The sequence below is a fragment of the Pteropus medius genome, unplaced genomic scaffold (assembly GCF_902729225.1).
Source record: "Pteropus medius unplaced genomic scaffold, Ma_sr-lr_union100, whole genome shotgun sequence".
Lineage (NCBI taxonomy): Eukaryota > Metazoa > Chordata > Mammalia > Chiroptera > Pteropodidae > Pteropus > Pteropus medius.
Window position 1 is genome coordinate 966798 of NW_024349804.1, and position 144179 is coordinate 1110976.

Genomic DNA, 144179 nt, shown 5'->3' on the forward strand with positions numbered 1-144179 from the left:
GAAACCACAGCTAACCCAGGTCTGCCTGAGAGGGATCATGGCCAGCATAGAGAGGGCTTAGAACAGAGAGACAGAGTCAAAGGCCCAAGAAATTAAACCAAAAACTTACAAAAACAATAGGGAGAAGCCAAACCTCCCTGATGATAATACAAAAAAAAAAAAAAGTTTTTGAACATTACAGATACAAATTTCTATCTGCAATAATACTTAGGCAGGAGGGGGCTAGCCTAAGATCCATTTTCACCCTCCCTCTGCTCTGTTCTGCATCCTGCAAGGTGTGTGTATTCAGAGGGGGAGAGATGGGCTGACCCTACAGGTTGCATTTCCCAGGCTGCCTGGGTTCAGCCACTGGGAGGAGATTGGAGCAAGAGGAAAGGAGAAGCAGGAACTGCTCTCTGCCTCTGGAGAGCTTTCAGGAGCGCTGTGTCGCAGCGGCCAGCTCCTGCAACAGGCTTGCGGTGATGCCTGTGTCTGCCAGGTGACCCCAGTTCCCGGGGTTCCAGAAAAATCACCTTTACCCTTTGCCCCTCCAGCCTTGGGGTGAAAGTGGCTTTCTGCCGTTGCGAATCTCTGGGCCTCTTCACTGTCCCGCTTGTCTTCAAGTCCTGCATTAAACTCCTTCTATTTTAAATATTTGGAAGGTTTCTGCTGTTCTGGTTGAGCCTAACTGTCATAGCCCTGAAATGGGAACAATCACCGTGCAGAACAATGGGGAGATGAGACGTCGTGCACATACCCAGGGAGAAATGGGGTGTAGACAGAGAACCTCCGCCACACTGGTTAAAGACCCCCATCCCATCCTAGAGAGAGGGTGCTGGAAGGTGATGCCGGAACAGTGATTATGCTTAAGCACATGTTCGGTGAAGTGCTCAAACACAGCTCTCGTCCCAGTGTGTGGGTTCAGTTATTCTCCCCCAATATTTTTGTAATCTTGATGAATGTAAGCTCTACGAAGTCAGGGATTTTTGTGTGTGTGAATAATTTCAAACACAGGAAATTGGTAAGCATAAAACTAGTACAAAGAACACCCATGAACTGTTTCCCCAGATTCATCTATTGTTAGCATTTTACCCACATGTGTTATAATTTACTCCCTCTCATAGGAAACATATGTGATTATTTTAATTATATAATTGTATAATTTTTTTTCTGAATATTTGGGAGTAGGTTATATATATATCAGGCCCTTTACCTCTAATTATTTCAGTGTGTATTTCCTAAGGATTGAGATATTCTTCTAAATAACCACAGTACCATTATCAACTTCAGAGACTTTAATTCTCATATAATACTATTACCTAATCTACTTACTGAATTCCAATGGACAATTGACCTAATGTCAATCAACCTAATACTATTCTTATAGCATTTTCCCCCAGTTTAGCCTTTTTTGTATTTTATAATATTGACATTATTTTGAAGACTATAGTGTCTCTCTCTCTCTCCCTCTCTCTCTCTTAATAGATGTTTCCTCATTCGAGATTGGCCTGATTTCTTCATGGTTATATTAAGGTTACGCATTCTCAAACGGGATACATCATTGGTAATGTGTGTCCTTCTCCATGAATGACATCTGGAAGCAGACAACATCCACATGCCCTTCGCGAGTGATGACAGTTTTAATCATCTGGTCAAGATGTTGTCTGATTTCAGCACTGAAAGACCAGTTGCTATTCTTTATCTTAAAACAGATGACCAACCAATCTCTAGAGAGACACTGAAGACCAGGTGATCTCTTGTTCCTTTTGAAAATTACCTCCTAGATTTAGAATCCATTGACGATTTTTGCCTAAGCCAGTCTTTATTATGATAGTTGTAAAATGGTAATTTCCAGCCTCAACACTCCGTGCCATTACCAGTGGGAACTTGGTATTTCACTATAAGCAATAGCTTTCTCTTCTCTCGTTTGTTTGTTTACTTATCTATTATTACAATAGATTCATCAATTTCTGTTTTTTAGTGGTTTGTAATTCACTGTTGTCCTTAACTATTTGGTACTCAAACTGTCCCAGATTTTGCTGGTGGGAACCCTTTCAAGAGGGCTCTGTGTCCTCGTAACATGCATTCATTATTTCTGTCGAGCACTTCCTTACTAATATTCACTAGAAGATGTTCAAGGCTCGCCTTGTATCTACCCAGGGCAGGGATTTTCATGTGTTTTGTTCATTGTCATATCTCTAATACCAGGAACCATGCCAGAACACAGTAGGTGCTCAATAAGAATGTGTCGATTGTATGAGTAAGATTTTTAATTAAAAATCTCCTTAGGTACTAAAATTGATACCTGTGCTGGGCAAAAACCAAATGTTAAAGTTAAGGTTTTGGTGGCCAAAAGCCAGTGAAAATATTTAAACCCTATAACCTACTAATGCTATTTCTAGGAATCACTGTTAAAAGGAATAATCTGAAATTAATATAAAACTTGAATACAGAAAGATGTAAATATAGTGTTATTTACACAAATTAAATTTAGACATAATGTCCAAAAGTGGGAGAATGATCAAGTAAAACTATGGCATATTCACATGATATAATATAAGGCAGACATTAGAAGTTAGAGTTCTAAAAATGTGTTAATAATATTAAATGCTTTTGCTCTAATATTAAGGGGGAAAGGGGAATCCAAAATTGAATATATAGTATGCATAAAATATATTAAAATATATACACAAGAAAAACCAAAGGAAATACAGAAAAATTTTTCAGCAGAAGTTGCTACTACTACTTGCTTTCTGTACAATATGCTTGCATTTCTTTTGTAACTAGAAAAGTTAATGTTAAGTAAAAGAGAAGAAGATATTACCATGCATGATGACTAGGTAGGAGGTATCCCTCATGTTTCCTCTGCCTGTTGCATGTTACAAAATCAGTCCCAGGTTCTGAAAAGTACTTCTCAACAAATGAAAAGAAGAGCTTAGAACAGCTCAAAGACTTTATTCAAGAAAGATCCTATACCTAGAACACTGCACCAGCCTCCTTGTCTCTGTCAATATCTTATCCATTCTTCAAGGTATCTTAGTTTGATTTCCTGCAAAAGCAGAGCCTGGGACAAGGGCTTGGGTGCAGGTGACTTCTTTGAAAGGGGAAGGTGATAAGGTGTATGTTAATGAGCGGGTTGCTACCAAGAGTAACCTGGGGGACAATCCCCAGGGGATCACCTGAGCATCTTTGTAAAATGTGCCACAGAACTGGTCCACCATAAAGGAGAAGCTGGGGTATTGATTCACCAGTTCCTACCCTCACCTTGGTTGAGAATTGCCCTTGGGGGCAATTTTGACACTTGAAGGCTGCCCTGGAAGTAGGCTAGCTAACTTTGAGCAGAACTTTTTTTTTTCAGGTGAGGCAACCCGTGGTTGGCATCAAAGATTGCAAGGACCTTGTCAGCTTACAATCCCTTATTTTTTACACCTACAGCACCTGGTCTTCCTAGGTGGTCACCCATCCAAGTACTAACCAGGCCTGACCCTGCTCAGCTTCCAAGATCAGACAGGATTGGGCTTGTTCAGGGTGGCATGGCTGTAGACTGAGCAGAACTTCTCGAGGTGAGAAACTAGTAGGCTGTCTACCACAGCTGCTGTGCCCCAGCTCCAATTCATCCCCACACCAAAGAAGCTTTTGAGTTTTTTATAAAAGCATGAATATCCCCCTTCACCAATACTTCCATAGCCTTTTGTTTATGATGCCCCAACTTTCTGTGGGAGCTTAGGTACCTCTCTATGCCTCAGTTTATTCATTTGTAAAATGAAGATAATAGTCTCTGCGGCAGATTACAAAAAGGACTACGATTCTTCACTTCTCTGGTATCCATGCCCTTTATAACATAACTTTGCAGCTCCTCTCAAGAGATGGAGCCTAGTCCCCATTCCTCGAATCTAGATTACCCTTGTAAATTTGCTTTGACCAAGTGCAAATGCAGCAGAATTGACCATGTATCAGTTTTGAGTTTTGGCTTCTAGAGGTTTGTGTGCTTCTACGTGTTTCTTGTAATCCCGCCTCTGCCATGAGAATAAACAAGAGCTAGCCTGCTGAGGGAGAAGAGACCAAATAAAATGAAGGCAAATTGTCTCATCTCAGACCTTCTTAGACCAGCCAGCCCCTGGCCATCCAGATGCAGGAGACATTCCAGCCCAGGTGCCTCAGCCAATAGCCAGCTGCCCCAGAAGCAGAAGCTCCCAGACGATGTACAGACTTGTGATCAAAAATAAATGTTATTGCATGCCACTGAGATTTTATGGTCATTACACAGCATTATTATGGTAATAGATAGCTGATACGGCATCAGTTTCACTAAGGATTAAAGAAGTATGTCAACACGTGCAGGATTTAGCACTGTGTCGGGACTATGATAGACTTTCCTTAAATGTTAGCTATTATTGTTATAATCTTATTGCCCTGTAATAGCGTGCCATATTGTCAGATTATTTATACATAAGCCAGCTTCTCCCATTAAACTAGGGGCTCCTGCATGATAGAAAATCGGATCCAATTCATCCTTGATGACATATTTTCCTATACTCAGGAGCCCATAATTCAGGAGAGAGACAGATGTGTGCTTGAAGTCTGTTGTGGGAACTAGAGATAGCAAATGTCCAAAAGTGCTGAACACAGAGCTGAGCACAAAGAAGATGTCCAATCATGATAAAAATAAATGATGAAAACCAAGAATCCCCCACGTCAGGGTATTTTTGTGGAAGCTAAGCTCGATAAGGACCAGGCTGGCCGTCACCTCTACTTCATGGAAGCACAGCCAAGGGAATGACGGGCTAATTTGGCGGTTTTACAGCCATAGCTGCTGCTCACGCTTTAATGCTTTCTCTTTCTCCAGAGACAAACCATCACATGAAAAAACTAATTAGAGCAAGCATGGTGCCCAGAATAAGCAGCCTATTAAGGAAATTTGAGTCAAATGAAAGCAAGAGGACATCTATTATAAATATATCCTTAAGTATTTATTTTTGGGGTTTTCTCCCCAAACTTTCCTTAGGGAGTTGATTGTTTGAGAAAAGGCCTGGTGAAAAATCAGAATATTTTTACAATGTCTCCTGGTTCCCATAGAGATCCTTTCTGGGGCCAACAGGCTGCACGGAGTGAGCTCTCAGCAGGAACGCAGAAGCAGCACGTGCTGAGCCTGGACAGCACGTTAACAGAGACCCAGACAAATTCATCTTCATTTCATGTCTTCGACAGCCTCTCAACTTAGGTCAAGTCCAAGGCAAACCAAGTGATCTTATTAGAAGCTAAGAGAGGTGGCAGAGAGCATGTGGACTAACTTGGATTCCATTCCCAACTCCACGACCCACTAGCTGGGGGACCTTGACCTAGTTACTTAATTTCTCTGAGTCTCACTTCGCTCATCTGCAAAATAGGGATAAAAAGAAGTCACCTTGTTGGGCTGGTGTGAAAACCGAAGAAGAGATGCCAAATGTCTGGCAGGTATGTAGGGGCAGGATAGACCAGTGGCTAAACAATTGGGCTTACAAACCAGATGGCCTGTGTTTCTATTCCTGCTTCACCACTTGACAATGGCTTTTAACCTGTCCATGCCTCAGATTCTGTAAAATCTTTAAAGGAGAGGAGGGGCAAATTATCACTAGCTCTTAAGGTTGTCATGAGGATTAAATGAGGTCCCATATCCGAAGTCCTTAGAATAGTATCTGTACATGGCAAGCACTCAGTAAGTGTTAGCTATTATTGTTCTTCAAATAGAATTATTAATAGAAGTCTCTGATGACCAGAGACCTCCTAATCATCTCACTTTAGTCCAGATATCAGCTGCAATACATTAGCTACAGGCACAAATGGCGAGAGTGGATTTAAGCAAATCATAATTCAGTGAGTCACGATTCCAGTTTATAGGCAGAGAAGCACAATTCGATTTTATAGGCAGCTGGGCTGCTAATTAAGAAGCCTATAATTACAGCACCTGACATAGGAGACCTGCCTCATGCTTGCTCGCCTTATTTTTCCTCACTTTTCCTCCCTCAACCTATCGCCCATCTATTTCTCTGTGTATTATTTATTTCCCTGTCTCTGCAGAGGGTTTGTCAGTTGTCTAGAGACTTAAATACTGAAACTTCTCCCTGGCTCTAGCACTCGCATATCTTGGCTTGAAGTGAGAACAGTGTTCAACTCTGCAGGTTGGGGGTTGGGGTCTGAGGTTAAGGCAGACAGATGTGTGGGAGCCATAGGAGTTTGGGGGATCCAAGAAAATGATCCATAGGATCTACGCAAGAAAAATGAAAACCTATGCTCATATAGAAGTCTATATGCAGCTATTTACAGTGACTTGATTCATGATCACTCCAAATTGGAAACAACCCAAATGTCTTTCAGCTGATGAATGGATAAACAAACTGTTACAGGCTCACAATGCAACACTATCCAGCAATAACAAAGAACAAGCCACCAGTACAAAGGCATCATGGGTACATCTCAAACACAGTAGCTGAGGAAAAGACACCAGACTCAACAGTATTATTTCATTACTACGACTTTCTGGAAAAGGCAAAACTGTAAGGATTAAAAACAGATCACTGATTGTCAGGGCCCGGGTGTTGGGGAGGGGGTCTACTACAAAGGGCCCTAGAGAATTTTGGGAAGGAATGGAAATGTTCTATACCTTGATTGTGCTGGTTGCACAACACACATGCTGGCCACAACTCATAGAACTTTACACTAAAATAGGTAAATTTTAATGCTTCTAAATTAGAACTCAGCAAACTTACCTTTAAAATAAAATGGTCCATAGGGACTATGTAGCAGCAAAAAGAGGACCTTGACACTTTCCAAAGAAATAACTTCTATTTTTTCCTTTTATTTTTTACTGTATGCATTTCTTGACATCCTTGTTAAACATTAAAATGTATGTTTTTAAAAGTAGGGGACAATTAATCTCATCAAATATAGTAACAATAGCATAAGAAAATATTTCTTTTTTCAAGTAAAATCAGTCTTTTAGATTTTGGGTATGAATTCCACTAGGTAAAAGTCATTACCCATAGAAGACAATGCACAGGATGGGATGTGTATATTTCATCTAGAGTAGAGGGGAATAAGGGTTGTTAACATGTTTTGTCCAACTGATTCATATCTGACCTCAATGCACAATGACCTCAACACATAGGGAAGCTGGTCCTACAAAATTAAGGCAAAGTCAAATACAGACAAATGCCAGATGAATATTCCCAGAAGAATAGCTTTGTCCAAGCGAAAGAATGCCAGCATAAATAACAATCCAAGAATTCTCATTCAGAATACACCCAAACTGCCCAGGGCCTAGCATTGCAGAAAGAGACCTGGTTTTCTCAGTTCATCACAGAACTATAAAAGAGTGTGGATTGATTGTCATGAGCCTTTTCCACCATTAAAATAATTTTTCAACGGAAAATACACTTCACTGATGAATCATCAGTGTCAGCTTTTCCAAGAATACAACAACTCCAAAAATCATCTGGATAAATAAGTAACCTAAGGCTGATTGGGATGAGAAATGGCGGAGTGATATGAACCACCAAATACTGAGTATTTGCCAAGCGCCGTCATGCTTGACCTGGTCTTATCCCACCATAACCTATAAGGAAGATGTGGTTATCAACATTTTACAGACAGGAGATGAAGGCAGGCTTAAAGAGGTGAAGCGGCTTGCTCTTAACCATTTTATATTTTCAAATGCAAATGATCTGTGACTCCACAGCAAGTGGAAATAATGGCTCTGAATCAAATTCAGACAGAGGTAGAGTGAGGCAAGAGGAGAGAAAATAAAATCATAAAGAGGCGGAGCAGGATGTGCTGGTAAGTGTTTAACAACTGGCCTTGGGGTAGAAAGGGCTGGGTTACTGGCACTCCTCCATGGTCAAGTGGAAGCTACCCATGTGACGTCAACCAGCTTGCAAACTTCATGACGGTTTAACAATCAGCAATCCTGAGAATTGCTGGTAGGAAATTTTATGGTGAAAAATACTAGTTTAGAGAAAGTTTCAGGAGAACCCTGTGTGAACTAAAATGCAGGCATGAGAAGAGCAGGGTAATGGAAGAGGAAAGAAACTGAAGGATATGGGGGAAAAAGCGGAGGAATACAGAATTTAGGGGACAAATCTGAGACTCACTGATGAAGATTTGAGACCAGTGAGAGGTCTCGCTTGGGTTTTTATGAAGCCAGGGAAGCCCCAAATCACCATTCTCTGTCCCACGGCCCCAAAGTTTAAGCTGTGAGTAGATTGGGGGACTGAACAGAAGGCTCAGCTCAAGAAAGGCCAGGAACAGAGTGATCCCTGGTCAGGATTTAGATAAGTTATCTGTGGAACAGAAAAGGGTTTGAGTCGCTAAGAAGAGGAAATAGTGATTTCAGGTGACCATATTGCTTAGATGTCCAAGCAACTACCCAGCCATCTGCATTCCTTTGATAATCAATATCACCCCATATCACACACTAGAAAGTTCTTTGGATAGCACCATGAAATGTTGGTTTATTTAATTTCATCACATGAGCCGAGAACAATTTTACGGCCGATCTATTACATGGTAAATGTATGCGATAAAGAACCATGGAATTTAGGACGCTGCACACGAGACTCTGCATCACTTCTAAAGGGAATATCCAGTGTTTCTTGCTGCTTGTAGATCTTATTGCTGAATACATGATGCTGACAGTTCCCTCTGTCATGAAGTTTCTGAATCTTGTTGCTTCAATTCTGGCCTTACTTCTCATCCTTCCCCTTGCAGCCTGCAGACTCATCATGCCCTTCAGGCTTGAGGGGCATGTAGTCTTTCTCCACATAGATTTGGCTTTTTGTTGGATTCTCCCCACCTCTACACTCATGGCAGTTTCAAAACAAGGCTGAAAATTCTTTGACACTCCTGCCTTCGAGAGGTGGGATGGATGTCCCCACATTTTGAAACTGGGCAAGCTTGGACCAATCAAACATGGTGGAACTGCCAGTATATGATTTTGAGATTGTGTCATAAATAGCCATGCAGGCCTGGGCTGCCAAGTAATAAGACAAATTACCTGAGGCCACCATGATAGAAAAGCCATGTGTAGGTACTCCAGCGGACAGTCCCAACTCAGCCGAGCCTTTCATCTACTTTGCCAAACCACTAGACATGTCAGTAAAGCCATCCTGTGCCCTCCTGGTCATCCCAGAACTCCATCTAAATACTGCCAAGTAACCTTAGGCGATGCCACATGGAGTACTTCTGCTGATCCCTGCCTACATTCCTTACACACAAAATTATGAGCAATAATGAAATGGTTGTTGGTTTAAGCCAATATGTTTTGAGATAGTTTGTTATACAGCAATGGATAACTATAACACCCCACGTCTAAGCTCTTCATGTCTCCCTCTTTGAAGAGACTCTGGGCAGACAGTGCCTCGAGTCCTAACCCCTGAACAGTTGTGAAGGTTTTTGAATAGCACCATGAAATTTTGGGTTATTTAATTCCATCATATGAACCAAGAACAATTTTTTATAGCCTGTATATTACACGGTATATGTGTGCAATAAAAAACCACAGCACTTAGGACACATTTCCTTGAAAAATTGGTCTCTGGACCTAAGGACTATCAGATATTTCTAAAGTGTCCTGTTAATATTTGTTGACTACTTGTTTATTCACTTGTTTATGAACTATTCCTATCAGAGAAATACAAGCAGTTCCAAGATTCAAGGACAATTTAAGTGAGAAGATTCTATCCATTTATGTGTATCTTTTCCTCTTGGATTTGAGAAAAACATTTTTCAAATTGTTTGCAAAATATCTTTGTCACATTCACGGAACAAGGAAGAACAAATTGAATCATGCCTTCAACCTATGTCAGTCCAACCAAATAACTGACACATGAACTTGTATCATTCATAACCTGACAAGCTTACAGTTTGCATTAACCCCTTCATTCCGCAGTATTTATTGAACACAAAATCCATACCAAGCACCATACTGGATCTAGGAACACAGAGACGAAGTAGAAAAATAGCAGAACTAAAGAGCTTATAAATCTTGCCAAGGAGGAGGGAAAAATAAATGATGTAGATAGAGGCTCTGTTCATCCCTCTGGTGACCAAATCAAAGTTGTGATGGAAACGAGGAGCAAACAGCAAGGAAAAATCACCCAGGATCTAAATAAACAAGCAATACAACTAGGGAGAAATCCAAGAAATCACCCTGCAATGGCAGAAGGTAGGACGGGGCAAGGACGCAGGGCTGTCTGGTCTCGAGCAGCTGAGGGAGACGGAGGCTGCAGCAGTGGCAGACGCCTCTTAAAGGGACCACACCCTCAAGTGGACTTTCACAGTGACAGACCTGCTCACTCTGAGCACCAGTGCCGAGTCAGCTGCACGCAGGGGGCACCAGGGACTTACAGGGAGACACTGTCGGAGGGAGGGCCAAAGCAAGACTCGCTCTATATGGAAGTGCCAGTGATATCCATTGTTCCCTGTTGAGCCCTTCCCCGTCCCAGTGCACAGCGCCGCCATAGCCTAGACTTCATCAAACTAGATAACAGAGGTTGCTCGGCCCAGAGGATTCCCTGAAACCCCGCCTCCCCCAGCTCGCGGCTCCACCCAAGCCACATCCAGACATATCCTCAGTGAGTCAGGTGCTCCTTGCTGAGCAGAGCCTAGACTCACACTGGAGCCAGCTGGCCTCAGTTTCTGGTGTGGCCTTTTGAGGCAACTATAAACACAGCACCTGTGGATTTCTTGCTGAATCGTAACAGGTGGCCCCCAGGGAGTAGAGGCTTGGGCTAAATTTGCCCTGCAGCTGAACCCCTCTCAGGACTGTGTCACTGGACACCTACTTCACAAATCCTAATAAGACTAGGAGACTTAGGATCTTTGCTTAGTACATAGAAACAGACATGGAAAGGCAGCCAAAATGAGAAGACAAAGAAGCAGAAACCACATGAGAGAATAGAATGATCCAGATAGAGTGGAGTCAAGTAATCAATCTAACAGATGCAGAGTTCAAAACACTTATAAAGATGCTCAATGAACTTATGGGAAGCGTAGATAAATTCAGTGAGAACTTCAACACAGAGATAAAAACACATAAAAATGGAAATGAAAATTATAAAAGGGAACTAGTCTGAAATGAAGAACACATTATTCGAGAAGAGAAGTATGTTAAATGGAGTAAACAAAGGAATAAACAAAGTGAATAAAGAAAAGGATCAAATGACCTATCTATGGGATGGGAAAGCCAAGGACACTCAATCAGAATGGCAAGAAAAAAGGTGCCAAGACTATAAAAATAAGTTAAGGAGCATATGGGACATTATTAAGGGTCAAAATATCCACCTGATTGACACACCTGAATAAAATTAATAAAACAGCTGTTTGAAGAAATAATGATAGAAAACTTCCCTAACATGGTGAAAGAAATGGTCATAAAACCCCCAGGAAGCTCAGAGAATCCCAAAAACCAGGGATCCAAAGAGGCCCACACCAAGACATATCATAATTAAAATGCCAAAGGTTAAATACAAAGAAAGAAAATTAAAAGCAACAAGAAAAAAAAACAGATAATTATCTACAAGGGAACACCCATAAGACTGCAGCTGATTTTGCAGAACAGAAGGGCTCGGCACAAAATATTCAACGTGATGAAGACCCAGGATCTACAACCAAGAATACTTTATCCAGGAAAGCTATCATTTAGAGTTGAAGCACAGATGAAGAGCTTCCCAGACAAAGATAAGCTAAAGGAATTTATCACTGCCAAGCAAATATTACAGGAAATGTTGGAAGGACTTCTGTAAGAAGAAAAAACATGTATCAAAAACAGGAATAAAGAATGGTAACAACGACATTCCTATCAATAAGTACCTCGAATGGAAAAGAATTAAGTGCTCCAACCGAAAGATGGAATGGCTGAATAGATAGGAAAACAAGACCCCTACATATGCTGACTACAAGAGACTCACTTCAGATTAAAAGACACACAGACTAAAAAGAAGGAGATGGAAAAAGGTATTGCTTTGATGGACCTAGAAGGTATTTAAATCAGACAGAAAAAGATAAACACTATACGATTTCACTTATATGTGAAATCTAAAGAATAAAAAGAACAAACTAATGAAAAACAGACTCATAAAAAGAACAAACTAATGAAAAACAGACAATTTAGTGATGGACAGAGCGGGGAGGGGTTGGGAGGCTGGGAGAATGTGGTGAAGGGTCAAAAAAGTACAAATTAGTAGCTGATGGAGGGTGACAGGAATGGGGAGCACGGCAGAGGGAATGCAGTTAGCATTAATACGTTGGCTAGGTGAAGGGTCAGGGGAGGGAGGAAGCAAGTGGGAGGATCGTTTTATGAACAATATAGATGTCTAACCAATGTACTGTATACCTGAAACTAATTAAAATAAATAAATTTAAAAAATTTTTGCCAAGGAAACAAACATGTAAACAACTTTGTTATTTGGTGATTATGAATGCAAATATTTGTTAAGCTTTGATATTTTGGGAATTAAAATGTGTTTTTACAATCAATGCCAATTTTTACTTTTCTACCAGCTGCTATGCGGAAGAGTAAGTTGCCACTGCCCAGGATAACACGAGCCCAAACATGAGAATACTTAGCGATGCGCAGTGAGTATATTTACCCTTTTTTCACCTCTGTGAGTTATTTGCATTAGTGACAAAAATTTAACTAAACTTTGGATTCCTAATTGTTGCTTAAAATGTTTTCCAAAAGATTCTATTATGATGAAGCATTAAAAGAACAACAAAAAAATGAGCACACAGAAAGTTTTCACAGCTTTAGCAATTATTTTACTATTGCAAAATATAACAGAAGGATGACTGGACCTTTGCAACTTAACACGATTGTGTAATTAAAAGGACATTTCCGCATCATACCATCCCTGAGAAAAAGGCTTCTGTAGCTAAGTTCTTATCAACATCCAGTAACTTTCTTCTGCCTCTAGAAGAAATCAAAATGAATTAAAAAGGAGAAATTAATAGTACAATGAGATATCACTACAAACCTGTCTGAACAGCTAAAATTAAAAATAGTGACAATACTGTATTAGTGCACTAGGGCTGCCATAAACAAATACCACTGATGGGATGGCTTAAGACAACAGCAGTTTATTTCTCACAGTTCTGGAGGGTAGAAGTCTGAGAGCAAGGTGTTGGCAGGGTTGATTTCATTCTGAGGCCTCTCTCTTTGGCTTGTAGATGGCCATATTCTCTTCTATCCTCACATGTTCTTTTCTCTGTGTGTCTGTCCTAACCACCTCTTTTTCTAAGGACACCAGTCATACTGGATCAGGGCCCAACCAATGACCTCATTTAACCTTAATCGCCTCTTTAAAGACCTTATGTCCATATACAGTCACATTCTCATGTACCGGTAGTTAGGACTTCAACACATGAATCTAGGGAAGGCATAATTCAGTCAATAACAAATACCAAATATTGGGGAGATTGCAGAGAAACTGGATCTCTCATGCATTGTTGGTGGGGATGTAAAATGGTACAGCCACTCTGGAAAAATAGTTTGTCAATTTCTTAAAAACTAAACATACACTTACAATATAACACAGCAATTGCACTCTGGAGCTTTGATTCTAGAGAAATGAAATCTTACATTTGCACAAAAGCCTGCACATGATTTTTCATAGCAGCACTACTTGTAATAGACAAAAACTGGAAACAACCAAAATTTTCCTCATCAAGTGAAAGGTCGAACAAGCGCTGGTTCATCCATACCATGGAATACTACTTTGCAATAAAAATGTAAAAACTATTGACGCATGCACCAATTTGGATGGATTTTTAAAGGTCATTTTGTTGAGTGGAAACAAACAATCTCAAAAGGTCACATACTATACGGTTCCATTGATATACCATTCTTAAAGTGACAAAATTATAGATGTAGAAATTACACTGGTTTTTGCCAGGGATTAAGGATGGGGAAGGGGAGAGATGACTGTAACTGTAAGGGGTCACATGAGGGAGATCCTCGAGGGGATGGAATCATTTTGCCTCTTGACATAGAACTATACACATGCATTACACAAATGTCGAATTCCTGGTTTTGACACTGTCCTATGGTTACGTAAGATGTAACCATTGTGGGAAGCTAGGTAAAGAATACACAGGACCTCTCTGTACTGTCTCTGCAATTTCTTGTGAATGCATAATCATTTCAAAATAAAGTTTTTTTTAATCAATGACTAATAAAAGAATAAAATTTTAAATAAAGACAGTATCTAAGGGGACGAGTATGAAGGTGAGATGGTGAGTGAGGCAATTGTACAATTGCAGGGCTTATTTAATTTTTGATACTTTATTCATCATACATTTGTTTGCATTAACATTATTAAAAAAATATATTCCATTAAAATATCACTGATCTTGACTATTGAGTTTTTTAATGTACCCTTAAATTTTTCCCCCAAGGCAAGTGCCTCACTCACCCCGCTCTAGTCCCAGCCCTGTGGTTCATCATGTGTTGCTAAACTGTTTGCTCGAGGGATATGCTTCTAATGACTGCTATGTAAAATACAAGCATATTTTACAATGTTTTAAAATCTAATTACAAAAATACTTTATACTTACAAAATAAAAAGAGTATAAAGTAAAAAGCAAAGTTCCTCATATCTTTCTTCTCTTAATTCCATTTCCAGAACTAGCCATTGTTAATAAATTGTGTATCCTTCCAGATAATTTTTATATAAATACAGTCATGCACTGCATAATGATGTTTTGGTCAATGATATCTCACATATATGACCATAGTCCCATAAGATTACAGTATCTGCCTACAAGCAAATCTATGATGAAAAAAAAAATAACAAACCAAGCAAACCACCATGGACATATTTCTGAAAAGAGAGACACCTCCTCAAGACAAGCCTCAGGCAGGTGGTTCAGGAGGTGTTCCAGAAGAAGGCGTTGTTATCATAGAAGGTGACAGCTCCATGCGTTATTGCCTCTGAAGGCCTTCCAGTGGGAAAGGATGTGCAGATGAAAGACAGTGATGTTGATGATCCTGATCCCGTGTAGGCTGAGGCTAATGTGTGTGTTTGTGTCAAAAAGTAGAGTTCAAAAAGTAAACAAATAAATTTTAAAAACCTTTTAAATAGAAAAAAAAGTTTATAGAATAAGAATGTAGAGAAAAATATTTTTGTACAGTTGTACAATATGATTATGTTTTCAGCTCTTTTGTTTTTACAAAAGAGTAAAAAAGTTTTAAAAACTTTATCAAGCAAATGAGCTACAATAAGTTGAGGTTAATTTGTTGTTGAAGAAAGAAAAATATTTTTTATAAATTTAGTGTTCGTTGAGTCTATAGTAGTGTACAGGAACGTCCTAGGCCTTCACATCCACTCGCCACTCACTCACTGACCCACCCAGAGCAACTCCCAGTCCTGCAGGCTCCATTCGTGGTAAGTGCCCTTTACAAGTGTACCATTTTTTATTTTTTATACTGAATTTTTACTGTACCTTTTCTATCTTTAGATATGTTTAGATATACACATATTTACCATTGTGTTACGATTGCCTGCAGTGTCAGTACAGTAACATGCTGTAAAGGCCTGTAGCCTAGGAGAACTAGGTTATACCATGTAGCATAGTAGGCTCCTGGGTGCATAGTAGGCTCCATCTAGGTTTGTGTAAATGCTCTCTAGGAGGTTTGCATAATGGCAAAATCACTGAATAACGAATTTCTTAGAACATATTCCCCATCATTAAATAGAATCTGACTGAACATGTAAAGCATACATGCCATAGATACACTTTAAAAATCAAATGGGATCATATTGTACCACTGTTCTGAATTTGCTTCTTTTTTTCAACTAATGATATAACAAATACCTTTTCTTATCTTTCTAATCTAGCACATTCTATTTGAGCTGTATAGAAGTCCATTATATAGCTGTATCATAATTTAGTTAATCAATTCTCTATTGATAGATATTTAAGTCGTATCTAGCATTCATTGTTTTAAACAACGATACAACAAAATCTCTAAACATATTTTTTCATGTTTATTCTAATTTAAATTTTTTTTTATATTGCCAAATTGCCTTCCCAAATATTTTATGTATTGTCTCATCCTTTACCAATTGTTTTGGTAGTATCTTATTCTCCTGTCTGGGGCCAACACTGTATGTCACTGATTTAAAATATATACACATTAGCTAATCATATAAGTGAAAAATGGAATTATATTACTTTCCTTTGATATTCCTCTATTATCTTGTTATATATTAATTAGCTCTCCTATGAATTTTGTGTTTACATCCTTTGTCAATCTCTCTATTGGATCATTAATTTTTTTCAGGTGGATTAGTATGAACTCTGATATTAAAGAGATTAGTCCTTCATGTATCATGTATTGCAAACGTTTTTCTTTCTGATTCTTGTTTGTCTTTTGATTTTGTCTATGGATCATTTTTTGTTTATCTATTTGTTTTGGGAGGCTTTATTTGCTACATGGAAATTTCAAGTTTTAAAAAAATTTTTAAATAATCAATTTTATTATCTGCGGTTTCTTAATCTCACGTCACCGTATGATCTTCGCTATTCGAACCTATTTTTCCAAACTGACTCATGTTTTCTTCTCGGGTTTTTGTTGTTGTTGTTATGACATTTCTTTAGGAATTAAAGCCATTGAATTTCCTTTGGTGAAAGAAATAATCTAGAGATCCAGATGACCTTTGTCAAGTTGCTTTCATTTTTTACAGCATACTTTATTGGACAGGCTATCTTTTTTACCACTGCTTTTGAGAGGCTAACTTTATCATATGATAATGTTCAGACATACTTCCGACCATTTCTGAATTTACCATTCTATGTATTTAATAGAATCTTTCTGTCACCAATTTAGTCCATAGAATGTTAATCACTGTTAAGTTAATAAAACATTTAAATACTTGATAAGGCTATTTCCCTTTATTATTTATTTTTCTGTGGATATTTTTCTAGATAAACTTCAGAATAATTTTGTTGATTTTTTTTAAACCTTGCAGTCTGACTGGCATTACACTGAATTTATCAATTAATTTCTGGAGAATCCCTATTTTGTACTATACTTTAATAATATTCGTATTTTTAAATGCCTGGACAAAAAGAACACATGTCCATCAATGTATTAAAGTCTTCTTGAACAAAATATTATTGTATCGTATTGCATATTTTTAATAAAAGCTTTAAAAGAAAGATTTTTTCTGTAATTCTATAATTACTATTTACATTTGTTTTAACATGAACTAATTCATTCTATAAGCAATTATGAAGTACCTGCTGCATGTACCACACACCATGTTAGATAATGAAAAGATAATGAAGCAAAGACATGGTCCCTGCTCTGACACCTTATCAGGCAGTCATTTCTAGTAAGGAAGACAGTGATATAAATAACTGCAGAATAATGTAGTGACTGCTATAACAAGGGCAGTACAATATGTTGTGAATATAGAATCATAGAGTTTGAAGAAGAGCTCACTTTCCCTAAGAGTTTGTTGGGGGCTACTAAGACATGTCAACTAACTTTTGAGGAAAAGTGAACATTGGTCAATAAGAATATTTTCCATTCATTTATCTACCAGAGTGTGATGTTACTCAAACAGATCGTCTTAATTTAAAATAAAAAATTAAATAAAATAAAGGAAAATAAAAAAATGAATACAAAAGTAATCATTAAAAATTGGATCTTATATATAAGCAAATATTCATACATGTGAGTGAATTCTTTAGATAGCACAGATATGAATTTTTGATGGTAATATGTGATGCAAATACTTTCTAAGCCAGCTTTATTAATTTTCATGGTGCAGAAATTTAAAAATTTTTGACAGTTAAATCTGTTATTTTCTATTTAATTTCTCCTATTGTTTCGATCTTTCAAAAACTACCATCTCTACAAAGATCTGGTAAATGGGGTCCCAGTTTGGCCACCACATTTCAATAATCACATGAAATTGCTGAACAACATCCAAAAATGATGAGAAATGAAAAGTAGGTTTTCTTCTTTTCATGGGTATAAATTAAAATAGAACAGACCAAAGAGAGAACTTGTGCATTGTCTCCAAGAATAATACAGAGGATAATGAGCAATCATTTTCCATGTCCAATAATTTCGATGAAGAGAAAATGAGTTTACATCAAAGTAAAAAAGTTTTGAATGAACGCAAGAAAGTACTTATTTACTATCAAACCGCTAGAATGATGGAATAAACTTCAAAATAAGATGAGGGTCTTCGTTCCCAGGAGTTTTCCTAAGATAATAGAGTCATTTATACCAATAGTTTACACGCCGGAATTCTAATTTGGAGTATCTTGGGGAAGGAAAGGGAGAAGGATAAAATTGTTAGCAGGAAGCTAAGAACAGGGGTCTATTGGTTGAACAGAAAGATCTAGAAAAACTAGTTTATCCAGTTGACAAATGAGGTGTTGACAGGTAGGATGCTGACGGAGCTATAAGTTCAAGGTCTCTTCTCAGTATGAGCTATAAGCTCAAGGTCTCTTCTCACTATCGGATAATATTAGTAGTCAAAGGACAAGTCACATTCTTAAAAATAATAATTTTGGTCACGGTTTTGTGATTTTGTTATCTGACTTAATGCATGTTTGGCCTTGAACTAAAGGTTCACAGTAGACACTTTTTCCCCCAAATCCAACACAGTTGCGAATTTTCATAAAAGCATAAAACCAAAAGCATTGATAATATAATATTTTTAAAGGAGCAAATAAAAGGCGTGTTTTTCTGTGGTTTCAAAATACTTGCTTTGCTGGTGGGAAAGTTAGATAAAAATAGTTTAGTACAATCCCAAACTCCCAAATTAACCCAATTTCTTTACATAGGGCGGGCATATTCAGCATGCAAATCAATGGTCAAAATCTGGTCTTTAATGACTTTAAAAACAGACATAAAAATGCATATTTTACATTTTGAAAAGTCATTAATTGAGTAGTAGAGCCATGGTAAAAAGAGATTAGAAATCTTTTCAGCTGTGTAAGATTTTCAATGAGTTCCCTAAGGATGTGGGTGGATTTGATTTTAAGATTGAGTCGATTAGTAGAAAGGAAATGTGTCAGGCATTAGAACTTCATTTTTATTATTTAGCATTTATGCAATTCATTTCCTTCCTAAATTAAAAAAATACTTTATAATATCTTGGTTAATGCAAGTAGTGTTATATTTAATAGGCTGGAGCTGGAGAGATTAGAGAAAGGCCAGCTGGTGGCCAAGCCAAGCCTCATAAAGCTACATTGTATTGACAAGGTCACCAGGGCCTAAAGTCCGGTAAGTCAAGTTCATCGAATTCACTCAGAATCAGAGAGACTGACACTAACAAACTCCCAATTCTCCGAGGTCAAGGATGGGGGGAACGAGCACACACATCTGCCTGTCCTTCTCCATCAAATCCATGATGTCAACCAAAGAGGTATTTTTTAAAAGACTAAATCTACAACAATGTGGGGAAACCGTAAAAAAAAAAACAAACTTTGTTAATAAACCAGAAATTTGGAATTACTCTTACAAGAGAAAAGGCAAAAGGAGTCATATTTAAGAGGAAAAAAAAATCTTATAGAACATCACAGCTCAAAACGCAGGCAAACAAGGAATCTTAGCATTGGGAAAAGTATTTTGGGAGGAGCTCTGTGCTCAGAGCTAATGCAATAAAAGATACTTAATAAGCATTTTAGTATATCAGGAAAGGGTGAGTGCTATAGAAAATGAAAAAGTAAGTGGGGGCAAAGGAGATTTGTGGATGTAGGGACAAGGGGCTGTTTATCGAATGAGGCGGTCAGGGCAGGTCTCATAGAGAAGGAGAGGAGAGAGTTAGCCAAGCAGCCATCTGGCAGAAGGGCATTCAAAGCAGAGGGAACAATAAGTGTGAAGGCCCCAGGGCGGAAGTGGTATATCTGTCACGTGCCAGGGACTTTAAGGAAGACAAAATGGCTGCGGAGGAGTAAGCTAGAAGGAGAGTAGGTGAGGAGGTCAAGAGGTCAGAGGGAGCTGGATTGTGTAGCCCTTGCATGAACACTGGATTTTAATCTAAATGAAATGGGGATAGTATTGGGGGTAAGCATGTAGGAGAGAGAGGGAGGTCAAGGTTTCGAGCAAAGGAGTGATTTGATCTACTATGTATTTTAAAGGGCTTCACTCTGGGTGTCATGTTGAGAAGAGACTATTGAAGGGCAGTACAAACTCAGGACTCAGTGATCCAGGTGAGAGAGGATGGAAGTAGTAGAGATGATGAAAGTGATCAATTCTGAATACATTTTGAAGGTAGAACAAACAGGATTTCCTGATGCATTGGGTGTACAGTGTAAAAGAGGAAAGTCACAGATGACTCACATTTACTGGCCTGAGCAACTGATTAGATGGGTTAGGTGATTGTCCTCACCTGAGATAGAAACAGCCTTGGGTAGAGTAGATTTGGTGGAATTTAGGAGAGAGAGAAGGTGGTCATTAGTTCCATTTTGGATGTGTTGAGTTTGAGATATCAGTTAGACATTCAAGCAGAGGTTTCAGTAAGAAGTTACCCAGGATCTGGATTTGGAAGAAAAATCTGGGCTGGACATGTACATATAGCTGATGATCGTTGGCATGTATATGATGTTTAAAGCCACAGACTGGATCGTTGGCATGTATATGATGTTTAAAGCCACAGACTGGATATGGAAGAATAAAATGACATTAATTGGTTAAAGAAGAAAAACCAGATGATCATCTCAATAGATGCCAAAAAAGATTTAATAAACTTTAGCACTCATTCCTTTAAAACAAAGAACAATAATAGCAAAATTCTTTGCAGCCTAGAAATATTAAAACAACTTATTTAAGAGCTCAACATATAATGAAAGATATCATGTTCTCTAGATGGAAGACCCAAAATATTTTTTTCTTTATTTTCTCTGCTTGATATTTCTCAAATCACAAAGCAATACAGCCTTATTGTAACAAGTAAGACAGTACAATGGTATGTAAATAAAAAGCCAATCTCCATTTTATCCCCGTCTCAATCCCCTTTGAGGTAACAAATGTTAACGACTTGGCATTTATTCCTTCACATCTTTTTCATGGCTCATTCAGTATTACAAGGATTACGCAGCCCACAGAAATGGAGGGTTTTTTTTTTTTTTGGTATGTGCTTTGTTTTGACAAAATAGAATCATACCACACACATTACTACTTTTAAAAATTTAGCAACATATCATGGACATCTCTGCAAATATGTAGATGTAGATTCAACTCTAGCTTTCCTCCCTAATATGTATTATATATATATATACACACCTATATAAGCATTACACATATATATTACAAATATGTGTACATATGTAATGCATGTTCATATTAAAGTGTGTATGTATAATACATATACACACGTTAATAGGATGTCATCATTTAGCTATCTGTATGCTACAATTAAAAAAATTTGACCAGATTTTTTTTCTATCTTTTTTCCAGCATCTACCCAAATCTCATCCCCCTACCTTCAACCTGACATGGCCTCTGTTAACAACTCCATGCAGAGTATTCCATGGTTTCCCTCCAAGTTCATGTAATCCTAAATAGACAAAATGTTGCATACAAATGTATGCATTTACTCATGCACACACACTCATACACATGTACTAGGTTATTACTGGGAATTATAACACACACAATTTTTGGCATCTTGCCTTTCTCACTCAACATCTTATAGAAATCCTGAGCAGTGATTCTAATCCTTTTTTAATAGCTGTATAATATTTTATGATGCAGATACACAATTTATTCAGCCATTTCCTCATAGATGCTTATTCACTTTGTTTTAGGTTTTATTACTATAATTCTACATTAAACAAGTTTCCACTTAGCCTTCTGTACTGGTTCTTTTCTTTCCACTAGCTACATTCCCAGGAGTGCAATCTTTGGGTTGAAGGGTATATGGATTCTTTATTTAAATAGATGCTGCTAGATTTTTTTTTTTTCTCAAAAGGCAATAACAACTCACATTTTCACAAGCAGTGCATGAGATTGCAATATATAATATCATTTTTTAAAAATTTTACCAGTCTGATTGATGTAATGACTCATTATTACTTTAATTTGCAGTTCCCTGACTACTGATGAGTTTGGGTACTTTTTAATGTTTCTTAGCCATTGGATTTGCTGTTCTATGAATTGCCTATTTATACCTTTTGCCCTTTTTAAAAATTGGAAGGATTTATCTTTTTCTTATCACTTTGTAAGAATTTGTTGTATATAAAAATATTAACTCTATCTGTTATCTGCCTTGCATATATTTTTCTAAATGCATATTTTGACTCTGAGTTTGTTTATGGTACTTTTTGCCATATAAAAGTTTTAAATTTTCTTATGATCAAATATGTCTATCTTTTTATACTTTTCAGTTTTCTGGTTTTAGTAAAAAAAAAAAAAGTGTCCTCTGTCCCCTAGATTTGCATGTAGTCACCTAAATGTTCTTCTAAGATTTATCGTTTACATTTAACTTTTTAATCTACTTGGAATTTATTTTTGGATTTGTTGTGAAATTGAGATGTAAGTTCATTTTGTTCTAGATGAATAGCCAGTTATGCCAACACTATTTATTAAATAAACCATTCTTTCCCACAGAATTGAAATACTACCTTTGTCACGTATTAAATTATGATAGATACTGAGATCTATTTTTGGATCCACTCTTCTGTTCCACTGATTTGTCTGCTCTTATGCCAATATTATGTTGGTTGTATTACAGTGATTTTTATTATAGTGGCTTTCAGTTGAAGGCAGATCTCTCATTATTTATCTTCTTCATAGTTTTCTTTGCTATTCAGGCATTTATATTTCCATATGGATTTTAAAATAATTTTTTCCTACTCCCTCTAACCCCCAAAAAGAAAACTGTTGGGGTAATAAGTGGAATCGTGTTGTTTTTATTTAGGAGGGATTTTCTTTTTTTAATCTATAAGAATTTCAGTGTTTCTTTAAAAAAGAAGTACCATTATCATATCCTAAAAATAAACAATTTCTTGATATAATTAAATGTCTATTTCAGATGAGCTGCTTTTCTTGAATCCTCTAGTGGTGACCACTAAGTTTTGTTTGTTTGTTTTGTTAAGAACTAGTGGGCATAAACAGATTTGATATGCTTCGATCTATTATAATGATTGTGTTTCAATGGCCTGGGGGAGCCTCTTCAGATTGGCTCCTGAGGCCTCCGGATACAGCCCTGGGGATCTTTGCAGTCACACCAGAGAGCAGGACACTCAGAAGCTCAGGTCAGAAGGGAGTTTTCCTGTCCTTTGACCTGTCACAGCTCTAATCCCAGGGGCCCACTGCCTTCTAGGAGAAATTGAATTGGGGACAACCATTTGGGTACTTGATGTTACTGGCCTAGTCACTGTTTCTGGACTTTTTTTAGTGGACAAAATTGGAAATGGTGTTTGTTGGTAAGATTATATATGTCATGAGTTTATACTAAGAATTCCAATTCAAATTAAAGCGTTTTTACTTAACTCATTGATCTCCATTCTGCCATACTGAAAAATTTTAGTTGTTGACAGTTTCAGCAGAACTACTTGCTTACCTCATGCCACTCTGCATGTAGCAGTCTCAAAAACAACGGTCTCCACGCTGTCTTTAAAACATGAGATTTCTGAGAGCATCTTGAGGTATTTTTGCAATTCTTTTTATGTCCTGTGGGCATATCCCACTAGGAATGAGCTATCAAATTACTGTGCTTTAAACGTCATTTTAAATTGGTCCTCTCTGTGTAGCCGTGACACCAACCTGATTCCAGTTGGGTTAAGTTCATTTGTTTTATTTTACTTTCAGTGTTTAGGGATTGCTCTTTAAAATTATAAGTTTGATGTACCATTGTGTAAAATATACATGATTTTAAAGTCAAATCGAAAAGCAAGGTATATTCAGGAAAGTCCAGCTTCTCTCTCGGATTGTTCACTACTTCCCCCACAGGAAGTCATTGAAAACTGCTTTTGTAGTTAATTAACTTCGCATTTTTTAAATTCAAGTAGTTACAGATTTATGCACATGTGTATATGTATGTGTATGTATATATATATGTGAGTATGCATATATAGTATGTTTACACGTACTTGTGCATCTCTTCTTTTTTATGACAAAAAACAGTGTATACTTCTTTCCATGTTGTTTTCTCATATAACAAACTAACTCAGAGATCACTATCTCCTTAATCTTTAGAATTATTGTGTTTTCATCCAGTGGAGTTCCCATCCTCTTCCACTTCCATCAGCCTTGAATTGGCCAGCCTATCCTCCATTGGGCCTTTAATGCACTGTCCAGTAGTATCATGCATGCTCCCTCCCAGGCCATCGACAGCATCCATCTGCTAAGAAGTGTTATTTTACAGTATTAACTTTTCCTGTGAAAGGGCAAGGTATGTACAAATGTAAGGATATCTGTTATATCTCGTTTTAGTAATCCAAATCCGAACAGGACTTTTTAAATGAATTCAGTAAATTGGTTATACAATTCATATGAAAGAGGAAGAGGCCCAAATAGCCAAGAAAATTTTGAAATAAAAAGAAAAATGAGCGAAGACTTTCTCCACCAGATATTGGAGCATATTTTAAGAGTATATAGTATAGATTTACTTTACTGTACAGATTTACTTTACTTAACATACTGTAAGACTTCTGCTCCTAGGCGTGATGAAGTGATGAGTCTAGATTTAGCCCTCTCCTTATATAAACTAAATTGCTCTACAAATATATAAAATAACAGTTTTCAGGCTGAGGTCCATACATACATTCATTTATACCTTTGCTCCAGATTCCTCAAATGGTAACAGTGGACCCATACGGCAATCCAGAGGCAGTCCGACTGTGTTGTATATTAATATACATCTCTTCCTGTTGGAGGAACCCAATGTTATTTTTTAACAGCTTGTACCCTTTCTCTGGGGCCTTGGACAGTGTATCAGAACTCATGGCTTTGCCTGTCACTCTGTGTCATGTCTCTGGCCCTCTTGAAAGAATTGTCTATATGTCTTTTTATCTCCTATTCATTCAACCCACTTCATTTGGCTTTTCATCTCCACTGCTCTTCTAAAACAGCTCATAAAAGGTCACCAATGGCCTCCATCACCCTAAAACAGTGGGCAGATACCTGTCTCATCTTACTTCTGTTGTAGTGGTTTATTGCTGCTTGAAACAAATTACTACATACTTAGGAGATTAAAGTGACAATAATTTATTATCTTATAGTTCTGTGGGACAGAAATTTGACAGGAGATTTACCAGGCTAAAATAAAGGTGTCAGCAGAACTATATTCCTTTCTAGAGGCTCTAGGGCAGGGATCCCAACCCCCGGGCCACGGACCAGTTCTGTTAGGAACTGGGCTGCACAGCAGGAGGTGAGCAGTGAGCAAGTGAGCGAAGCTTCATCCGTATTTGCAGCCGCTCCCCAGTGCCAGCATCACCGCCTCAGCTCCACCTCAGATCATCAGGCATAAGATTCTCATAGGAGCACCAGTCCCTAGTGCCAAAAAGGTTGGGAATCGCTGCTCTAGGGAAGAATCTGTTCCTTCAATCAATCAAGTTATTTGCAGAATTCAGTTTCTTGTGGTTGCAGAACCGTTTCTTTGCTGGCTATCAGCTAAGGGTTGTTCTAGAGGGCACGCTCATTCCTTCCCTTGGGGCCCCCTTGCTCCACTTTCAAAGCCAGCAATGGTGGGTTGAGTCCTCATGCTGTGAATCTCTCTTGCCTCTTCTCCCATTGCATCAATCTGACTATCCATTCTGCCTCCTCTTTCATTTTTAAAGGCTTATGTGATTACTTTGGGCCTGCCAACATAATCCAGGATAATCTCTGTATTTTGAAGTCTGTAAACTTGACTCCATCTGCAAAGTATCTTTTGCAACATACTGTAAAATATACAGGTAAAACATCAGGGAATGAAGATCATGAAGCAAAAGTCCTGCATACTACACTGGGCTTCTTAGAAACATTTATTATTTCCTTCTTAATATGTTAACTATTTTTGTTTTAAGAGACCTGGTTTCGATGGCTGGGTCTTCTGTCATCTTTGCTGGTTTTGGTAATTGATTCTTCTCAGTTACCCTTACTGGCAAATGAAAAGACACCTGAAGGACACCAGAGCCTGGTTCTCGCTCTACTTTTTAAAATGGATAAAGCAATCTCACTAGTTCCATGGTTTTAAATAACATCTCTATGCTGATAACTCCCAAATTTACCTCCCAACCCTAAGCTCTAGACATATATTCAGCTGCTTCTTTGATATTTTCATGTGGATGTCTAATAAGCATCTCAAACTTAGCATGACCAAAATAGAACTCTTGATTCATTGTCTCCAACCCCCACCGCAGTCCTCCCCATCTTAATAAACAACCACCCAGGTAATTAGACATCTTATATTCTTCTCCTTCCTTTCTACTATCCTGAACTTCTGCCAAGACAATCCGTTAGCATGACCTATTGGCTCTGCCTCTAAAGTATATCCCGAAGCCACTACATCTTAACTGCTTTATTGCCACCAGTCTAGGTTTAGTCACCATCAAATCTCACCTGAGCTACTTCCATAGCAGAGTCTCTGCTCCCACTTTTTGCTTTTTCCCTCCATAGTTGATTTTCCATCAGTAAGTAAAGTGACTTATGAAAAAATAATACGAACAATATTGCTCCCTTGTTTAAAATCCTCCAATGGATTTTTATTGAAATTAGAAAAAAATCTAAATGCTTTCTAATGACCCAGGGGCCCTACACAATCTGGTCCCAGTCTACCTCAATGACCTCATCTTAGCCCACTCCCTCTTGTCCACCACCTCCATCCACTCTTATTTTTCTTACTTTTTTGTTCACATTCATACTCATTTCCTTCCTTATACATGCTCTTTCCTCTGCCTAAAATATTCTTCCTCAGTTATTAAAAGGTTGGGTTCCTCTTACGTGGGCTCAAATGCCATCTGCAAAGAGAAATCTTTTCTAACCACTTTCTCAATGTAGCACCTCACATTTTCAGAACTTCCAGTCACTATCATACTATCCTGCATTATTCTCTTCCTGGCATTCATCAATATCTGAAATTATTTTGTTTAATGCTTATTGTTTGTTGCCTTCCACTAGAATATAAGTACCACAAGGTCAGGAACCTTTTCTATTTTGTTCACCACTGTAGCCTTAGCATCCAGAACAGTTCTGCATATCTAGTTGATGCTAAAAAAATATTTGTTGAATGAATGAATGTATATATTAAATGTTTGAACTTTCTGACAATTCATCTAAAATTTGTTTGGAGGTTGTTCGTATTTCCCCAAAAGGCCTAAGTCAACCTGAAGAGGAACTCCAAAGCTAGGATAGTCCTTCCAATCTGGTCCAGATTATGATGAGTAGGACCAGGAGTCATACTCTCATGATGATTGGTCATCAGACACAGGGCATCCTGTGGAGGAGGTGTGCCATTGGGATCATCCGCAGACACCACCACTGCAGAAGGCCTCAGTACTTCAATTAACACTCATCATCTTCCTCCTCTGCTGGCCATCTATTTTACCCTCATCCTCAGCCAACACCTCTGGTGCTCCAGGCCACTTACCTTGTAATATGACATAGACTCAGACTCTTAACTTTTAAGGATCTGAGTCCCTGCTCACTATGCTGTCCTCAGGCTGTAGCTGCAACACTTGTCTCTTTACTATCAAAATTGTACAAGTGAGTACCAAGTGGTGCTCGAACGAATCACCTATGTGGAAAACAGATTTTATTTTCTCTATTGTGTAACCAGAGCCTTACCTCCTCCCGGTGACCAGGGCCAATTACTTCTGCCAGGATAGTGATTCCTCTTCTTGCCCTTGACCATTGGCATGTGGAGCTTAAAGAGCCCAGTTGACAGCCGTGGTGGAAGTATTCCCTTTCAGGAAACAGGAGGACTCTTAACTGTTCAGAACCCAGAGTTTCTGGAATGGGAAGCACAAATTTACAAAGTGGGTCATTACTAGTGAAGGAAAGTGAAAGTACTCCTGCTTCCACCTCTTGATTCTCAGACCTACGTGTTCTGCCTATTGGGGAAACAGCACTATAGAAAGGTCGTTTATTTAGAATGTACATTGCGTTATGGAGGATGATATGTCACCTTCATAAGGTATTGTTTCTGAGCTAGTTCTTCTATCAGACTAATGCTTCTGGGTATTGCAGTATGTGATATGAACAATGGATCTCTTGGTCATGTGCCTATTCCAGCACTTCCTGTAATGTTAAGTGGGTCTTTTTGTCCGATGCAATAGCATGTGAAATGTCATGCTGGACATGCTATATGCTATAAACATTCTATATGCTCTTGGATAATGGTACTGTTTGTGTCCCTTTTGTGGGAAAAAAAAGGCAAATCCATTCTCAGGATATGTGTCCATTCTTGTGATAACAAATGCTACCTCTTCTAGGGTAGATGGTATCCAACGCAGTTAACTCATCACCAAGTGGTTTTCTATTACTGCTTGGAACAAATTTCTATGTACTTAGGAGATTGTATCTCTGAGAGATTGTGTCCCATTGGGCACTCAGCATTGTTTTCTGTCACTAACAGGTTGGACATACAGTGGTGGAAGTAGCTAGATTGGCCTTGTTAAATTGGATTCATGCCGTTACATCCACATACAGCTTTCATCCCAGCTACCACATGAACTCCTTTCATGTGTCATGCAAGCACTTGGAGTGGCTGATGACAGAGGCTGGCTTGTATCAAATGAATGATATTTGGTTTTTTAGTGCCTCTTCTATCGTGGATGCTCCCTGATGCTCATTAATATGAGAAATAAAAATCTTCACACTCTATGCCCACTTCCATATGTTCATCCACATGGCTCACCCTAGTATACATTGCCCCCAATCTTCCTAACTTTCTGCTCTCAGATCCCTGACCAGATGGTCAAACTATTCAGCACTACCCATGAGTCCCTGTGTATTCTAATTTCAGGCTGCCTCTCTTTCTACGCAAAGTGGCTGACCAGGCAGGAAGAGTTCCCCTTACTCCTGTCTTTCAAGCCTATGTAGAGCGGGGCACCAGTGTGGCCATTGTCCATTTCTAGCTCACACCATCAAATCATCTTGAGCCATTTGTGAATCAAGCTCAGACTTTTTCCTCTTACATTAACTGATTATCAAAGATTCCCCCCACCACCCCCATGCAGATGTGATCTGAGCAGTAGTGTACTGGTAAATATTAAACAACCAGTTTTATAAGGAGAAAAAAAATATCCGATTTGTAACATTAGCTACTTTTCATGATGTAAATACTTCTGCTATGGTCAATTTCAAACTACCAATGTGATATCGCCGTCATATTGAAGATTTAGCAATGAGCTCTCATGAGCTTGTACAGACTGGCTCCAGCACTCCACTAGAGCAGAGGGAAAGATGCTGTGTAACAGTAGTGGTGATACAAGCCAAGCTACCTGCATGCTACTTGCTCTTGCAGCTTGCTTGTGCCTCTGGTCTTACTGACCTTCAATCTTAGATATTCCTCTTCCATCTGGGCCCACTCCACTTAATGGAGTGGAGAGCATGATGGAACATAGCTCATTAGAGATAGTTCTGCTGTCGTGGTCATTTGATGTTCCACAGTGAGGCACTTGTCTCTATCAGGGCCTGATAGTACTCCAAGAGCTGTTTTTTGAAAGGTGGTTTATTCTCTGTTGTAGTTGGTATGGCTTTGAACCCTACGGATCTACACTGTGATTTTCCTATTGGGGCTTGCATAAAATCCACATGTCATCTTTTTCTACTCCCAATACCCTTAATACTATAGGGTCTGCTGGGCTGTGTGGTCCAAGAAGCCAGGTGCTTGCCCTGCAATCAGGACCTGTCCTTTCCTGCTGTGGATCCCACTGAAAAATGACATCCTTGTGTCATTCTTTTGTTGAAAGCCCACACAATATATTGGGTGATAGGAACTGAAGTCAACAGTAGGCCTTCAGCATGTGAGCTGGAACAGTACTTTTGAGAATGTATTACTTTCAGAACCTGATGAGGCCTCTCTGGTAGGAATTATGCTGCCTTGCTCATGATGGAAGCTACAAGATGCAGTAATTTCTCCTTTACTTTGGAGAGGCTGTTTCAGCATACCCAAGATCATTGGACTCTAAGAAATTACTTCTGAATCTTCTAAGTTTTCTCTCTCTCTAGAGTGCATGTGAATTACCAATATACCTCCTAGCTCATAGCCACTTCTTGTTCATTTGGTTCAACTAGTATGTTGTCATCAGTTTACTGGACCAGTTATGTTCTGTGGGATGTCCAGCTGGTCTACATCTCTTCAGACTATGTGGTGAGAGAGGACACCAGAGTTCACATAGCTCTGGGACAAAGCTCTAAATGGATACTGTTGTTCATTCCAAAGGAATGTGAATTGTTTCTGATTTTCTTTTTGATAGGCCTAGGAAAAGTGTCAATTTGTCAGATCATTGGTCATGTATCATGTACCTGAATCCATGCTAATCTACTCTAGCAAAGATAACACATCTGACATAGCTGCAATTGGGAACACTATTTGGTTAGGTTTGTGATAGTCCTTTGCCATTCTCCAGGATATGTCTGGATTTTGTAGAGGTTGTTTCCACCTTTTGGCTATTGTGAATGATGCTGTTATAACAATGGGTATACAAATGTCTGTTCAAGTCCCTGTTTCAATTCTTTTGGGTGCCCCAAAGCGGATTTACTGAATCGTATGACAATTCTATATTTAATATTTTGAGGACTCATCATACTGCTTTTCACTGTGTCTAAACCATTTTATGTTTCCAGCAGCAATGCACACCGGTTCCAATTTCTCCCCATCCTTGCCAACACTTATACTCTATTTGTTTGTTTTTTATAATAACCATCCTATAAGTGTAAAAGTGGTCTTCACTGTGGTTTTCATTTGCACTTCCCTAATGATTAGTGATATCGAGTGTCTTTTCATGTGCTTATTGCCCATCTGTATATCTTCTTTGGAGAAATGTCTAGTCAAATCCTTTACCCATTTTTTAACTGAGTTGTTTGTTCATTGTTGTTCTTTCCCTAGGTTGATTCTGTAACTATTTTTTATTCATTGCATTTGCTCTTTTTTTTCCACATCTTTTTCTGCCTTCTCTGGTTTCAACTGAACATTTATATGACTTCATCTTACATCTTCTCTTAGCATATCAGTTATACTTTAAAAAATTTTAGCAGTTGTCTTAGAGTTTTCAATATACATTTTAACTTATCTAAGTCAAGCTTCAAATAACACTATATTACCTCATGTGTGTAGCACCGGTAATTTATAACAGAATATCCCCAATTCCTCTTTCCCACCCATCCCTTAAGACATTGTTGTCATTCATTTCACTTATCTATTGTTATAATCGCCCAATACATTGTTACTATTATTACTTTAAATAAATTGTTATCTGTTGGATCAATTGAGAATAAGAAAAATATTTTATTTTACCTTCTTTATTCTTTCTCCAATGCTCTTCCTTTCTTTATGTAGATCTGAGTTTCTGACTATAACATTTTCTTTTCCCTGAACTTCATTTAATATGTTTTGCCAGGCATTCTTCATTTCTGTTACAGTATTTTAATTTCTAACATTTGCTTTTGATTCTTTTTTAGAGTTTCCATCTCTCTACTTATATTATCCATCTTCTTTTGTACCTTATCTATTTTTTCCATTAGAGCCCTTAGCATATTAATCATAGTTATTTCAAATTCTCTGTCTGATTCGAATTCCAAATCGTTCGGAATTTGGAATTAGGAATCTGATTCTTAATTCCAAAATCTGTGTCATACCTAGTCTAATTCTATTACTTGTTTTGTCTTTTCAGACTATGTTTGCTCTTGCTTTTTAGCATGCCTTGCAATTTTTTGTTGAAAGTCTGCACAATATATTGGGTAATAGGAACTGAAGTCAACCACAGTCCTTTAGTATGAGATTTTTTGTTAATCTGGCTAGAAGTTAGGCTGTGTTTAGTGTTTGCTTTAGCTGTAGGTGCTAGAGGATTTACATTCTTCTAGTGTCCTTGCTTAGTCTCCCCTGTGGAGGCTGGGCTTCCCTGGGAATTCTTCCTCAGTTAGAGTCTGTATCTTGCAGCTTTTTCCAACCATAACCCACTCTTATTATACTGGAACCCTGCTGGTATATTGGTAAGAAGTGGGAAGGGAAACTATTCTACAATCTTATGGTTGAAGCTCAATCTTTTAATGCGCCTGCGATCCTGAGCTAGGACCTTCACAAGCTCAGCTTTTTTTACTGCCTTAGGTGACACAGAAAGGCTAGGTGGGGCTAGAGTGGGAGAAATCCTAAGCTTTTCTCATGGAAAGTCGGTCCCTGGTATGGAGAATGTACTGGGCATATTTCACAACGCTTACTCTTCCCCTATCTCTCCCAGAGCCACAAACATATCTTTCATTGCTTTTTATTCTGAAAACTTGATGGGATTCCTGGAGGTAAAACCCATGAGAGTGTGAAAGCCCCACTAAGACTGAGGCCCGCAGGACTTTCTCACTTTCTAGGTAGTCCCACTCAGCTTTAGATTGGTCAGGATGACCGTTTAAGTGTTCCAACCATTTTATGGCTCCAGCAGCTTCTGCTCCAGGTAAGCAAATCTTTGTCATAACTCTTTGAACTTGCCTGTCTCTCTAGACTTCAAGGTGACAGCTTACCCTGCAAACTCGGTTTTCCGAGGGCTCTAAGAAAAGCCATCATTCTTCGGTTTGTTCTGCTTTCTCTTCTAAGAATGGAAGTGATAACTTCCAACTCTACATGCTCAGAGGTATAAGCAGAAATTCCTCCTTGGGATTTTTATTTAGTTTCTTGGCTGATGTGTGTGTGGTGGGGACAGTTTCACAAGCTTCTACTTGGCATTTCCTTCTATGATGGTTCTTACCTCTTGCAAGCCAAGAATTCAATATGGGGGTTGTGCAAACTAAGGATGTCTATTCTAAGTGTACATTTGTAGACTGGGGACATGACAGTGGGTGGGTTTGAGAAACCAGGAAAACTACTATGAGCTGGACATGGGCCAGACCTCCATTAGAAACTCCCCCCATTAGAAGCTGCTTCCACTCTAATAGGGAGCCAATAATGACACTTTGAGTCTCTCGGTATCAATGTCAGTTCAGATCTTGTATCCAGTTGTTCTTGAAATGTGGTATTTCTCTTTTCCCCTTGCATGGCTACCTAAGTAAATGGCTATGGATTACTTGGAGAAAGGACTCAGGGAATTATTACTGTGTACACTTGTTATGGTATTGTAGTCCTTGCTCTTAGGGACATGGCTTCTCCCTTAATCAATGTATACCTGGTTCCAAAAATGGTTGTGGAACCAAAATGGAGTCACTTATGTTGGGAACAAAGTGGAGTTGGCCAATACAGGTGTATTAAAGAAAAACAAAACTTAACCTTACCTACTATCGGTTGCAGAAATTTATAGCTCTTCTCAGACAGACATCAGCAGAGGACTCCAGCCAATTATCAAATGTCAAGCCCATTCATGTCATCTCTGGACTCTCTTGTTCTTCTGACTCAGCTACCCTGATCCAAATATGAAGAAGACCACTAGGCAACCAACCAACTAAAAAACCAAGCGACTTCTGTAATTGCCTCCATAAAAACCTTTTACTAGTCTGTGAGCAACTCAGAACTCAATGCTCCAGTAGCCTTGAGTTTCCCAGCTTACAGGTCATAATGCTTGCAATAAACTCATCTTTCTGCTTTGTTTTACTCAGTGTGCAGAGTTTGGTTTTTGACACAGTTCAAGTCCAGACACTGAGCAAGTTTTTATTGGGGCAACAGCCCTCAACCTTTTGATCATCCATTCTTCACTTATTTTGATTGTTCAGATTGAGGTCTTCCTTTCATGGTTGCCCATCTATTTTGCACTGGGTACCTAGTTTTATTTCCAATCTCTATTACTGTCGGGAGCCTTAAGCCTGTACCCGAAGATAATAACCACATCCTGTTGTCAAGAACAAACTCTGCTAGCTGTAACCTTTGGATAGCCACGGCACTGTGAAGCACCCGTCATTTCCCGTGTCCTTGTTCCCCATTCTGCCACCTGTAGAGCGGGAGCCTGCAACTGCTGGCACAGCCCACCTGTTTCTGACTAGCCAAGTAGAAGTCACCTCATCTGGTGGACGCCAATGAGCTTGTAACAAATGCTCTCTTCCCTGATCAGTCCCGCCCCTGCCCTCTCCACTTGAGTGTATAAATATAACCGCTCGAAAATAAAATTTGGAGGCTTGATCAGAACACTGTCTTGCCTCCATTCTTTTCTCCCGCCCATGTTTTCTTCAAGGTACGGTCCTCCTCGGGTTCTACGCAATAACTAGGTCCTGCAGATCGGGACATATTACCTTGTAACATCCATCTGGCTTCTGATGTTTAAAAGCTACCAAGTGACCTCTATATTACAGGCTCCTATCTTTTCTACTGTTCTCAGGGAGCTCAGTTATGAAACGGCATTTTATACCTTCAGTCTCGGACTATAGGGAGAGCCACTATTGAATTTCTGAGTGATGTCGATGCCTTCTTCCCCAGAAGATTCCTTATTGATTTGGTAAGTGGTATATCCTCTAAACTTTCCTGTGCAATATATTCATCTGCTGGGTTTTATACCTTTCGCTAAGTATTTTCACTCTAGCATATTCGCTTCTTTCAACTATTTAATTCCCTCTTACACTGTCAATCACTGTAGTTCTGGCATTTCTACCTAACTTGCTATACTGTGGGCCATTGTTTTTTCCATGCTTCTAGATGACATCAGACAATTGCCTGGGGTGCTTGCATGTGTTAAATCTTGTATCCTGGAAATGTCCTCTCAGACTTTTTCTTTATGTAACTTTTTGTTCCACCTCCCTCCTTTCTTCATGCAGGACCTTCAGAATTCAGTCCCATGCATACTTTCCTGGCTCCTGCTGGTACCTGTTGGCTAGGTCCGTCAGCTTCTCTGGGGTCATTTTCCAATAGTATCAGCCCTAGAATGTCCCTGGAACATCCTAAGCTGTGACGACCCTAGTCATTGCCTGGTGTTCAACAGGGATAATAGGGGTATATCCTGTGGGAGAGGTACATTATCTTACAGAGTAGGCCTCTGATTATCTCACAAGGAAGGACTAGCTTTTAACAGGGAGGAGTGGAACTTTTTGGCAAGCTCACCAGGTTAAAGGGAGTTTAAAAATTCAAGATTTTTCAGGTCTATCAACTTAATGTCCCCATCCCAGGTGTCAGAGGCCCACTCTTTCACAATGAGGGCCCTAACCTTGATGTATCACTCTTGCTTGAAGACTTTAATCTTCTTTGGAAGTTTCCACTTGGCCTTCTGCTACTGTTATATTTATGTCCTGGGATTGGTTGTCATTTTTCTCTTCCTTACCACTGGAGATGAGAACTTGTTTATTTGCTCACAGAAGGTCTTCCGGCTTTTTGGATTTTAATTCTGACTGATACTGTCTGTGTGAACTTGGGCATGACCTAGGGGCTTTGGTTTCCTTATTTGTAAAATGAAGTAAAAGGAGAAATTCAGCTGGAAACTCTTTTCCAGGTTTACAATTCAATGATTATGCACCATGACCTCTGACAAAAGTCAATATACTGTTAATGTACATTTAGAGAAAGTTGTACTGACCATTCTTTAAGTGAAGATATGCACCTTTCTTTATGCCAACTTTGGAATGTGGATTTGCTACAAAATAAACACCTTCTTGATCAGCTACAGTTCTGAGGATTTGATAAGAACCCTAATATAGTCTTCCAGAGCATCCAAACATCTATTTCATGAACTACATAGATCACCCAACTTGGGTTGGTCCACAAATCTTTCTCTTGTGCATTTCTTCTGGAAATGAATGCAACTGAGCAAGCATAAAGGGCATTGGGGAAAGATTCACAAAATTCATGAGTCATCTTACCTCGACAATTTGCAATGGCTTTAGGGACAGCCCTAATGGCTGTGCGATTTCTTAATCTTTCTCTGCCTTATTGTCCACATCTATAAAATAACACCGACCTTGCAGGGTTACTGTAAGAATGGCAGAAGTAGGGTTAATGCTGTGAAAGTGCATTGTAGACACACAGGAAAAAAAAGAGCTCATTATGTTCTTACTGCCAATTTTCTCTATTCCATATTAAAAACCACCAATAGGTTGGTTGAGTGCATGTTATCGGTACTGGGTAAAAAACGGGCAAAATGGATCATAGCAAGTTTTGACATTTTTCTCACCACGGTTTCCTCACTGCAACTGAGTATCTGGTCGGTGGCTTCAAGTTCTAGAACTGGAGTTATAAAATAGTTGGGTTCCAACCTGGCTGTGCCCTTACCAGTTACGTGATCTCGGTTTCTCAAACTCTCTGGGTCTCAGACTCCCCTGATGCCAGGTTAATACAGATGGATAGTATTTTCTAACTAGGATTTATCTTTCAATTTCCTAAATCAGAGAAGGGTGTGAAGGCCTTAGGTCACTCCGCTCGCATCTGCTTAGGTGGCATAAGGCTCCTGGGGCTGGGAGGAGATCGGCGGGAAAGAAATAGGACGGGCCTGGAGTTCCCGCCTCCGATGCGTGCGCGCTCACTACGCACGCACGCACAGCACGCTGCGGAAGCGCGCACGGCGGCCCAGCCCTCGTCGCCGCCGCCATTTTAGCTCCTGGTTCCGGCCGCACGGTGTAGGCTGTTGTAGCGGGAGGAGTAGGGGGGTCCTTCAGAGTTAAGTAGCTGCCGTCGACTGCGCCTATAAGGCCGCCAGCTCCTTTATTTTCCTTCCTCTTAACCGCCCGTTCGAAGAGTCCGAAGATGTCCAAGCGGCACCGGTTGGACCTGGGGGAGGATTACCCCTCCGGCAAGAAGCGTGCGGGGACCGATGGGTAAGCCAGGCCGGGGGCGCGAGGCAGCGGCTCGGGCTTTGTTGGGGTCGCGGCGGGAAGCGGGCCAGGGCCGGCTTGGCCGAGCGGGGCCCGGAGCCCGACCTTTTGTTTTCCTTCAGGCTCGGTTCATTAGCAGCGGGTCGGGGAGAGCGGCGCCACTCCCGGCGTTCGGCCGGGCAAGGGCGCGGGGAGATGGATTGCGCGGCCGCCGCCCGGCCCAGTCGGGAGGGTGAAGAGGCCTGTTGTAGCCACGAGGGCACCTCCTCCCCAGATCCTGCCAAGCAGGAGTCACTTCGAGGGGAGCGGGCGGGAGGAAACTGCGGACCTCGTGGCCTAGGTTCCCGGGTAAGGCCTGGAGTCGGGGGAGGCGATGGGGGAGGGCGCGGCGGGAGTATTCGCTTCCAAGGGCACCAGGTACTCCTCAGGCAGAGAGGCCGGGAGAGGGCCCTGGGAGCGGGTGGATGCCCAGCCAGGGGAAAGTAGGAGGGCGGAAAGTGAGGGAAGCGCGTGGATTCTTCTTGTTGGCTGGGGTGGGGGTGGCGGGAGTTGAATGAGGCTTGCAGACGAGGAGTTCTCGGGGGAAGGGAGAGTAGAGGGAGGGCCTGCCGGGAGAAAGGAAAACGTGGAGTATACCTGATGGGCAGGAAGGCTGGAAGTTTGGAGCCACTGAGTTTGTACTTTGGCGGGAGAGCGCGTACCTCGGTCCATTCAAACACTTCAAAGTAGATACTCGGCAAACTTCCGCTCTCTGCCTACGCTCCCGCCATCTCCTTTATTTCCTGCTTTGGCTAAAACAGTGGTTATTGGGCATTCCTGGAATAGGAATTAGAGGGCATTTTTTTCCTAGCAAGCTCTTGATTTCTACCCCACGCCCCCTCCCTCCATTAATAAGCTTTTGAAACGAGAAGCCCCTTTCAAAAAGTTTTTAGTATTTATGGCAGAATATCGCTTGTGGGAAGGTTGAGAGTTGAAATAAATTCGTGGTGTTTCAGAGTACTTTTTACCTTAGCGTTTCTTCGAAGGTACAGGTGAATCTAACAATAGACTAGCAGTTGCGTTAAAATAATTTCTTGTCCAGTGGGTGTTTTCATTACTTAAGTACAGAGTTATTTGGATAATTCAGGCAAATACACGTCTGACTATCCAAATACGTTGTATAATTTTATCATTTTATTGTGTACGTGTTCAGAATCACTGTCAAGTCTTCTGTATAACTTTTGTGAATTTGTTCACCCCAAGTCCTTCATTTGTATTGCTTTCCAGGTATCTGTGTCTGGAATATAAGCCTGCATTGTAAGGGTGTGCTTTTTGATACCTTCCTATATATTAAATATGGAAAGCAGAAGTATGTTAACATTTTAATAGTGTAAAATTTTTAGTTTACAATGTTAGACTTTGGTTTTCTCTCTTTTTAAGCTGTTCTTTTTACCTTCCTGCTCCTCTAGCAAAACTTATAACTCATTAGAGCTACTTGTCACAGACTGTTTACAGCAGGAAGTAACTTTAAACGAGTATAATGAGCTCCACTCAAGGGATGAAAAAGGGAGACCCTGAATTGTAAAGGTGACTTGTACAACCTGACACAGTTCACAGCTGGATTTAGAACCTTGATCTTTCTATTTTCACCCTTAGCCTCTTTTTCTATTACAACACACGGATTATGACTGTAGTTAAGAGTCATTACAACCTATTTTAATACCATTTATGATGGGTCGGTAAAGTAGGGAACACTTGGTTCTTGGTTCCTGTGAGGCAAAAATAAATTGCTTGTCATCTGGTTAAGATGCAAGTGATGTCTCTCACAAGAGTTCAAATTGGAACAAAATACACTAGGAAAGATTGAATTCACTTATTTGTGTGGATGTGCACCATTTAAATGCTTTTCTTGGGATTGATGGTCCCATGATAGGTACATGGAGTTGCTCCCTTTCTCTGGAAGATCAGATATCATTAGTAAAACTATGGACTTTATAGGTCTATGATGGTGACCTTATGATTCTCATTTATTATATGACATCTGTCTGTAATGAAGCCCAAGTTCTGAGATATCTTGTGGGACAATTGTATGCTCATATCTATGTTACCTGAATGTCATTTCTCAGAAGTAATTTTCTTTAGTAGTGGTCTTACAAAGTATATTAGTGCTCAGTTTTTTTTGCTCATATTTCATGACTTAAAAAGTCACTTTTGACTGCTGTGGAAGCATGCAGATTTTTTCAGCTTTGATAGTTAGCAGGTGGTTTTGAGAGGATAGGCTGTTTAAGTCTTGTGAACACTGCCAAACATGGCTATACCATTTCCTCAGTACTGGGAAGGAAAGGTAATGCATTGGGAGATTTCACTCAGATTCAAACTCCCAAACTATATATAGCTTTATTTACTCTTGGTAAATTTTAACTTGGGGGTCAGGTAGAAAAGTTAAAAAGTTTATGTTACAAACTGACCTTACTCATTTCTCTGTCACGAAATTTTCCCTATAAAATTATTACCCAGAAGACATCCTGCTGTTGAAGTATAGAAAAAACTTTTTGAAAATAGGTATATTTTTCACTTTGACATTAGTTTCTGATACTACTTTCTGATCAGAGCTTTTGCTGTTAGTTGTGGAAATGTAAAAGAAATATACTAATAATATGATAACATATGTAGAGTACATACTGTGCTCATACTGTGCTCCCGAAACTGTTCTAGGTGCTTTGTATGTATAAGTACATTTTTCACTACAGTCCTCTGGTGTAGGTGAGGTTAAGTAACTTGCCCCCTGGAGAACACAAGAAAGGGTCATACATGAAGATACAAACAAAAAGGCAAAAAATTCCATGAAATTTTCACCCCATCTTTAATCTCTAAATGAACTTTTAAAAAGATCTATATTTATTCACAGATATAAATTATAGTATTTAATATCAATGGGTTTTTTTTAAAAATACGTTTTGTGCTTTGGTTTTTATTTACTAAGAAATGTCATAAACTGTGAAATAGATCTCCTTTTCATTGGCTGCATAGTATTCCATTTGTAAAATGGTAACCATAACTTATTTAACCAATTTCTTGTTCAGTGATGCTTTGGTAGTTTCCCAGTCTTCATTATTCTGTAAGTGAAAAGTATGATAAACATGCTGTATGTACATATTTGCACACGTATATTCTCAAAAGATGTGCCTGGAAGTGAGATTGCCAGATAAAAAGCTATGCTTAGTTTAAATATTCTGATTTTGATGACCAGTTTACATCTTCCTTAGCAGTACTTTAGTTCCTGTTATTCTGTGTGCATTCAAAATTTTATGAAAAAACCTTTAAAGATAAGCAGTATTTATTGGGCATTTACTATGTTTCATGCACTGTATATGTTAACTTATTTAATTCTTGAAATAACCCACAGAGCATATGAGTAGCCACATTTTATAGGTGAAAAAAAAAATCTGTGGTCATATAGTTAAGAGCTGAATTAGGATTGAGCTGAGACAGTGTACAGAACCACATGTTCAACAACTGTCTTGTGTCTCTCCCTGCCAGTCTTATGACTCAGTGAAGGTAAGGCACTACTTTGATAGTTTTTAGGCATTATACCTCAAATAGTAAATCTTTATAACAATAAAACTTCTTTATAATAAGTGCCAGTTTAAAAAAAACATGCATATGTACAACAGTCTACACATGTTTATGAAGCATTGGCTTCAAACTCCTTTAACTGACCTTTAATTTTTATTTTCCCTCTCCCATTGAAGGTAGACAGTTCGAATCACAGGGAGCATTTGAAGGTGATTGAATTTGTCTTATGCATCTTTCCTGTTGGATTTCTTTAAGGCTTTTATTGATAATTTTTTACTTTGCAGATTAGTGAATTGAGTACCTTGCCAGTGGTTATACATCTCAATGCTCTATTTACTCTTATATCACAATTTACCCGCCCCCCAACATGGTCAGCAGTTGATCTTTGTGTTTTTAGAATGCATTTTATGCTTCCTGTGCTGTAGTGATTTTTGTTAATGATGTTTCTGATGAAGTAAGCCCCTGAAAAACATCTTTGTTAGTATAGATATTACTATAACAAAACATGGTGGTATTTGATTTACTTTGTCTATCACTTTGTATCCCCCATACTTTATAACCTTGAAAGGTTAGTTCCATATGTTAAGTGCCTGGTATTGTGCGAGAAGTATAGAAGTTTATTAAACTTTGTAGTCACATCTCATGTCCATCCGCCTCCCTGCCTCTTCCCGCCACCTGCCACGATAGAATACTAGAAACGTGAATTCTTTTTTTATTTAGATCAGATGTTCTTTATGTTCTCAGATCTTTAAGACATCCAGCCTTTGAACCATTTGTGGCTTTAGTGCTTCTCATTTTGCTGGGCATATTTCTCTCTACCCTATTATAAGCTGTTCCTCATTTACAACATAAATTTTTAATTAATGAACACCTTAGGTCAGAGGCAGAATGAGAGAAACAAAGAAAGGATAATTGGTGGCATATTTCAAAGATAGACCAAGAAGCCCAAGTTTTGAATTGTGAGACTTCACATTGTTTGGTTGGTTATTCTTTGGATTCTTTTCCCCTTTCTCTTTATGCCAGATTGTCTGAGAGACTTCTATCCTAGCTGGTATGTCCTTTGGTTCTGTAGAAGAGCACTGGGATATCTGAAGAGTGTATGTGATTATATATGTTATCTATGTAAAAACCACATATAATAAGGCTTTTCTGTCTAAGTATATGCCTATGGAATAGACTAGAATGATATATTTTAGGATAGGCAAGAACAAATGTAATTGGGTAGCTTATTGTTTCTATAATTGGAGAACCTCTTGCTAGGTTTAGCATTTTAGCTATATTGTACCAAGAGGACTTACTGTTGTTGCCCAGCCGATGTGCTATTATAGAGATTGAATAATCTTTTCCACTCTACTGATAATTAAGGTGTAGGAAATTTGTGTGTCTTGTGTGTTTTGAATAAGGAGCAGTGACGTGTTTTGTGGCTTGTGTCATAACTCCATGTTGCCTGACTGTTCAAGTCTGGATTCAAACACCTTGTGGCAAGTTGGTCTGCTATAGGACTTGGTCCAAAGTAAACTGGATTAGTAGAATGAATAGGCATAGATTTTATTTAAATTATGATTGTATTGGGGATCATCTCTAATAACTGGAAGTAGATAATAGAATTGAGTACTTGAAATTGACCTAAGTTTATTAGTGGCCATCTGCATAATTTTAAACAACTTAATAGTGTTTATCAGTGAAGTGTGTTTTTCATGGGCTGTGTTTCACTCTGGGTGACCAAATTGTACATAGGTTTGCAAAGTATTTCCAATGATTTATTGTTACTATTAATGTCATGCAAGAATAAATAAAAACAAAAGAATAAGGAAGTTTTAATTTTAGTTTTTCTTATAGAGTAATATATGCTTGTTGAACAAAATTGGGAAAGTACTGGAAAGTACTTTCAAGAAAACACAGCTATAATCCTTTAATTTATATTTATATTACTCTGTAAGATGGAATTGTTTTTGCGTCCAGAAGCAATCTTCTTGCTAAATTTTGAACATACCTTCAGCGTAAAAAATACCTTTTTGCATAACTTGAAGGAGAATCTGGGAAAGATTGTAATGCCATCTTTATGTATTTATTTTTTGCCTGATTTGGCCCTACCTTTTCCCTACCCTGTCTTCAGTCTAATTTCTAAGTAGGAAGGAGTTTTATTTGCTAAGTGTTGGAGAAAGGATGTTTATGGGAGAGGCCTGGAAAATCCTTGATTATAAGTTCTTTTTCATTATTTCTGCTACTTAATGTAATTCATTGAGTTTTATATCAGTTTATTCATTTGGTTGATTTCTTTCTGATTATAACACTGCTGTGAACATTTTACATAAAATTCAGAATCTGAATTCTAAATTTATTTTGTTTTATTATTTTTTTAGGAAGGATCGAGATCGTGACCGTGATCGTGAAGATCGGTCTAAAGATCGAGACCGAGAACGTGATAGAGGAGATAGAGAGCGGGAAAGGGAGAAAGAAAAGGAGAAGGAATTGCGAGCTTCCACTAATGCTATGCTTATCAGTGCTGGATTACCACCTTTAAAAGCCTCCCATTCAGCTCACTCAACCCACTCTGCACATTCAACACATTCGACACATTCTGCTCATTCAACACACACCGGACATGCAGGACACACATCACTTCCACAGTGTATTAATCCATTTACCAACTTACCCCATACTCCTCGATACTATGATATTCTAAAGAAACGGCTTCAACTCCCTGTTTGGGAATACAAGGATAGGTTTACAGATATTCTGGTTAGACATCAGTCCTTTGTACTGGTTGGTGAGACTGGGTCTGGTAAAACAACACAGGTGAGTTATTGTATACCATGGTACATATTTTATTAATGTTTAAGTTTACTAAATGTTTATTTCTCTCATTGTCTACTGTCTGATAGGCCTTCTTGAAGAATAGCTGCTTTGGTATTTAGCATTTTTTAAGTGACTTAGAGAGTGGGAATCCAGTAGAGAGTACCTATTTTCTTGAGTCTGTGGGGGAAAATAGCAGTGCTATTTTTTTCCGGTTTTGTTATATTAAAGATAGCAGGGTGATGCTCTCCCATCCACTTTGACTCTGGGATAGTACAAATTTGGGGATACAGGGTTTGTTTTCTAGTGCTTGGGTAGAGAGATCTGAACCATTGGAGTGGTTTTCATTTTAGTTCTTTTTTGTTGGTTTATTTTGAACCATGTGAATGTTGTCATTTAAAAAAAAAATAGAGCTAAATAAAATCTCTTTACTTGTGTCTGTCATCCATCTAGTATTCTCTACACACATCCACACACAAACTAAACATTTACTGGTATCTTGTTAGTAATATATCCAGGAAATTTTCAAACATGGATAAGCCATTATTTGCGGGGCCTAGGTAATAGACACCTAGGCTGCTTCCGATGGTTGTTTTGCATGGACAAGTTTATCTATTAGATAAATTCCCAGAAATAGAAATTTCTGGATCAGAGGATTGTTCATAATGATGGTACATATAGCCAAATAGCATTCTACAGGGAACATAGCAGTTTACCTTTCCATGAGCATGCATGGCGACATGTGTGGGAAACCATTAGTGTGTACAGATCTCGTAGGTGAAAAATGGTATTTTATTGTAATATTTAATTTCCATTCTTGCTGTGAGTGAGGTTATGCGTATTTTCATATGCTTGAGCCTAACCCATCAGTTAAAAATTTCTTAGATATTACACAGTAACAGTCCCTTGACATTGTAGGAAATTTGAGGAATTCAGGAAAGTGTCAAAATGAATATAATGGTTACTCACCTTGCAGAAATAATAATTTATTGTGTTTCCTGCTGGCCCGTTTTTTTATGTTTATGTACCTATGATACGTGTTTATATTTGCGCATACTGCATATATGTTATCCTTAAGTTACATATGGCACAAATCTATCAATTTGAGTACATAAAGATGTTTTGAAGGCTGTACTAGCAATTAAAATAAGTTTTATTAAAGTCTGAGCCTTAAAGAGTATGATTTTCTTTTTAAGTGAAGGGAAAGTTAGTGTTGATATTATGAACTGAAACTTTATCACCTTATGGAAATTTAAGGAATTGAATACATGAAAAGATATTACTCTAAACTTCTTAATATAGTATTTTTAATAATGAATTCAGCTAGTTTAACTCATTTCATAGTATTAACAACACCCATTTAATCAGCAATTAGGTAAAACCAAGGCACTGTGTACTTGGTATGTATTATCTCATTTAAGTTTTTCAACATTCCTGCAAGGAAGTTGTTAATTACTGTTTTACAGATGAACAGAATAAGGCTTAGATTTATGAGAATCTTAGGTTTAGTGAGTTTCTCTGGGTTACATGGTAGATTTAGGTGGGCTCAGTATTTAAAACTTTGTCCCTTTGTCTCATAGTCAAAGTTATATTATTTCGTACTGCTGTTCTCTGATCTTAGATGGTTAACCTTATTTCAGAGATGAGTTCATTTAGTAGCAGTTAGTGTAGAAGAAGGTCAAGTCAACTCAGAACAAGATTATTTGAATTAATATTTGAGTTTTTTTTGGTTCTTATTTAAGATACTTGAATACTCAGGATTGCAAGGCTTGGGAGATTTGAAGGGAAACTGAACAGTTAAATAGTAAATTTCACCCAAATGCTTTTTGGCATACTCTTATGTTAAATTTTGACTCAAAACCATTAAGAGTAATTAGTCATTTTTTGGTTATCTTTTTGGGTCTATTAGAAAAATGAAATCCTCCAAATGGAATCAAAAGTAGTAACTTTAACTTTTGACTGAGTAAAGACATTTCACATTGCAACTTGGTATGCACTTATGATATCTACATATAAGAAACTACAGCTAGTTCAGCCAAGGGACAACATGAGCAAGGACACATTTAAAGAAGAGAAAGCATTACATGTCTTGGATAGAATATAGGATGTGTGTAAAGAGTGAGGTAGGGCAGGTGAGACTGGACAGGAGGTTGGGCCTTAATGTATCTTGCTATAGATCAGAGAGCCATCAGAACTTTTTAATGGGAAGGAGATGACAAGGATTTTTACAAAGTGTCCTGTTTGGTGAGAATGTCGATGACAGATTATGTAGGAGGTCTTAATGAAATTTTGACTCTGTAAAGGGTGGTAGAATGAAGAGGAAAAGATAGATTGGAGTAAGGATGTTACTATTTTTGAGTAGGAGGCATGGGAGGAATTAATATTTGGAGGAAGGTGAGAAATAGTTTTGGTTTTGAACTTGTTGAATTTGGGATACCAATAAAATATTCAAGTGGAAATGACCACTAAGTCAGGGATGGGAACTAGAGTTAGGATTGACATTTGATTGTAGGTAGTTACCAGATGTCAAGAGTAAATAAGACTGCTCAGGGTAATGTATAAAACAAGAAGACTAGTGGGTTGAGGATCAGTTTTTAGGAAGGTGGCTACAAATGGAAGAAGGGAAAAAGGTGAAAGGAAGGAATAGCTTTGTAAGATTTGATCCCTGGCTTGAACAGCTAGTACTGTATTTTCAGGACCTACTTCCCTTAATGCTATTCTTAGAAATATGAATAGATGAGATTGACTAAGCAGTTCTCCATATACTGCCTGGGAACCCTTGAAAGTCCTTGAAACCTTTTCAAAGGTCCTGGGATTTTCTTCGTACACTTCAAACAAAACAAATATTACAACACATTCAAAATAGAAGCAGATAAAAGAATCCAGCTGTCTCCTATTAAGCCAGACATTAGAAATAAGCAAAAATGTAAAACTACTCTTGCTAAATTTTTTTGGTTTAGAAAATGTAGTTATTCATAGAAATTGTTTATGTTAACATAAGATGAGTTTTTGTTAGGAATTAATAAATATTTTAATAATTTTTCAGTTTTAATTTCCTATTATAGTAAATCTATTAGTTGTTTGGCATCCTAGATTATTTTAAGAGTATTAGAGTTCCTGAGATCAAAAGTTCAAAATTGCTGAATTAGCCAGAACATTATATATTTTGTTTTTTAAAGTGGGAGTAAGCTCTCCATTTCACTGGAGTGAACTTGTGAACATTCTTGCCTTGAGAATTCTGAATTAATTTTAGATAGCTTTACTTGACCAGTAATTGTTTTTTTGAATTTTATTTTATTTGGTCTTATAAAGTACATTTTGCCTTTGTGAGAGACTTGCTGAGATGAAGATATATGTAAAGCCTTGCTGGAAAACTTAAGCATTGGTCTTTGGATTTGCAGACCCAGAGGGCCACTTCTCTTTTAGTTGAGTATTTTTGTTCATTTAAATGCATTGGTATGTTCCTAGAGAAGCAGCATAATAACCCTCCCCCTTTCAGATACTTGTCAGTGACAATACATCCCCAAATTGCAGAAGTAAGCTAACAAAAATCTAGTAATAGTATGCAACCAATATTATTCAGTTATTATAAAAATTCTGTACCCCCAAAATCCCCTCAAATGCATTTTTTCTAGCGTTAGAGCCTGATAGGCTCTTAGAGGCTTTGCTGGAGACCCATCACGTTCGTATGTTAATGGATTCCCATTTAATGTAAGCACTTAGGATATTTTTCCTCCCTCCCCCCCCCCAAGTAAGTGAATGGAGAACCATGAAATTGGAGGATCTGTTGGCTTCTATTGATAATGGAACAGAGAGGAAATGCCTTGTCATCATGGCAATCAACCAACTTATACTAGGTGTTTTTTTCCTTCTTTTTCCCTTGGCTGCCCTTCTTTAGGGAAGTGCTGCTTCTCTCGGTCATCTTGAATCTGAGATGACAGTTAACTAGAATTGACTTTTAATGTGGTACCTAAGGTGCTGCCATTGTGCGTACCTCACCTGAGGGGAGAAGGATAGCGGTTAGGTTCTGCCTGCTTTTAATTCAAACATTATTTGAATTGAATTTGAAGATAACAGCTTTATAATTGTAAGTAGATATGATTTCTACTTTCACCTGCATTTTGTAACCCAAATTATATAGGAATTTATAGTTTCTTAGAATATTTTTGGACACTAACCTTTGTTATAAAGTAGAATTTTTTATAAGTTGAATTTTTTGCAGCGCATAGAATAGTAGTTAATAGTAGAAGTTGATACTAGAGCACGTATCCAGCAAAGCCTCTGGACCTAGCCCACTCGAGTAGTTACGTCATGTTAGTATTATACATGACCTTTCCTTGGCTGAGTGCTCATGCTGTTAGAAGTTTGAGTCATAAATAATAATTTGTGTTGAGCCTAATTGAATTTTTTCAATTACTAGAATGAGGTAAAACACTTTATGTTAACTATATCTGATATGCAGGCAGAGTAGAATTAATTTAAATGTGAAATTATTTGATAGATTCCACAGTGGTGTGTGGAGTACATGCGATCATTACCAGGACCCAAGAGAGGAGTTGCCTGTACCCAACCCAGGAGAGTGGCTGCAATGAGTGTGGCTCAGAGAGTTGCTGATGAAATGGATGTGATGTTGGGCCAGGAAGTTGGTTACTCCATTCGATTTGAAGACTGCAGTAGTGCAAAAACCATTCTTAAGTAAGTACTATCTTTAAAAATGGACACTTTCTCTTAGTTTTCTGCTACTAGACAGGAAACTTTGCTAGTGGAGTCTCGAGTCATCCACATTTAGAATAGTCCAAAACGATAAGACTTTTTAGACTTATTAGATAATACTTTAATGTGGATTCTTTTTCTTGATAGTAATATATATAGCTATTAGTAGACGTTGAAGTTCAAAGCTCAGATTTTAGTTACCTGGTGCTTTATCTTAGGTGAAATGTTATATGATTTAAATGTGATAGAAAAGTAAAGTGACATCTTAGTAAAAGACATTAAGTTTAGAATGATGTATGGGATGGATTAGGATTTATTTGGGGGAGAGGGCTTTTAATGTTAATTATACGCTAATACCATGCATATGTTATGAGCTAAAAGGAGGATTGTCTTTTGTTCTGTGATATACTCTTAGAATTCTCAGTTCTCACTCTTCATAATATTGTTGTGCACGTGATTGACTACCATATTGAGCTTCCTAACATTTCCTTTGACTTGTATATTTTTTTATCCTTATCTTACACTTTTCATTCTGCATGACTAGAAATGTATGTAATTCTCTTGAAAATCTTCTTTTGTTCTGTTTATTTTGTATGTATGAGAAATATAAATCACATATGAATCATTTAAAAAAATTATTTTTGTCATGATGCAGTCTTCCCAGAGGTTGTTTCTAGAAGACAGTTTTGGAGGAAAATGTTACATGGGCAATGACATGAGCCTTTGATAGCAGGATTATGAATAGTGTTATGGAGTAAAATGACATATTAAATTTTTCATGTATTAGATCTTTAAATTCATGAATTCAGTATCAGTTTTAATAACAGTTGGAGTTAAGTGTTTACTTAGTCAGCTCGTCTATGACTTTATGAGGCATGTTTTTGGCTTAAACCTTAATCTTCATTGAAGAAATCTTCAGTGATACATTACTGATTAGTAGTAATTACAGTATAATTGACAAAAGAATTACATAAGCAAAATCAGCTCATGGTTTTCTATTTAAAATACAAATAATGTAAATGACTTGATAATAAAAGGCAGATTTAACTTATTTTTAGGAGGAATAATATTCTGATATATGATTCACTGCATTGAACTTTTCTTGGTAAGCCACAGTTGAGCAGGGAGAAAAGAATTTGGATATTGGGAGGTGAGAAAGTTATATGCAGTATTGGGGCAAAATGTGTGTGGGGTGGGGTAGGAAGTGGCAGGCTTTCAAAAGATGTTCGCTTGTGAAAAATTTCGGTTCATTTGCTAGGGAGTAACAAGTAACAAATAGATTGGTTAGCTCAAAATGAAAGTACTTTTGGCATTGTGATTTTTTTATGAAATAGTTTCCAGAGGCTACAACCAAATTAAAAAATTATTCCAGAGTAAGGTTATTGGCATTTCTTGGAGAATCTTTTGAAGGAGCTAGAAGCTAACCTAGTGGTGTTTTTAAGTGATGTTAAGTCCTATTTAATAGTATGGGGCTAGTTGTAGTTTTGACTGATGGGAATGGTTCATTCATTAAAAAGTGTTTTATGAATCCCTAGATATATTTTGTATAGTCATCTATCAACCCATATCATGAGAACACAGATGTTAGAAACAGCTAAAGCCTTAACTTAATGAGGATCAGCTATATAGTTAATTGGGTAGGAAGAGTGATTGACTACATCAGACAACTATCAATACCTTCTATTAATTATTATCATATGCTTATGTATTCATTTCAAATGCTTATAGATATCCATTGTGTAGCCAGAAGCCTTTAAGTTTTCACCATAAAAGGTTGATAAAGAGGACTAACTTCAGAAGCTTTTGCCTTAGGGACTCAGAATGTAACCATGTCCTTTTTGATTTATTGTTGATGATAAACAAATATTTAAATTAGTTTGAGAGTTCTAGATAAATAAGTTTAAGTCATCTCTACAGATTAAGGGTCCAGAGATAGTTTCTTCAATGTATGGGGACACGCACATATATATATAAATTTTAGGTTCTAGGTCTAATATTGTACAATTTTCAGAGAATTTGTACAAATGAGTACACACTCTTGTTAGAACAGCTTTAATTACCTATCCAGTCACAGTAGACAAGTTAGTGCAGAACCACCACTGCTATATAAATGGTTTTTCCTTTTCATTTGTTGTGTTTGCCTGCTTTAATTTTTTTCCCCCTGAAGTGTTCCTTTTGCCATCTTAGAATGGAAATTATGAAAAAAGGGGTTGGGGCTAAAGAAGAACAGACCAGTTAGTGAAAGATATGTTGCCAAATTTGTGACCAGTTGGTGAAAAACAATTCATTTTAATGGAAGGAAGAAGAGGTTGATAGACTTTAGCTGTGGACTTTAAGAAACACATTATAGTTAGGGTTGTAACTAATGAAATACGTCTTTTTTTTTTTTTTTTTTTTTTTGATGGAGCCGACAATTCTTTAGGGAATAAAACGGTTATATAGTCTTGAACCTTCAGAAAAACATAATATTTAAGATTGTTTGATAGCCAATTTCACTGTTATTTTAGATGATGTTTCTTTTTTGTTTTTTTCCTCTTGGTGCAAAATTAGTGATCTGTTTTGATATTGAGGGAACCTAGTAATTTATACAAGTACTGTTTGATTCACAACTGAATACCTTCTGTATATCAGACAGTGCTGGGTACAGTAATAAAAAGTATATCTGGTTTCTGTCCCCACACGGTAAATAAAAAGTAAAGGTAAAATTTCAAATTGTGATTAGGCTTCTGAAATAGAATATTGGGGTTTATATGAAAGCATGATTTGAGAACTCAGTTTAGATCGGAGAAGGCAGAATTTAATTTAAGTTGGCCTGAATTGAAAGTAATGATTTGCTAGAGTAGGGAGGGTTTGAGATACAGGGTGCAGAATGTTCTAGGCAGATGGAACAGCATTTTTTTTTTTTTTTTACTTTATTTCTGAAGGGAAAAATAATTGTTACTTGAGAAGGCATTAGAGTCTCTACATTTAAAGTATCCAGCTGATTTGTGTAAATTAACATTTCCATGCCAGATCACTTTTGAGATGTAGGACTGGTTTATGGACAGTATGGATGGTCACAGATTGGTTTCTTTATCTCTCTTGCCTTAACAGAGAGAGTATAAACTCTTTGGGAATGGAGATTATGTCTCTATATGCTTGCTTTGTGCACGGAACCTTTTTTTAAATAAAAAAATGAGGAAATGGAAGGGAGAAGTGTAAAATTTGTCACTACAATAATAGACTCTAGGAGAATTTTCAGTATAACCATGAAAAAGGGGTAAGTTTTTCATGGAAAGACATTTTTCCTGATTTGTTCAAACTTCTTTTGGTGGAGAGGAAGGTATATATAGTGACAGGGCAATTTGGTATACATACTTTGCTTTTATTCTAAGTCGTTTGCCTTTGAGTATCAGATTCATTTCAATTTTGGAATCTGTCACAAGACTAAGGACCCAATCTGGGAAATCTGGGGTAATGTTTATGAAGCAGAATATATTGTAGGTCTCTCAAAGACACCTGTTTATTAGTTGTCTGTACCATGGTGAGATGTTTATCTTATATATAACTTCAGGACACGCTGCTAGATAATCAGGAAAAGTTAAAGACAGAATGTGGCGTTCAAATCTATAATTGAGTGACAGTGAGAAATGAACAGTCTTGGGTTTCAAAGTGGGATAATCCGTAAAATTTAAGAGAAGTTCGAACAAACCAGTTAAAGAAGTGCTGCTTTACACAGTGTGGATTTGAAACTTATGGATTTTTTTTTTTTTTATCTCCAAAAGGCAATGTAGGCAAGAAGATGAAAGGAACCCAAAAATATTTAGCAAATGTAGAAGCCTAGGGCAAACTGCTGCAGCGAGCTGGCTGGTACAGAATCTTTAAGGTTGACATTGGGAAGGATTTACCAAGCATTGCCATAGCAGATTTCCACACTTTGGGGGCCCTGGAAACAACAGTTTGAAGCACAAACTGCATAAGACCTACATAGAGATTCCAGAGTGGTTTCCAACAAGGCAGACTCATTTTAAAATAGATGACTTGAGAAGAGAATCAAATGGAAATAGATCCTAGAACACTGAGTTCAGGATCACAGTGCCTTAGTTGTGTGCTACTCCTGCCACTTACTAGCTGTGATCTTGGTTACATTGATTAAATTCCTTCTGCTTAGTGCTTTTTTGAAGATGGAGCTGGTAACTATTTCATAAGATTGTTTTAAGATCAAATATGTTAATTTGTGTAGAGCCCTTAGTAATTCCTGTCACCCAGCAAGTGCTAAGACAACATTGCTACTGTTGCTGCTGCGGATAGTGATGGTAGATTCCCAGTTTGAGAAATTATTGGATCTTGTTAACCAGTTAACTCAGTTATCTCAGTTAATTAGAAAGGGGCTTATAAAACCAATTTAATGAAGTTCCTTTTAACACAACAATTGAATTATAATTTGAAGGTTTTTAACTTGAACTTTGACATTACTTGTCACTATGAAATGAATGAATGAATCCAAATATTGTTTTAAGGCTGACAGTGAGATGTGGAAACAGGCCTGGTACTTTAAAGATCATTAATTATACAGACATTAATTATAAACTAATTTATTGAACATCTGCTACATGGTAGGCTTTGTTCTAATTCAAGTGTAGCACTGAAGTTAAAGACAGTTTTACTGGATATTTAGAAAGAGGTGGCAATAAAGAATAAATGTGGCTTGTTCACCACTTATGTGGTTCCTATCAGAAAGACTAAAAAAAATCACTGTTGCTCTAGAATTAGATTTTATTGGCTTTGTTAATTCATAGAAAGCTAACTTGATTTCCTAAAGGTCTTCATATATTATTACAGTTGACCTTTGTGTTTATCCTTAAACACAAGGAATTAGTTATAGAAAGCTCTCTGTTTACAGTGCCAACATCTTTAAACATATAAAATAGAACCTACATATTCTAGCTTTCTGTAAATTCTGTTGTGAGGATGGTAGAGCATTTCTTTCAAAATTTGAGGAATGGATAGTGTTTTGAAAAGTGATTTAGTTGCCTTTTTTATCTGTTGTTAGTTTCTTAAGCAATTCTTTTGCTTGATTAGACATCTAACTCTGAAACATATGCCAAATGTGTTTTGGCCATTTGCAGAAATAAAGCTGTATGCCTTGGTTGCTGATTTTAAGCATTTCTGCTAAGAACCATGAGGCTATACATAGTACAAGTGGGGCTTCATATTTTCTGTCTGCTTTCTTTTTGTCCTTTTTTTGGTATTGGAAATGCATTAAAACATTAAAGATTGCAATTTAACTCAAGATACTATATGGTGCCTTTTCATGTGACTGTTTTTTTGGTATTGGAAATGCATTAAAACATAGATTCCAATTTACTCAAGATACTATATGGTGCCTTTTCATGTGACTCCTCATAATCAATATGATGCTATATGTAGTGCTATTGTGACTGTAGTAAGATTAGTGTTGCATCATACTGTGTAATGCTTTTGCTAATAATACATCAAATTGAACTTGAGCCTAAATAAATCTTTGTTTATCCCATTACCAATGAAAGGAACGTTAAGTACATAAAGGAACTGTGCTAGTGTCACTGGCTCTTTTACTTGGTTGAAGGAGGTAAGCTGTGAAGCAATTAAGAAAGTAGTTTGAGTGTCACATGAATTGGAGAGGTATTTCATTTGAGATGAGAAAGATTGAGAGACTTTGTTGACAGGAAGATTAGGTTTCAAATAGAGTAGAAGTTCCCATGCCTTGGTTTACAGCATACCTAATGTCTGAGTAATTTTTTTCATGGTACCCCAGGCCTAAAGAAATAACTCAGAATTCCATTTGTTTAGTAGTTCCTAACAAGTTAAGTATTTATCTTCTAACAGCTTAGTAGCCTTTTAAACAAATACATGTAAGTTGAAAGAAAAATCCAGTGTTTTAATTTCATTCTTAATCACCATTATTTCCTAATACGATGTCTGTGCCAATTAAATATGGGCAGTTTCTTAAACCTTGGAATCAGATTGGATACTGCCACCTTTATTGTTCACTGATTTTTGCCTTATACACTTGACTCTTGAACGCGGGGGTTAGGGGTGCTGGTCGGTCATGTTCATCATCAGTCATGTCCAGCTTGAGTTGTCTCTCAGTATCCACAGGGTATTGGTTCCAAGAACTGCCCCCCACTCCCCCCACTACCAAAATTTATAGGTGCTCAAGTCTCCATATAAAATGGAGTAGATCAGTGCTTGTAGTTTGTCCTCTGTATCCATGGACTCCGAGCCTTAGATGGAAAATAGTTCAGGTATTTATTGGAAAAAAGATCCATATAATAAGTGGACCTATGCAGTGCAAAACCATATTGTTCAAGGGTCAACTGTACTTGCCTTTTATCACAAATATGAAAAATTCAGCTTTTCAAAGATAACATCAAAAGGAGTATAGCATGATGTGCAGTTGAAACTCTGAACTACCTCATGCTAACAGTATGGAAAACAGTAATATAAGTTGTTTTGAAGCATTAAGGCAGAACATATTTATTCTCTGGAAATAGGCTAACAATTATATACCCAAAAGTAGTTTATTCTTTTGACTGGATATATAGTTATACTCCGTTGAACGATGGGGTGCATTCCGAGTAATAGGTCATTAGATGATTTCATTGTTGTGCAAACATCATAGAGTGTACTTACACGAACCTAGATGGTATAGCTTACTGCACACCGAGCTACATAGTATGCCACTTTCATGTGTGCAGTATGTTGTTGACCGAAATATCGTTATGTAGGTGCATCACAGTACATCGATACTAAGATTACATAGTAATCTGAACTCGGATTATGTTAGGGGATTATACATAAACTGTCCATTAGGAGATCTTAATACTGAACCACAAAATGTCTTGTTTTTTTTTAAGCTGCTGTGTTCACAGGGATCAGGTTTGCGAAATTGTCTTAATTTCATAGAACTATGTAAATTGAAAAATATAGTGCTAGCCATTTGGATACACAGAAGATATTCTTAAATTAGTGATGAATTTAAAAATAGCTAGATCACTTAAAAGAGGTAAATAACTTCAAATTTTAAACTGACCTCTATATTTAGAGTAGATGATCAATTCTTTTTTTTGTACCTGTGGCGTACAGAAGTAACTGATACTGGAAGAAATTGTTTTGATGTTGGAAGGTAATTTGATGACTTTTATCTGTAGCTATTGAATAAGTATAATGGCATTCACTGAGCATATTTGAAAATTGTTTGCTTTTTTTGGTAATCAGCCATTTCATAGTGTTGTCATTATGAAGGATGGTTAGGGTGTTCAGTCTCACCATATTTAGTAGTGAAAAGAGCTGTTTTATAAAATCACTATGCTATATATAGTCTTGTCTTCTAAAATAGTTCCTGATAAGTGAAAGCTGTTTAGCTTTGTTCTTCTGTTTTTTACTGTTGTCATTCAAAAAGTATTTTACTCATAAGGGCTATAAACAAAAATATGTTACATGGCAGGGAAAATAAAAGTGAATAAATCTTTCGGTCATAGTCTCTTTTAGAAGTCTTGATCTATTATAACTGAAGAAATTAACTATGCAGAAACGTGTTCGTGCAGGCATTTTAATGTGGATAGCTTTTCTTTAATAGAGGCATTCATGTGACTTGACTGGATTGTAGTGGATTTACCACTAAAAACTTAGTGGTAAATAGAAAATTTATACAAACCTTAAATATTTCATTTATATTTAAAACCTCTACATCATTTATCAATCTATTTATATAGGACTAACACCATTTCCTTGAATATGGGCCCTCTGTTTGGAATTCCAGTATGCAGTAAAATGTCTAGTTCTTAAGGTGGGATTTAAACTTCAAACATTTGTAAAATACATTTGTAAATTCCAGACCCCTTTCACTTTTTTATATAGTTATTACCCATTTGATTGTGTGTGTCTGTGTGTGTGTTGATAGTTTTTCAGGCTTTTCTGAAGTATACAACTTAGGATAGATGCTGTTCTCTTTTCTGTGCTAAGAGTAATTGCATTTATCCAACTGGTAAGGATAAATGTGGCTTTACTACAAAATGTTTTAGAGAGGGTAATGTTATTCTAATTTATCAGGTGAAACAGTATAGTGTAGAATTCTACTCTATTGAATACTTAAGTGCCAGGCAGTTGGTGTACTAGGTGCATTATATACATTGTTTATTTTAATTTAATTAATAGCCACCATATTATTTTACTAGTGGCACATTAGAGAAGTTGACTCGTTCAAGGTCAGATACCAGTAAGAAAGCAAGGACTTGAACCTAAGGATATGCTCTTAACGACTGTGTATGTTGCTTCTTTCCATCTTCATCCTCATCTCCATGTGTATTTGTAATGCTTTCCTAGGTAATAGGGAAAGCAGTAAATCTAATTACTCAGATTAAACAATGCCAGTCATTTATAATACCCTTGGAAACAGATACCACGAATTTCTTTGGGTCGTACTGAGTCAAGTGTTTGATTATTTAGACACATAGTTTTTATTTATCTGCATATTTAGTTAAGCCTTGATAAAGCTTATGCTTTGAAAGGTAACCAGACCCTAACAGTAATGGAACAGCACTTCCTAACTAGGATTTTCAGAACAAAATAACTTTTTCACCGTTTATAGAAGCATTGTTTCAAGACACATGACTGCCGATTTCACTTACATTGTATTTTGGAGATGATTCTAGAACAGTAAATATAAAGTTGCCTTATTCTTTTTAATAGCTGTGTAGTTTGTTATTTAACTGATTCTATTGATTGGCACAAAAATTTGCAGTTTTTGTTATCAAAAATTGCTGCTGCCCTCGTTAGTACCCTCCTACTGCCTTGTACACACATTTTTCCACACATGCACCGGTGTATGTCTGTGAAATGAGTTCCCTAAAAATAAAATTGGTTGGGTCAAAGGGCATATTTGAATTTTATTAGTTGTTTCTAGTTTGCCCTCCACAGAGATTTTATCTACTCTGACCAGTAAGGAATGAGCAAATGAGCGTCTGTTTTTGTTCCCTTGCCAGTACTACGTTGTGGAATTTCTTTTTGTCAATATTGTAACTGAAAAATGGAATCTCTTTATGATTTTAATTTGCATTTCTTTTGTATGAAGTTGAGCATCTTTATGAACCATTTGTATTTCTTTTTGGAATCCGAGAATAGCGCTTTTTTCATCTTTCCCAGAAGTATTGCTACCTGGTTGATAGTTATTTGTGAGTTGCTATTTTGAATGCATCCCAATAACAGAAAAAGTAAATTTGAAAAAAAAGTATTATAGGATTGATGAAATTTGATATCTGTTCATATTCTTTGCCTATCTTTTTATGATTGGTTAACTTTTTTCTTATTGATTTTTAGGAGCTTTTAACAAAATTAGCATTCTGGGTATAAGATGCAATTTTTGTCCAGTTTGTCATTTGTTTCTTTGCTTTGTTTATACTTCATGCCATGCAGAAACCTTGAATTGCGTACAAGTATTTAATTAACCACTTATTTTAACACTGGATTGTGCATTATACCTTGCCTAAGATTGTTTTAAATAATTTAATCCCTGTATTTTAGAATGTTTTCGTTTCAAACATCTTTGATCAATCAGGCATTTGGGAGGGGGGAGGTAAGGTTCAAGAAAGGGATTCAGGAAGACTCTTCCTTTTTCCCTCCCTCCCTCAACCCTTCCCCCATACACCTGCACCAAATAACATAGCACTATGTTATTTGCTTCCCCACGAAGACAGTTTTTTCATCACCCATAACTTGAGCATTAGTCACTGACATTCATTAAAATTATGAATAATACATAGTTTATTTAAAAATTTTCTGGCATTTTGGAAAACATTTTTCACCTTTCTGTGGATATTTTTTCCTTTATGATTTTTGTTTTAACTGGACAATGAGATGTTTCGAAAATTTATAAATATATAAAAACACAAAACTATAAACAAGTAACGCATGTGCAGTACATAATATTTTGCCATGCTTTATTTACATCACAGTTGGTCATGTTGACTGGGATCGGGGTTGGTGATTGGCTTGTAGTTGTACTATGTTGTCTGTGTGAGCCATTTGCAAAAGTATTTAAGCTAAATTGATAGTACTCAGTACACTAGGTTTTTTTGCTTTACTTTGTTTTATTCATTAAACGTCGTGGTTGGAAATATGAACTATTTCTGACTTAATCCAAGGATGTTTTGCTGCTTTTGGAGTCTGCTTTGCTCAATCTACCTCTTCTGCCTCTTGTTTAACTTGATTTGGACTAGTGCTTCTCATTTTTGCAAGCATCAGAATCACATGAAAGCTTGGTAGAACAGATTGTTATGCACCACCTTCAAAATTTCTGATTAAGCAGGTCAGGGATGAGACCCAAGTTTTGTATTTCTAACCAGTTCCTAGGTGATGCAGATGACTTTTTTAAGTGAGTCTGTCCCAAAACAGAAAAAACTGTAGATAATAGGATACCCGGTAAAAGGCAGACTTTGGCTGTCCTATGCAATTTTTTTTTTACTAGACCATTATTGAAACTTCAAAATTATATAATCACAGTTTTATTTTTGTGACACTATTCTTGTGACTTACCTTTTATCCTGGGTATTTCATTACTACTATAAAACTTAGTAAAACTTGACTTGGGTAAAGGAAAATGGCTGTAGTTTTTACAGGACCACCTGGTTATGCCTTTTCTATTCCCTGTTTCAGGCACTGTTTTTTTTTTTAAAGAGCAAAGGGCTTCATCTAAGAGTACAGCAAATCATCAGGTAGCTTTTTGTTATACATAAACACACACACCCTCCCCCCCTCTCTCCCCTGGGACTTTGAGGGAGAGTTTTAGTGTCAGAGAGACTCAGAATCGGATTTGGTACACTGATACCTAGTCTTAGTAAGTAAGCTGTTCTTTGGTTTCGAGACCCTGAAAAAGTTAACTGCCAATATTCTGTTTTCTTCACTGTAAAAGCATCCAATTTGATTGTATCTTTGAGTCCTTCCAACTATAAAAATACCGTTTTTCCTGAAGCTTTTTCTGTTGTGCAAACGACCATCTTTTTATTAACTGGTGATACAGGAGATAACTATAGCATCTCATGGAATTGGATCACTGGGTGAGGATCAGATTAAATTGAAGAATATCCAGGACTCTGTCCCTGGAACTTGGAAGTCAGGGTTTGAGCTCAGTTGACCTTTTAACTCAGTACATGTAATACACATAATTGTTAATAAAACAAGGCAAAATATTCCATTAATCTAATTTAGAATATTTAATATCTGCCATTTCTAATATTTCCCTTCTTAGAAGAATATAAAAGAATGAATATTAAGGTCAGCTCTCTCTGCCTTTGACTATCGCTATACGTTTTGTTGTCGAAGCTGGATGGGTGTGAGGAGGAAAAAGATGAAAATAAAGAGGATGCTTTTTAAAATGAGTTTTAGGACATGGTTTCATAGTGTAGCGGTTAGCACGTCTGCTTTACATGCAGAGGGTCCTGGGTTCGCGCCCCAGTGGAGTCACGGTCTGTGGTCTACAGACATGCCACCCTGAACAAGCCCGATGTCTGATCTCGGAAGCTAAGTAAGGTCGGGCCTGGTTAGTACTTGGATGGGAGACCACCTAGGAAGACCAGGTGCTGTAGGCATAAGTAATAATAATAAATAAAAAATAATTTTAAAAAAGATAAAATGAGTTTTAAGGAGTTGTCAAGTCAGTGTCAGATACTTTATCAGTTGTGACGTTTTTCTCAATTTTAGTATGAAATTCTTGCGCATTTTAAAATCTATGAGTCTCCTAAATTGGTGGCAGTTTGGTTGTCATTGTGAATTCTCGAACTTGATTTAGTTGTACATATTGTTATTTCAAGTAAGTAATGAACCGTATATTGCGTTTATTTGCTAATTAAAATGCTTTCAAAAATATACTAGGATTCCAAATTGAAATGAGTAGGCTTGGAAACTGAGCAGCAGGGTGTAAGTTTGCTAATAAATATTTAGCAAATATTTGTTGGAAGTGACTTTTGCAAAACATAAGTTTTGTTGAATGTAAGAAAGTTACTTACAAGTAGTTGAAAACTGTATTATGTTTTGCTACTGAGATAATGTGCAAAAGGATTGCCTATCTCATGTCAGTACTAATACTGGAAGGCAGGAGAAATTACCAAATGTCCCCAAATAGATCAAAGACATTTCAAAGCAACTGGAGGCTATAACATAGCTGATTCATGCACTGTGCTAACCTGTCGTTAAGGCATTGAGTCATAGTTTAATTGGCACTTTTTTCTTTCATGGTCTTAATATAAAATAATCTTGCAGATAATGCTGTGTAGATTCCAGAAATGTGTTTAGGTGACATAAAGAGAATTCATTTCTCTTGTACACTGTCAATTTGCTGAATTTATTGCTCCAACGGATGGCATCAGCTAAAAATATCAAGTTGGTCCATGAAAGATCAGGTTAGACTAATTTATGAAAAATAGAGCCAAAATAGTGAAGTCATAAATGATGACTTCAGATTTTATACGACTTTTAAATTTTTAAATAAAATCACGGATTTGTATTTAACAAAATGAGCTGTGACTTCAGCATTTGCAGACAGACTTTGTTTTGTCCTGTCACCAAACAGGATAGTTGTTTCGTATTCGTGACAGTAGTAGCTGGAATGGAATGGATGGCTGACCCATTCAACCATTCTACAAACCATCTTTCAGCTGACTTCTCTTGAGCTATTCCTAAGTCTGGTTTCCTCCTCTGGTTCATTGATCTAGCTGGTAATCATGTGGCTTTTCTCTTCCATATATGTTTGTCAGCATTTCTTTAGTACTAATGCTACTCCTCATTCCATGAATGTATTCCTTTTTGTGCTGCTTTACAATCATTTCATTAAATTAGGTGGGGCAGGGGAGTGTGCATTTGCATGTAGTAACATTTTAGTCATGGCGATGTTATAAAGCAACTTAAAATGATTTCTTAGTTTTGTTTTGCAGGTTGAATATTTGTATGCTTCAGATTTTGCTTTGGCATTTGCGTGAAACCATGTGATCATTATATTTTGTAATTAGATTTGTTTTCTCAATGCATTTCAGTATTACAGTCACTTGTTAAGATCTAATAATATATAGCTTGTTTGATATATACTCTTAAATTTTTTCTTGAAGCCTAATTTTGCAAATGATTTCAAAACAATAGCACGTTTGTTTTTAGGCAGTTTTAATTTTGACTTAACCCGATGTTTTTGCATTTCATTTTTACGTAATGAAGTTTAGTTTTAAAGTTCCCTAAATGAAACTTGACCAACACATTCTTTGTGAATGTAGGTACATGACTGATGGGATGTTACTTCGTGAAGCTATGAATGATCCCCTCCTGGAGCGTTATGGTGTAATAATTCTTGACGAGGCTCATGAAAGGACATTGGCTACAGATATTCTCATGGGTGTTCTGAAGGAAGTTGTAAGACAGAGATCAGATTTAAAGGTGAGGTAATTTCTTTTACTCATTTCATAAAATGTGTATATATAAAAAAGAACACATGCTGATCACTCATCAACAATAAAGAATAACTGCAAAAGAAGCAACCAGCAAGCATCCACACTGATTTTTTCCTAGTCTGCTTTGTCTTTCTTTTAGACTTTTAAGTGTACTTCTACTTTTTAGTAATATATTTTTAAGCCAAATCTCTTCAATTTCTAACCCACCCAGTTTTTAAAAATAAGCATGGTATTTTTGTAACCTTCCTGCTCACCCTACACTTTTAAGTACGGGGGCCTCCTTTAAGGATCAAATCTTTGTCCTTGTCCCAATACAAATACACCCATTATAATTGTAATGTCGGAGAGTGGGAATAACTGTGTCCGGAACAGCCCACTCCTCAGAAATGCATTTGCTTAACCTACAGGCTTGTTTTTTTCCTGTTAATACCATTTGTACCCTGGCCAGTGTTACTATGTTGATAAGGGCTTAAAAATGACTAAAATTCTCCTTTTTACATTTTGTGTGTGTGCGAATGCATACACACACACACACACACACACCATTCATTAGAACTTAGACTCATTATATTAGTTTTTATGTTACAAGGGAATTATATACTTGGTAGAAAGTCTGGGTCTTAAAAAAAGTTGGTATCTGGGTATGTTTTTCTTTAAAAAATTAAATTATTCTTTTAAAGAATATATTTGAAGAACTATATGAGTATTACCATTATTAAACTTCATGAGCTATTGAAGTTTTAGGGGAGAAACTCAAAAGTAGAAATTAACTCTATAGCAGACTGTTTTTTGGAGGGAGCTTTTTAATGGGTTATAGAATGTATGATTAACATAAAGGCGATTGCAGTCACGCAGCCCTGTACCTGAGCAACCCTTTGTAGCTGTGGCTTTTTAAAAAGGAAACCTGTGTTTATTTTAGGAATTTTTTTCAAAGAAGTCATGCTTATTAAAGGTGAATTAGAAGAAGGGAAAAAGTTTACATCTATGTCACGGGTATTTTTGTTTTTATTTTTAGTTTTTTTTGGGGGGGAAAGGGATTTTCTTTCTGTTTTTCCCCATATGAAGGTGGTCTTTTGACAGTCCCTTTATTACTTTGTAACTTTATAAACTTTGGTTTTTATGGTATTATTTCATGAAGATAATATTGTAGTTTATTGAATATCAGGTTTATTTCTAACTTTTTTTAAAAAGTATAAATAACTTATTGCAGCTCAGTCTCTTCTATATTTGATTTTTTAATCACAATTTATTAGTATTTAATCACAATTTATCAGTTTTAAGCTTCTTATAGCTGATACGCATATAGAACAATAAACATTATTGTACTTGTTTTTTTAAGACAGCATAAGAATCCTTAAAGACAGCTTCAAATAATTTACTGTTTTTTCTTCAGGTTATAGTTATGAGTGCTACCCTAGATGCAGGAAAATTCCAGATTTACTTTGATAACTGTCCTCTGTTGACTATTCCTGGGCGTACACATCCTGTTGAGATCTTTTATACTCCTGAACCAGAGAGAGATTATCTTGAAGCAGCAATTCGAACAGTGATCCAAATCCATATGTGTGAAGAAGAGGAGGGAGATCTTCTGCTTTTCTTAACTGGTCAAGAGGTATTGTCATTATTTGCTTCATTATTTAGCCTTCGGCATATTAATTCTGTTATGCATCAACTTTAAATTTAAGAACTTGGCATATATTTTTATCCCAACATTTAAAGTTTTTTTCAAGCCAATTATATATGAAATACATAAACTTTTTTAACCATGTACTCTAATACCTTTTTATACCATTAGTGTTTATGTTTAAGTTAATTATCTTAAGTGACTATAGAAGTTCAGGAAAAGCTATCTGGATAAAAGTTTTTATAAAGCCTTTTACGAGAGGTTTTCTTAGACCCTGGCATTTGTTCTAATAGGCTTTGTGAATTTTCTAGAATGTGCTTCACAAAATAATATACATATATATCACTTTACAAAACTTGCAGATTGCAATTCAAAGGTAAGATATAGGGCCTGAGATTCTGTATTCCTTACAAGCTTCCAAGTAAGGCTGAAGTTTTCAAGGGTTGAGTAGCGAGGTTTAAGAACAGTGCTCCTCCATTAGAACTTTCTTCAATGCTGAAAGTGTTCTTGTTGGTGCTGTTCAATATGGTAGCCACCAACATAAGGCTTTTGAGTATTTGAAACATTGTTGGTGAGGAGGGACTACATTTTAATTTTACAGAATTCTAGTTAATTTAAACATAAGTAGCTACATGTGCTGACCTCCTGTTTTAGTTTTTTTATGGCCCACTAGTTAAGAATTAGTTTTATATTTTTAAAGAGTTATAAATAAAAACAAAGAATATGCAACAAATGGTATGTGGATGCAAAGCCTAAATATTTTGGCCCTTTTCAGTAAAAGATCTGATCCCTGCTCCTGAACATTTTTTTCCTTAAATGTGGTCAGTGGGTTATCTGCCGAGGGGAGGAGAGTTTGTTAAAATAAAGCAGGGTCTTGGTCCTGTTCCAGACTTACTGAAACAGGTGAAATATAGGAATCTACAACTTCCACAAGTTCTTTGGTCCATTTTTGTATTCCCTTAGGTTTAAAGTTCATTGCTCCCAAGGGATATGGTAGCCAGTCTAAAACCTGGGGGACATTAATGACACCACTCTAAACAGTGTTGTGGGAAATAGCCCTAGTTAGTCCAGAGCCCTAGTTAGTCCAGAGGTCTGTTGTTTGACCACCTGCCTCCACTGGAATGTGAACTTTTATTTGTGTTCAGTTTCTACAGAGATGCTTGGTGTATTATATTTGAGTAAATGTTAACTGCATTTACAGCTATAAATGTTGACTAATTTTTTTTTGTCCATTTCTTCAGTTTTGTTTGTATGATTTATAATTTGTACCTCATTGGCTGTACTTTTTTGTAGATCAAGATTTTTCAACCTCAACACTATGTTTTAGGCCAATTAATTCTTTGTCGTGGAGTGCTTTGTGCATTGTATTCACATCTCTGGCCTTTACCCATTAGATGCAATGACACTCTTCCTCAGTTTGACAACCAAAAATGTCTACAAACATTGCTAAATGTGTCCGCTAGGGGGTTCAAAATCTTTCCCAGTAGAGAATTATATTTATTCTTTTGGGAAGTAAGATGTATTGCAAATTTAGTTTTACAGATAAACCTCTCTCCTTATTAGTCTTCCTTTTTATGCATTTTGAATGACCAGGTTTTTATATATTTTGTGTGCAAGAGTACCAAGTGCTTTTCTGATGGAATGTAAACTGAAGTAACCTGTAAATAACACTGTCGTGGTATTTGTTTTGTCTTGTTTTGTGTGGTCTTTATAAAAGTTTCTCATTTCTTCCAAAGCGTATAGCATATTTTCTTAAACAATTATTTATAAGAGTTATTAGAATTTTGTCAATATCAAATGGCCTCATGGTGAGGACCTGAAAGGCTTGTCTGTGAGTTAACTTCCTTAGTTGATATTTTGGCAACTATCCTATAGCTGAGGAAAAGAAGGGAGTAGTAAGTAAGACCCATGGTCTTCAGCCATGTGCTAGAGCGGGAGTATATGTCAGTAAAGTGTCACTATAATTGTGAACTGGGTTTATATGGATCCTGTTATGTTTTTAAATTCCCTTTAGGTGGCTGGTCTTAAATTTGAAGATCTTTGGGGAGAAGGTAGCAGATCTAATATATTTTGTTTTCATTGATTTCGTATAGTAGGTAAAGATATGTAAAATAATTATTTCTCAGGTCTCTGACCCTTTGTGTTTTTTTTTTGCTTAGTCAGTGAAATGGTAGATTCTGGGAATTTATTACTCATGTCTTCATAAATTTGAATAGCATCCATAAAATTTATTGTGAAATTTTTAAATGATTTTTAAGACCATATTACCATTTTGACCACTTTAACAATGGTGCTTCTATAGTTATCTGACAATTTGAGAGAGACCAGTTTTAATTGGTGAAAAGTTGGGAAAGATTTGAATTCTAGAATGTTTTTTATGTTTTTTTTTATGTTGATGCTTAAAATCTGGACTTAAGTACTTAGGGGAGCTGCAACTACTGAATTAGATAAGAATGGTTGTAATGTAAATATCAATTGTAAATGCATACTTGGAGATATTAAAACCATTCTTTAAACAACACATTCTTTTATCTTTAATTTTTTCCCAGTAAAATGTCTTTTCCACACATAGCGAGTTCAGCCTCTTCAAATGAGTAGGGTCCACTATAATTTACTAACATAATACTTTTGGAACTGAAAGTCTAATCAAATCAGAAACTCTTCAACTTCTGTCTGAATTCTCAGTGTTGCTCATGACTTAGCAGCAGATGGTTGCTTTTTGCTGATGACTGTCAATGACTTTTGTGGTCTTCTGAACTGGCAATGAGGACTTTAAAGTGGTGTTTATAGATGTCTTTATATGCCGTGAAGTAGTGATTTCATTTTTGCTCCATGTATGCTTAGCAGATTGGATAGTCTAGTCTCAAGTAAAGTTGAAATTATCTTCTTGTTAAAATTCTAGAATCTGCAAATGTACAACTTGGAGCACTTAATTTTCTAATGTTATATATGAAATGTAGGTGTTTGGTGCCTTCTAATTTATTTTCCAGTCAAATATACGATTAAATTAACAAAATTGCAAGTGTTCTGAATATTGGCTGCTGGGTTTTTTTTGTTGTTGTTTGTTTTTTGTTTTTTGTTTTTTCATTTTTTCTTTTAGGAAAAAAAATCTAATTTTGTATTTGCATACCAGCAGGGGGCATTCTAATCTAGATACAGCATTTAAAAGCAATTTTTTTCTTAAAATATTTTTCATCTGTTATATATTTTTTTTCAGTGAATTAACATTTTTTTCATTTTCTTTTAGAAACTTTAGGTCTCAAAGAGAACTATTAATGTGGCATTTTTAATAGTAATTTTCTATATCACAATTTTCAAGACCTTATCTGTTATTTAAGAAAAATAGTATGTTTAGAATAGATGACCAAAAAAAAATTTTTCTTCTTAAGTATCCAAGAACTTTGTGTTTTTTAACATGAAAAAAAAAGTTGCACTTCGATTTAAAATCATTTAGAGTCAAGGAACATTATCCTAGTTTAATAAAAATATGGAATAAATTTATCTGATAATTTTTTTCCTTTTATAGAAAAAATATTCTGTCTTTCAAATGAATGATAATTTCTTGATAAGGATAGCTTCTGATTGAGTCTTTCATTGGACAGGCTGCAAATCAGTCGTTTAACATACTTCTGAGTTTAACTGAATTAATGCTTCAGTGAAATTTAACATATATCTCCCTCCTGATTTTTAAGTCATTTTGCCAACCCCTACAGCCTCCACCTACCTCTGTGTTTCACAGTCTTGAGTATTCATTATGTCCTTTCTTTAAACCTGGGTTTGTATGCATATGTATTGAAATAGTTTTCTGTGGTAAGGGAATTTTTGAAGATGTTCTCAAGTATTTGGGTCAGTCTAGTTCTTAAATATGTTGATATACTGTAAAGGTGTTTGTTCTCATTAGGAACGGTGAAGCAAATCTTCCATATAATTGTATTAGTGATAACATGACATTAAAGCCTAATTGGCTTTTTTAAAAATCTGGCACATCAATTTCTTTTAGATTGTGAAAATCGAAAAGGTTACGACTGCAGTTAAATATTCCTGGGTGAGAAATTTCAATTTTAGTACAATTTGTTGAGAATTTATTAGGACATCCGACGTTAAGAAAAGGAGTACGGAATGAACGCCCATAAGGCAGTTGTATGTTTATTTGGCTAGAGAAATCAGTTTCTTGGATTATTTGGAAATCCCAATGAAATTCGCTAAATTAGTTTTGATTACTAAATTGAAAATAATGCTTCATAGAACTAGGATTATGATGAGTAGTTAAAATGTTTCAGTGTGTATTTCTTTTGTTTTCAGACTCAAACTTTTATTTTGTAGGAAATTGATGAAGCCTGTAAGAGAATAAAACGTGAGGTTGATGATTTAGGCCCTGAAGTTGGTGACATTAAAATCATTCCATTGTACTCTACACTCCCACCTCAGCAGCAGCAGCGCATATTTGAACCTCCGCCTCCAAAAAAACAGAATGGAGCAATTGGAAGAAAGGTAGCGTAGAAACTTTCTCTGTAAACATTTTGTATATATCGTGAGAATTTTCTGTGAGGTATCAAACTATATTGAATTATGGAGGACTAAGTTATGGGTGATTTTGAACTGGATTGTACACAACAAAATAATCTACATTTTAAAAGTTTTAAAAAATGTATTTAGATGGAGTTTATATATTTTGACCTTAGAGAAAAAGCAGGTACTGCTTTTTCCACCCTTCAAGAAGTTCCTTGGTAAATGGAAGGTTGGGTAGGGTAATTTAAGACGGAGAAGAGAGCAAAGTGCTGTCTTCACCCTATTAAATCACTTGACAAAAACTAAGCACTTTTTTCTTTAGTGCCTTGGCTTCTGCCTAGAATTTTCTTCAAGATCTAACCAAGTGTCATCTATAGATATGAAATGTTTTCTGCACAGCTCTCTAAAGTAGCACTGTTAGCAGATTATATTGCGTAAGTATGTGAGTTTCCCGAGGGCAGGAACTAGATCTTTTTGGTGTACATGTGTGCTTGGCACAAGAAGGGAGCAAGGCATTTCTAGCCCTGTTTCTGGGCACTTTGTTGAGATGGGATGGAGATCATCATTCCAGTTTGAAACTGTGCAGCTATGTTTTTATTTTTTTTAAGAGATAGGGGTTCTAATAGATTCTTTGAAAAATAAGATTGCGTTGTTTGAAAAGGATTGAAAACGACGACGAAGATGACGTTGACATTTTTTAAGCTCGGCCATTGATTAAGTTATAGCTGTATGTGAATTTTAGTAAACGTCTTAATCTCTAGTTTTAAAGTTCTCATTTTTTTTGAGATGGGTATAATTCATTACCTTCATCACCTTGGGAGATGATTGTTAAGGATTAAGCTCGGTGTATACAGATGCTAACATACCTAGAACAAACTAGCCCCTCATAGTATCCATTATAAATTTTAAGTTTATATGTTTAGAAAGAAGTCTTAACCTGAAATGTTACTCATTTGTGATGTACTTGTCAAATTTGGAATCTATTGTTTTTCTTATTTCTGTGTATCTTTTTTATCATATTTTTAATGATTTGAAAAAACAAAGATATATCTATATCATGGCTAATTAATTTTTTACATGGCTGTGTAAAAGTTAAATGAACCAGAAATATTTTTCAGATTGAAAAAATTTACTGAATGAATATGCAACACCAGCCTAGTGGAATATAAATTCACAGGCAATAGGGAAAAAGTCAGTTTTTGAATTTTTCATAGATCAGCAAGAGTAGTGAAAGCCTTAAAAAATAGTTTGATCCTAGCTTCATTATGTTGAACTTTCCAGTTACTGTCATGGCATTGTCTCTAGAACAATTAAAAACATTTTTCTCTTACTTTATTTGCACTCTGAACTTTGGGGAAAACTTTGTTTTAAGGGATACATTGAGTATTCAGTTTTGAAGTTCATTTGTTGACTGAAAAGTACTAATTCTTTCTGAAGTTTTAGCTTGATTCTGTAGCTAGATGTATATAAAATAGCAATTTCTTAAACATTTCTATAGTAAAGAGGCGTTAATGCGTCCTCCAGGCAGAGGATTTGTCTTGAAAACATGTACATATATATCTGCATTTGTTTTTATTTTAAAATGGTGTTTTTATCATTGAGTAAAATTGGCATATTGTAAGATTTATTATGTCTCCATGTGATTCTCTTCTATTTTAAGTTACGTTGAGCTTTATGAACCCACACTTATTAAAACTTATTTTACATGTGAGCCCTTCTTTGCTCTGTTTATTTAGGTGCCAATTCAATACATGATAATTTCGTAGAATCTACAGCTTAAACCCGTGGAGCCGAATTAGTTTTTTTTTTTAAACTTGCTTTTTGTGTTCTTGTAAATCCTAAAGATTTTGAGGAATAATCTTCACTGTAAAGAATGATTCTTCAGCAGCTCATTATAATATAGATGATGGGGGATCATTGGAATCCCCATTCTTGGGTTTACCATGGCTTTTAATTCTGAATCAGAACTAAGGGTCACAGTACCCCTTCATTATCCATTAATGGTGCATCATTCAGCTAAAACTACAGGACTTCTTGCTAGGAAATCATGTTACCTCTTGACATTAGTCAGCTTCATCTTAGAGATTGAGAAGAGCACTGTCATAGACTCCCTGGATATTCCAGAGAGAGGGATGACTTCCCTTGGCATTTGATACATCATTCTTATTTCAAGGAAAAACACTTTGAAGTCAGTGTTTAAAGTAAAATGAAAATTTTTTATAGAAGGCTGGTTCATAGAGGAGGATCTGTTCATCAAATCATATTTTTTTTTTCGCTGGATAGCGAAGCTGCTTGGAAGGAGGTAGGAGTGCCAGTTGAAAACCTAGGCTAGCTAAAATGTGCTGGCCAAGCACTGACTGGCAGGCAGGTGAGCAGGTGACCATCAGCCCCAAGGCCTGCCTGGCCCAGATTGAAAGAAAAAAGGGGTTGGTGGGATTGTGGGGAAGGAAGAAGGGTAAGAAGGTGCACACAGGATTTCTGAAGGAAAGTGAGCAGATAGCAGAACAGGAAAAATTGGCATTCAGTTGCTGTTTTCCCTGTTCCTGTTAACAGATGTCACAACCAATAATATCCTGTCCACCTTATAAAACAAAGGACTAGAGGCCAAGGCGATCCTTTGTCATGAATTTATTAAACATTACTGTGCCAGTTATTGGAATGGGGTGTTTATTCAAGAATGTTAATTGTTGCTGATTGACATTTCACAATTAATTTAAAATTATATTGGAACATTTAGGGATTTACTTTTTGCCTCCAGTTTTGAAAAGCAAAATCAGTCTGATTCATTTTTTGTTAAATTGTTTATGTATTTTGTTCTAGTACACGGATAATAGCTGGTATAGAGTAGAATATAATTAGTATTAAAAGGTTTGGAACAAAGAGAATATTTATAGAAGTCTTGAAAAGTCCCAACAAAATAATCGTAATTCTGTATTACTTCATATTTGATGGATACTTTTTTTGTTATTCCTCATTGTATTAATTTTTACAAAATAGAGTTTACAATTTGTGCTGAAACTAATAAAGCTTTTTGGTATTAAATTTTTAAATGTAGCCTGTAAAGATTTATGGTCATTTGGGGACTTAGCATTCTTTTAAAAAGTTACTTATTTCCTTTTAGGTCAATTTTTAACATAGCACTAATGGTGAACTATTTCACATTTTTAATGATCACCTGATTCTCAAATGCCATACATGTATTTGTGAGGAGTAGATATTTTTACCAGTTATGATAATTCTTGATGTTTATTCAAGTATTCGACTATAAGCTACAGCATTTTTGTACATGCTTTAAAGTTTACTCGACGATCAATTCTATGTATCTTTTGACTAAGACTTATAATTGCTGTGTTATAAGTTTGCTGTTATTAAAATCTAGCAACTGTTCTTTGATTTTATTTAGTTTTTATTAATTTTGTCCGTACAAATAGCTGATTTTTCTGTAGCTTATGTTATAGTTTACTGATTAACATAGCTCAGAGCATACATTGCTCAATAGAAAGCAGAAATGGCCCTTGTGGAAATGGTTCTGTAGTTTTAAAGAGAGCCTTAATGATCCACTGTCTGAAGATAACTTAGTGTGGTACTGCAGGGATGTTTATAAACAAGTTAATATTGATACTGAATTGGAGACTCCCTCAGAGTTTCTTGGGAGCTAAAAATCCAAACTAGTTTAACCTAAATGCATAATCGTGTCCAAATAGAATTCAGATAGAGCAACTCATGTATGCTAAGTTCTACTACTTTGAAGTGGAATTTTTGAAATAAAAGTAGATTCTAGTAGGAAGCATAGTATAGAGGGGGAAGGGAATAAATCTAGAGGAAAGTTTACTCTTAGCAAACTTAATATATAAAAAAGATAAAATTGGCAAGAATATCAAACTTTTTGCCATGGGGTTTATCATATATTTAGGGTTATTTACCTGAAATAGTTACTTGGTCAATGAGGCTTGAACACTTAATGCTCAGTTAGAATCTAGAAAGTTTGTACCATTTACATATATATATATATATTCCAATTCGTCCCTTGACAAATGCAGGATCACTTTGTGTTCTGACCAGTTCCTTATTAGGTCGATCATGTGCTGCTTACATCTAGAACACACTTAGGACTTGCCTCTCCCCACTGCTAAGATTTCAAGGCAGTGTAATAACTTTTATCATCTCATTTATTTGTCTCTTCTTTTGCATTATATATGTGTGTATGTTTAATTTAGTCTTAGCTAGTAGTATTTCTCTGGCTCTAGTGGTAGAGTCATTAGAAGAAATACCCTTAAGGTCATAAAATATGTTGCATAACTTTTCCTCCTTGTCCCAAAACTTACTCTCGTGGTTTCAGAACCCTGCCCCTTTTCTCGTGGTGATAGACACTTTAGTAATTTTTAAATCAGTACAGTAGATAGGTTCTACTCAAAAAATTTTTTATTACCATAAAACTTTTTAACCATTTACTTTTAGTCTTTGGAAAAAGCCCAAAGATCACACTTCTCTAAGGTTGTTTTTAACACTTGTATTTTGAAATTTAAGTTTCAGATGCAGAATACTCAGTAATGACACGGGCTTGCCAAGTTGGCATGATCACCTGATTCTTAAACTAAACGCTTGTAGAATCACACATCCTCACCTTACAAGTATTTAATAATTTGTCACACAAAGAAAACACGTGCACACCAAATAAAATTATTCTGTGGAGAGAAATTATTTTAAAATAACTGAAGAGTTGATCACATCAAGAAATTCTTAATCACATTGACTGTATTCTATTCTAGAAGAATTATGTATAATGTATCTTTTTCCAAATAACTTTTTTAAAAAATAATTTTTTTTACTGTCCTAAAGATCTGTCCAGAACTATTAACAGTTTTCATCCCACAATTCCAGAAAACCAGACCTTGTATAATCACAAGCATGTAGTAGTCTCCGTATAATTTGTAATTCCACATTCGATATCTTTTTTTTTTTACAATCTCGTTTTAGCTAGACTAATAAAAGTTATAAAAGAAAATGGAAGCTTGGTGATGTTAAAATTTTTCCACTTTTACTTGGCTACTTAGGTTTGATTATTGGCTGTGCTACTACCCCTAAATCCATTGCTTCTACAACACACTTTCTGTAAGAATATTAAACTCAGGTTATGTTTCTTTAAATTCATCCATCAACTTGATATGCCTTATTTATGTTTGCTTCGGTTCTATTTATTGACCGTGTCATCTAAATGTTCTGAAAAATGTATTTCAGTAACATCAAACCACCTCTGATTTCTTAGCTGTTTTCTAATTAGCAGTCTTCAACTGAACAATGCAAGAAGGAAGCATTTTGTTTCTAGACATGTAAATGATTCTAAGGTAATATCTTGCTAGTGATTTTCCAGTGTGTTTTTAAATCTCCACAATTTCCTGTTACTATGAGTTCTTTTCGTTTCTTACACGTGCCTTTGGGCATTGCCTATATGTTCTTGTTTAAGCTGAGTAGTCTGTCTGCTAGCGTTTGTCCCTGCTCTTATGAATAGATCCCATTTACTTCAGTACCTCTCCTAAACGCCATTTTCTCAGGAAGGTTTTCTTGTCTTTGCTGTGGAAATAAATCCATTTTAAATCTCACAGGGAATCTTTGGTGTCATTTATACTTTTTCTCCATGTCTAATCTTCCTTTACAAACTGTAAAAGCTATAAGAGTAGACTCTGTATCTGACTTATCTTCTGTGTCAACTGCTTGCATATACAGTCATCTCCTTAATGGCAGTAATCTTTTCCTGAAAATCAGGTGTTCTGAGTAAAAATACTAATGAGGATCTCATTTTCCCATTATTTAAAAAGGGAAATACGCGACATGCTATTCTCAAAACCCTAACCAGTTTCCTAAAACATCTCAAATATAGTAAAACACTCACATAAAAAAGCAAGGTATCATTAATATGTAACTGATTCTTAATAATTGCTTTGTATGCAGCGACATATTACATGTCATCTCTTTTGAGATTGTATACTTTCTAAAACATATATTGATTCTCATGATCTGCCAGTTCTTGGATTATAACTTGAGGTTTTCCCCCCTACGTACCATTTTGTTTAAAATGCTGAGTTGCGTTTTGGTGATACACAATTTTCCCATGTAAATACTGCCTGAAAGTACTGAAAGATGTATATGTTGTGTGCAATTTGGATATTAACCAAGAAGTGTTCAGTCAAGGAGACATTCTATAAGCTCATGTTGCTTTATTGATATTTTTCTTTTGATGTTATCCGTCTGTGTGAACAATCAAAACATAATGTGGTTGAGTGATAACCTGAAGTAATAACCTTTGTTGAAAAAGGAAGTTATTAAGATGAGGTAAATAAAATTTCGAATTCTTAAAATATTAGTATTTTTTTATAGCATTGGCCATTGAAGAGCAAACCTTATTTCTAGTGTATTTACTGTATTGAAATTTGATGTTAGTGAAAGTTAATGGCTAATCTTACTGCCATTTGAATTATACTTGTAATATAATTTATATACTGTTTATTTCTAAACAGGTAGTTGTGTCAACTAACATTGCAGAGACATCTTTGACAATAGATGGTGTGGTATTTGTGATTGATCCTGGATTTGCGAAACAAAAGGTACATATTTTAGCATGGTAGTCACATGGTTTATAAATTAGTGTTAGCTTAACAGTACTTAACTGCCTACTCATTTAATGGCTGAAGTTAACTTTTTAGAAGTATTTTTCTTTTGTTTTCAGACTTCTGCAATATGATCTGTCTGTGTTCTAACTGGCTCTCACATATTAAGCCCATGTTTAATGTTTAATCTTAGGCTTGTTTTCTTTTAAGGTTTTATTTTTTTTTAAGGTTGCATTTTCTCTGTTTCTGTATAATAACGGTGTATGTTTTGGTTTGTATGTTATATTTAAGGAATAAAAGGGTAATAATAAGAATAGAGGGTTATCATCCTTGCAGATCAGTTATTCACCTAGAGTTCCTGGTATATGCCAGTTATAGTATTTGAAAAAAGGTCTGTTAACCTCTAGTTTAATAGTACTGAATAGCAAGCACTTGTTAAATAAAGTGACTACTGAATAAAGACTGTGTTTTATTATTTAAAAAATCTTTGCTTACATTTGATTATATTTTATAGGCGTAATTGGGAGAATTCATTATACATAGTATTCATGCTTTTGATGATCCTTTTAAACTGAAAGCATGTAACTGACTTCTCTGGGCCAATTTTAAAATATTTTTCTTGATGCCCACTCTGGATATCAGGTGTTGGAATTGGCAGGTTCTTTGCAGGCAGAATCCTTTAGCACTATCCACTATTTAAAAGCAAGGTAAAACTGGTAGAAGAACTGAAATTATTTTAAATTAGGAAGAGTAAAGGTGATCAGCGTGTTAGATAAGAGCTTTTTCATGTTAGCTTGAGTCTGTCAGAATTATGGAGTCAGAATTTCTGAAAGAAGGTTAAAGCATAAGGGTGACAGATTCTCTGTGGCAACGTGATTTGTGATAGTCATCAATGCATTAATTTGGGAATTAGCTGTGGGCTTTGGGTACTTCCGTTAGATCACAGTTTTGTGTTTAATTGAAGAAGAATCATTCTTCTGTTATTTCCATTCTAATAGGTGTACAATCCTCGAATCAGAGTTGAGTCCCTTTTGGTGACAGCAATTAGTAAAGCCTCAGCTCAACAAAGGGCTGGTCGAGCTGGACGTACCAGACCTGGGAAATGCTTCAGACTTTACACAGAGAAAGCTTATAAAACAGAAATGCAGGTATGAGGTTTCACTCTGTTCTTCCTCTGTGTTTAGGAGGTTTAAGTTGAATTTGTTATTAGAAGAAAATTCCTTCATTTACTTCATTTTACCTTTTGGCAACTTTTAAGCTCTTTGTTTTTTTCTGAGGGTTTTTGTTGTTGTTGTTGTTGTTGTTGTTTTGGGTTTTTGGGGTTTTTTTTTTCGTAATCTACCAGTACAACTCTTGTCACAGTCTGAAGTTGAGCTGGACAGCAGCAGTGACACTTTGAGCTCTATAAAGATAGTTCACAGAAAGTGACTTCTTTCAAGTCTATTCCACAAATATTTTTCTCATCTGATTCAGTGGTGTAGAAGTAATGCCAAAGTAAATAAATAGCTAAGGAGGCAGAGAACAGATATGTTTTGCTTTCTGGAGCAAAAGGATTAAAGAATATTCAACAGAACAAACATTTTTGTTTTTTTGCTAGGATAACACCTATCCTGAGATTTTGCGTTCTAATTTAGGATCAGTTGTGTTACAGTTGAAGAAACTTGGTATTGATGATTTGGTGCATTTTGATTTTATGGATCCACCAGGTATGAATTCTCGACATATTTTATCAAACCTTTTAACCAAAATTGACTCTCTTTCTCTGTCCTATCTAGTATATATATGTTAAAAACACGTTACCTTTTTCTTCCAGTAAACATCAAGATAAGTCCTATGAATTAGCATTAAAACTATAAGGGTGACAATTATATGAGCAAATTTTTCTTTCCTTTAGAATAATTAAATTATTCTAGGAATTATTGAGTGGGCATGGAATGTGAGAAATTTTCCAGTTTTTTTAGAAAAATATTTTGAAAAACATTGTTGAATTAACAATTACTTAGGAAGATGACAATTTTAACTAATATGCAGGAAAATTTTGCAATTCATATGATTCATTGTTTGCTAGATCTCTGTAATAGAGTTTGATGACAGTTTGAGTTTTTAGTTTGGCCCACTGTAGAATGAAAAATGAGATAGCTTATAAATAGTTTCTACTTTCTCACATTTTTGCTTGCTGAAGGCAGTTTGTCTAATAGATTGCCTTTTCCCCCTAGCTCCTGAAACTCTGATGAGAGCTCTAGAACTTTTGAATTATCTGGCTGCTTTAAATGATGATGGAGATCTGACTGAATTGGGATCCATGATGGCAGAGTTTCCTCTAGATCCACAGCTCGCTAAAATGGTTATTGCAAGTTGTGACTACAACTGTTCTAATGAGGTCCTATCTATTACTGCTATGTTGTCAGGTAATAGAGGGAAAGGAACTAAAACCCAGCTCTTCAAAGTTTGGGTGGACTTCACTTTTGGTTTTCTTTTTTAATATTTAGCATGATAGTGCATTTTATAGGTGGTTTTGAGAAACTCATTTTGTTTCCTAAATATCTTGTAAATAGCTTCATAACGACATAGTATTTAGAAAAATAAAGTAAGTCATCGTACACAAAATATAGTAAAAACATTGGCTCTCTCGAGTGCAAATAAAAATTTCAGTAAGAAATAAGTCTGAGCAACATTGTTAACTGAGTTCTTTAGTAGGCCCTTCGGTTTTGCAGTTTATTACTGACAGTACCAGAAGAACTTTGTTCTAGTACTTGGCACTATTTAAGTGAGCCTGAGAGACACCCAAACTATTATTTAAAGTAAGCTTTTCCTACCTATATAAATATATATTCCAGTGGCAGTCAAACATTAATTTCAAGCTTAGTATTAAATAAATAGAACTACTAATGTATAATTTCAGGCTTCAAATCTAATCTGATGATAATTTTTTTAAAATAGAAGAAAGACATTTGATAAAAAATCCATACCTAATAGATAAAATTGCTAATTTTGAAAACTGGAACATTAAGCTGAACAAGTAGTGCTGTTTTAGTAGCCGTAAAGCTTAATCCACAATGAATGGTAACTTGAAAATTACGTTTTCCAAAAATAAATGTTGTTAACACACAAACGTACACCAATTCTTCTAGCTGAACCTAGAGTTTTTATTGACCATCGAAGTACTCTATAATTACTAGTTTTAGTACTGGGGAGAATTGATTTCCAGTTGTAGAGTGGTTTATTGGTCTTAATTATAATGTAATGCCTCAAATAATTCAAAATCTTAAATGGAATTAGAGAATAAATTGAAAAGTTTCTAAATATAAAAATTTTGGCCTAGTTTAGATGTTTGGTATATTTTAATGGTGTGAATTTTTTCTTTAAGAACTAGCTAAAATGTTTTTTGCAGAGTTATGACTGATCAGACTCAGAGCAGATGGGCAGGGCAGTGTATCGAATTATTTTAATTAAATTGTAGTCTCACTTGCGGAGGTGGTGGTAGGTTGTTGTCTGCCTTTCTTACATGTTATTTGTTAGATTTCCCAGTCGTGCTTACCCCAAGATTGTAGTTTTTAGAGAAAGTATAGGGCAGGAGTTTAACAGATTGTGTATTTATCTGCCTAGTTTTTTATTTTTCAAAGTTCTCTTATCAGGCATATTGTATAATTACTATTGTTTGAGTTTAGAATGTTAGTCCCTTTAAAATTGGTCATGGTGATGCAGTTGAAATCTTCCAGCTACATGTCTTATTTGTAATAGGAGTTCTGCCAAACATAGGGTGTACTGGTCATTATCTTTAGCACATCAAGAGAGTGAACATTTACATGCAGCAGTTACTAAGCATGACATTTGTAGTGGAAAATGTTGAAGGGCGAGGAAGAAGTCATGGAACAAAAAGGTTATTGAGCTTGTAATGCTTTGTTTTCCATTTAAATAGTTTCTGAAGTTTTCAGGTCCTGATAAATAGTGCAAATCAGGGGCCTTACGGAGTACTTATTCCCACTAATCACTGTTAGCTAGTTCACATTAACTTTCACAGCTATGAGAGGTTTCTGTACTTGTATGAATTACTTGCTTCAATTACATTAAGCAAGACTTTTAATATTTACTGTGATCATGTGTCATTGTTTCTCTTTGGCTTCTTTGGCATCTTTAAAGGGGAAACTGTGGGAAAGAGTAATTTGATAACTGTATATGATTTCATTGTTGATTATTCCCATTATCTTCTATCTGAACTTATAATTTATAATTTTTTGAATTGACAAGGTTTTAACAGCTTTAAAAATGTGTTGACAAAGTCCCAAGCTGTTAAGTATTTTTATTTTCATATTGCTTTTATGACTATGGTATTGCTAAAGTAAATTAAGGAAAGTTGTATTTCAAAAACTGTAGTGCACGCTCTGTAAAACTTAAAGTTTTATGTGAATTAATATCGAGGCTCTAAACAAATACTGTAGTTAAGCATATTTTGATGACCCTTGAAATAATGACTGTTTCAGACTAATTGTCAACTTTTTATTATTGGATTTTGCTTTTATATTGAGGTTTTGATTCAAATAACATTTTTTTAAACTTGGGACTTTATTTACTAATCTTTTTATTAAAATGCTGAAAACTAGGCTGAATATCACCAGCCTTTTTGAATTTTCTTAATTCAAAGGCGGTTTAACCTTCCACCACTACTGCTATCATCAGAACCCAAGATCTCATGATATTTTTTATGTTTACGTATGCTTCTGCTCACCGGTGCTAATAGTGATACCCACCAGTTGGTAATAGCCACAACACTAAGGAAAAAAATTACAGTAGAAATGTGGCAGTAGACTGGTTGGAGAGTTGTTTTTAGCCCTGCAGTGGGCAGGTGTAGTTTCATAACCTTCATAGCCATTCAGTGGATTCAATGGATGGCCTTTTGAAAAATTACACTTAGCTAAAAGGCTATTGACACCATAATTCTGGTTACTGGTAGAGCTATCAGCACTGGTTTTTGAAATAAGTTGAGCTTTCTAGTATCTTGATGGCCTTCAGAATAGCTGTTTTGATGCCTACTTTTAGATCTAGTTAAAATAATCAGGTACTCTGTAGCTTTGAAACCCTCTTGTCTTACAGATGTGGTTAGGTGTTGATGTACCAAATCAAGGTAGTAAACAGTCCAAGATGCAGTTGGAGGCCATCCTGCCCTGCCCTATGCTCTGTGAACTGACCTAGCTAGGCCTTGTTCCTCTATCTGTGAATGCGTGACTCATCGATATGGGCGTTTGTGTTGGGCCCATACCAACCTTGTTTAGTCCCACAGTGTTTTGTTCGCCCCACGGAGGCCAAGAAAGCCGCAGATGAGGCCAAGATGAGATTTGCCCACATTGATGGAGATCATCTGACACTGCTGAATGTCTACCATGCTTTTAAACAAAGTAAGTATGAGTTAGATTGAAGGCATTCTTTGTCTAAATGTCACGTGCATCATATAAGATTCTTTTTCCTCTCACTTTCATTTATTATTTGTGACAATTTTATATTAGAAACCCAGAGGTGCTTTAGAAAAAAACTGAGTAGCATTTAAGATAGAAATGGCCCGTGCTTTTTAAAGTTCTACCTTTATAATTGGGGGTTGGGGCACAATTTAGAAAGCTTGAAAATACAGGGCAATAAAAATGAAACACTTGTGTAAAATTTACCTCTAACATAGTGATTGATATACTTCCTTCTGCTTATTTCCATAAAGTTTATATTTTTGTAAATAGTTTTATATCATTTATAGGATCATTACTGTCTGATATTTTTACTAGTAAATAGCTCTTACATAAAAGTAAAAACTAACCAAATAAAAAAATAGGCAACAAACATGACCATTCTCATTCAGGCTACAGTGGTCTGTAAATTTCCATGAGGAGTAAAATTCAACTCTTCAAGAAATGCATTATTATTGAGAGTTACCAAACTCACCTTTATAATTGGCAACGGTCAAAAACCCCTCCAAAAACAGACAAACAAACAAAAGCTGTGTACAGGTGGGATTAGTGGAACAATCATGCAACAGAGGTGGAAATACAAATTGTTGTCATCTTTATGAAAAGCAGATTTTATATTATTAAGAACCTTAACAAATCCATACCCTTTGGTCCAGAAATAATCTATGAAATTATCTTTTAGTATTTTATGAACACAGATATGATTAAAGATTTTTGGCCCAGAGTTATTTATGATAATAAAAAAAAAAAATGGAAACTACCTAAATGCCCACCAGTAGAAAGATGGTTCGGTGACATGCTACAGCCATGTGATACTTTAGCTTTAAATCATGTTTTCAGAGAATATTTAATAACATGAAAAATATTTTTCATTTAGTTGAAAATGAGGAAAGAGTAATAAGTTCTTTCTAGATGCTGTTGTTGGAATATACCATTTATAAAATTAAATGAGAGGAAAACTTAAAAAGATAATGCAGAAATAACTGCAACAGGTTCTGAAAGTGTTTGATTTCTACATATCAGATGGATGATATACAACCTTTTGGATGATATGCAAAGACTGATAGTCCTACATCATCGTTTTTACCAAAAATGAGCGTTCTCGATCACTTTTGAGTTTGTGGTTTCTGTTAATAAATTAGTAGCCTAATTTATAACATTGACATTCACATTTTGCACTTGTTTTATTTGTAACTCATTTTTATTATAAAAATCCTATTTACACTTCTAAAATAGTCTGTTCACTTCGGCACATCTCTGTAGAAATTATGGTGAATTTATTCATCTCAGGGTCCAAAAAGTGCTTGAGGGCCAATATGTGAAACAGAGCATAGCAGCCAGTGTACTGCACATCTGTGTTTTACCTATGACCCCTGGTATTGGTTAACTAGAATTTATGAATATCAGGTAAGAAAAAGTGCGAAACCCTTCTCTCTCCGGGTCTAACAAATTTGGGGCAGATAAGGGAGGGAAATGAAAAGATTGAGAAACCGAGAGATAATGGTCAAGACACAGGTTTACTTCAGAACATTTATTTTATCTCTTGTGCCTTAAGTACCAGTAATGCATGATATTAAAGACTTCATCCCTGATAGGACAAGTCATTTCAAGAAATGTATATTCCTATTGTGTGCTAAACTGTACCATACTGGTTGATACTATGTGACTATTAGACATAGAACCTGTTAACAGACTGATAACTGCTGTAAAGGGAAGGGCTTGAGAAGGAGCCAAGATCCACATCCATCTTGGTTGTCAGAACCCTTTGATATTAGTAAGATACTATTCAAGTGGAAATCAGAAGATTCTAAAGGAATAGAATAGGGTTTTTTGGGTTTGTTTGTTTTTTTTTTTTACCCTTTAACTCTCACAAGACATTTTAATTTTTTTAAAATTGAGATCTTTTATCATAAAGCTTTTGATAACTTGCATAGAAGTGTATTTCAATTTCAAAATTGGTATGAAGATAAAATTTAGGATTGATTTTAGAACTGTATTTTGATTTTAAGTATAAATGTAACATGCAATTTTTAAAATTAGGAATTTAAATTTTAAAATGATAAAAATTACTAAATACTTGTATTTATGCACATATTTGATAGTTGGGAGCTTTCTGTGAAAATATAGAACAGTAGATATCTATAAAAGCTTTATCTTACTCCTAAATAGGTCTAGTACTTAGAAGAAATGTCATGAGTTAGAATGATAGCATCCACTCACTAGTGCTGATATCAGACTTGTAGATCTATTTGGACATTTCGTATATATTTAATCCTGGGATGTTTTCACTAAAGATCTTGTGTTAACTTTATTAATTGAAACATTAAGTATATTTGAAAAATAGCAAATATATTTCAGTTATTAGTCAAGAAGATCTATTATCATTAGATACTATGGTTACATAGTAAAGCTAAAATGCATCTTAATACTATTTGTTTAAATAACACTTGAAAAGCAAAACTAGATTAAGTTATTTTGCAGTGCCTTAATTTCTATATTTGACTTTAGATCTTAAGTGTAGTTTACTGTACTGGTGAGAAATATATACCTAGAATTATTTTAGTATAATGTTCCTATTTTTAGATTTTATCTCTCCCATTTATTATTTCTTACAGTAATATCTGATAGTTCTATATATCTTGACAACTTAAAATTGTCATTTTGTATATTCTAAAACTTTAGAACCTCAGAGAAGCTATACTCCAGAGTGCAGATCAAGTCCCTTTTCCTCTTGTCTCAGTTTCAGCGTTTTCATTGCCTTTCAGCTTGTTACAGAGATAAGCAAAAGTAGCTCTAAAGCATACTTTCTTTCTGTTTTATCTCCAGAAGATACTCAGTGCTTTGTTCTAAATGTCAGTAAGTTCAGATGGATACTTTTATTTCTCATTCTTGATGGGTTAATTAATGGATGTTTTAACACATTGATTCTTCAGTTTAAAGATTCATTTTACTATCCCACCTGTCCACCAGCCCTGTTTATGAAATATGGCTATATTTTGTAATTGGTAAACATTTGTTAATATATTTGTTGTTCCTCTGAAGAGCTATTAAGAAAACATGTGTTATAATTGATAGAATCCTAAAACCAAAGAGAAAAAAAAGATTAAAAGTTAATGTATATCACAGTAGCTGGAGAAGGATCAGCACAGTTCCAGTTTTTAAGACCCCTCCCCCTATTTTACAATAACTTTCTTACCTTTATGAGAAGGCCTCCTTGTTACTCTCTTTGGGACATAAAGATATCACTATAATATTTCACATCGTAATGTAGTTTGACCCTTTAAGATGAGCAATACTAGGTTGGTCAGAAGTTTGTCAGGGATTCATCACTGTCTGAGAAATGTCCTTTTGATAGTAAATACATACTTGGAAGTGCTTAAATACAAGCCTGTTAATTAAACGTATGAGTGGGGTGTCCAGACATTCTTATAAACTATATCACTTGTATTTTTAAACCTTAGTTGTCCACCGCTAAGATGTAGAACTTTAAATACTTGAGGTTTCAGGTGCTCTAGCTCAGTAATAATCATTGGAAAGTCACTTAAATTTTTTAAATTGTTTTTGATAATCTAAAGCTGTCTTTTCTTTACCAAATTTTCTTCAACCCACCCCTGTTAGACCAATTGGAAACAAATAGGTGGATGTTCATGGATAAAATAATGCGTTAGAAATAGTTTGTTCAAAATCATTGTTTTGTCATCCAGTAGCCAAAAATTTTAGTGTATTTGTGATTTTGAATTTCACTACAGATTTTAGGGAAGTTGATAACATCGTGATACATTTATAAAGATGGTTTGGGTAAATCCCCTTTCTATATTATTTAGCTTATTCTTTATACCAATTTTTCTTTTAAATTATTTGGATGATTCATGTCCCCTTTTTTTTCCCCTCCCTCCAACTTTGTAGATCATGAATCGGTTCAGTGGTGTTATGACAACTTCATTAACTACAGGTCCCTGATGTCAGCAGACAATGTACGCCAGCAGCTATCACGAATTATGGACAGATTTAATTTGCCTCGCCGAAGTACTGACTTTACAAGCAGGGACTACTATATTAATATAAGAAAAGCTTTGGTTACTGGGTATTTTATGCAGGTATGTGGATGATATGACAATACATAATTGTTTACATAATATTGTTTGCTTTCTATAACAGCCCTTTGAATCCACGTAAGCACAAATCAGTTTAAGAAAGCCTATGAATATTGATCTTAAATATTACATGTAGACTCTCAAATGAACTAATATACTAAGAAATTTATGTCTGATGAGTAACAAATTCCCTAAATGGCAAGTTACTAATCCAGTTAGATAGAAATCAATTCTGGAGTTGCTTTTTTATTTATAGATTATTTTTTATACCAAATGGATATGTTAGCCATTTTCAAGTGGGATTAACAGCTGTTTCTTCAGTGTAAATTTCAACCCTTGACTTTTGAGAAATGTATTTAAAAATTTCCTTGAATCTGGATCTCCATTGGAGACATAGTCATAACAATACTGAAAGGAAGCCATTGTCTGGGCAGATCCAGAAGTACAGTTTGCTTTCTTCTTTTTGCAGAAACTAATCGCCCCAAAATTCAAATATTCAAACAGCTGTATTTCATCCACAGTCCTATAGATTATCATCAATATTTATAAATAAAACACTTGGGTATTGCCAAAGCTAAAAATGTCTTTTGAGCCAAGTAATAAAGATGAAAAATAATTTAGAATGTTTCACTTAGTTTTGTGTTATATTAGAGGCTATATGAACTGAAGTAAAACTTAATCAGGTAAATATAGTGAACATTTAAGCTACTTAAAACATGTTTCAAACTCACATTTCTGGTGATAAAATTGAAAACAAATTAATCTTATATAACTTGAGATGGGATTGATTTTAATTATCTCTTCTGTCTCAGTCTTGTTTGTTCATTCTCTCTTCTGGCTCTATTAAGCAGGATGTGGCCTGCCGCAGGCCATATGAGCTCAATAAATAGAATGGACCTAAATGCACTGAGTCAAAATAAAAATAGATTGGTGCATTGTCTGTATTTGAAATCAAGGTAACTAAAAGAATGTTTATTGTGGCATCTTATATATTATAAGGCCTCATTCTTATTAGCGTTAAGTGAGTAGTAGAATTAGGTATGATAAATTTCCTGACTCAGCTATATTCATACTATGTTCTAGTGTACACTAATTGTTTTTGATATGTTCTTAAATTTGCTTTTAATAATTCAAAAAAGATGGACAAAATTATCTTCAAGCATTATGGATTTCTAATTCCTTAAGATTTCAATTTGTTTGAAAAGGGTATGTATTATAGTACTTGGCATTTAGTAGGTGCTTACTAAATATTTATCGTTTGAATTCATTTTCTATTATTCAATTTTTTCTCACACTTTATATTACTAGAGTTCTAGAATTGGAAAGGGCATGTAACTATCTGCTTTAGTATTCGATTAAATGTTAGATTAGAGTCACCAATCAGTAGGTTTGATTATAGACATAGACCAAAGAGATATAAGCGAGAAGCACATGCACCTTCTCTTTTTTCCCCCTGTTCTTTTCCTTAGTGGTTACTTTTTGCTTCTCCTTTTTGCTCTCTTTATTTTTCTATCTTAAATATGAATCTTCGAGTAATTGTTTATCTACTCCATAGATGTTACCTGGTGCTAAAGACCCCACTCAGATAGTCTAAGGCAGAGAAAAGACTAAAAAAGATGTATTAGGCTCTGCAGGCCTGTTGGGTCCCTATTGAAACTATTCATCTCTGCCTGTCCTTCTAGTGCAGAAGCAACTATAGACAAATGGGTGTGCCTGTGGTCCAATAAAACTTTACTTATGGACATTGAAATTTGAACTTTATATGATTTTTACTCCATACCAAATGTTTTCCTTTTGATTTCCCCTCAATCATTTAAAGAAGTATAAACCATTTTTAGCTAACAAGCGCCTTACAAAGGTAGGCAGGGAGTTGGATTTGGCCTGCGGTACTTTGCCGATCCTTGCTTTTATCAGTGAAAAAAGTATAGCCATGGAATACAAAGCAAAAGGTGAGGCCTGCCTTTTTCTAATTATATAGGTAGTTTTACATTACTGTTGTTTTGTACCTAGCACATCAGAAGCTTTATATTAATTTACAGGGTTTTGGTTTCAGGTGGCACATTTAGAACGGACAGGGCATTACTTAACTGTGAAAGATAACCAGGTGGTTCAGCTGCATCCCTCTACTGTTCTTGACCACAAGCCTGAATGGGTGCTTTATAATGAGTTCGTTCTTACAACAAAGAATTACATTCGGACGTGTACAGATATCAAGCCAGAATGGTAAGCAGCGTCTTTTTTCTAATAGTTTTTGTTAGCATTTTGCTCAAAATGGAACCTGACTTGGTTATTGGAGACCTGTCCTTCTTTTCCCTCACAGGGGAACTTGGTTTCTGTATACTTCGGTGTGCAGTTACAGTGCAGGGCTTTGACTTAGTGGAATGGTTGATTTCTTACAATCTTAGCTTTGCTAAGAGGACAGTGGAGTTGCTCGGTGAGCGTGGGCAGGATTTGGAGCCATTCTCTTGCTGTCATGATTAACTCAAATTCCCTGGTTCTACAAGTCTTTCTATATTTTATCTGTCCCATTACAATTAACTCTCAACTATTTGTTATATGTGGTGCTTCTAAAGCAAGCATAAAAACTATGCCTCAAAAAAAAAAAAATATATATATATATATGCCTCTCTTTGTATCTCAGCATATTTGATTTTACAAAGTATAATCAGAACTGATGGTTATTTTAAGCAAAATTTGCTCACCCACCCCACCCCCTTGGGGGAGGTGGTGTGGTTTTTGAAGGTTGTGTGTCTTTTATTTTTTGCCAGAATCCATTCTATAACTTATGATGTGAAATGTCAGCCAAGAATGGTGGGCCTGAAAGCATTTATTTTGGTTGATGTCACTTTCTCTATGTTGTGGGGCTTCTTTCCTACACTGATTTATGACTTTTGACACTTAAATTGTGTAGTACATTACCATTTTATCTTACATGCTTTGTTGAGAAAAAATTGTATGGCTAAGTATTAAAAAAGATTTTATTCAAATGAATTCTTTGGGGTATAGAATTATGTTTCTAGTTATTAAAACTTGGAAAATGAGAAGATCCAATCACTTGACCACAAAGATGTTTCTTATATAGAATCTGTATTACTATAACCTTAGAAAGATTGGTCAGAATAATGTTCTAGAGTGGAGAAATGGACAACTGTATGTTAATATCTTTATATTAATGTAAAGAAAGGGTTTTTAAGAGAATTTCTCGAGGGTTTTTTTTTTCTTTTTTTTTAACGGAACGTCCAACATCAGAAAATTTACAGCTTACTAGAATAACGCATTGCTAAAAGTGTTTATAAGGATTAGGCATTTGTAATTTTAACATTGATTTGGATATGTAGATTTGCTGTTGCTCAACAGTGTATTAATGAGTACTGCCTATCTTTTGGTAGCTCTAGTACTTTAATTAAATGTTAATTTGGTGATTTTTTTTTTTTCCCCCTTCCTCTGGGCAGGTTGGTGAAAATTGCCCCTCAGTACTATGACATGAGCAATTTCCCACAGTGTGAAGCTAAGAGACAGCTGGATCGCATTATTGCCAAACTTCAGTCCAAGGAATACTCACAATACTGAATCCAGTGCTCAGAACTGAAGTTATTCAGAGGACAGCTTTAAAAGATGAATGAACTCAAAAGTTCAAGTTGTGCTCTTCACGTTGGTTCAATAATGGCCTTTATTTGAAAGCTTTTTAATTTTTCTTTACAGTAAATATTCCATTCTGATTTCATAAATTAAACATTTATGCCTCCCTTTTGTGTTGACACTGTAGCTCATACTGGAAAAGTCGATCAATGTTTTGCAGTTTATTGAAAGTAGTTCTATATATAACAATGTTATAAGCATTTCTTTAGAAATGGTTGAAAATGCTTCTAAAATGTGATTATCGACCATGGTATGCATGATCGTTGTAATTGTTGACATTCCTTTTAGAAGTTGTGAAATGTTACAACTTGTGCTTATGTAGACACAATCTTCTGTCTCAGTACAGAGGCACTGACTTCAATAAAGTCTATTTATACTAATTTCGGCCAAAGCACTTTGATATCTTTGTTCTATCTTTGTAAAGTATGGCTTCTTCTCTTCCCAATGTGGGGCTTTTTCCCCTATTGTAAGTATACTATGATTACGTATTTAGCATCTTCCCTCAAGGACTACTGCTTAGATAAAGTAGTCTTTAAAAACATATCTTGGCACTTTGTTAGGTTAATCAGGATGTGATCTAATGGGATAAAGTACGTAGTTTTTATTCAGAATTGGATCCCAAAAGACAATAATGAAAGAGTTTTTCCTTCATCGTAAGGTTCATTTTATATGGCTGGTAATTATTTTGTTAACCACATTTTGCAGACCTTTTTGTTAGAGAACCATTCTGAGTCCTCTGCCTCTGAAACCAGTTTGTTGAGATCTTGATCTCAGTGTTGGGTGTTTCATGCACTGTGCAGAAGTAATAAGTAGGTTAAAATGTGAATTTGACTTTTCATTTTCTGTAACAGTTAGTAGACAAGTTAAAAACCCTTTCTTAACCATAAATGAAATATTTCTTGTGACCCATCAAAGGGTCTGTAATAAATCACATCCTTTCACTCGAAGACAAAATACTATACTCATTAATGTCCAGACACTCTTCTTCTATACTTTTACCCCTTTTAAAAATACTTAATGGTAAAGGAAGTTTATAGGATGTGTGTACTTGGAATTTAAATATCCTTTGAAGCATATATTCAGTGTGTGACGTAAGGGAGCTAATTGGGCACATTAAAGAGTTTTTCAGGCTACTGACATGCTTTTTAGTGTAGGTAGCAGTTACTAAATGATGCCTAGTGGCTTAAAGGAGTTAATGTGCTTCTGTAAGTACTAATTATTTTGTTCCCATAGGATAATTTACATGCTGAAATGATATTTTAGGTTACATTTAAATTGGTTAAAATTTTATCCTACATTAAATATCGGTAATATTATCTGCTAGAGTTTTTTTGAGTACAGAAAGTCTAGACATTTGGTCAGACTGTTTTTCACTAAAAAGCAGCCTTTGCCAAAATAATGTTGCCTGTTAACATTTATACCGCAGGTATACAGTTTATAAGACAATTGCGTATCTTTATGTAAAATCAGACCATGTAACCGATTTTAAATGGGTCTCAATGTGGTGTCTGTATGGATTGATCTTGTTTTTAAAATCTAATATTATGCCTAGGTTTTCCAATAAAGAAACTTAAATTATAGAGCTCTTGATATGTAGAACAAAGTTTGGCAAAGTTTCTAGGAATGGTTCGTGGTGCTTCTGTCTTGCATTTAATGGGTGTGCGTTGAGAGTGGTACATGGCAAGGGAGAAAGCTGCTCTTTTCACTCCGTCGTGCCTGCTCCACTGTCTCAGTGTTGTGAGGCTGGCCACATTTGGCCCAAGCTGGGAGTTCCTTGATCATTGATGTTATTGGCAAAGAGGGGATGGCTTTTAAAACTTTTTTCCTCCAACCCCTTTGTTATAGGTTTGGCAACTGAATACTAAAGTAGTTACAGTTCCAAGGGGTAGTTACAGTTCACAGTAGGTGGTCACAACTATAAAATAAGCCCTCTCTGATCTAGAACAGGAAAACTGTAAAGCAAGGTATATTTGAATGTGGTAATAATAATCAAAGAGCTATAAGTACCAGGAAGGATTAGGCAAGAATTGAGGAAAGCAATGTAAATAAGTGCTGAGTAGGTTAAATGGTTAAGTGTGAGCCATTAGAAGTGGTGAGGACTAAGCTGGCATCCCTGGCTCTAGCCAGTGACCAGGTCAGGATGCCTGGTTGTATTTCAAACAGCTGGAAATTCATATTTACATATAAAATATTCCTGTTAGAAATTTTAGGCTTTTTAAAAAAATAGATTTTTTAAAGCTGAATTCTGGGCAACCATTTGCAACTCCTGGGTTAAGTAATCGGGGAAAATTTTGTGGAGGAGGTTTAGTTTGCCTTCCAACAAATAATTAGGATTTCAACAGCACAAAAGACTAGGATAACAGCATTTCAGGTGAAGAGCCATGGTTCATGGACAGTTTTTAAAGTTTGTCTTTAATTGAGGTATAAGTTACATACATTAAACCATAGCTGCTGAGGTCTGTAGCTTGATGACGTTTGACAAGTTTATACAGTTGTATAATCATCACGATCAGTACACATTTTCATCACCCCAAACTCTTCCCCTGTCCCTTTGTAGTGAATCTCCCCTCCTCTACTTCACGTGCTTGGCAACCACTAAACTTTGTCCTTTTAGCTTTTCCCAGAGGGTGATAAATGGAATCACACTGTGTGTAGTGTTTTGTGTCTGGTTTCTTCTTTCATTGGATATATTGCTTTTAAGATTCATCCATATTGAATATATCAATACATTTCCTTTCTGCTGCTGAATAGTAGTCCATTATGTATCATGCATTTCCTGGTTGTTAGAAAGTCAGGTTTTAAGTGTTTGAGTTTCTCTACGTCCTCACCAACATTTTCTAATTATCAATTTTTATTTAAGATTTTAGCCATTTTAGGTATATAGTTGTACCTCATTGCCTTCCACTAATGACTAATGACTAATCTTCCCTGATGCCGAGCGTCTTCATGTGCCTGTTCGACATTCGCATCTCTTTGGTGAAGTGACTGGCCCCCTTCTTGTAATTACCTTTATTGTTGTGTTTGAGTTCTTTATGCATTCTCCATCCAAGTCCTTAATGAGATGTGTTTTGCAATTGTTTTCTCAGTCTGTTGGCTTGTCTTGTTATTTTCTTGAGTGTCTTCTGAAAAACAACTTTTAAATATTGATGAAGTCCACTTAATCTTTTTTTTTTTTTAATGGTTTGTGCTTTTGGTGTTCAGGGCCAGTTTTCATGGTGTGGTATGGAAGCAGCAAGGAGTCCAGTTTAGCTGAAACGATATCTAACCTTAAAAAATTATTAAAGATGACTGTTGGTCATACAGACAAACTTTAACACTTGATGAAGTAGTCTACTTTCCGAGAACTGCAAAGTGGGGTGGAAGGTGCAAGAAGCTTTTGAAGGATAAAGAATAAAGAACAAGGAAGGGGAAAATAGAACATACCGATTGGCTGGGGCCACATTCTCAACCTTGTTCGGGGTGAGAAAGCCCAGAGTTGGTGTGGCATTCGGGTATTGTCTGTGTTTCTGGTCAAGCGGAGCATTTACGGAGACACAAAGAGTTATCTTAAATTTTGATTTGCTGATGTGGCACCCTGGACAGGAGTCGCTCTAAGGCGTAGAAGTTATTTTTATTTAAACAGTATTGTAGATGGTGGACAGATGAGGCTATGAATTTAGGTTGAGGTTGTTAAGAGTGGATTAGAGTTCAGTATAGAAAATAAATCGTAAGGATGGGGAATGACACTGAAACCACTTACAAAAAATACTATAATAAATAACCCAGATAATGAGATCGAACCAGAACTCAGAATACCAGTGAAAGGGCAAGAGATGAAAAGCAAGAGAGTCATCAAAGATAACTGGTTTAGCGTATATATAATATACGTGTATATATATGAGAGGCGGTGTGTGCCAGTTGTGAATCTAGGCTTCAGATCATTTTATTGTGATTTTAATTGCCACTTAGGAAGAAAAATGGCAGAGATTTTGTATAGAACCTTTAGTAAAGGAATGGGAGAGGTATGATGGCTGGGAATTGGGAATCTAGAAGGCCTTTGGGTTTGGTAATTTTGTCTTTAGCCAGCTTGTGTTGGTTTAAGGTAAAGGCTGCAAACAGGCAGCCAAAAGAGTTGGGTGTAGCCTGACCATCTGCTTCATGTGACCCTCAGTGGGTGTTCAAACCAGTTAGAAAAAGCCATTGTTTAGAAAAAAAAATTTTTTTTTTTTTTTTTAAGAAAGATACATAAAGTCAAGATACTCATAGATTTGGTAAGGACAGACCTAGTAATCTGCTGCATTGGGGTAGTGGCTGTCCCTTCTAGGTAGGCACATATTCTTCAGTTTGACAGAGCCTCTTACGTGCCTTCATTTACTCTACCTAACTGGCCTCTGCAGGCGTTATTGAGAGGGATTTTGAAGTGAGAAAAGCTTTTGCAAAAGCTTTTTATAAGAATTTGTGATTAAGATCAAGAAGAGGATTTTTTTAAGGCATCCCCTTAACATAGTTAGGTGAAACTGACCAATGTCTTAAGAGAGACGGGGGTTGAGGCCGAGACTGGTGGCGTTAGCCTTAGAAATGAAAGAAGTTTCTACACAGAAGGGAAAGTTAGCGGACCTCAACTTGGGGTTTTTTGGGGGGAAGGAGAATATATCTTGATCTGAGTGTCAGGTAGAATTGGGTTCAGGTATGAAGGAGGCAGTAATGACTGCAAGAGACTTGGCAAGTGATTTGATTATGAATTTGTGAGGGATTATGACAGGGATGCCTTAGGTCATGAGTGGGTTTAGATCTTCAGAGTTTGATAGTTCACTTTCCTCAGGTTTCTCTTCTGTGATCTATAGACTGGGAAGTGAAAACAGGGAGTTCAGGTTGTAGAAGGTGAGTATGGTAAGCACTGAGAAAAGGAAAGTCTAAGATAATTAAGACTTAAAAAATTATTAGGCAAAGCAAATATTCTTTATACTTAAGGTTTAGCATTCTGTATATTTAGATTTGGATGGCGACTATACCCATGAACTCATCTTAGTATCACTGAGTTTTCCATATGCCATGTGTTCTGTGATTTTGGGTTAGTGGCATTGGTGAACACTGTGCACGCAGTAATTGATGTCTTTGCTGAGGGATGTCTGCATTTCAGCTCTTAGATTTGTTACTCATGAAGAATTGTGGGACAGTTGAAAGAAATTTAGACTTGGCGAAATCTGAGGCATCAGAATGAAATGAGGTGTACTCTCAGTTTTAGGGAGTGGCATATTTAAAACTCTTAATGCTGTTTTAATGCTTACAGAGGTGTGTGTGGTTTAAATTTAGATTATCTAAAGAAAAGAAGTGGGATTACTGAATTAGGTGCTGGGGAATATTTCAGCTCTGTGGCACTGGCGCAGTTTAGTGCTTTATCAAAAAACCTAGTATTGGATTCATGGGGAGAATTTACCAGTGCTAATAACATTTTTAAAAGGGAAACATTTTAATATTGGAAGAATGATAGATAAACTTGTGAAGAAATTGTAAAAAATGGTTAGAATTTCATCTCTGAATTGTGGTAGTGAGCATTTGACATTACACTTAGTTTTTTGCCTTTTTATTGTAAACTCAGTTTTGCTTATTAGAAAAATGACTATTTTGTAAAAAGTTTTCTTAATTCTTAAAGCTTTATATTTGACTTTTGTGTAAGCATTACTTCCCAAGATTGATTACATTAATGAAATTTGTTGTAATTTAATCTAGTTTACATTTTTTGTTATTGTTTACCGTTTTACATTGTAGAGGGACTGGACTGGTGATGTTAAAGGTTTTTATTTTTAAGCTTTGAATGTCTGAGTCTGTATTTTCCTTACCTTTTTAGAGACATTTAATTACCTTAGAGAAATGGGAGTTTGTACAGAAATGCTGACTGCTTTAGAGATGTCTCCTTAAAAATGTAATGATCAGGATCTATCTGCTGTGTCAATTTTGGTAAAAGGCATTTGGTTAGAGGTAAGAAAAGTATTTGAAGCCCAAATACCCGTCCTCTCCCCAGTTCGTTCGTTCTTTCTTTTCTTTCTCTTCTTCCTCCCTCCCTCCCTCTCTTTCTCTGTCTTTCTCTCTCTCTCTCCCTTCCTTCCTTCCTTCCTTCCTTCCTTTCTCTCCTCTCCCTCTCTCTCTCTCTTTTCTTTTTACTATAGAGAAATGTAATATTGGTTATCCGTTAGTATAACGGGCTTTTAAGTGAACAAATGGCTCTTGGACAGTCATGTTTTCACCAAGAAACAATAAGATGGTCAGGCTGAAGGCAGTAGAAATGTTCGGGCATGGTGGAGGAGGAGAAAGCAATCAATAGCAAATTCTAAAATAATTTATAGGAACTCTTCAGAGTCCTTGATGAGAACTGACCCTCATAAGTCTAGGGTAGATTGCATTATTTCCATTTTTTTTGGAAGCGCTGAGATCAAAGTCACGCGGGTCTATCAGGAGTGCTGGCATGCCTCCCTGCCTCGTAATGGCTCCCTGGGCCACTCCATGGGTGTTTTCTCTGAGTTGGGCACCAGAGAGTTTGGATGTTACAAAGCCTGGTTGGAAGCCGTGATTCGCTGTGGTTCTCTTCATAAGTTTAGAATGTTATCCACAGTATATATTAGGCACCTGTGTGAGCAAGGCGAGTCTAGTTTTCTATTCTGGTTTAATGTTCACAAGAAAATGGGAAAGGGAACTTAGCCTCCCAGGTCCTCCTGTTTAGGGGAGCTGCAAGAGTCTGATAGTATCTTCTATTACCTGGTGACTTGCTGCTTTATTGTATGGATTTTCAATGCAACCATTTCTTGATTCTCTTTTTAGATCTGTGAAATACTGGTCTGAAGTGAGCATAATCCACAAGTGACTTGTTCAGTTTTAGGAGCAGAAATATTTCCAAAGCAAAGTGAACCACATTTCCTCTTGCTTATTCACACTAAACTGCTTTCTTTCTCCCATGACTTGGAGCCATCACAATGATCGATTGTCTTCCCCATTTCTCTGTCCTTGGAGTCCAAGTAAGGTTCTCTGGTAGGCTGTGAGGTTCTTAAGGGCTGGAGCCAGGTCCTATGTCACTGTCCCCAGTACCTAACACTAGGCCTGCTCTGCAGCAATTTTTCAGCAGATATTTTAAAATATAACAGCTGTGGCTTTTTCGTGTTTCCTTAATAGCGCTGTTCGCTTCCTCACCAGTGATAGTAGAACTTCATAGTAAGACCTCCTATTCTCTTTTGCCCACTAGGCTAGAAACCAGCTTGTCCAAGGAGTGGGACAGGAACATGATATAACGAGCTTCGTAAACAGACTGATCGGTGTTAAATCCCAGCTCTGTCTTTATCCAGCAGTGAGATTGTGGATTTGTGACTCACCTAACCTACTTTTTCTTTTGTAAAGAAAGGGAAGATTGATTTGAGAATTGCCAAAGGATTGGCTTTATTAAGTGAAATAATATATAACTAATACCTGGTCTGGTGGATACCCATAAGTGGCAGCTTTTCCTGTTCCACTGTTCCAAATATGATTAAATGGGTATTTTGTGGGGCCTGACAGACTTTGCTCTCCCAGGGATGCTTGCAGAGAAGTTTCTCGAAAGACTGTATGGAGGTAAATCATAAGCTTTTCGTGGATAAAACCCCTATTGTATTTATGAATTAGCAGAGTGTGGTGTCTGACAGCGTGTACTGATGCTGTGCTGTAGTGTGCCGAAGTCAGTATCTGATTACAAGTAAAGACCAAAGTATTTGTCTAGGGAAATTCAGCATCATGTGCTCTCTGAGGACCCAGTTTAAGTCCCCAGGGAATGGCCTTATTTATGTTGACCTTTCTTTTTAGTCTTGTCACCAAGTTTAGGCTCAGCTAGGCAAGCAGAAGCAGGTGCTTAGACTTTAAAAAGACCTCTTAAACTGGCAGAAGTAAGTTATTTTCCTCCTGCAGCATCTTTTTTTTCAGTGTCCCGTAAGGGAAGAGAGAAAAATAATTAAATGACATAAATAAAGACATTTGCTTGTTATCCCTCATATTAAAAAGTAATACTGATAGTTTTTATATAGGTATAACTAGAGAGTCATTTTTCCAAAACATTTTGATTGTAAAAAGGGATGATAGGTGTTTTTTGCCAGATTTATCTTTTAGTAAATACAAACACTTGGTCATGTGTTCATATATATTATTATTAAATTATACCTGAAAAATACAGAGACCTACTGGTAGTGATCGAAGTTTTCATTGGCCATTGGGTTCCCTACAGAATTTCTGAGCCTGCTAGATTTATGCTTTAAGTTAGTATTTAAAGTTTTGCTCTTTATAGAAAACTTGGAAAAACTGATAAGTGACAGTTCATTACTTCTGCACCTTTTATTCCCAAGTCATTATCTTGTTTCTGAATAAGGCATTGCATCCCTGATATTTTTTAATGTTCTGCACTAAAGCATTTGCGATAAGTCCTTAGTGTTGAGGAAATCCTGAATCCCAGTGCCCGGGGGTTAAAAGAAATACAGTGACAGGCTATGGAATAGTGTTGTCATAACTTATCAGTGGTGGTAAATAGGGTAGTTGCCTTCCGACACCATTTTGAGTGAAGGCGGTTTAATTGTGTTACCTCTGTTTAGATAAGCATTTGGGATCCACCGTCAAATATGTGAATGCTGTGGCTAAAGTATTTCCATTCTATAAGATTTGATTTCTTAAGTGATTTTTTTTTTCCTAAGTTCTGCTTTACAGCAAAAGTTATTTGGGCGATGTCTTTTCACATTCTCCCTCTTCCAGGCGGCCGACGGTACCAAGGTGCTACACTTGTGAGGTGCTCCTGTGGGATGGCACTCGGCAGGCACCCACAAATGAATAAATGCAGTGACTAAAACTTTGGAAATTTGCGAATACGTGATTGGTGGTTGGTGATTTACCCCATGCAGCATTCCCCCTCACCCATACACACAAAAATAACAGGTTTGTGGAAACAAACAATTCTGATTAAGAATTTGTAGATTTTAGTTGTTACTTTTTATTTGAAAAAGACTCCTTTCCTGTCCAAAGATTCTAGTTTCTGGGAATATCACATTTGTGCCTCCAGCCTTTCTAGCCTCATTGCTTCCTGTAGCATAAACAGTAAACACTTAAACCACTAAGCTTTACCAGGACACTCATAGAGGAAGGCTGCAGATATTTGAGCTAATTTTTGCATGCTTTGTCAATTCAAATTTTCTACTAGGTTGAAAATCCACTTTGGTTTACAGTGGTGATGGGTTTTATCCTGATGATTTCAACCTTTTTGATTTCTGAAAGAGAAGAGTTTTAACCTTAGCAGTCATGTAGCACTTTAAAATTCAAAACAAGAATTTGACTCTGGCTTTTAGAAATGATACTGTGGGTTGTGTTTTTTTGTGGAATGAGAAGGCCAAATGGATAGTTTCTATTGCAATTGGAACAGCTGTCATAAAATCAGAGACAGTGCTGGAAGGGACCTCAGAAGTCACTGATTTCAAACCCTCATTTTCAAAGAAGAGCAAGGCCCTGATATAATGGAGTCGTCTTCAAGGTCATTCAGTTTGTTATTTTGTCTCCTTATTCCTGGGAAGGGCTTTACCCCTTATGTGGTTATCTACGTTACGGCTTTTATTTATAATCCCATTTGATTTCTGCTTGGGCGATCGCCCAAGTAAAAACCTGTTTTTAAACTATGCCAGTGTCATTAAGAGAATTTGAATAATAGTTAACCAAAACCTTTTTTTTTTTTAACATATGTTGCAGTGGCAATTAAACTTTAAACTGTGGAAGAAGTTTTAAATATTTTTTAATTTCAGACTTTTTTTTCCTAACCATTAGATTAACATCTGATATGGCTGTGAAATCTAGGTTGTTTACAACTAAACACAAAGTGTATTTTTTCATTATATTTTCAAGTAAGGATACTATTTCTTGGCTTTCTTAAGGAAAAATCTGTTGAACCTTGGAAGAAAAACATGTTTTGATTTGCCCTACCATTTTTTTGAACACTATTGTACCAGGTACTGTGCTAATTAAGCACTTAACATGCACTAAATTTATCAATTCTTTGCAACAGCCCAGCCGTGGAAAATGAGGCGGTGTAAGGTTGTGTAACCTGCCAGAAGTCTAGGACTAGTAAGTGCGAGAGCTGGTTTTCAGATCTCGAAGGTGGGAGTGGAGGGTGGGGAGAGCGGACCCCGAAGCCTGTTAACTTATCTCTATAGCAGTGTTATTTCCTTTAACCCATTTACCCCACCCCTGCCACTGCAAAACTGAACTTCATTGTCTTATCTGTGCCACTTGGGACGTGCTTTTCTGAAGGCCCAAGATTTAGTAGAAATTGCAGTTATACTCTACCCCTTACGCCCCTGTCTTGCCAAGTTTGGCAGATGTCTAAGCATACCCTGTCGCATCATCCTTATTTAAATTTTCAGTCCTTCAGTCTTCATCTGGAGTTTTTCTGGTTTGCTCAGCTATACATTTTGAAAGATCTTGTTATGTTATTTCATTTTATTTTATTTTTACATTTCTGGATGTTTTGTTGCATGAAGCTTTTAGGTTATCTGTCTCTAGAATTGCTGAATATAGAAGTTGACCACTCCCCCTTAATCTTTAAATCAAGAGAAAAATTGAGGTCACATCACTGCTATCTAATGAATTATTTGTATAGATGTAGAAAAGATAAATATTTATTGATCTAATCAGATGAGTGAAAGTTTAGTAAGCTTTCCTTGACATATTGACACACATGGGCCATCCAGTTTTCCATCCTTTAACAAATCTCACTTGAGTTCTATTGGCATAATTAAGTGGGGTTGATAAACCATCTATTTTTTCACTCCCCTGGAGCCTGACACCCAGCAATCAGGCTTTGAAACCAAAGCACTTCTTTGCCAGGTTAACTAAGAAAAGTGAAGACTATTCTTAGCCTCCTGCCTCACACTTTCATCTCCACTGTGGAAGAGATGGCTGAAATACCGAGCCAAAAGCCAGCTGGGGGAAGCCACACAGTTTTTGGGATGTATCTAAGCTATCCCCTCACAGGGACCTGCCTTAAGGACACGGGGATTTAGAGCCACTTGTTTGCTCAATGTCTTTGGGCTTTTGGGCTTTTGTTACTTTTCTCATCTGGACAGGGGTAAAGTGGAGTCTCATCGTTTACCCAGGGGTCAGACTCTTAAGTCAGTCCTCAGGGCAAAAATCATTGTATAGTTCAAATTAAATCTACCTGAGAAGGCGATGTGTTAAAGAAGCATGCTGGGCTATTTCACGGGAGATGGGGGGAACACATGGCCACATTTTCTTCCAATACTGAAAGATCACAGACTTGAGCTGAGATGCAAAAGGGAGCAGAGCAAGAATTCCACTCATTATAGAAGACAAGTATACTTCAAGATGAGCAAACAGCAGATTCACACCTCCTGTTTCATACACTCACGGTGCTTTCACTCAGAATAGTGGGCAGAATTGTCCAAACTGTTTATACTGGGTTTTCTGTTTTGTTGGTGTTTGCTGACACCTTATAATTGAATTATCACATTTAATTAATTGCTATCTTCGATACTGTGAGAATTACATTGAGTAATCATTGTGGTGAATGCTTTGTAAACTTTGGATCCTTGTGGTAGTCATTGGTGCAGTTCTCCAAATATTCTGGTTCCAGGCATGTGGTAAGTTTTCATATCCCCCTTGAAGTTGCATATGGCCATGTGACTTGCTTAGACCAGTGGGATAGAGGAGAAATGACATGGTCACACCTGAATGGAAGCTGTAAGAACACAGTCTGTAATTCTCATGTTCCTCTCTCTGCCGTAGCAACATTCCATAGTGTGGAGACAGCAAAATTCCCAGCTGACCCCATATGGAGATGAGCAAGAAATAAACCTGTCGTAGAAGCCACTGAAATTTGGGGGTGTTTGTTATTACAATATAACTTATGTGGTATTGTGCTATTTACACAGGGCTTAAGCCAATCAAGGCTTATTATGGTGAAGGTACAATTTAAATAGAATTCACACCTATGAATTCTATTTAAAACTAAAATTCGAACTCTTGACAGAAGAAGATAAATCCAAGATCCTTCAAGGATATATTTGAGTCATGCCCTGTTTCCACCAACCAAACATGAGCATTCATATAAAAGGTGGGAAATTGCTATTTAGTGATCCCCTTCTCTGTTCTGGCGCTGTGCTAGAGCTAATTGCACAAACGAGCTCATTCAGTCCTAACAGCGGCACTGGGAAGAACCCTGGGTGTTATTTCTGTTGATCAATATAAAAAGTGAACCTGAGAGATGTTAAATGTCCCAGGTCACACAGCTAGCGAATAAGCAGATGGGAAAATTATTTTAGAGTGCACAAAATGCTACTTTAATGTACAGTGACAGTTTTAGCTTAAACCAAGAAATTGGCTAGGAGTACCTGCTTGCTGAAGGTTAGTTGCTCAGCTTAAGGGTTAACTACTCATTCTGAGTTTAAAAGGGAAAACTTAAGTCTACCTACTGCATCTTGACCTTGACTTTCAGAAAGTCACCCTAATGTAAACTTCAACATAACAGCCCTAACTCATGTGCAGGCCACTCCTAGCCATTTGGAAGTTGACTTGCTGTTTTGGGCGGGAATGTTGGTTGGACTCTGTTTTACCAGAGCTTGTTTTATTGCTTGATTCATATTATTATATCTTTCCTTTAAAAAAAAAAAAAAGCAACCTAAAATGATATGTTTTCAGAATGCTACACCTTTCAAATTCAGATTTTTAAAAAATTGCCAAGTCAAATATCTTCATTTGCATTTAGTATAAAATAGTATGAATAACTGAGATTAACACTTAATTGCTTAAGAATATCATCGTTTAGCACACATTATGAAGACAGCCATCTTATTTTAGTTTGTTATACAGCTGTATCAATTTTTCTGTGCCAGTTTTTAATGGGCCCCTTTATACATTTAAAACTGGTTCTCAACCTGGCCCCCACGTCAGAAAAATTAAATCAAAATCTATACGTTTGGGATCTAAACATCAGAATTTTTTTTTTCTTTCAAAACTCCTTTTTGGTTCTAATGCGAATCCAAAATTTAAAACCATTGGGTTAAATTCATGGGCTCTTGTTGGTCAGAAAGACGTGGATTCAAATTCTGGATCGACCGAGGAAGTCATTTAATGTTTTAGTTGTGCCGTGTGTAAAATGGGGATAGTGTTAGCATCTACCTCTTACATTTAAGTATTAAGTATAAAAGCATGCAATATGTGTATGTAGAAGAGCATAGGCCCAGCCGAGATCAAGTACCCAGTAAGTTGTCGGTACTGTGATTTGCTTTTAAATGTCTGGGAACTATGTACCTAGAAGAGCAGGAAAGAAAGTCTCCATCTGCAATGAAGCAAACCCAACTTGACGAGAGCTTGAGAAGCGACTTGCCCGAGTTCTTATGTCAAGACCTTGGATCCTGTTCCCGCTTCCCCATCTGATTTTCTTGTCATTCAATGCTGTCTCTCCTTCACATTTCAGCTTCTTAGTTGCATCAGACAGCGTCGGCCAAGAGAAGAGAGCCAGGTGCCGTTACGAAGGGAACGTAAGCACCGTGGGAGCGGAGCACCTCCACAGGTGTGCCTTCAGCGGCACCCAATCTGCTTCTTTCTTCTTGGAACATTCTGTTGGATGACCTGGCTGGGGGCCTGTGGAAGTGAAAGCACTTTTCTAGTAAATGTTTATCCGAGCCCTGGGGTCCCAGGGAGGCATGATGGGGCAGTTGTGGAAGGGTGGGACATGGGGTGGCCCTGGCTCCAGTGCTCACAACCCCTCAGCTTCATATCTATTCAGTGACGATGACAATACCTCTTAGGGTTGTAGGGAGGGCCGAATGGACTGATTCTGCGACTTCCCACTTGTATGACCTTGGAATAATTACTTAATCTTTGGTGCCTTCAATGTTCCTTCTTAAAATGCTCTTGCCCCAGATACCCACATGGCTTCCAAACTCACCTGCTGCATCTTCTCAGATCTCAACTCACACACCACCTACTCAGAGGCCTATTCAAATAGTGCACATGCTCCTATCAATATACTTCCCCTTACTCTGCTTTATTTTCTTCATTGCACTGATATGAGTGTATGTGTGTGATATATATATATATATACACATACATACATACATATATATGTATGTATATGTATATATCATACACACATATATGTATGTATGTATATATAAAATTTATATATGATCAGGGACTTGGTTTTATTCACTTTGCCTGGCATAAAGTAAGGGCTCCATGAAATGTTTGTTGAATGAATGAAGGGAGGAAAAATCCTGCTTGGGATATAAATCCTCTAACTTAAAGGCTTCCTAAACGACATTCCCACTTTACCTGCATTCTTAGCGTAGTTTGTTTATTTCTTCCTCGAATCTTTGAATAAAACAAGGGCACTCCACTTAAATCATAGAATGCTTTAAATACACAGCGGGTTGCCGACAAGAAATCGGCATTAGTTCTATACTGCAAATGAGAAAAACGAAGTGCCTGGTCCAGGGCCAGCAACCTTTAAAACTGTAACTGTGGGGATTTGCGCCATTGTGCTGGGCAAAGGGCAGAGGTGAACTTGATGGCTCTGATCAAATGGCTTCCCGGGAGAAGCAGATTTCTTTTGTCCGAATTCATCATCAAAGATCAGAGCTGGGAGGGAGCTGGGGAGTTAGTTCATCTGGATTCACTCTCTGCCTTTGCTGTGTGACTGTTGAAACATTGCCTGGGCTCCAGGGTTTAAAGAAAAACAAAAAACAAAAAACAAAAAAACCCTCATTCCCAAATAATCCTCTCATTCGTATCTGGTCCCAAACTTCCCAAGCTTCAGCCACAGGTTTTATGATACTGTTGGGGACAGAGAAATCCTGGCCATCCTGGCTCCACGCAGAGGCGGTCAGGCAGGTTGGTAACTGTCACAGAACTGTGGGACTGGAACTTGTGCCTGGCTTTCGAGGCTTTTCCTGGCACAATGCTGGATTCCCCAAGCACATGCCCCAGAAGCGCTTCTCCCCTAATATCCTTAGTTGTCCACTCTTCTCTAGGATCTGTCTCCTTCACCCGCCATGTTTTGCCTCCAGCCTCCATCCTGCCCCCATATCTTGTCCTTTCCTCCATCTTGAAACCTTTCTTTCCTTCCCTGCCTGCTACTGACCACATCAGCACCTTACACTTGATGTTAAATGGCCTGGTAGAGCTTGTTGTCTTTTCTGACTTCTCCCTAAGAGGCTTTGGGCACCTTGAGGACCAGATAATATTTTAAATGCATCTCTTTAAGTGCCCAGTTGGATGACTTGTTCTGTGCTGTCTTGTTCATCCTCATCTTCTAGCTCTCAACCTCTGCAATATCCTTTTCCCGTTCCTCTTCTTCATAGCTTCCTCATCGGAGAGGTAATGTGTCAGTCACTATGAGAGAGATGCATTATGTCATTTAATCCTCAGTAACTCTGTGGAAGTAGCAGAATCTCTATTCAGAAAGGTTAAGTACCTGGTCCACAATCACACAGTCAGGAATATAACAAGGGCTGAGTGATTCCACTATTTTTAACCATCTCTTCACCGCTTAGCTATACATACAGTTCCTTCCTTCCTTCCTTCCTTCCTTCTTTCCTTCCCCTCCCTTCCTCCCTCCCTCCCACCAGAGGCACTTGCCTATTCTGCCCCAAGCACTGCACTTAGATAGTCCTTTGCTATGCAAGAGAAACTTATAGACTCAAGGAAAACATGTATAAACCATTACAATACAAACTACTAAGTTAAGAAAGCAAAGGGAAATAAACAAGTCAGTGGGAAAGGGAAGCAAGAAAGGATCCCATTTCTCAATCACATAGTGGTGCCTGATAAATATTAATTATTTGTTGCTCGATTTGGCTCTGTTTGCTCCCCAGGACAAGCATCTGGTCTTAGGACAAAATGAGCATGTGGATAAATGTAGTTTCTAAACTCTAAAGCACTTACAAATGTAAGGAAATGTGCCTGGGGTTACCTAGCAGGAGAAGACCCGAAGCAATGCAGCCCCGTAGTAGATGCTAAACCCATGAGCACTCTTGTCAAAGACAAGTGTCAAGGTCATGGTTGGTGTGCCAACCTTGATAATTTAAAGGAAAAGAAATCCTTAATATTGCGAAAATAGTCCCTCCTTTTTTTTCTTTTTCTTTTTCTTTTTTCTTTTTCTGATTCAGTCTATAGCAGTCATACAACTGCAGCCAGAAGGAGAGCACATTTTCACAAATTCTCCATTGCCTACAACTTTTATTTTAGGCCAGAATCCGAGATTCATTCTCTGGCACCCACACAAACTCACCATTCACTCTACTTTTCTCCCTCCAATATTATCTCTAGTGGATTTTGTGGATTCTTCCCCTAAAGGGTTTCTTTGTCATTAAAGATAATGAAGACAGACAAAACGGAATTCCTGTGTAACTTTAGGTGAGTTTCATAATATGCCCAAGGCCAAGGTCAGAGCCTTAATTCTCACATTTGTACGATTAAATACCTAATCTGTCTCATGGCGGCTCTTAGGAAGATGACAGGAGACAACAAAGCACCTACTTTAGTGCCCATCCTATAGTAGTCACTCAATAAAATTGTGTTCCAGCGTTCCGTTGCTCTTTACCAAATGACCCCAAATTCTGTGGACTGAAACAACTATCTTACTATATTCCATGAATGTAGGGTCAGCTTACTCAGGAAGGGCTTGCCTGGACGGCTCGTTCATACTCCGTGGCTGAGATGGCTTGACTGGGGCTGGCAGACCACCTCCCAGGTGGGCACTCGCATGGCTGACAAGGGGGTGCTGGCTGTGGGCTGGAGCTCAGCCCGAACCCCTCGTGGCCTCTTCACAGGGCTGCTTGGTCCTCCTCACAGAAAAGTGGCTGGGATCCAAGAGACCGTGACAGAAGCTGTGATGCTTCTTATTGCTCTAGCCTCAAAAGTCCCAGAACATAAGTGCTGCCACATTTTCTTGGTCAAATGAGTCACTAGGGCCAGCTCAGGTTCACGGGGAGGGAAATTAGACCACACCTATGCAAGAGAGGAGTATCAGAGGATTCGCACCTAGCTTTAGCCGGCCAGGAACAGCAAGTGTTGTTATTCTGTTGTCCTGAGGCATGAGCTCAGTGCAAGCTGCTGGGCTCCTGTGCTGACCAAGGGGTCTATTCAGGGTCAGTCCTGCAGCTGCACCAGCTGTGGAACAGCAGCTGGTCCCTGCCGGTTTCTGCCTCGTCTCCGATGGCCTCTCACTGAACTGGAGAAAGCAGATTTCAGAGCCAGCCATGGGTTTAACCACCTGCCCCTGCAGACTGTGCTTCTCCCTGTCTCTCTGTCTCTCTCTCTCTGTCTCTCTCTCAGTGTGTGTGTGTGTTGTTAGCATTTATTTATTTGCTTATTTATTTATTTATCTATTTATTTATTTATTTATAATAATTATCTTGAATTTATTTTACTGAGCAATCCTTTAAATACCGGTTTGTTTTTGGTTTTGTTGAGATATAATTGATGTATAGATAGCACTGTGTAGGTTTCAGGTACACAGCATAATGACTCGACCTATCTATATATTGTGAAATAATTACCACAATATGTTTAGTTAACATCCTTACTTCATATAGTCACACACACAAAAAAATTTTTTCCCCTTGAGATGAAAACTTTTTGGATTTACTCTCTTAGCAACTTTCAAATATACCACAGAGCAGTGTTAAGTCATCGTGTTGTATATTACACACTCCGTACTTATTTTGTACCTTTTGATCACCTTCCACATCCCCCCTCTGGTAGCCACAAATCGGATCTCTTTTTCTGTGAAATTTTGTTTAAGATTCCACATATAAGCGAGATCACACGGTATTTGTATTTCTCTGTCTGATTTATTTCACTTAGCACAATGCCCTTAAGATTCATCCATGTTATCCCAAATGGCAGAATTTCCCTTTTTATGGCTGAATAGTAAATAGTCCATCACGTATATGTATGGATCACATTTTCTTTATTCACTTATCTGTCAGTGGACACTTAGGCTGTTTCCATGTCTTGGCTGTTGTAAATAATGCTGCACGGACTGTCCTTTTTTAAGTGATTGAAATGTAGAGCCGTAGCGAACGCTCTGCCCGTGTTGGTGAACACGGCAAGGTTGTGCATAAACTTGCATTCCATGCTAAGATCTTAGCTCTGAGCATGAACTAACAAAATACAGGTTTTGTACCCCACGGTGTGAAACGACTCGGTTAACATTTTATTTTGTCTTCTGGATTATATCTGTGAGTCGTCCTGAATGCCGAAATTGTTTTTCCCATCATAAAGACTTTGGATTTCTTTGTTTCTGGTTCTGTTTTTGTTTCATAACTCTGACTTTCCATAAGTATCTTGCACGGACACTTTTTCCTCTGTCCTTGAAACATCTACGTCAATTCATTATTCAAGTGTGTAAAATCCCATTTCTTCACTTTATGTTCCTTATTTGACAAAACCAGTACGTTTATCCACACGCTTATTTCATCATGAGAACAGGTGCTTGTCCTGGGGAGCAAACAGAGCCAAATCAATGTCAAAGTGAACTTTAATGGATGTCATACGTCTATAAAACCCTTCATGTCAGATAGGCTGGGAAAATGCTGCCTGGCTTAAACAAAACCAAGCAATCAGGTTTCTTTACTACAGGACTTCTCAGGACCTTTAACAAAGTAATGTATACTTTGTATTTCAGAGAAAATAGTGAAAGCCACATTTCACGAACTTATACGCCCCTCGACCCTTTTTGGAGAGCACCTCCCAGGACTTATGTTCCATGGGACACACTTTGGGAACCGTGGGCCAAAATCTACAGCCCTCTTTTGGGGAAGATGCATGTGACCCACCTGTTTTCCCGTGTCTACATTTTAGATGTCTCATACCTTCTCTTCCAGGCAATGCGGAGTGCTGCCCTCTCCTGGGATCCTGCGGGCAGCCTGGTAGAGTAAGAACCCTGGGTTCCATAGCAGTTTCTCCTCTTAGCTCTGTGATCCTGGGCAGGTTAGCCTCAGATTTCTCGGGTCTTCCATGGAGTTAGTATGGCTTCCTGAGCTGAGGCAGTGGTGGCGAACACAGAGGAGGGGCTGCAGTCGGTGCCCCTAGATGCTAGTTTCCCCTCCCAGTCCTGGGACTGATCCACCACAGGGAACAATGAACGGGCGCACTCGCCCCCTAGTGGGCGTTCCTGCCTCTGCCACCCGAACCACCCATCCTTAGAGAGGACTGGGTGGTTCCTATCCTTGGCTTGTTAGCAGCTGTTCCCAGCTGGTGTGCAGGCAATTCGTTTTAGACTAACGAGTCAAGAAATTATTTGAAGGAAGGTGATAGATTTGAGAACAGAGATTGTAGGTTCTCTCCCCGGCAAGAGACCATCCCCATTTAACAGATGCTGGCCTTGAGGGTGCACAGAAGTAACAGGTGACACTGGGCTTTATGGATGGGCCATTTCCACACAGCGGAGTGCTTGTGTAGACAACCAGAAACAAGATCTTCTTACTACCTTTAGTAATAATCTGAGGGGAGGGGAGAGGTTTGATTTGCCTGATTCTATCTGCGGTTCAACGTTATCTCTAGTATCTATCGGTCTCACTAATAGTAGGCCGTCAGTGATAACGACAGTTATTGTTCATTGAGAGCTTGCTCTGCCAGGAACCACCCTAAGAGCTTCACTTATTTAATCTTCGCAACAAGCCTTGGAAGATGGTAGAATGACTCAGTCCCGTTTTAGAGCCGAGGAAAGTGAAGCACAGAGCATTTGAGGAACTCGCTTGAGGTCACACAGTGAACGTGAGACAAAACCAGCAGTCAGACCCACGCGGCCTGACTGCACAGCAATGTGCTTAACCAGCACCCTGAACTTGCCTTTCTAAAAATTGCTTGTTGGCCACCGTGGTTGCAACAAGTATTTATTGTGTCCCCCTGCTGTGTGCCTATGCCTGTGCCAGGAGCTCTGGAAGACACCAAAGATTCATGAGACTCTCTGGTATCTATGATTGCTCCAAAATTGGTTTTCACTTCTTAATAAAGGGTAAAATCCCCGAGGAAAAAAACTGAATGATGAAATTTAAAAGAGCAAGTTTTTCAAAGTAGGAAGAAACTGGTTAATAGCAGGCTGAAGGGCAAACGTGTTTTAAAAAAAACAGAACCGACGCAGGGAAAACCAACACTGTATTAGTGACACATAAGATTTGTATGCCTGTGAGCAGGAAAATGTAAAAGGGAGAGAAAGCTGTCTTCTTGAGTAAATGAAGCATAGAAGTTCATTAGAACTATAAAGAAGTGTTAACGGAGAAACCCTGCCTTAAGAGTATCAATGGATTGCAATATAAACTATGTCAGGTAGGTGCAAATTGGAAACTGCCTCCGCAAAGGCAAGATCTGAGGACTACATTTGCAAAAATATCAGATAAATAATAAATTATTAAATATGTTAAAAGCTAAAAGGATCTTTGTGTCTGCAAGGCTCTTAAATTTGAGAGAAAAAAAAAAAAATGCCAGGTTGGTCTGGTCCGAGAGGGTGAAGGGAGGGGAATGGAGATGGTCTGGCTGGATTAGTTCTTCCTCTGAAGACACAGGAAAACACCCTGGGAAGAGCTCTCCCAGGAAATCATTAGGCACAGGCCACATGCAAGTCCCCTGGGGAAGTGAAGAAACAAGTTAAAAACACCACGAGTTTGAGAGAAGGGAGGTCCTTTGTTCTGTCCCCATTCTGTGCCCAGGAACCTGAGGCCTGGAGGAGATTGTATTGCCTGGACCATGGGTTTTTATCCCAGAGATGGAAGAGAGAGACGCAATGGCCGATGGAATGGCAAAGTGGGTGTGAGCTCAGGATTTGGGGCCAGTCTCAGCTCGGCCTCTTAACCGGCTGGCTACCTGGGGTGAGGGACTCAACACTTGGTTTGTAAAATAAGAATGGGGATCATAATGGCATTTCACGGAGTTCTTACAGGTACTCGTGGCACGCCAGCTCTGCCAGGCGCTGGGCTGTGACAGTCCTGTCTCGGTGGAGGTTACAGTGTCAGGGGACTCGGCCTTCAGGCCTCTCCCACACTGGTCCCATGCTACCCGCCGGTTATTTCCTCAAACATGTCAGCCATACTAGTTTAGTTTGTCGTTGCCGTCATCCGGTGAGGTCATTATTACGATGTCCCTCATGTTACAGATCAGGAAACCGAGGTGGAGGGAGGCTGGATAACCCCCACAGTCACTCAGCTGGGAAGAGGTGACGCCTTCTCCGATCCCGCACGCCTGGTGTCTGAGCTGCACTCTCAGACCTAAGTTTGTACAGGAAGCCGACAGTGGCGCGGACAGCGATGTAATGCCAGCTGTGACAGGTGGTGCGAAGGAGAACACAGGGCGTGGTGAGCCCCGAACGTGGGCGTTTCACAGAGAAGGCACCATCGCTGGGATCTGGGGACGAGGGGTCAAGCTCCTTAATGTCTCAGATCCTCGGTCCCTGCACCTGTAAAATGGGGAGAGGAGGTCAGAGGATGAGGCTAGAGGGTGGGCATGATGTGCTTAGCCCACTGCCCGGCACGTGGCAGGAGCCACTGTTAACATTATTTATTGTCATGAACATAGACCCTGGAGGAAGACTCTTTTCCACCAAGGCCTCTATGTCAACAGTAGCATCACCCGAGAGCGGAGAGAGGTCAGAGGTGACCGGGGTGGTCCAGTGAGCCTTTTCCATTAGTTTACCAGAGTAAACATTAAATGAGAACCCAGAAGTCATTACTCAGAATTTGCTAAGCTACCCTGGTGGTGAGACTTAGCATCTGACGTGCCAAGTATTATCTGGATCTTAATCATCATCCAGCGACGATGCCTAACGACCTCATAAACACGTGTAGTTTGTGAGGTCTCGGGGATCTCCTTATTCTACTTTTAATTAATATTGATGTCTTAAGCCCAAATGTGACCCTTTAACGGCCAGACGTACCAAACACTGCGTGTCAATGTCGACGGTGTTTAAAGTGGTCCATGTCCCCTGGTCCAGGTGCCTCGTATGGCTATTGCATTTCATGTTCACAGCGGCCCTACCCTAAGGTAAGCATTACAAGCCCATTTTGCAAACGAGGTGACTGAGATTGCCTAAGTCCACACAGAGGACAGGGCCTGGGTCACGCCCTCCAGCCTCTGGCTGCAGACCTTGCTAACCCACCTCCGTGCCCTCTCTCACATGGTCTTTATGATAAATTTGTAGGTAAACGATACTTTTAAAAAATTTATTTGTTTAATGGTGACATTGGTTAATGGAATCCAGTAAGTTTCAGGTATATAATTTAACAGTAAGGCATACACACACACACACAAGCCAATACTACCACACACACACACACACACACACACACATACATACGCTTTTACTCGTTAAATATATATATTTAACATACATATATACACACACCCACACACACATATACATATGCTTTACTGTTAAATATATATATATTTAACATACATATATATATTTAACACACACGCACACACATATATATACACATACGTACGTACATACATAGCATTGTATGGTAAACAATATTTCTGAGTACCTTCCCTAGGGTTACCATTTTGCTTCACGTTGAGAGATTTACATAAATCTGACTCTAGACTACCGTGTGATGACCTCCTTATCATTTGGGCACCGCTTCAAATCGTCACCCCTTGAGACCGTCTTCCTATATTCTCACTGCCACTCCTATTCGTCGCATCAAAGGACGGCGTTGTTTTTCTCGCACGCTGGGTGTCTCTGTTGAGTGGACGGAGCCAAGCGCCCTGTCACGTCACAGTCGTTCCCCTTACTGTCTGTCATTCTATTCAGCATCCAAGCCTCCCTCTTCTCATCTGTAAAACGAAGATAATAACAGACAACGGAAGAGTATGCAGCCATCAAAAATGATATTGTACACAGGCATGGAATGGCACAGAGAGATATTCCTGACGTAGTAAGTGGGAAAAAACTAGGCAATATAACGGTCTGTCGGGATGAACCTGCAAAGGATGCAGAATACAGAAATTAAAGGCCTGGCCTGTGCCTCCAGGCTGCCTGGTTTTTAACCTGAATGCCCCACGTACTAGCTATGTGACCTTGGAAGTACTCTCTCTGAGTCTCGGTTTTCTCACCTATCAAATGAGGATGGTAAGAGTCCACATCAAAGTTGTGAAAATTAACGAGTTCAGGCACTTACTGTGTGCGAGGGGGTGTTTGGCACATAGCGAGGACCTAACGCAGAGGAGCTATTGTTATTGTCGATGTCACTGCTCTTGTTTCTGTTGTCACTGTGATGTGTCAAGTGAGAACGAAAGATTGCGAAGTGGCACGTACGTTATCATTCCATTCTTTAGAATGCGTGCGTATATGTGACTGGCGGTGTATAGAAATGTCATGTGATCTCTCTGGCAGATGTGTTTTTTTCTTCTTTAGTTTTATTCTTTCCTCCCTCCTCTGTGCCTTCCTCTTTATCTCCTTTCCTATCTTCTTCCCTTTTTCTGTTTTTAAGCAAATATGTATTACTTTGTGTAATGAGAAATAAAACCAAGAAAATAATTTAATACTAAGAGTAATGAAATAATAAAATGAGCCAGGCATACTTCCTGGGCAGGAGAGGAGGTGGGCTCTGGTCTCTATTCTGTCTCTATTGACGTTGTTTGGGAAAGAAGGCTCTGAACCAGGTGACACTCAGCGACACTCACCACATATATTATATATTCTATAATGTCCCAGGCGTTGCTCTCGGCCTCTCGCATGCATCATACAATGGAATCTTCTTGGCAGACCTGTCTGATAGGTGCCATCTTTGCTGTTACACAGATAAGAAATCTAGGGCCCAGAGAGGTCAAGTAATTTGTCCAAGAGTGCCCAGCTACCAAGGAGGCGGTGTCCGGTCAGGCCAACCTGACTTGGAGTTGAGGTCTAGAGCTAGCTGCATCACTTGCATTGTGGGCCCTGGGCCAGTAGCAGCAGCACTGCCCAGAAGCTTGCTAGGAAACGCCCCAGCCCAGCCCTACCAAGCCAGAGTCCACAACGTGCCTAGATCTCCAGGTGGTCTATGTGCACGGGCAGGCTCGAGAAATCCTGGTCCAACCACCATGCCGCGTGTGCCTCTCAGGCTTCCCGCACCGCATACCTACCTCCCCCTGCGCCCGGCTCTGATGCCATCTCACTCCTTGCTGTGGTCCCACCCTCCCGATCTCAGCAGGGAAAGTCGGTAGAAGTGACCTCCAAACCACTGTCTCTAGTGATGACTTAGCAGCTCTGAGACAGAGTCTGAAGGGAAAAAGATGTTTCAGTCCATAGTGTCTATACCCATGTTATCCCTTTCCAAAGAGTGGACTGTAAAGAGGATAGCTTTGTTATTCAAAGAAAAATAAATGCTGCAGGCCTCATAACCAGAGGCCCTTCTGATACGCTTTAACCGGTCCAGGGTGCTCTGGTTCACGGTTTAGCGTTTAGCGAACAGCGAAGGTGAATTATCCTGGCCTTTGGGTGTTTATATATGATGATGGAATGCAAAAAAGCATTGTTTGGCTCTGAAAGCAGAACCGAGGAAAGCTTCATCTAGGTATTTAATTATACAGGGCCGAGTGGAAATGCTCTTTTATTTCCTCACTGGCCCATGGTTGGAAACCCACAGGTCACTCTAAATCAAAAGGCATGAGAGTGTACAGGAAGGAACTGGAACATAACATTTAGCAGACGTTTTCTGCATTTCTGGTTGTGTTCTTGTCTGCTAAGGCTGTTTGCACTGTGTAATTCATCTATGGAGTTGAATAATATGGTGGATGTGCATGCGTGTGTGCGTGCACACACAGACACAGGCTCTTTGGGTTTCTGTGAGAAAACAAAATGGTCAAATATGGTAATTTGGCGTTCGATTCTACCTAGGTGAAAGAGGGGGTGCAGGTGAACATTCCTTCTGTACATGTGCACATAGTATGGGTTGCACAACCAGATAAAGTCAAGACACTGTGCTGTAGCTTTTGTTTTTGCAAATTTCTAGTGAAATATCAGAGTTTTCTCACTAGTGTTAGAACCAAGGCAGAGATCTAGAAAGATTAATGATTTAATTCGGGCTGTCAGGTTCTGTTTGTTTAGAAGCTAGGATTCACGAGGAGAAAAGCACATTAATTGAGGTCTCAAGGTGGTAGTAGAGCACATTTTCTTTATCACTGCTTTCCGTGTAGGGGGATTGCTTTTTTTTTTTTAATTTTATTTGATCTAGTTCAGTCAACTTTTTTTGAGTAGGTAAGTCCGGTGCTAGGTGGGGAATATCAGAGTGAATCAGAGCGGCTCATGGGAAGTGGCCTGCAGGAATGGTAGAAGCAAGGACAAGAGAGACACATGGGCTGTCCTCTGGGATGGTTACAAGGGGCTCTCCCCCAAAAGGTGGCTTCCAAGCTAGATCTGGAGCAGGTCTTGCCAGGCAGAAAGAGAAGGAGAGGCATTCCAGGCAGACGGGACCATAGGGGCAGAGCTATACCGACGGGGAGGACTCAGGTGTCTCTGGAACTTCAGCGAGCTGGTGGCCCTGAGGCTCATGTGGGCTGGGAGACCGAAAGGAGCAGAGAAGGAAATTACTGGAGATGGGATCAGAGAGGTCCGTGGTAAGAATTCCATCACGAGGTGTCCCGTGGCTTCTTTGGCCACATGGGATCAGAGAAAATCATGCCAGATTTGGCGTGGGGGTCGGGGGGACAGGCGACTAGATTGAAAGAATTGGAAGGGGGTCATTTTAAGGATTTGGGCTTTGATCCAAAGAGCAAAAGAAACCACTAAAGGGCAGCCATGATTATATTTGTGCTTTGAAAAGTTATTTTATTGGCAGGGTGGGGAATGGCTGGTTGAGGGCAAGAATGGTCACAAAAAGACCTGTCAGGAGTTTCCTGTGAGCTCCTGGCAAGAGAGGAAAGTGGAGAGAAGTGAAAATACTCAAGGGGAAGAAACGCTGGATACGGGTGTTGAAGGGGAGCTGGGCGTCATGACTGCTTCTCATACAATGTGGTCCAGACTTCTTCCTAATCTGCCTCCTACAGACGAACACAACGTGCCATCATCATCTGTGTCTTCGAATGGCACCCAGCATTATAGGTATGGCCCAAGAGTGGTCTAAAGGGTACGGGCTTCTGTAGACATCTCACCCCCTGACATCCAGATCCTTTAATTTTATTTTAGCAAATGTCAGATCCAAGTTGGACAAACCAGTGTGACAAGTGATTGGATCTCAAGTCCACTGAGCTCCTGTGACCTGCTCTATGGCAGATATGGAAAATTACCTTATTCGGATTCCATTGCAACACCTCTGAACTCTTTGGTACTTAGAGACCAGGAAGATGAAGACTACATTTCCCAGACCTCTTTGCAGGTAAGGACACACATGTGAAAGTGCCCTCAAGCACGCATACCTGCTCTGGACCGACAGGCAGAAATGAGCAATGAATGGTGGCTGCTAAGTGCAGGAGGTCAGGCGTTTTGGCCAACCAGGTGGCAGAGCCTTCTTGTTCTTCCGGGGCAGCGGGTGGTAGAGTTTCTGGTGTTTGGTTCCTACTGCCACATACCTCCTTTTTCTAGCTGTTTTGTTTCTATTTGTAGCATCCAAACCCAATTCTCTGGCTCTCCCAGGAATTATATGCGTTACCTGAGAGTATCTGCTTAAAGTACTGAAATGAATTCTGTTGCTTGTAAATGAGAGCCTGTAATTAACTTCAATTATTAGTATATATTTCTTTTATTGTTTTATGTATAATGCTACTTTTCTCTGAACATAGTATGAGCCCCTTAAAGATAAGGAAGAGGTCACGTGTTCTCTGTAATGTCAACCACAGTACTGGCATGGATAACGGCTATTTCTACCTGCTTGACAGCCTATCATCATTCTTCTCAAAAATAAGAGATTGCCAGATTGAAAATTGTTCCCGAATTTCTCTCTGGGGAAACCACATCTTCTCCAGTCTTGGTTCATGTGCTTTGGCAGTGCTGACTCCACCAAACTTCAAGGACCCCGGCCAGTCAACCAGAAGCATGGCATCCACTTTGTCATCATAATTAGCTGGTGGTGTAAAATGGGCACACATGATCCAATCAGAGCCAATGACAAGAAATCTCAGGTTATTTTGCTGAGACCCTTTAGAGAGAGGGGAATCTATCTACTTTTTCTCTGTTAGGATCACTGGGTAAAAAAGAAAAAAAAGTGAGCCAGGCACTGCTGAAAGTTTCATGTGGGACTGAGAATGAGAGAATGAAGTCAACCCAAGGGCAGGCGAAACCAAGAAACTGGTGCTGACATTGTCTGAGCCTTGCCTAGATCCAGCCTTTCCTGAAGACAGCCCTATTCCTTGTCTCATCAGTTAGGTAAGCCAACAAACTCCTTTTTTTAACTCCTTCAGCCAGTGATGTAGAGTTTTTGTCTCTTGCGACCAAGTCCTGACTAAAGCAGGAGTTGCCCATAAATAGCTCCTGTTTGGATGACCGAAAAAAACAAAAACAAAACCCCCCAAAACAAAAAACAAAACAAAACAAAAAAACAAAACTGAAGGTCTTAATTTTCTAATTTCTTTTTAAACTTTCCATCACTTCCCTCCAGCCTTAAGTGACCGTTGATAAGACATGGCCACACATTTAATGATTTGATGGAATGAACAATTCGAACAAAGCTGAGATGCATCCTGATCCATTATCCTCTTAAACAAACTGGCAGTGGCTTCTGGAAGGAAAGAGACTTGGAGTGAGGGCCAGGCTATGAGAAGGGTGACATGGCTCTTGAGTTTCTGTCCTGCGATAGATGCTAATTACTACTCTAGAGCATGATGGTTAAGAATATGGCCTAGCACTATACAGAGATAGGGTTACTTCGCCTTGAATATTACCTCCACATTCATTAAATGTGTGAGCTTAGCCAAGCTGCTTAATTTCTATGAGTTAAGCTCAAACTGGCTTATAATTAAAGAGGAGTTTATTGGCTCACGCACTTGGAAATTCCAGGGAAGTGTCTAGCTTCAGGTTGGGCTGGATCCAGTTGCTCAAAAGATATAAGTCAGTCATCTGTGGTGCTTCCTCTCAATGCTGGCTTCTCAGGCTGGCTTTCCTCTGGGCTGGCTTCATTCTCAAGCAGCTGGGATCATTCTCGTGGGAGTAACATGGCCTGGAACAGCTCCAGGCTTATAGCCTCCAGCTTTGCTCTCCCTGCAGAAAGAGCTCACCCCACGCCCCACAGCTCCAGTGAGAATCCGAGGTACAGCTCTCATCAGGTCACCTTGGGTCACCTGTGCATCCCTGGAGTGAGGGAGTTAGGTCAGATTGCTGAGACAGGGCGGGGGGCGGGCAGGGAATGTTTCTCCAAGGAAAAGGCAGGGAGGGGACTGCTACCAGCACAGGGAGCTGATGCTAACTGGGTAAAAACAACAGATGCCATTTCTTACTCTCCTAGACTGTGTTCTCTTGGGAAAAAGCAGAAATGTAATAGTTCCCACTTCATAAGGTTTTTGTAAAATGAAATCAGTTAATGTCTGGATAGCAGATGCTCTTGGTGCCCTACCCGTCCCCACAGCCCTTACTATACATGTGGCCCCAGATTCTAACATCGGCCTCTGCGTCCCTTTCCCTGAGGATGTTCTCTGACTGCCAGACCTCACTTCATTCGTGCTTGTCACAGGTGGGATGTGCTGAGGAGTCAATAACACCTGGGAGCAGCCTTCTGCTGAGGAGTCGGAGGATTGAGACCCCGGCCCCCTCACCCCTCAACGGGGTAGTTCTGAAGTTTGCATTCTCCCAGTGGTCCTGAAGTAGGGTTCGGCTCAGGTTGCCGTGGTTGTGCATTTTCACACTTCCTTCATTTCTTTATCTTGTTCCCGCTACTTCCTTACCTGTGTTTCCTGCTAAATAAACAACCTGCACCCCATACCCTTGCCTTAGGGAAACCCAAAGTAAGACAGACTGTCCTGTACCTAACTAACATCACGCCTGGCTTATTATAAGCATTCGATACTTGTTCATTATTATCGCTGTCAGAGTTGCTTTGAGGCTCATTTTCTGCCTTGGTACCTTTTTGCCTTGACCGCTGCATCCTTCTTCCTGCCCTTGTACTTTTCACGAGATAGCTTCCTTGTTTGTTCTACCATTCCTCTGCCTTCTCAACTGTTTTTTTCCTTGTCTCGCTACTTTTTAATTTTAATCCTTCCCCAGGGTAATTATAACTTTCATGAGAGAATGTAAAAATTTTAAACAATTACCAAGAAAAATTGGCAACCAAAAATATTGGTAGACCAAACGACATTTGTTGAGACTGTAAACTTCTTGAAGGCAGGAATGAGGCAGGTGTTCACTTCGCCTGGGATTAACATAATAGATTGTATTTAGAGGACTTTTTAAAATAGGGCAAATTAGCAGACTTTATTTTAATAAAGGAAGGAAACTGAATGAAATCGAACTTCCTCTGTATATTACATCTGCTTCCCATCTGCAGTTTTAGCCAAAACGATCATTTTTCATCCACATCCACAGCAATTTGGCCTCTCGCATCTGCAGAGCGGAGCAGCCATTCACTAAATGATACCCTAGTGGTATGAGTGTGTTAATGCACCTCATTTATAAACAAGGAAAACACCCCAGCATCATCTGGACGATCAACCAATTTCCAATATGAAATTAATGAAAAACTTATTTCTTGGGGGGAAAGTGTTTATGAATAAAGATGGATTTTCTAATTAATGGAATGAATCAATTCAACAAATCACACATTTTCAAGTGTGACAAATCGTGACTTGGCAATATGACAGAGGAATGCACGCAGAAGAAAGTTCGGTTTGCTTTGAGAAAACCAAGCACAGTGGATTTGGAAATCAAAAGCTTTCTGTTTTGGGTTCCCATCTTCAGACTCCTGAATACTCACAGCAAGGAGTTGGCAAGGTGGCTGGGTGATCTTTTCTCAATGAGCTTGCGGCTCCCTGATTCCCAAGGGGTTGTCTCCATCTGTTCTAGGCCCCCGAGGGGGCGGAGGAGGGTGGCTTGTTTTTATGTTGTTGAGAACTACCAAACAAACCTCCATGTTACCGTGCTAACGCCAGGTGAGCAAACCTACTGAGGAAGAATGCTTTCAGTGTGGAAGTGATGCCCAGGAGCAGGGCCAGCTGGGCAAAGAGGGTGGCATTTTTTCAGAAGTCTATCCAGGTGGCTCTCGGTGGGCCTTCCCTGTTTAAAAAGAGAGCTGGAGATTTGAGGAGAGCCAAATTTTGTGGCTGGAGGCCAGACTTCATTTATACAAATGTTCCGCTGTTTGTTGCTCAGAGGAGATTTTTTCCACCTGTTCCTGCCTCTCCCTTGCTAGATATCTCTGGGGGCCCTGGGTTTGCTCAGTGGATCCATGTGTTTAGAGGTGGGACAGACTAACTTTTAGGGAAAGAGAAGTCACAGGCCAGAGGTCTTTGGTTCAAGACTCAGCTCTGCCACTTGCTAGCCGTGAGAGAATGGGGAGTTACAGGGGGGGCGGGGAGGGGTCTCTCCCTGAGCCTCAGGTTCCTCAACGATAAAACGAAAATATAATAATAGCTTCCTAACAGGGCTCTCTTGAAGAGCGAATGAGCTAGCGAACATGCATTCGGTTTTTAAATGAACACATCTCACAAATGTACACTTATCACCAAATTTGGGCAGTTAGTGGAACCACCGGTTCGGTTCTTGCAGGGATCTGTGGAATGGTCATATGAGAGCAGTGCTAGGATGGGCTCAGTTAGATCTGGATGAGAAAGGTAGGTGGGTCACAAAGTTTGGGTTCAATTCCTTCTACTTTGTAGCTGGGTGACCTGGGGCCGATTATCTAGCATCTCTGAACCTGTTCCCACATCTATAAAATGGAGATTCCTGGTTCTTCCAGGACTGTCACGAGAAACAAATCTATTCAACAAATAGGAAAGGGGATGACAGAGGTAGGATTAACTTCCACTGGAGTGGAAGTAGGACCTGAGGTGAAACCACATGGCTGCGGGAACAGAATGTCAACCTGAGCCTATATGGATATATATGACTTTACAAACTAAATTTCCATAGTGCTCTGCATAGATATTATCTAAAGGACTTTATTTAGACAGGAAGCCTAAGAAACCCCAGGTCTTGGCCCTAATTTTATATTTTCCAGTCCCTTTGCATTTAATATTTATAGGAGAGGGACTGCAAGGGATTAAAATGGAGGACAGCATGAAGAACGTGTCCCTTTACCTCCCAGCTTGAAGACACAAGAAACAATAGAAGGGACGATGGAGAAGAAGCCCCTTTACTCAACTTCAGTGAGATCAGTACTAATTTTGATAACTGAATAGCATTTCTGTGAGTCTAATACTTCTTAAAAACCTACTGTATTTTTGAAGCCAGGTCAGTTAGCATTATTTGGGTCTGAAGTTAGTGCGTTCAATTTCACCTCTCAATGTTCTGACATCATTTTTAGAACAAAAACCCTTTGCTTCTTTATTAAAATATACGGTGGCCAGTGTGGTTGGTGACAACGGATTTGCAACACCATTCTTCATGAACTCAGGGAAGAGGATGGTGACTTATTATTTTTCTTTTTATAGAAGATCATTTGACATATCTTTGAAAAAATAAGTCAGTTTTAGAAAAGGAAAACAGGTATTTAGCCAGAAATCTACTGTTTTCTGAATCTCTACTAGACGCCATGCTATTTGCAAGAAAACAGAAGCTGTCTTTCTAGAGAGAGCTGTTTTGCCTGCTTTATTTCCCCTCTGAAATCATGAGCCAATATTTGTGACATCACTGGGTTGCTGTGGAAATGTTTATTTCACAAAGGATTTCGACCTCAAGTGGGGAATTTACAAGAGGAAGTGTGAACTTTTGGAAAAAAAAAACAATTGGCTTGAATAAAAATGGACAGCATTTGGAAAAAGGACTCAGAAAGAAAATATAAATTGCCTATAACAGGTTGTTTCAAGTTTTTTTTTTTTTGAGGATTCAAATACTTGTAAAGGTATCTTACACAGATATACCAATTTTAATTTGAATTTTGCTTACTATAAATACCTGTATACAGAGTTAGGGGGAACATACAAGGAATGGCTTTTTGTAGAAAAAACTTTCAGCTACCCAATTATTAAGATTGGTAGAAAGGTTTGGTCCTAAAATACCATCTTGTGTGTGTGTGTGTGTGTGTGTGTGTAGGAATTATATCTGTTTACATTTTTATAACATAAAATAGACTTAATAGCTCCATTTAAAGAATTGTGACTTAAGGGCCTGAGTTTTAGTGCAGAAGCCACAAAATCCATTCTCGTTTGTAACTGTTAAATCAACAGAATGCCAAACTGGAGCCTTTCTTCCTGCTGGGGCAGTATTGTCTCCTAAATCCACTTTTCCAGTTCCCTCAGCCTAGCCTAGTTTGATGTAGCATTGACTTAGCTTAACTACAGCAACTGCCAAAAGGAAGTGGGTTTGCATTTGGGATGGGAGGCGGCGGCCACGGGTGTGCGTGTGCCTGCGTGTGCGCGCGCACGCGGGGGACGAGGGACACCGGGAAAGAAAGAAAATCGAGACGTAGTAACTGAAAATAATTTCGCGGTGGCTGGAAGAAGAGGGGCCTCTGCAAGGGAGAGAGATTTTAGGAATTAAGAAAAAAAATCTTCAAAGAGGGTGGGAGGAAGGCTTGCCAGAAGGGTGCGTGGCGTAACGCCGGACCCGTGCGTCTCCGCGGGCATCTTTTTTCCCCCTGCCCCGGGGTTGGGGCGACCCCTTCCCTACCCGCCCATCTGCTCGCGGCTGTACCCGCGCCCCCTGCCGTCCTGGGGCACGCACGGTCTGGCGGGGAGGGCGGCCTGAGGCCCGCGGGTTTGCAAAGGTCTGGCGGCGCGGGCTGATTTAGTGGCCGGGGCTGTAGTACAGACTGTCCCCGGCAGCCGGCGGAGTCAGCGCGCCCACGTGACGGCACTGGCTCTCCGGTGAGCTCCCCAAACAGACGCACACCCAGCCACACGCGCGCACACACACACGCACACACACACGCACGCACCCCCGCGCGCACACGCCCGCTCTCTCTGCCACTGCGCCCTGCATCCCGGCTTGCTCATTCTCTCTCCTTCTCGCTTCCCCTGCGGTCTCTCGCTCTGCGCGCACACACCACACACGCACACGCACACACGCGCGCACACACGCAGCCGGCACAGGCGGCGGCGGCGGCGGCGGCTGCCCAAGTCAGGACGAACCTCTCTAGGTACCGTCTTGAGAAGGCGGCAGCGGCGGCGGCGGCGGCGGCGGCGGCAGCCCGAGCATCCCTCCTTAGCCGGAGAGGGAGCACTGCCGAGAGTTTCCGTTCCCTTCGCCGTTTCCTTCCCCCTCCTTTTCTTTATTTTCGAGAGAATTTCTTCTTCTCTTATTGGTTTAATTTGATTTTGAAAATTTTTGGTTGCTTTTTTGTGTGTGCTTCCCCCCCACCCCCTTCCTCATTTTATTTGCATCCAGAGCATGGCGGGCTGCGGGCTGTCGGAAGATACCTTCCTCTCTTCCTTCTTTTACAACTACGGCTCCTCCTGGGAAACCCTTTCCAACCAGGTAAGGGGTGGCACGGTGCCGGGCGGCGTGGCGCCCCGTGCCCCCCGCCGCGCGCTCACTTGGCACTCGGCGGGGAGGCAGAGGCTCGGGAGGGGGTGGGGAGGCTGGGGGGCCAAGTGGGTCGCACTGTCTGGGTCAGTGCCAACCGGCGAGAGGAGGTACTCCTCTTCCCCAGCACTAGCTCTCCAATCTCCAGGGTCTGTCGCCTCACTCTCGAGCCCAATTTGCCACCTCCCCCACCTGCACCCCCCGCCACCTCCCAGCCCAGCGGGGACCCGAGAAAGAACCTGGAGCCCGCACATTACCCCGGACAACTCCAGGCAAAACCAGGAAACTCGAGCGCAACCTTCCCCAAGTCGCCGCGGGCGCCGCGCCCCTGTGCGCCGGGCGCCCGCCGCCCTCCAGTTGCACCGAGGGGTTGCGGAGCTGCGAGTCCCCCGCGACGTGCTCTTCCTCCTCCACTCCCCCCGGGCCCCCGAGCCACCTCTTTGCCTAAAATGGCTGCAATCTCAAGTGGAGGCGTCCCCTGACCCCGTGGAGGGGGGAGGGCAGAGTGAATGCTTCGGTGCCCATGACCCCGCGACTCCCCTGGCGCGCACAAGCACCCCACAAACACACACTTAACTTTGATGACTGTGCAATGCAGTCTGGCCGCATCGTGCCCTCGACGCTCCCCGCCGCTGGCCTCTAGGTGTGCATGTCGGTGTGACTGGGGCGCGGGAGGGGGGGGCGGGCGGGAGGTGAACGCCGGAAGGGGGGGGCGTGGAAGCAGATGGATGTTAGCGGGCCACTGGTAACCTGGAGAGGCAAGAGTGCTCAGGGTCTAGGGGTGCAAAAGCTATTCTGGGGGAGCCAGACGAGAAAGAGGAAAAATGCCTTTTAATTAAATAACTGTTGTAGTCTGCTGCCCCCACCGCTTGTTTGGTGAAAGTCTACAGGCATCTGTCATCCCCAAACTACACAGGGAAGTGGAGCTGGAGTCGAGGGAGGAGGGGTGTGTGCGTGTGCGTGTTTCAGGTGTGTGTGCGCGCGTTTGTGTGTGTGTCCGCGCGCGCGCGCGCTCGTATGTCCAGCCTGGGGAAAGTTGGGGCCGGCGGCGAGGTGATTGAGCAATGGTGAAAGGCACAGCCACTCGGTGGGCGAGCCGGGCGCGGGGGATTCCCGGGCGGGCGGAGCGCGCGCCGCGGGGGGCGCGGGCCCGCGGGGGTGGCGGGTGGCGAGGAGAGGACATCCGTTCGGCCCCGCTCGGCCGGCCGCCGAAGCGTCTCTTCTCCCCGGCCCACCCGCCGGTCTCCGCGGCTCGCGGGGCTGCCGGCCGCCCTCTCCGGCTCTGGCGCACTCCCTCCTGGGCTCGGGGCGCAACGCGCTCCTGCAAGCTCCCGGCAGAAAAGCCCTATCTCCAGAGCAAAACAACTGAAAAATGCGCTCCGCCGCCCCTGTATCACCCCCAGTTTCAAAAATCCGGGAATCACCAAACTAGTAGTTGCCGGGCGAAGACCAGGCGTCTCCGGCGCGGACTCTCCATAAAGCGCCGTGGCCATCCGAGTGAATAATACATAAGGGCGGCCCGAGAGCCTTGGAGAGGCTCCTGCCGCCGCGGCAGCAGCAGCGGGAGGCGGCGGCGAGCTCCGGCCACATCGCCGGGCCGCCGCCACCGGTGGGGACGTCTGGGCCGCTCCCGGGAAGCGTGCCGGCAGCTTTGGGGTTGCAGAGCTCCGAGTGGGGTGGGAAGGCTGCCCAGGCACGTGAAATGGGGGTTCGGGGTGAGGCAGCCGGGAAAGGGGAGGCCCCGCTCTAAGTAGAAACTTACAGGAGCCGCCGGGGTGGTCGCACCGGCGCTGGAGTTGGGGGGCTCAGGGGGTGCTCTGGCTGTCCGTGGCCGGCGCAGGGGGCTTTCTCCAGGCCACCTGCCAAGTCCGGCGCGGCCCGGTGCTCTCCACGCCTCCGCGCGCGGACCCGTATTGCCGAGAGCCAACGACCTCTCTGGTTCGGAAAACTCCAGCTCTCTAAGAGATTCGCGCACACCTGATATTATTGAGGTATTATTGTGTGCGTGGTGTGATAGTGACGTGTGGCCGTGTGTGTGTGTGTGTGTGTGTGTGTGTGTGTGTGTGTGTGTATGTATGAGTCAGAAACCGACTCCAGCTTGTCTTTAAGAAGCGAGACCCGTAGGAAAGGCTCGACCCACGCACGCGGCACAAGCCGGGCTGGGATTCAGGATTCCTCGGCAGCGCCGCGCCCCCAGTCCTGGAGTCAGATGCGTTGGGATAAGTTTCCCCGCGCGTACCTCCGACCTGCACCTCGGTGCCATGCCACTCGGGCACTTTGTTTTCCTCCGAGGAAAGACGGAAAGGAGACTTGGGTGTAAGGAAGCACGCAGTGATACGGCTTTCCACGCATGGGAGAGCCGGCAGCATCTTTAATGAGATAGGAAACGAGTCGTTTAGAGCGTTTAAAAGCGGAGGGCTGCGGCCGGATTTTGCAAGACTGGCAATCACGTGCAAACTCCTTGGAAACCAAAGGAGGTGGGCGAGAGGGAGGAGTGCGGGGCAAGGTTGGAGTAAAGGAAGGAAAGAGCCAGAGAAGCGGGTGGGGGCCGCGTTTTAAAAAGAGGAAACCTATCGGTTTCTTCGGGTAAAGTTAGTTAAACTTGGTTTGGAAAAACATTTTCCCAAAAGGCAAGATCTTTCTTCTAGATAGCGAGACTCACGTTGCTAAGAAAATCGGGAAGCGTTTCTGATAAAGCAGCTGGCGCTTCTCTGTGGAGGATGATTAGCTCACAGGCTGGTATTGGGTGGTGTGCTTCTCAGTACAGTGGAATCGTATGGTGGGGAAAGGGAGACCATTTGAAATATCGATTTCTTCTTCCAGTGGTGCGGTGTGAACTTTAAGATAAAGTACAGAAACAAATGAGCGATGTACATCATTAGAGGAAGGTGCCCTCAAGTTCTCCTGTAGCTTTAATCTCTAGGGGTAAATATAGCCAGGCAGTGCAAACCCCAGGATTTGCGGGTTCCTACGCAGCCAGCCACATTAGCATTTTCAGGGATGAAGAATATGTGTGTATAAGGACCTGGGTACGTCTTGACCCTTCAGTTTGCGTTTTCAGCGTTTGAGCATGGGCAAATGACTGGGAAAACTACTCCTAACTGTTCCTTCGGAGGGGAAAAAAAAAAAAAGGCAACACTTTAAAAATCATCTCGGGCTCTGGGCAGGGCTGTTAGGGAGAGGCCTGGGCCAGATTTGAAAGAGTGAGACTTATTCATGATTTTCACCTGAATTTCTGCCAAAACTTACAAATCCTCTGTTCCCTAAAAATAGCAATGCTCTTCAAATATAATTTGTTTACTCTACCTCAATTAAAAATAAAACTCTCTTCCTAGTGTATAAAGTGCTTATGAAGGTAAGGGTTGCCTGTACTGAAAAAAAAAATCAAGCTTTTTATTTCTAGATCAATATGATGTGCTCTCAACATCTAATACCATGTAAAAGGAGCCTTTTTACAGCATCAATAGCAGGCAGGCATGTCTCCCTAAGAAGCTCTTTTCCTGGAATCACAAGGCATTTTTGATTACTTTCATTTTCACAAGAAACCTGATTATGACACCTCTGGTTGTAAATAAGCAAGTGAAAAAATAATGAAGATGTGGGTTCTTTATAGAGAGACCTGGACATTTGGGAAAAACTGGGGCATTTGTTCATTACTTACTAACACAAAACAAAAACAAAACAACCCAACCATGAATCATTGTTGACTGGAAGGGTTTTAGTTATTCTGTGACGTTCTGTTAATAAAGCTGGTGGTGGGGAGGATTGGGGTGATTTTTTGGGAGAGTGCCCAATGTGTATTAGAGCCGAAACTGCATCTGTTACCATTTAAAAGCTGGGAAATTCCATCTTATATCTGAGTAGACCACGCTGCAGATATTTTGCACCCACTTGCCAATGTGAAAAACATGCCATAGTGAGAGTGGGGGGTAAGCATCTGCTTAGGTGGAATTTATTTCTTCAATTAGAATGAAAACCCCAATTAAAGTGTGTATGTAAAATGTCTCTGATTTGGCTCTGTGCAGCAGACAACAGACCATTCTTTAATTTACAGTTTCACGCCTAGGGATGGCAGTAGTGCAAGCTTCCAAAACCCAGCATTATCTTTTTATTTTGTGCTTTTCAACCTGTGAGTCCCTCCTGTAGTTGTTTAAGCGGACTGTCTCCATCACGAAGCTGACCATATGTAGGGTGGTCATTACTGCTTGCAATTTGGGCCTAGGTCACCTTATTAGTTGTCACTATGTAAGCCCAAATCGAAGCAGGCCAGGTCTTTATGATATTGAATCAATCAATTGAAAGTGAAAAGTGGAACCAATTAGCTGACTGCCCGGGTATCCAGGAGGCCAGACACCTGACTTTATTTACCCGATTGACCAGTTCTGTGGTTACTGGGTTGCTGAACCTGAGTTTGTAAAAAGACGTTACCAACGCACTCAACTCTGCTTTTTTTTACTTTTCTTTTTCTCCCCAAATCCCCACCGCTCCAAATTTTCCAGACTACAAATACAAAATGGTTTCCTTATAAAGGGACACACTCTCTTAGAGTAGGCAGTGTCTACGTTGAATTCAGTCCTGGACTTTTGTTAGCCAGTACCTGTCACTCTTTGTACTCGCTCTATCTTTTCAAGCAGGATAGAAGTTTCAGGGCACAATCATTAATGGATGTGGTAAGTTGTTGAAAGCTTGTGCTGACTGTCTCTTTTTTTTTTTTGGCTTGGCTTGGCACCACTTCCATGAATATGGATAGCCAAAGCAGAAAGCAGCCCACTGAGGAACATGTCTCTTCCATCTATTCCAAGGACTATAAAGAATTTAATATTTTTCCCCCTCTTTTCTGACTATTTCATAATTCTTAAAGTGGTAACAATGTTTGGATCCATGGAAGTGAGCCAAGACTTGGGACTGTCCTCCATTTATACAGTTGTTAGAAAGCCAGTATCTCAAAGTTAAAAAAATATAAATCAGGTTTCTACACATTGTAAACATTTTTATTTTCTTGAAGATGTATTATGAACTGTGAAATACTTTTTAGATGTATTTCTATATATATTTGCCTTAAATAAATTTTAGAAATCCACCTATACACATCTAGCTCACCTAGCCGCAGTTTTTCCCGTGTTGTGTTTCTCTTAGGTAGAGAGAAAAGTAAAAGACTTGTAATAACTTGGGTTTGTTGGGTGTCTTCTAGTAAGGCTAGCTTCCTTAAGGCACTGGCTTAAAAACATTATTTGCTTTTCTTTATAAAGTTCTATGAACTTACAGTTTGGGAATCAAAGAACAGTGACAATAGCTATCGTTTATTAATGCTGTTTGAAGCACTTTACATGTATTCGACTCATTTAATCTCCATGACAACATATGAGGTACATACTTTTATTATTGTTGTCATATAGATGAGGAAAATAAGGCACAGAGAGTAAAGAACCTTGCTTAAGATCTCAATGCTAGTTAGGGACAGGACTGGGATCTCTCCCAGGCAGTCTAGTTTCACAACCCAGAGTGCCAACTTACTCTTACTCTCTAAACGCAACTTTCCAGTACAATATAAAGACATCATGTGGTTGTATGTGCATTTCTAGCAAGTTTGTGATGGTGTCATTCATTTACCAGCTTCATGAAACAGTAAAGATCTTTCCTCGTTTGCCCTTTTTTTTTTTTTTTTTTTTTACACATAACCAGATAAAATTTTCTTTGGTGAATGTAGGGTGAAGTCTTCTGTTTTGCTGAAATCAGCCATAACTACCTGACCCTTTTTTCCCCTTGGTGATGAACTAAATGTTAGTTCATTCTTTGTGGTACAAATGGTTGATCCAGTTTGAGAGAGAGACAAAGTCTTCAGATTGCCAGCTCCCAACATCAAATAAGTATATTTAGTGAAGGGGTCATTCCAAATGTACATATCAGTAAAATAACACTCTACAGAAGACATGCAATTTTAAGATACACAAATAGAATAACTTTATAAATCCTTCAGATGCATCAAAGCCCTATATGTGTGTATATATATTCACATATATATCTATATTTTTTGAGGCATAAACTCACTTTCTTTTTGTAAGCATATTATATCCTTTTGGTTTGCACTGTAGGTATTTATGTTTGTGATTTGGTCCGAAATTTACTTTTCTCATCATGCCGTGTTATAGCAGGTGTCTTCTGTACCGAATCATGCACTTAACATTTATGTCCATCATGAACTAATACCTTTTAGTGGTTCATCCCTCATATTGTGATCTTCCAAAATACAGTTGTGAGAAGGGGAGGGGAAACATTAAATGTCAGTAGTTACAGCAAGACAGTCTCTAAAAGAGGGTGAAGAGTTTCTTGCTGGTTTCGTATTCCTGTGGCCCTAGCAGAAAGGTAAAAGTGCAGGCTTTGCGTTGGAATGAGAATGGGGTCACCTGCCCTTCGTAGTCATCGTCAAGGAGGCAGAACTCCCTCCCCAAGGGACCATAGGAAATCAATGATCACACTGTACAGTGAGGAGGAAAATGTGGACAGCAGAAGGCATTAAACAAAAGGGCAGCAGAAAAGTGATTTACTCCAGAAGACAGGGTGACTTTTTCGGTCCCTTCAAAGAATTCACATGTTTGATATAACATTTATATTTAAATATTTCTCGCTTTTGGATTATATGGTCAAAAAAAAAAAAGAGAGAAAATGCATTAGGTGGCGTTACTGTCTTTGCACTTGAAGATGTTTCTTTAAGAAAAGCACAGTGTGTGGAATATGGGACCAGATTCTACCTCCCCTAAGTCTTTTCTTAATAAGAATTGACCTGATTTGTTAAAGTTACTGGTTTTCTGTTTGTCTGTGTATTTCGTGTATTCCCTGACTCAGAGGGGAGGCTTGCCATGGGGAAAGGCTCACCTTGACGAGGAGGATTCTGGTAAGAGAGGCACGGGCGTGGGAGGGGGTGATCGCTGATATGGAGGGGAATGTAGGTGTGGAAGCTTAATGAAATGTGGAAGTGCAGGTGTGCTGTTCTAATATGCTTCCCCTCTTTAGCGTGCACTCCTGATTGCTTTGCGAGCACATCTTCCTGTAGATTTGAAATATAGAAACAGCGGGTAATAGCCAGGGGTAAAGTGAATGTCTGGCTTATCTAGGAGAAGACAAAACATTCTTGTAATCTCTTGCCTGAAAGAGTACTAGAAAGTGTGTTAGTTGTGTACTAAAACAAAACAAGCCAAAAACGATGCAAAGAAAAAGCAAACTCTAACCCAAAAGCCCTACCATATTTTGCTCCAATTTTATTATTTCCAGTAGCAGTTTAGTCCTTAATGTTAACAATGAATGATTATGATTCTGTGGTTTCGTTTACAGCATAAATTAGCATTTTGTTTTCTGTTACAGCTTTTGAATGAGGAATTATAATGTATAATTTGCTGAAAATAGATGTTATCATCTCTTAGGATGAGAATAACCACATAAACTTGAACAAATGATAAAAATGGAATCAATTACATTTCAAATGGAAGGAGTTTACAAACCTTCAAATACAAAGTGGCGGTAGTAGCTGGTTTTTGTAACAAATAATTAGTTTTTTTAAACAACATTTATTGAATTCCATTGAAGATTCGGTAATTGTTCACAGTCGATTGTAGCCCTCCCTGTTCCAAAATGAAATGTGGCGTGGGGTGACTGCATTTTATAAACTGCAGTTTGCCTCATTATTTAGTGTTGGAACCAGAACATGTATTTATTTGCATATGTAACCCTTTCTGCGTAAGAGGACCGCATCGAATAGAATAAAACGGTGTCACCAAGGCTAGTTGGTGGCTTAAGATAAACACCCAAGGGCTGATGATTGAGAGTGCTTTTGGATTCCTAAGAAAGAAAAGAAGCAAATAGTCAAAATGGGTATGACTGTATGTTGAAGGGGAAACATTTTAAATGATTTATCAAATAGACAAATCACGTTTTTACTTCAGCAAGAATTAATTCCTCTTTGCCAATCCCATCGCCCTCCTCCTTGTAAACCCTTTCTGTCTTATACTGTCATTTCTGTATAATTCTCACCTCCCAGTCGACTTAGAACCTCCTGGAAGAAAGGAAGCATGCCTTCCTCAGTTCCGTAGTAGACAAACAGATGTGTTGGATAAATGGCTGAAATTTCAGAAAACCACTTTTATAACATTATAAGTCTCACTTTTATTGTTCTTTGCTCCATCTCTTAGAGTGATGAGGAAAATTCTGCAATGTCTTTGAAAATGGGAATTTGACTTGGAGAATAAACGAATCCAGCCTTCATTTAAGCATCCCCAGGGAAGAACGTGATTAGTTTATCATAGGCTCACTAGATCTCTTAATTTTTAAAATGAAAAATTATGAGGTATATACTTAAATTAATAAATACAGAAAAGATAAAGGAGGAAAAGTAGGAATCTGGGGTTTTTAAATTTTTACTTTTTTTTGGTAACTGCTACATGCTGAGTGGATCATTCATTTTTGATTATTTCTAAAAGATTAATCTATTTCTTTAAAGTTAATATGCTAAGAAATATGTTCAACATCACTTTATTTTTAGATCCCACGATTTAGTCTGAAACAAATCAGTGGTGCATTATAAACACACAAGAATGTATCTAATGACAGGAGTCAGGCTGAGCAGATGCTAAAAAAGATGCTTCGTGTGAAGTCGAGGGAGCTGCAGGAGGGAATGGAAAAAAATCTCTAGAAGTTGGAGGGCTTGTGAGGTGAGCTCTCCGGAGACTCTCACCCATCAGATACGTGTATGTGCAATTCAGAGTAGAAGGGATTTCATTTGCTCCTGCATAAAAGTAGGAATGATGACATCTATCCCTAGCGTGGTTATAAGGATTAAATGACACCTTGGACCTGGAAAGAACTTTGTTATTCACTAATAAAGGGCTGAGTCAGTGCTAGCATTTATCAGCCAGTTCTCAAACATTTATAGAGTGCCTACTGATGTGGCAGCAGCATAGTGCCTGGCACATAATAGGTTCTCAATAAGTTATACTGAGTCAGTAATAATAGAATCCACATATTGAACACTTACTATAACGTTCTCTAAACCTTTTAAAGTATTTTATATGAATTAACTCATTTATTCATCAAAATAGCCCTATGAGGTGGGTACTATTATTAGTATACATATTACCTATTACAAATGAGGGAGCTGAGACACAGAGAGGTGAAGGGACTTAACCAAGCTAGTAAGTGGTACGTCCAGGATTTGTATCCATCATGTCTGGCTTCCCACCCGTGTTTTAAATACCATCCTAGGCTGCTTTCAGGTGGATGAACTGATGGATGACAGAGCAGAATCAAAAGTGAATAAAATATGCCGCCTTTAACATGGGTGGGAGTTTCAAGCAGAGCCTCACCTCTATGCAGGGGAGGTTGGAAGATGGTTTAGCACTTCAGGAAAGCAGCAGATACTGGTGCTATGGTCATTTGGATGAAGGGGAGTTTACTTTTGGCTGGAAGAATCACAGAAAGTTTTAAGAAGGCAGTGGTAGTCAATTTGGGCTTTGAAAATTGGGAAGAATTTGGACAAGTGAAAACGAGGGTGGGAATGGGGGCATTTAGGCAGGAGGAAAGCATAGGAGTGTGTCAAGGAATAATTGTGAAGGTTTTTTTTGTTGTTGTTGATTTTTTTCATTTAACAAGATTTATCGATCACCTACAATGTGCTTATTCCTGCCCTCAAGGAGCTTTAATTTAGTAGGAGAGAAATAAATCACATTATATATTTATGATGTATAGAATAGTTCCCCCTTATCTGTGGGGCATCCATTCCAAGACCCCCAGGGGATGCCTGAAACCACGGATATTACCAAACCCAATCTATATTATGTTTTTTCCTATATGTACACACCTGTGATAACGTTTAATTTATAAATTAAGCACAGTAAGAGATTAACAACAACAGAGTAGAACAATTATACCAATATACTGTATTAAAAGTTATGTGAATGTGATATTTCTCTCTTGAAATGTCTGATACCTGATTGGCAACCAGCATGGCTACTAAGTGACTAATGGGGGTAGCGTTTACAGCATGGATACGCTGAACAAAAGGGTGGTTCATGTCCTTGCTCAACAACACGAGACTTCATCACGCTACTCAGAATGACACAATTTAAAACTTAGGAATTGCTTATTGAATTGTTTGTTTCTGGAATTTTCCATTTAAGTTTCAGACCATGTTGATTGTGGGTAACTGAAATCAGAAAAGGGGAGACTGTTGTATATAAATCTTTTTGTATCTATATCCATAAATATATGCATATCAACCTATTTATCATCTGTCTGTTATCTATCATCTCTATCATATCTATCTATCTATCTATCTATCTATCTATCTATCTATCTATCTATCTAATCTATCATCTATCAATCATCTATCTAATCGCTTTTAAACCGTATAAAGTGCCAAGAAAGAAAAAGAATGTATATAAAGAGTAGGACAAGTGAGGGAGCAGGGTCTGCCATACTCAGTTTCAACTTTTGAAATTTACAGGTAGGGACTTCTAAGGGTTAATCTACAGTGCTCCCTTGGTGATATTGATTCTCTCACCAGCAACCCTCCTTCCTCTCTCTTACTTAGCAAAAGGAAGGAGCTAGCAGAGTTGGGATCATGTACGTTAGTGATTTAGATACGAGTTGCTTTCCATCCTGTTGTTCTGTCTGTCAAAAGCAAGCAAGAAAGCTTTCAAACTTAGTTGAAAGTTAAGATGCTTGCATTATTTAAAATCTGCTCACATAACAGTTTAATTTGTAAATCAAACAAAAAGTCTAATTTTGGATTTTATCGTACTTCAATAGACTACTAAACTTTTTCTGGATTAGAATTAGTCACCCAAGCTAGAGAGCGAAATAGCATCTGAAGTCGAGCCTGCTCTCTGAGACCCACGCAGCCGTGCTAATGACATCCTTTCCTTCTTTTTTTGTGTGATGTCCCAGTAAAAGGGTTACATTGCTTTGTGAAAACAGATAAAAAAAAAATTGCAAAAGGGAATGGAATCATCTTTATAGTGTTAATCAGAAGCTTGTTATTTTAGGAAGTAGGGCTTCATTGCTAATTGATTTTTTGACCCTTCTAGTAACAGTTGCATTAGAAATAATTAAAGAATTATTTCCCTCAATTAAACTGCTCTTAAGGAACAAGTTGCTAAAAAACAGTGGGTTGATTCCGTTTTTTTTTTTACATGTATTAAAATAAATACTCGTTTGTTTCCCCCATATCTTAGCCATATTCATTCTTTTCCTATATGAGTAAAGTGCAGTGTGATGATGTTTTGGGGAGTGTTTGTAAACTGTGAAGTGCTCTCTTAGTCATGATCATTATGGTGGAAGGAGAGTTTGCCTTCTAAAAAGTGAAACCATTTTTGTATAATGGGAGCATTGAATACAGACCCAGAAATAAGTAAACGTTAAATAAGTATACATTATATTCACTTAGGTAGTTATTTTTAAAATGCTTGCTTACAATGATATTAAACATTTGCATTGTGGAGGCTCCTTCCAGGAACAGTGACTAAATCTATATTAAATCTCTTTACCTCTTCTGTAACCAATTCTGTGACCTCTTGGTGCATCCCAAATAAGCTTTGACTGGGGTCATTGCAGGCTAATGAGTCTGCCCCCAAGCATTACTTAGTTGTTTAAATAAAGTAATTAGAGAATGTTCTGTAATATGAGAGCCTTCGAAAATACTTGAATATCCCTCTTTTGGAGCATTTTGGGAAAATGCTTCATCTTTGGGCATATACAGTATTTAAGAAGTCTTCATTGATTGTAAGTACTGTTCGAATGCTAGTTGTTTCTATTAGTTCTTTTATGCCTACATTGTATTTAGACTAAATAGCTACAGTTGTTTTTCTTAGTTGGTTTATAAATTTTTTTTTTTTTTTTAAAACAGTTACACCACCTCCAACATTAAATACAGTGTCGGGCATACGTTCTAACTAAAGTCTTTATTGATCATTTAAATAGAGAAATATCCTTTGACCCATTCTGGGAATTTAAAGATATCAGCCCTTCATTCAAAAGAGGTTAGAACATAGAGGGGCAGGAATGTTCCTTGAAGTGTCAGCCCAAAGAGATATTTGTAAAAACAGAGTTTTTCCCTCGATATATGGACAAATAACTCTTTTCTTCTACATACATGTTCAAGTATAGGAAATATATATTTTTTTGTTTTCTACATTTTACTACTTAATTAAAAAATATATTTAAACTTGATTTTCTAGGGTACCATTTTTTGAATATCATATGCCAGGAAACTGATAAAAGCATATTATTAATTTTTCTTATTACAGATATTAAATATTTTTGTTTTGGAAATTTGTTTTTAGAAAAGTTCAGAAAAAAAAGGAAAATCAAAACCATATACATAATGCAAACACTTAAAGATAATCACAAATATATTATTTTACTATTTTAATGTATATCCTTCCTGTCTTTGTTCTAGGCCTCTGTACTTCATTTTTAAATTGGTATCACATGTATTTTCATAATATGATTTTAGCCCATTAAATCATGTGAACTTGCCATGCAATATTTCACATTTCTTTTAATGGCTCTGTAGTATTGTGTGGTTGTAGGACCATTTATTTATCTACCTTTCTAATTATTGGTTATTTAGGTTGTTGCTAATTAAGACTAAACTTGGTACACATCTCTAATAATTTCTTAAGGATAACACAGTAGTAGAACTGCTGGGTTACAGGACATGCAATTTTTTAAAAGACTTTTTTGCTAATTATCTCTCAGAAAAGATGCAGCAACCTACAGTCTCAGCAGCTACACGTCAGGGTACCAAACAGAGGCTATATAAAATAAACGGTAATATCACAGTACTTCCTTTGTCCATTTGAAAACTTCAAAATAAACCTTTTGAATGACCATATCAGTCAAGAGGTCATACTTATAACAATGATGACCTTTTTTCATCTTTCGTTTTTTGCAGATTCGTTGGTCTGCTAGGGCAAAATGTGGGTCAGGTGACCCAAGCAAATAGTTTATGTGAAAAGTTTGACTCTGGTTATCAGATAAGCATTTTCCCTCTCTTTTCAGGGTATAATATCTCTGCAAACACCTTCCGGCTTATGTTCTTTTGAGATCTGCAGAGAGGCAAATCTTTCTTGTTCCCCTCACAGAACTACATAAACTTCAAAACAAGGAGTAAGTCTGGACCCTAAGCACCTGAGCAGCATCTCTTGTCATTCCTGAGATAAGTCCAAGGGGAGAGGAATGTGGATTATGTAGCAATGCATCATTGTTGTTGGTCTGGTCTGGACGCAGCCATGTGCAAATCTTAGCGATATCCATGACAATAAAAACTCCTACGTAAAAGTAACAATGGTTAGGTTGGCAGTGAAGGCCACTCTCATTTCTCTCCGGCTTCCGCCATTTCCCTTCTCAGTTGACCTCCTCACAACTTTTTCAAGAGTGCTTTTGGACACTTGGTCCATTAACAGTAAACTCCCTTTCCCCAAATCTTGCCTCTCCTAGTTTGGCGGGAGGTGGCTGCTCATTTGTCCGCACTCCTGAGGCCCAGAGGAGCTGTGGTCGTTGCTGCTTCCACGACATGACTTTGCCACACCACACAAAACCGTATGATCCCTATGATCCCAGCAAAATTCCCATAGGTCACATCCTACCCTTCTTCCTGGCTGTCTCATCATCTCCCTGTCACTTCTCCTTGTCCCCGAGGGCTCAGACACCTGGCTCTCATCCTCCTCTTGACCCCAGCTGTCACCACTGGGGCAACCTTCAGCATCCATGCATGGAGGACATACCCAGCAGGGTTAACTTTGGAGCTGTGACACTCCACCCCCACTATGTTTCTGCAGCACATCGTCCACACCTTGGCCTCATCTTTGGAATATTCCAGAACCTTAAACTCCAGTGGAACCATATATGATTACAGTGTCATAGCCTTCCGGCACCCTCGCCCATTTATTTCCAAGATCTCCGGTCCCTGTTCTACTCCCCATTTTTCTTAGCTCATCAACCATTCCCTTCCCCTTAAGTCTTTTTATAGGCAGCCCAGAGCCCATGACTTATCACTTTAACCACTCTCTTGCCCAAACCCCAAAGCCCTTAATCTCTTGCCCTTCTATATCTGTCCACAAAATTCCAGTCGCGGGTTAGCCCAACCCTCTTGTTCGCTTCTGCACACAAACGGTTGCCCGCTACTGGAAAAACCCAGCCATGCCAAGGAATGCCACTCTAATTTTATTGTCCCCAAAGTCAGCGCCATTCAGTAAGCCTAGCATGGGTCATCGAGCTCACTCACCATCCATATCTGTAATTGCAGACACTGCCCAGTGTCCTCAACTCCCTTGCCCACCACTGGCTTCCTTCCCAGGTGGAGGATTCGTGGTTCACCACTTGGCCGAAATTCTCCTGGCAATGACTTCATCATTCCCAAATGTGGGAATTATTAGTCCCCTTTTGTAAAAAGACGTTTCTGTCGAGAGGTTTCTTTGATGTTTTTTGTGGCGGCTTCCCGCTTTCCCTCATGTCCCCTGCCCTCCCTCGCTGGCTCTCTCGCTTTGCCTGACCTCGAATGTGATGTCCCTGTGGTTCCAGCCTGGAGCTCCTCTTCCTTCACTCTGTTCGTGCTCTCCGTGGCAGTCTACCCAAGCACGGACATCAGTCATGTGACTGTCTTTTGGATTTGTATTTCCAGGCAAGATCTCTCTCCTGAGCTCCAGGACTATTTAGCCAACTGGCTACTTGACAGTCCCATTAATATTTCAAGCACATTATGTGAAAGAATTCCTTATCCAGGTTGCATTGCTCTCAAATTTCTTATCTGGGCAAAAGGTGACAAACAGAAGAAACAGAGTGTGGGCGTGTGCATAGAGGAAGAGAGATGTTTTAAGTCATTGGTTCATGCAGTTGTAGATGCCTGGTAAGTGCAAACTCTACGGAGTAGGTCAGCAGGCTGGAGATCAAGGGAAGAGTTGCCCGTCCAGTCTAAAGGCCATCTGCGGGCAGAATTCTTGCTCAAGAGCAGTCAGTCTTTTGTTCTGTTCGGGTCCACAGCTGATTGGATTCGGCCTACCCACATTATGGAGGGCAGTCTGCTTTACTCAAAGTCCACCAATTTAAATGTTAATCTCATTCAAAAAACACTGTCACAGGAAAATCCAGAATAATATTTGACCAAATATCTGGCACCATGCCCCAGCCAAGTTGACACATAAAATCAGCCATCACATAGTCCAACCCTGCTGGTCCTATGAGGTACTTCATGGTATTGGACTGGAATGGAGACAGAAGGATCGACTAAAACAAATAAGTAACTGACCTATGTACATATAGAGAAGAGACTCTTGCTGAAAATGCCATTAGGATCTTTCGTGATGCGGATGTCAGCCAGCATTTAAAGAAGATATTCAGTAGTCTAAAAAGGGATAGTCGTGTATTTTCCGTAGCTAGAGAAAATATGAGCCCTGAGTGTTTAAAATTTAAAACCCTTATTTGGTGGTGAACTTAATTTCAATTGATAAGACACAACACAACTATAGATACAATATTCATTTTTATGCAAACATGAAATCAAAGTTTCTGGTCTGTGCTGGGAAAGAGTATTATAGACTAAACAAAATAATGAAAATCAAAGAATTGTTTGATTAGGAAGCCACGCTGAAGTGCTGATTATCGCAGCTTAGTTATTTTTCTTTACTATTGCTCTTAGATCTATTTGTGATTCTAATCAAATTCCCTGTAGTTTCTTGTCTTTGAGGTGACTCAGAAGAGTTATGAAAAGAAATAATTGTTTTCTTAGACAGTTTTTAGATTCTGAGAAAGACTTTAGTGATCGAAGAGGCCTTTGTGGGTGGTCCTTTAAGGGGCAATAACAAGCCTGGAGCTACATCTCCATTAAGCCTTAAAGACGTTTATAAGGGTGAGGAATTTAGAGCAAGCTATTTTTTTTTTCCTTCAAATGGCCAGATATTCAGATGATGAAATACTGTCTTCAAAGATGTCTGTAGGCACCTGGCCCAGACTTAATATGCTGTGTTTATGAAATCAAGGGAAGAGCGAGAGGTTACTTGTAATGATGAATTCAACACAATTATTAATGCTGTCATCGTGTTTGCTAGTGAGTATAATCCAGGCTCCAGATTCCTCCATTTCTACTCAGAAGAAAAAAATCTCTGAAATGTTTATATCTTCCCAGGCAGGTTTGCGTAAGAATTCTACATTGCTTTAAAGTTTTGCTCTCTTCAAATTGAACTCTCTCTACATAGAAATTCTAGAAGGAAATCCAACTATAGTGTAATGGGGAAGGTCTGGTATTTTACAGCCAGTTCTGCAAGTTACTAACTTTCAGTTTGATCTGTAAAATGGACATTGTAATGTTTGCCTTCTGAGGTTATTCTAAGAGTTAAATGAGATAATACACATGAAAAGCTTAGGATAGTGCTTGGCATTTGGGATGCAACAGAAGCTACAATGATGATGTCAGTATAAAAAGGAGAAGGAAGGAGACAGACGCATATGGCACACGTGAACAGATGCTCTCCAGGTCGACAGGAGATAATTTTGGGGAAACCGTGATATACATTTGACCGCATTTTCTTCTGTTCTCTTCTGGATTTGTTCCCACAGACTACGTTGATGATGAGATAAGTTTCAATAAAATATTTTCGAGGAACAAACACATTTGTTCCTTTATTGAGAAAGCTTATGCCCTAACGTCAAGGCATTTCTGGAAGGTCTGTTGTCAGCTTCAGGTTTTAACATTTTTTTCATGATTTGCAAACAAAATGGAAAAAAAAAAACCTGCCTATTTATTTGCAGGGAATAAAAACATGTCATACCAAAGAAAATTAGAAGGTCGAACTCCAGAATAACATGATCCTTTAGGAGATATAATTCAATTAGAGGAAATAGGTAATATCCAGTTCTGTTTTGGTTTCGTAAATGCAGGTTGCTTAGGTATTTAACATAGAGTAGTATTTCAAAACCAAATGGAGACTATTATTTCTATTATCAATGGAAAAGTAATGTTAAGGTAGAAATTAGTACTTTGGGTTTATAAATGAGGAAAAAAAATCTACCTGAAAAGTTGTAGCTCTTTATAATCTTAATTGTTCTTTCAACAAATATTTTTGGAGGCTCTATCATGTTCCAGACATTGTTTTAGAACATGGACAGACAGCGGTGAGCAGGAAGAAAGGCCCTGGCTTTGGTGGAATTTATAATCTGGCCGGTGAAGACAGAAGAAAAACGATAAAATCAAGCGCAGGCACAAGCTGATTTCTGGAAGTGATAAGTGCTATGAAGATTATTTTTGAGAAAGGATGTGACGGGATCAATAATGTCAGGTGGAGGGGGCGTTCGGACTGGGGGCGGTCAAGGGAAGTCCCCCAGTGGAGGTTTTATTGGAGCTCTGTGGGGTGGCGCTCCGGGCTGGCAGGAAGGGTGAGTGAAGGGGTGTGGATGAAGACAGGGATGGAAGAGGTAGTGGAGCCCAGATCCCCAGAGACTGCCCGTGCAATCAACAGCAACCCGCATTTATTAACCCCCAAAGAAGAGTTTTATGGGAATCCATTGGAGATTTTTAAGCAGGGGAGGGATGTGGCTTGATTTATGTTTTCAAAAGATGACTCTGGCTGTTCCGAGGAGGATGGGTTATAGCAGGGGCAAGAATGAACAGTTGGGGGCTCTTGTGTAAAACAGGTGACAGAGACGGTGAAGACAGGACTGAAGACGGAGAGTCATTAACCTAAATAAGAGGAGTTTGGCAGCAGCCTCTGTTTCCCAGCATCGTAAGGACATCTGAGTGTTTGGTAAGAAATGCAAACGGCAGTCCTAAAGTGAGCTCCTGAAACATTAAACTGTGGACAGACCCTTCTGGGCCCAGGCGCAGCCTGCTGTTTCCTGTAGTGAGATTATTGTCAAGTGTGGAGCGACGATATATCCAGTTATATAGAAAAATAATGTTTGTTGGGGGAAGGGAGAGGTTTGAGAAAATTTAGGGTGACAAAAATTAAGTAGCGTGTTCAGGGCAGATGCCTGTGGTTCTTTGCAATGGGTTGGACTCCAGGGGTGAATGAACATGGTGTAACTGCAGTGGACACACTTTGAGTAGTCTCGTGAACCCCTCAGTGTTTTTGGAAATAAATGTTTTAAACGATTAAATGGGCAGACCCCTGTTTTGTTGGTTCTGTGAAGAATGACGGCCCAGTTTGAAGGGCTTTGTGTTGACGTCTTTAGAAGCTGCTGGTCATTGCTTTAGTTGTTCTGTGGAAAAGGATGTCTTCGGGGGATGTTTCATGCCAGTCTCCCTCCCCATACACACCACACACACACACACACACACACACACACACACACACACACACACGACTGGTGGATAGTGGATGAATGGCAGAGATTCAGATGCGTCATGGGGTGCAAGGTCAGAAAGTGAAGTGAAGCTGTGTGTCATGTGAGGCAGGAGCGGGGACAATGACTACGTGCCCTCCCCATCTGACTCCCCCGACTCGTGGCGCCTAAGATGTAGCCCAAATGGCTGCCAGTCCCGATTCTGTATCATCAGCTCTCGTCTCCAGTGCCCCCAAATCTCAGCTGATGTTCCTTTTCTGCCTTATTTCTCTTGGTTTCCCGGAGAGCAGTTCCGTTTGGCTCAGGCCCTGGAGTCACCTGCCTCATCCTGGTTCGTGGTGATGGCCTGGGTCTGGCCCCTGTCTGTGCATTCAGCAGTGCTGGGCGGATCGGTCAGATCCATGATGGATGGGTCCAGTGTAGCTGTTCGGTGAAGGGCCATCTTTGGTTTCTCTGTAGCCCTGGGGCGATGTGGGAGGAGAGCGTTTTCCATCACGTCGTGGAGAGGAGAAGGTACTGTTGGTGCCAGGCTTGCCTGCTGAGAATTTGGGATTGTCTCTGAGGGCGGAAGGGAGGAAGGTTGCAGTGCAGTATCAGCGGTCAGATAAGAGACAATGCCGGTAGCGGGAGGGGCCCGCTCTTGAAGGGGGTGTTCTAGTTGCAGGGGTCAGACGTTCACTTGTAAAACAAGGCAAGGACGTGAGACAGTTCTCTAGTAAATTCAACATTTCCCATCTGCCCTCGTCAGTTTGGGCTGCTAGAACAAAGTACCATAGACGAGGTGGCTGAAACAATAGAAATGCATTTCTCATAGTTCTGGAGGCGGGAAGTCAGAGGTCAAGATGCAAACATAGTTGGTTTTGCTGAGAAGCCTCTTCTGGATTGCAGAGGCCTGAATTCTTGTTATGTCCCCATGTGCCCTAAAGAGAGACTTTCGGTCTCTTCCTCTAATTATAAGGGCACTAATCCCATCATGGGGGCTGCACCCTCATGACCTAATCACCTCTCAAGGCCCACTTCCTAAAATCACACTGAGGATTATGTTTCGGCATGTGGATTTTGAGAGGACACAAAGATTCCGCCCATAACATCACCTCCTCTATGGTGAGAGCGCTTCACCTTTCATTCTGGCAATATGAGCTTCTCCTTAGCATCCTTCTGTGTGATTACTACATTAAAAGTGTCTTTTTTTCCCTACTCCCCTCCCCCAAGGGAATTAAAATATGTAAGGAACTCCTACAACTCAACAGCAAAGAAAACTAATAACTGGATTTAAAAAATGGACTAAAGGTTTGATTAGACATTTCTCCAAAGAAGACATACAGATGGCAACAAGTAAATGAAAAGATGCTCAACTTTATTAATCATCAGGGTAATACCAATCCAGACCGCAATTAGATGCCACCTCACACCTGTCAGGATGGCTATTATGGAAAAAAAAAAAAAGAGAGAAAAGAAAACCAAAAAGACAACGTGTTGGCAAGGATGTGGAGAAATCCAACCGCCCCCTTTCTCATCTTGGCTTTGGTGTACGCCGATTTCCAGAGCAAGATGTGACGAGAAGAAACTGCTTCACGACTGTCTTAGTCTGTTGAGGCTGCTATAACAAAAATAATTGGTGGCTTAAATAATAACCATTTATTTTTCACAGTTCTAGAGGGTGGAAGTCCAAGATCGAGGTGCTTGGCAGATTTGGTGTCTGGTGAGACCCCACTTCCTGCTTCACAGATGGCTCTCCATGTGTCCTCACATGGAAGAAAAACCAAGAGACGTCTCTTTTATAAGGGCACTAATCTCATCCATGAGAGCGGCACCATCATGACCTAATTGTCTCCCAAAGGCCCCGCCTCTTAATGCCACCATGTTGGGGGTCAAAATCTCAACATATGAATTTGGGGGTGGGGAACACAAACATTCAGACCATAACGACATGGAGTGAATCATTTTAAGGATTATCTTTTAACCAAAAATGTTCTCCAGAGTCTCAGAGTATAATTTGGCAAATGTGAGCAATTCCTTCTTGCCTAGTAAACCCCAAAATGCATAATGGTGGGGTTTTCTGATAGTTTTCATGAGCCCCCCTACCCCCTCCCCAGATCTGAGGCCTTAAAGATTTGCTCTTAACCTTTGAAATGCTTTAAATTTAAAGCTTAGCAAATACCAACACATTTCTTGAGAGATTTGGAAGAATTGAATCCTATGGATGCGAATTTTTATTATTATTATTTTTTGTTATTATTTTTTATAATAAAGCCCACTGCTGGTATTCTGAACAGAGCCCCTGTAAAACACTAATCCAGTACTGACAACCTGGCTGTGTCATCAGAATAGACAAAAAGGAATTGTGAAGATATTGATTTTATATCAACACATGATTTAGGAAACATTTAAATAAAAGACCAGTCAGAGAAAGAGGATTATATGAGTCTTCAAGACAGAGAGATCTGATTGAATGTTCACACGTTATGAATGCGACTGACTGCATAGGGTTTGGTCCTAGAGGATGAGGGCGAACGTCTTAACATTAATGGGTGTTTTGAGTAGAGTTGGCCGTTTAGGCATGCAGGTGTTTTCTGGAGATTCTGAGAAGGCTTATCAGACTTGCTGAGCTGATTGCCTCCATGGGGAACACCGCTTTGTAGCATCAGGTTGGTGTGAGGCTGCCGGAGTAGCTGTCCTCTCTTTTCTTCTTGAACTAACACGCTCAGCTGCTCACCAGATACCCAGGTCACTGTCTCCTGAATCATTTCTTCCCTGGTTTAAGTCTGGTCTTTTCCAGGGGGCCAGTCCTGACCTTCTAATTTACATTGATCTCACCTTCCCTAATGTCCACACAGTTGGCAAATGGATTATGAATGACCTTGAACTGTTCTCTGTTTTAGTGCATTAGTCTTATCTTCCAATCTGGACAATAGGCTCTTTGCGGGGTAGAAAACAACTCTCGAAACTGACCTATCCTCTTGGCTACAGCTTTCACACTTTCGTTTATTTTTTTTTTCCTCGATGAATACAGTAGATTCAGAACTGACCCACCTAAAAACAAAGTTTCTAAAACACAAATCTGGCTGTGGTCGTCCCTTGTTTAAAAGCCCGGAGCCAGGCCCACTGCCTTCGGCTTAATTTCACACTCCTCGTCCAGCCCTCCACGACCTGGTCCCACCTGTCCGTGCTTCAACGCCCTTCCTTGCCAGAGCTATTTCTTGGTGTTAGTGGGATGTGATCTCTCGCTCTCCTAAGCCTTGGCTCTTGCTAGCCCTTTACCCAGACTTTCCAACTCTCACAGTTCTGTAATTTTTAGCATATTATAAAAAATAATGCACATTTTTAAGACTAAAAGAATGACATTAAAACTTAAGGAAGAGAGGTAAAAAATGTATGCAATAATGAACATTATTTGACCAACCAGACAAATATATCATTTGTGCAGGTTAAAAAAGCATATTAATAACTTCATGAGGTTAACCAATTTAGGACTCAATTAGAAATGTGATCCCAGGAACTACATACAAATTATTATAATTATGGTGACAGGAAATGGCACTCCTAGAAAATGGTAGGAGGCAGAAATTTAAAAGGGAGATATATTATTTAAAAGTCAGGCAGCTTGTCTTTGCGGCCCTGAAAGTTGAATTGGGAAAATTAAAGATCTCTGATCATAAAACTACCAGCAGAATGAAGTACTAAGCTAATCCACTCAGCAGAAAGCAGTTCACCACCATAATTGGAAATACAGGCTTGTGGTTACTTAATAGAAATGAACATTTAATCATGTCAGGGCCACGGTGTGCCATAGATTTAACACGCCATCTCTAACATATTTCGCAACTTGGACAATTAATTCCGCACCTGTACTGTCCCATATCCAGATTTATAAAACATGTCCTCCCCATAAAAATAAATGTATGTGGCAAATAGCCCTCCCTCTTGTTTGCCAAAAAACAGATTACTATGAGGAAGGCCGAATTATCACCTGCTGTCAACAAACGGATTATCCAAGTTAAGGTCATTATCATTGCTGTCATTATCTTAGATATTAAATCTGTTATGTAGGAACAGGAACAAAATGGATGATCTTGAATTTATCTGGGGTTTCTATTAGACCTTTCTGGACTTCATTTTGCATGCTTGTAAGGTTATGAATTAAACTATCCATGCAGCTCCACATTTTTTAAAAAGAGAAACTGCTTCTTTAAATGAAGAATTTTTTCCTTACTGCTAAAGGTTTTAGATTAACTTGGCATCCCATGAACCTTTTCATGTTGTCATCTACTGACGTTTTTCTTTCTGGATTTTTAGAAATATAATACAAGATAAAAATTCACTGGGAGGTGAAACAGCGAGCGGTAGAGATAACAAGAATATTTATTTAGTTTACTCTTCTGCTTTTCTTTTTTCCTCATTATTTATGTAATTTATGTTTCTACTTTCTTTAACCTCTAAAGTCTGTTTCGGTTAACTTTGATTCCCATGATTCTATTTTATTTAATTAAACTTTTTGAAGACTTCGTTTCCACTCCATTTAAATGGAACACGGCTGAGGAGAGGGTGACTATAAACATCTTTGCATAACTGATATGTTGAAAAATGCATGACCACTTAAATGTCACAACTCGAGGAAGCTGTTCTTTTTCATTCCAGTGCCCCTGACTTTAAGGACAAGCTGAATTCTGCATTCGTAGCTTTGTGAAAATCAGGTGTCGCCCTACTCTAGGGCTAAGAACTATCTCGGGGCTGCCTGCGTTGAAGTGTCAGAGAGGTTCAGCCTCCTCTCTCCTGCCCTCTCCTCTCCTTTCCCTTTGGTCTGCCCTCCTTCCCTCCTCACTCTTTCTTTTCCTTCTTTCTTTCCTTCGGCAAACAGCCAGGGCAGTGGGCACGACAGATGTGAGGCCAGCCTTGGACTGAGGCAGCAAAGCCCACATTCAGAGCAGCTGTCCCTCTTCCTGCTTCCTGTGCCTCCCTCGGCCTGTTACTGAGTGAGGCTCCGGTTCTGCCAGGTCCAGCGAGCCTCCGGAATTAATT

The 144179-nt window shown here is 38.7% G+C and overlaps 1 protein-coding gene, 1 long non-coding RNA gene and 2 pseudogenes across 3 annotated transcripts; 2 read left to right on the forward strand and 2 right to left on the reverse strand.

Moving 5' to 3' along the window:
• Positions 1 to 3405: 3405 nt before the first annotated feature.
• LOC120583039 (uncharacterized) lies at positions 3406 to 3524 on the reverse strand (annotated as a pseudogene).
• Positions 3525 to 25740: 22216 nt separating this feature from the next.
• LOC120582751 (uncharacterized) lies at positions 25741 to 33501 on the reverse strand. The gene is made up of 3 exons (XR_005647628.1): positions 33380 to 33501; positions 27746 to 27909; positions 25741 to 25860 (listed from the first exon to the last, which is right to left on the reverse strand). It is a non-coding gene; the product is annotated as an uncharacterized LOC120582751 (long non-coding RNA).
• Positions 33502 to 36589: 3088 nt separating this feature from the next.
• On the forward strand, positions 36590 to 87645 carry DHX15 (DEAH-box helicase 15). 2 transcript variants are annotated; one of them, XM_039838072.1, is made up of 14 exons: positions 36590 to 36832; positions 42748 to 43183; positions 47682 to 47875; positions 61171 to 61330; positions 62738 to 62956; positions 67292 to 67459; positions 73993 to 74079; positions 75081 to 75230; positions 75680 to 75788; positions 76299 to 76490; positions 79353 to 79475; positions 83439 to 83629; positions 85680 to 85849; positions 87079 to 87645. In XM_039838072.1, exons 1-14 carry the CDS (start codon positions 36762 to 36764, stop codon positions 87194 to 87196), a joined length of 2388 nt encoding a protein of 795 aa, XP_039694006.1. In that variant the 5' UTR covers positions 36590 to 36761; the 3' UTR covers positions 87197 to 87645. The 2 variants fall into 2 exon arrangements, with proteins under 2 accessions (XP_039694006.1, XP_039694007.1); XM_039838073.1 differs by lacking the exon at positions 76299 to 76490.
• LOC120582977 (uncharacterized) lies at positions 59384 to 59499 on the forward strand (annotated as a pseudogene).
• Positions 87646 to 144179: the final 56534 nt, after the last annotated feature.

What these genes read in the sequence shown, in the direction of transcription:
- DHX15 (XM_039838072.1), top strand. Translation starts at nt 36,762, where the DNA reads ATGTCCAAGCGGCACCGGTTGGACCTGGGGGAGGATTACCCCTCCGGC. An exon ending in AGTGCAAAAACCATTCTTAA is followed by an intron (nt 47,876 to 61,170) that starts GTAAGTACTATC and finishes TTGTGAATGTAG; the next exon opens with GTACATGACTGATGGGATGT. An exon ending in GACAGAGATCAGATTTAAAG is followed by an intron (nt 61,331 to 62,737) that starts GTGAGGTAATTT and finishes TTTTTTCTTCAG; the next exon opens with GTTATAGTTATGAGTGCTAC.